The sequence below is a fragment of the Eublepharis macularius genome, chromosome 19, assembly GCF_028583425.1.
Source record: "Eublepharis macularius isolate TG4126 chromosome 19, MPM_Emac_v1.0, whole genome shotgun sequence".
NCBI lineage: Eukaryota > Metazoa > Chordata > Lepidosauria > Squamata > Eublepharidae > Eublepharis > Eublepharis macularius.
Genome location: NC_072808.1, coordinates 24,235,064 through 24,374,718, shown reverse-complemented (window position 1 = coordinate 24,374,718; position 139,655 = coordinate 24,235,064). Strand labels below are relative to the sequence as shown.

The following is a 139,655-nucleotide window of genomic DNA, read 5'->3' as shown; positions in this document are numbered from 1 at the left end:
GATTGCTTCCCAGTATTGAATAAGTGGCTAGCAAACGTTTGAGTCTCGGTGTTAGGAGGGGTTCTCTTGGTTGGTCTCCCAGGGCACATGACTAGCCGGTGTGAAAACAAGATGCTGGACTGGATGAACCACTGGGTCTGATCTAGCAAGGGTCTGTGTGTTCTTCTTCTTTCCACGTGGGTGAAAATAAAGGGATTCCCTTCGATACTGCCGTAAGATGAGAAGTGAACATTGCTCTCTTCCCTTTGTCATGCCAGAGTTTAGAGTGAGGATGATTTGTTTACCCCCCCCCCTCAGTTGTCAAGGATTGCAGCCCGTTCTGTGCCATTGAATTCAATAGATCCAGAGGAGTTAGCCGTGTTTATAGTTGCAAAATAGTAAAGAGTCCAGTAGCACTTTGAAGACTAACCAACTTTATTGTAGCATAAACTTCTGAGAACCACAGCTCTCCACCTGATGAAGAGAGCTGTGGTTCTCAAAAGCGTATTCTACAATAAAGTTGCTTAGTTAGTCTTAAAGGTGCTACTGGACTCTTTACTATATTGAATTCAATGAAAGCTGTGAACTATGTTATCCCTAACTGCCCATTTTAGCTGCATGAGCTTAGTTTCTTGGTACGGCTTGGTGGTATCCTGTAAGTAACTTAATGAACTCTGGTATTTCTAACATGACGTCCCAAGGGCCTAAAGGGGGGCAATAACACTTAAATCAATACCTTTTAATGCAACTATAAAACTAGCTATTGTTTGTCTATTCCTGTGCAGTCCCACATGAGGACTGTGCATATGCAAGTCAGCCTCAGTGAAGAGGTTTCTAGCTTTAGGACCCTGTAGAAGGGGCACCTCCCCTCCTAGCGCCTGTGTGGTGCATTTTCTGCCAAACACTACAGGCCTAGAGGGGAGATGCCTGCCCATTCCCTCAGTTCCTTTTTTGCTGTCATTGAGAGAGGTTCCTTCTGCCGATAGCCCTGTTCCATCTTTGGGAGAGTTCTTTCTCTTCTCGTGATTCATCACCAGCACTGAATCGGCCTTGGAACCCTGGTTCTGTCTGTCCGGGAGCATTCATCATTGGAACCTTCTACTAAGAAGTTAAGGACAAGACTAAACACTGGCGGAGTTCCGTATCGTCCCCTACCCAGCACAAGAAGAGACATCACTCCATGGATCCGGATCCAACCCCACCTATTAGGAGGGAGGGAGTGGTAGATCTTCCCACTATACCATAACTGTCTCCGACACCCTCATCGCAAATAGGTGAAGAGCGTCTCTTCTTGCCAGAGGAGCTCCTTGGATCTGACTTTTGCACTTCTTCCAGTTCAGGGAAGCTCTGCTGTCCTGGTTACTCAACTGCAACAGCCGGTGCCTGCACCTACAGCTTAGCCTTCTTAACTGGCTCTGCCCACTGGACCCCCCTGCACGACTCCATCCCCCAGCCAAATGGCCTTGTAGGATGGCCACATTCTGTGTCAGCTGACTTCCCAGCACCACTGCCCCCAACTATGTCTTTGGTTTTGGCTTTGGTTCCGGCCTCGGTTCTGAAGTCAATTCCAACTCCTTGGAACCAACTTGCCCTATCCATCTTCTCCGAATCTGCGGACAAAAAGGTTGCCTCCCACTCAGACCTTACTGAGTTAGCATTTTACCCATCACCTGAGGAATCAGTAAGGGGAATGACATCTGCTTCCCCTACGGATAATTTCCATCTCTTTGCAGAGCAATTGATTAAGGTGGCCAGAGTTCTAGAGCTATACATTTTGGCCTTGCTCTTAGGTCTTGTGGGCTCTGTATTCAGACATGCCATCCACTGTGTCCTTCCCTCAGTAGAAGGCTTGCTTGACATACCCAGAGGGGTGTGGGAGAAGCCTGTGTCAATTCTGTATGCTTCTAAGATCAGCTGTCTTTACAAACTGAAACAGTAGGATTGTGGTTTTCTGCTTATGCACCCTCCTCTGTCTTCATTGCTGGCTGACGAGGTACAGGCCAGATACCAGCAGGTTCCGGGTCAGCACCAGCTCATAGAGGGGTCGAAAACTCGACACTCTAGGGGGCAAGGTCACTCATTAGCAACCAGATCAGTGGCTTTCACTATTGTAATATGACTTCACACCTGGCTCAGGTCCACAGCCTTAACTCAGGAAAAGAGGTCCATAGTTGAAGATTTCTGCTTCGAAGATCATGTCTTATTTTCTGAAAAGACCAGACAAGTCACTGTCACAGATGAAAAAGAATAATCAAAGAGCCAGATCCCTAGGAATGATCACACCTCCCGAACAGCAACAAACTTCAAGGTACAGGTACCAAGGCCAGCAACAGCAGCAGTGGTACCAGCCTGAGAAGTACTCACATGTCTGTGAATTACGATTATGTGGAGTGGTAGGAGAGTATGCCTTGTGCTTGTAACATACTTAGGACCAGTCCGAATTGCTTTACGCCCAGGAGGAAGTGAGTCATGTTACTCACGAAACGGGTTAATGATATTTGCCTGCAAACCCCCGTCGGCGTTCGTCTAATTATATCCAACTTTATGGACTGTGAATAAATAAGTACTGTGCACAACTCCCTACTACCGGCTCCCTTGAAATATTGGCAACTGGCACTTTAAAAACTTTTCTGATTATTCCGGACAACAGAAGTATTGTGATATATGTGTAAATGCTTGGACTCTGTACTATTGCACTTCTAGAAATTTTTGTATAACGTGTTCTGTATCCATGTTTGTATTTATTGCAATTTTTGCACTTTATAATACAGAAAATTAGACCACATTTTGGCTCTTAACATTGTGGAGTCCCGGTTTTGTTGTTCTTTGCCTTAGACTGGTACCGGGGCCGCCCTTTGTTGTTTCCTGACTTAAGACCATGCAGCAAGCCTCTAAATCATCCTTTTGACTAACTGACCTGCACCCAAGTGACTCTACCTTATTTAAGGACAGGCTGATTACCCCTTGCGGGAAAGCGTTTCTGATGATTCTTGGGTTCAGGCGATTGTTTGGAGGGGATATCACATGGTTAATCAACCAGGAAACGCCTCCTCCTCCACTGAGGTGCAACAAGTGATACTAAATGTACGCACGGGTTCTACCCGTACATCTTGCAGTCTTAAATACGAGAAATTTTCTTCTTGGGTAAGAAGCAAAAGGGAAGCTCCCTCCTCCTGCCCACTGGCGGTGGCCCTGGATTATCTGTCGTCCCTCACCAAAAAGGGACACGCAGTTTCCTCTGTTAAGGTCCACCTGGCAGCCATTTTGGCATTCCATGAACTGGTGGAGAACAAGACATTTTTTTCACATTATACATCAAAGCAATTCCTTAAAGGGTTACTGCACACATTCCCTCTGAGACATTCCCTGTGCCACAATGGGGTTTGTCCTTGGTGCTAGCAAGACTTAAGCTACCACCCTTTGAATCTTTGCCCTCATGCCCTTAGGATTCATATCCTGGAAACTGAGCTTCCTGCTGGCAATCACATCTGCCACGAGGGCAGGAGAGCTAACAGCCTTGAGGGTAGACCTCCCATTCACCCATTTTTTCCTGAGAAGGTAGTACTCCACACAAATACAGAATTTCTACCTAAAGTTGTATCCAGCTCCACTTATCTCATCTATTTTACCAGCGTTCTTTCCAGCACTATCCTCCTAACTCTGAAAAGATACTGCATAAGCTGGATGTTCATTCTGCTTAGAGATTTTTGCAAATCAAAAGAACTTTTTGGTTTCTGTTCATGCCCCTGTAAAGGGCAGCTGGTGTCGACTCAAGCACTTCTCGGATAGTATCCACCATCAGACTTGCATATAAACAGGCTGGTGTGATCTGTCCTGTTGCAGTCAAGATACATTCCACTCTTGTTCAGGCTTTCTCAGTGGCCTTTCTGAAAGGGGTCCCTTTATGTGAGATCTGCGAGCCCTGACCTGGTCATCCGCTGACACCTTAGTAAAACACTACTCAGTGGACACAAACTCCAGACACGAGTCAGCTGTGGGGAAGGCAGTTCTGCATTCTCCGTTCAATTGACAAAACACTTGACTCCAGTGGTGAGTAATTGGTTATTTTCCCATGGAAAGAGATGATGATGAAAACAGGGTGGCACTTAACCTCTGTTGTTCATCGAGTCTCTTCTGTGCAGGTACACATTCCCTCCCTCCTGCCCAGCTGAGAGTTCTGCCAATATTTTTATAGTGGATGCTGGAGGCACTGGAGAATGGAGGGAGTGGGTGGGCATCTCCCCTCTAGGCATGCGGGAAATGCATCTCACAGGTACTAGAAGGGAAAGTGCCCCTACTACAGGGTCCGAAAGCTAGAAATCTTTTCACAGTGGCTGGCCTGCGTATGCGCAGTCCCAGTGTGTGCCTGCACAGAAGAGACTCAATAAAGAATAGTTACTGGTAAGTGCATGTTTTAAGTGCATTCCTATCAAAATGTCAGGCTATGGATGACAGGATATAGCAGACAAGTCCCTGCACCATTGCAACAAGGAGTCCAAGCTCTTGGTTAGATGGTTTTATTCAGAAATCCAATCTTTCCATATATATTTCCATAGAGTTACTCAAAGGCAAGAAAGCATCTCAGCAGTACAGGCTTACTTGATAGGAATAGAGACTTGAGGAAAGTACGACTCTAAATACCCACTCATTTCCCCCCTCCCAGCTAGACCACAGGTTTGTGCAGGAAAGGGTCTGGGAATGCACAAAAGTAAACTATAACATTTCAGACAGTACAAGGTCACTTCTGTGAGCTTCAAAGAAAGGAGAGAACACAGCTGGGTTCTCAGGCTGTTAGAGAAACGAAAGTGTTAGAGCATTTGCTAAATGAAAACAAGGTACAGCATCACAGCATTAGTAATGGTTCAACAAGGTGCAGTATTAGCAATGGTTTAACACAGAGAACAATGTTATGGATGTAGGGGTACAGACACGACACATACCAGGTTTGATATTTCACCGAAATGAAGTAGAAGAGTTTTTGGAGGAAGGCAGTTTTAGAGCTGAATTCTTTTTCTAATTTGATCATTAAGCATTCCTGAGAGCAGGTTTTAAAATGAATGCTGAAAACAAATTCTTCTTTAAAATAAATTGAGTCTTTTAAAAAAGTCTCCGGGGCGAGGGGGAAAATTGATCCATGTTTAGCTGCTTTGTCCCTTTGTTACGGAGGTAACCTGAAGCTTTGAAGTGAATTTGGAGATTTATACAAAGCTTTGGCTCAAGCATTGGCTTGAAAACAATTTTGTTCTGAATTCTGGAGCAAGTCCTGAATATTTCCTGAATACAGAAAGTTCTCAAGTTCTCACTCAGGACTCCTACTATATTTAAGGTTGAATTGCTTATTTTATACAATGCTGTGATCGAGGTTCATGGTTGGTTCCTATTATTTTGAATTTTGTCTTCAAATGCATCACCTTTTGACAATGTGTGGTTTCTTTCGGTTCTAGGGAACTGTTCATTAAAGAATGACACGTGTTCTCTCCATCTTTACAGCCTTTGGAATTGGACATTTCCAAAATCTTTCCCCATCCCCCTTCCTCTCACTCAGATCAGCACCCGAAGCAGTCAAGCCCCACAGGAATTGGAGGGCTGGCACGCAGCTCCTCAGAGCCACCAGCAAAGAAGGCACAATTGAAATAGAAGCACTTATCTATGTGCAAGGCTTCATCATACCCAATGGTTACTGAGCTGGAGGTGACTACCAATAACTTGGAAATTATTGAAGTCCCGTGTATGCCATTGGCACACTCCAGATCTCCATCCCCATCTTCCACGGTGGAAGAGGGCAAAATAATCCAACCATGATTGGATGCACCCACTTGGAACTGTAAGCAATCTTCTCCCAGCTACTGCTGGATGCATAAGTGCCTGGCATGGTAGCCACACTGTCCCCCCCCCCCCCCCAATCAAACATGGACTGTGGAGATGTCCATAGATCAGTCCTTTGGATCCATCTCGGATCCAGTGTAGCCAAGGTCACATGGGCATTATGCCCCCTACCATGTTCCCCCTTTAATGTCATTCCATCTTTCTGAATTGGAGACTGACTTTAGGGGATCGGATTGGAGCTCGCGTCTACCATCGGATCCATCCCCCATTGAGAACATGGAGGATTGAGAGCCTGTCTCCCTGATCGATGACTTTAGGCTCTACTCTGAACAATTGCTAAGGATGGCTACGATATTAGATATAGATGTCTCTTCCTCAGACTGCACAGGAAGAGATGACGAAAACAGGGTTGCAGTTACCTGTAACTATTGTTCATTGACGTCTTCTGGGCAGGCACACATACCCTTGCAGTGTGCTCTTCAGTACTTACCCTGAGGGGACTGGTGGCTCAGGGAAACGGAGGGGAGGGGTGGTACCCTGCCTAGAGTGGGAAATGGCTGTTGAGTAGGAAACAGCCGCTCAGGCTGAAGCTTTACAGTCTTAAAGCTTCAGAAACCTGCCAGTCGGCAGGCAGACCTGCACATGCATAGTCCAGTGTGTCCCAGAAGAGAAGATTTCAGCGAACAAGTTACAGGCAGGGCCGGCGCACCCATTGAGGCCAGGTAGGCGCAGGGTGCCGGAGGGAGCGCTGGAGGAGGCGCGGGGGGCGAGAGCGCGCGCCACAAAGCAGCAGCCTCCTATCCCGCCCTACTCCGCTGCCGCCAGCACAAGCCCCTGGCTGGGCACAGCCGCCGCGGGCAGGCATCTGCGGTGGCGCAGGCAACCGAGCAGGAGAGCTCAGAGGCTGCCCGCCGCAGCGATTGGGCCGGTGGCAGCATGCGCGCTCCCGTGATGATGTCACGTGTGATGTCATGCAGGCCGGTGCACGCGCGCTTGCGCGCACGCAGGGGAGCACCTGGCTGGCCGCGCGCATGGCAAAACCTTGCGCCGCCCCTGGTTACAGGTACGTGCAACCCTGTTTTCCTGTTAAAATATATAGCTTGGTTTGTTATATATTATGATCTGGTTCTAATATATTAATAATATATATCTGGTTCTCTATATTATGATCTAGATCTAATAAACTTTTTGAGATGGGTGTTACCTCGAACATACGTGTGAATCAGGATTCAGGATCAAGTGGAATTATCTTGCATGTTGAAAAATTGGGAACGTTTTCTATGATTTTAAGCTTGTAAAAATGCTAATTAAGAACATAAGAGGAGCCCTGCTGGGTCAAGCTAGTGGCCCGTCTAGTCCAGCATTCTGTCTCACACAGTGGCTGTTCCCTTTAGAAACCACGACTAGTAGCCACTGGTCCATGAATCTCTGTAATCAAAAGCTTTCTGTCCCTGTGGTCATCCGTAAAAGATCACATGATTTCAGAAAGCAAATATGTAAGAGCCAGTGGTCTTGCACTGGGTCAGGTTTTAAAACTGCAGTTTGTTTTCTAAATTGCAGAGGTTGAGCCGATACAAAAAAGGGGGAGAGGGGTCAAGGACAATGGAAAATGACCAGGTACTTTAGTCTGCTTAACAGCCTAAACCCTTTCCCCACCCCTCAAAATCCATCTATAAGCATGATTTTCCTCCATAAGTCCCAATAAGAGGCCTGTATAGATCTCTGAGGCAGCTACGTTTGGGATGCTCTTTCAGTTTTGGTCTTTCTGTCCCAAAAAGATGATGTAGAGCTTGAAGAAGGAGCAGTCAACAGCAACCAAAACTTATCCAGGAGTTGGAGAACCTTCCATGTAAATTGTAGCTTCTCAATTTAGAGGGGAAAGTGACTTATGAAGGGACATTGTAGAAGTTTATAAAATTGTACATGGTACAAAACAAATGATTTTTTTTTCTCCATCTGTGATTCTTGGAGTGAGATTTAGGTGTCCACTGAAGGGCAGTAGATTAAGGAGAGAGAATAAGAAGTACTATTTGACACACTGCTGCAGTATGAAGTGATGAGCTTAGATGGCTTTAAAGGGGGATTAGACCTAACTCATGAAGGATCTCACAGCATCAACCCTCTGAATGCCAGTTGGGTAGTAACAAGGGGTGGAGGGAGAGACCATGACCTCTGAGCCCCATTTGCTGGCTTTCTGGGGTCCTCTGGCTGGCCACTGTGTGAAGCAGAGTACCAGACCACAGGTTTGATCCAATAGGGCTATTTCTAGTTAAAGACTGCTGATGGAAATTGCTGCCTATCGAATCATTTTAGAGGTAAATAAACAGATTTACTTGCCCTTAGAAAGTAGTGCTAGAGAGCCTGGAAATGACCCATGTAAGGTTGCCAACTTCCCGGTGGGGCCTGGAGACTTCCTAGATTACAACTGGTCTCCAGACTACAGGGGTCAGTTCCCCTGGACAAATGGTTGTTTTGGAGGGTGAACTCTACGGCATCCTCCACCATACCCAAGCCCTGCCCTCCCCAGGTTCCACCTCAAATCTCCAGGAATTTCCCAATCCAGAGTTGTCAACCTTGCCCACATCCCAGACCAACCTGACTATTCTTTACCAAAGGGGACTAGCCAGAGAGGAAATGTCTCTCCAGCTGTACTGGGGTTCCTCAGTTTTCCTCAAGTTACTTAAAGAAATTTCCCCCCAGATTTCCACTTCTTGTTTTGGAGAAACTGCCCGGTTCTCTACAAGAAAATATTCCTTCTCCATCTCTGTACCATCTAGTTCATCTTCGTGGCTTCTGTGCAGGCACACATGGGACTGCTCAAGCACAGGCCAGCCACAGAGGTGAAGAGTTCACGATTTTGATTAAGAAAATGTACTTATTTTTAATGCAAAGAAAGATGAATGACGGGGTGGAAAATGTAAAATTTTATGGGCACAGAACTTAGGATATAATATTGACTCGGTACAGTGGAACAAGATATGGAAAATGAATGTTAAAATAACTAAGTCTGTCACACTAAAAGAGAATTTATATAAGATGTTTTACAGATGGTATCTAACACCGGATAGACTAGCTAAAATGTATAAAAACATGTCAAATAAGTGTTGGAAGTGTGGGAAACATACAGGGACATTTTTTCATATGTGGTGGTCCTGTAAGGAGGTGCATAGATTTTGGATAATGGTGCACACATTATTGCGAACTATCTTATAAATCTCAATTCTCCTCAAACCAGAGACATTCTTGCTAAACTGTGTGCCAGATATGAACAAAGAACAGAAGCACTTCACAATTCATGTAATAGCAGTGGCCAGAATATTATTGGCATCTTACTGGAAACGTCAAATAATACCTCAGCAAGAGGAATTAGTAGTGAAGATAATGGACACTGCGGAAATGGACAAGTTAACTTCAGTAATGAAAGGACAAATGGAAGAAGACTTTTTTGTGCCATGGACTCCCTTCTACAAAATGATTAAAGATAGAGAGAATAAAATGCAGTAAGGCAATATGGTACGAAATATCAAAAATCACAGTCAACTCTGTATTATGATAAAGTATGAGATGTGGAGAACTAGAATGTTGGTATCAACAAGCCTAATGAAATCTTTGTGTATTTTTCCCCTCTCTTCTTGCTTTCCTCTCCTCTTTTTTCTTACTTTCTGTCTGTGTGGAAAATCAATAAAATATTTACTTTTTAAAAAGTTCAAGATTTCTAGAGCTTTCCTGAGCTCAGAGAGCTCCTCCCTCCCCTCAGTGCAAACTAATTTTTTCCGTCCCAAACTGGCTCATGACCTGGGGGGAGAGTGCTCCTCCCTCAGTCTTTCCTTTCGCCACTGTGGAAGTAGGACGCATTTCAGCTTTCTGGATCAAGTTTTCCCTCAGGAAGTCCACTTCTAAATTTCTGTGGGTGAGATCTTGCTTTTTTCTTCAACATGACCCTGTTTAAAAAAGTTACCGAGTGTAGTACAGAAGCAGCACAATTGGACGAGCTCTGCTCACACCTCATCTGTGTAAGGATCTGCCAAGCAACTCTCGACTTCACTGTAGGCAGTAAAAGAACTTTATTGCAAAGCTGCTAGTTCCTGAGCTTACTCCATCTTTGCCAGGAATAACGTTCACATGCAAGCATCAAACATAAATAAGTTCCCAGAGTGTGGGCAAATTCTAAGGTCCTCCGCTCCCCCAGTCTAACAGTCAGCTAAGAAACTCAGAGGGGAAACATCTAAGCAGGAAAACAGCAGAACTGATGTATGGGATTTTCAAGCTCGTGGCATCAGGGTAGGCACGCTTCCCAGACTAAGGAGAGAGGCCCTGGTACAGATCAGGGGTTGACAGAGATAACAGCAGGAACAAATGCTTCCCATGCATAGTTTCACATCGCAGGTTCAAAAGACGAGTAACATTTGCAGGCTAGTGGAAAAAATAGCATAACCATAACCAGGGCTTTTTTTCTGGGAAAAGAGGTGGTGGAACTCAGTGGGTTGCCCTCGGAGAAAATGATCACATGGCTGGTGGCCCCGCCCCCTGATCTCCAGGCAGAGGGGAGCTGAGATGGCCCTCCACACCGCTTGGTGGTGCGACCATTTTCAAGAGGTTCTGGAACTCCATTCCACCGCGTTCCCCCTGAAAAAAGCCCTGACCGTAACATGAAGCATTAGACCACGCTTATGACAGCAAGTTGTTGCTGAGTACGACAGATGATGCTGAGCACCTGACAATCTGTTGGGAGAGGGCCATAATGTGGCAGCCTGTAGAGCATGTTGTCAATTCTCACCCAAGGCATGTAATGAAAAGGTGGCTAGACTTAAAGCAGCCCTGTTGAAAATGCTCTAGGGGCTCCTAAAACACAGCCTCACAGTTCTATGAGACAGAACTGGGAAAACAAGTCCGTACTGCATCAGTTTCACCACTCTCAGTTCAGCCGTCAGATCCAGCACCCTCTTTGGAGCTGAGATCTTCATCGGTTTCACCACTGGCATTGGAACCGCCACATAAGAAAGCAAATAAAAAGGTCTAAGCACCCCAGCAAGGACTCACCTGATCGTAGATCGCTTCCTCAGAGACACAAGATTTGGGAGTACAACCATATTTCCCCGCCTCGTACATCCTCACCATCAATGATGGTATTGGGTACAGACTTGACATCCAATAATGACCCGATCAAGGTTCTCCACACTTTGCCACCTCCCCATCATGGGTGCAGGGAACACAGCAGATTGGAGAAAAGGAATACTACCAAGGCCAAGGTTCCGATGGTATGGGGACCCCAACTGTCCAAGCGGTTTACTTACCCTCAAGCGTCATCTCACATTCCATCCTCAATGGAACCAACAATCTTTCATGCAGTCTATGCCACCGCATATACTCGCTACACCAACCCTCGATTCCAAGCCAGTAACCGTGCTAGAGACTGTAGCAGTAGAGCCTTCCTTGGAACCAGAGCATAGACCTCAATCAGAGGAGGAAGGAGATCTAATCTCGGATCTGTTTTAGCCTTGGATCCATCATCAGATGATACTGTGGGAGATTGCATCCTGATATCGCCCTCTGAGGATCACAGGTTATACACAGAGCAGCTAATTGGGATGTCAGAATCCTTGGAGCTGGATGTTACAGGTTCAGATCTAACCATCGGATCTGATACTGAAGGTGCTGTACAACAGCAGTGCTGGACTGTTAGCCTTCCCTACCCTTTTGGACATTGAGTCTAACATCTGGCTGAAACTGGTGTCTGCTGTGCCATCAGCATGTAAACTAGAGAACATGTACAAGGTCCAAGAAGATGGTTGTGAATTTCTGTTCACATCTCCTGCAGCCAACTCCTTAGTGGCTGAAGTTCGACCATCCAAGCAAAGGGCTGGCAGTCATTCTGAGCCTCTGGATAGAGTGGCATATATTAGATGCCCTGGGCAGGAAAATTTATACCTCTGATGCTTTAGCTTTCAAGGCAGCCAACTACAATGTTATTATGAGCAGGTAGCAAATGATCCTATGGACAATACATGGACTCCCTCACGGAAGAAAACAAGATCTTAGCTAAGGTTATTCATGCTGAATGAGTGTTATCAAAAAAACAACTTAATGCTGCCAGATATACAGTTGACTATGTTAGCAGATCTGTGGATTCAGCTATAGTTTAAGAGGGCACGTGGCTCTGCTGTTCAGCACTTCCACATGAATCGAGGGCTAAACTAGATCTCCCCTTTGAAGGGGTCGTTCAGTACCAAAATTGACAAGCCCTTGGATAGAATGAGAAAAATATAAGATACCTGCAAAATCTGAGGGGTTGACAGCACAACTCTCTACATCCTATAAACCAAGGTATTTTCCGAGGCACACCTATCAACTACAATTCTCATGTCTTTATGGATGCCAACCAGGTCCTCAGCACCAGCCCCACAGACCACCCGTCATCCCACAGCAGCATCTGCAATCTCAGGGCAAAAAGAAAAACAAGCGATTGTCTCAAGTCTTTACCAATCCCGCCCATGAAGGGAAATCATTCTGATGACATGAGGACACCCCCTCCTTCTTAAACAGGCTAGCTTCATAGCTCCTGGCCTGGAAGGACTTTAGACAGGATGTTTGGGTCCTTTTGATTATTGAGAGGGGGTACTACTTAGAATTCAGCTTAATCCCATTAGAGATGGGTTGGATTCTGTCCTCCCCAGTTTTAGAGGAGGAAATATCTCAACTCCTAAAGAAAGGAGCCATGCAAATAGTTCCTTATTTCCATTATTTTATGGGAATTTTATTCCCATTATTTTATTGTAGAGAAAAAAGATGGCGGAAGAGGCCCATTTTAGACCTTAGAAATTTAAATAAATATTTTAAAGATTCAAAGTTTAGGATGCTATCTCTTACAAAAGTTATCTCTTCCAAATAAATGCTTGGTTTGCTGTATTAGATGAAAGATGCGGTAAATACCTAAATTTTTGTTGAGGCGATATGCATTTTCAGTACATTATACTACCCTTTGATTTAACACTGCTCCTAGGGTATTCACAAAAAATATTTTTATTATTTATTTATTTGTGTCCTTTATAGTCCACCTTTCTTCCTGAGACTCAAGACAGATTACATAGTGTGAGATTAGTACGATCAGTATCAAGGACATTTCCATACGGTGTCAAGGACATTTCCATAGACAATGCCATAGGATAAATAAATACAAGTTTACAAAGACAGAGCATCAGCAAGGATGCAATGCAGAATTGAAGAATCGCTGAAACAGAACATAATCAATTCTAGGACTGACATTAAACAACATGAAGCACAGGTAGTATATAGGAGTACATATTTAAAGCAACAGATAATAGGTAAGGCAACACAGTGGTGAAGTCTAAGGTCCCTAACATTAGCAAAGCATCTGAGGCCCCCTCTCTACAATACTGCCCTGCCTCCTATCTGAGTAAAAAACCTTTTTGAGTAATTCAGTTTTGCATTGTTTGCAGAAAGCCAGGAGAGTGGGGGTTCTCTTGACCTCAGGCAGTCCTTTCCACATAGTAGGGGCCACCACAGAGAAAGCCCGTGTACAGGCTGCTGTTGATTTCACCTACGTGCAGGGTGGCACCTGCAAGAGACCCTGTTCAGATGAGGAAAGCTGCCATGGAGGGACATAGGGAGGCAATCCCGTAGGTATGCCGGACCAAGGCCATGAAGAACTTCCTATGTAATAACCAGTACCTTGAATTGAGCACGGTAACTGATAGGTAGCCAGTGGAGTGACTGTAGGATGGGAGTGATGTTCATGCTCCTGCTCGCTCCTGCTAACAGTTGAGCTGCATGTGTATCTGTCATAGTAGCTCACCTCTCTTTGAGGGGCTGTACCATATTCCCATATTTGGATGACTGGTTACTTACTGCACCATCAAAGGAGATATTGAATGAGCACAGAGTTTGCCCCCTCCCCTCTAACACAGTTGGTATTACTAAGAACTTGGAAAAAGTCTGAGCTGGAGCTATCTCAGTCTGTTACATTTATTGGTGCCATTCCACACGGAGCAGAGCCTTTATTCCGCAAGAAAGAGCACACTCCATACAGGTTATGAAACAATGTTTTGCTTCCCATAGATTACAGCTGGCATGGTCCATTCTAAGGTTCCTCTATATCCCAGTGGGCAAAGTTCTCTTTCCTTGGGTCTATTCTTACGACTGTGTCATGGTGACTCCAATAGTCTAAACCCTTCATAGGAGTAGAGTTTGGTGTCCAGTGTCACAATATACAGATTTTTTCAGATGCCTCTCTGTCATGTTGGGTGGGCCCATTGCCGAGGAACACGTATTAGTTGTCATTGGTCTTCAGCAAAAAAGAAGTTGCATAAATTTGGTCAAGTTACGGACAGTTACATTTGCCTTTATCTCTTCTACAGCTCTTCTACAGGGAAAAAAGAGTGTTGGCGGCCACCAGCACACAACACAGTTCTACTTGAACAAGCAAGGGGGCACAGGATCTCTAGCTCTCAATACAGAAGCAATGAGAACATGGAAGCAGGCTACAGCTCACATCATCTACGTAACAGACATACACATAGCAGGTCGATGCAGCTGGGCAGCCGATCTATCATATCCAGTCATGAATGGGTCCTCAGTCAAGAGGACAGATCCCATTTTCCAGCAATGGCGCTTTCCCACTGTTGACCTATTCGCTTCCTGCCACAACCAGAAGTGCTCACTGTTTTGCTCCCCAGTGGCATCAAACAGGGATTTCCTAGAGGATGCATTTCAATTACATTGGCAGGGGACATTATTCTATGCATTCCTTCCTATGCCAATACTGATGAGGATAGTGTCAAAATTGAGAGCGGAGCATACAAAGTGCATTCTGATTGCTTTGGCCAAAATGAATTTGGTTCCTCATTCTATCACACTAATCCAAGGGGAGTACACATTGCTCTCCCCCAGGCAGAAGACCTTATTCACATCGGTCTTTGTCTCCATGATGACGTTCAGGCCCTTTTGATTGGTGGGTCATTAACACAATAGTCATCTCGAATTGCTCGGGTTCTCCTAGCTTCTAGGAAACCAGCTACAAGGGAATCATATACATATGAATCATATGCATATTAGGTTTACTACATGGGCTGAAGACCACAAGATTGCTCCAGAATCCTGTGGATTAACACACATTTTTGAGTACTTACTCTATCTAGAGGGTTGCTAGTCACCTTCCTTAAGGTACACCTAACAGCTATCTCAGCATACCATGACAAGGTCAGGGGTTCCATGCTGTTTTCTGCTCAACTATCAAAGTTCTTAAAGGGTTTGTTCATTCCTCAGTGGAGTTTGTTTAGTACTGTCTGTTTTAATGTATAAACCTTTTGAACCAATGAGTTTTCTGTTCTTTCTTGCAAAACTGCATTTCCAGTCACTATTACATCAGCTAGGAGAGTGGGGAAGCGGAGAGTTCTTGTCTGCGTTCCACCTTTCTTGGAATTCCACCAAAGCAAAGTGGTACTATGGCACAGTATCATTTTCTTACCTAAGATGGTTTTAATCATTTTACGGCACAGAGATGTCTGTATCTTCAACTGCTAGTACTGCTACAGCCACCCAGCAGATTCGACAGGGTGTGAGTAATAACAATGGCATATTTGCAATTCCAAAGTTAAACAAGAATAACTTTCAAATGTGGAATGCCAGATTAAAAGTTTCCCTTCAAGTTCAGGATTGTTTGTATGCAATATGTAGAGACATGCCTGAAAGCCAACCAGAGCAGGATGAGTACAAAAGCAAAGAGGCAAGAGCCTTAATGACTATAATAATAATAATAATAACATTCGATTTATATACCGCCCTTCAGGACAACTTAATGCCCACTCAGAGCGGTTTACAAAGTGTTATTATTACCCCACAACAATCACCCTGTGAGGTGGGTGGGGCTAAGAGAGCTCAAGAGAACTGTGACTCGCCCAAGGTCACCCAGCTGGCTTTGTGGAGGAGTGGGGAATCAAACCCGGCTCTCCAGATTAGAGTCCCGTGCTCTTAACCACTACACCAAACTCCTGCACAGAAGATCATGAGAGCCCCTTAGTAACCAAGCACGAGTCTGCTAAGGATTTATACAGCGCTCTTAAAAGAAAATGCTCTGACAGAACAAATAAGAATGTGATATTTCTAAAGGAGAAGTTGTATAGCATGAGGATGAAAGAAGGAACTAATACTGATGCACACTTAGATGAAATGCCAAGACTTGTTTCAGAGCTCCAAGCTGCAGGAGCAGAGATATCTGACTCTGAGAGCCAAGCTACAAGTGACGCCTGACACAGGTTGGACACTTGTCAGCTTCCCTCAAGTTTTGATGGGAAATGTAGGCATCCTGGTCTGGCAGCTGTAATGGAGAGCCAAGCTGTAAAACCAGGACGCCTACATTTCCCATCAAAACTTGAGGGAAGCTGACAAGTGTCCAACCTGTGTAAGGCGTCACTTGTAGCTTGGCTCTCAGTTCCACACATGCATATTACTTAGCCTATCACCATCTTTTGCAAATCAAAGCTGTGCTTGAATGTAATGCAACAGTGGACTTGGATTACACAATTGCCTATTTGAGAGACTGTGGACTTAAAAGGGCAACAGATGATGCACCAGATAAAACGTCTGTATTAAGAATGAGATCTGATCCTAAAGAAAAGAGATGCTGCTTGTGTTCTAGAGTTGGGCACATAGCTAAGTACTGCAGATTTAAAGAAGCAAAAGGTAATAAGTTCAGAGGTCCAAGTGTTTCCACACTTTAGAGGCTGGGGACATTCCAGTAGTCATGGAAACTTTAGACCACCACGTGGTAGATCAAATACAAGGCACACACAAAGGCCTAATGATGGTACAAGTACTTATGACAACAACCAAGTTTTTCAAATATCTGATTGTCAAGGTGTGAACGGTAAAAGGCGTTTTCTTCTTGACAGCGGCAGTTTCATTCATATTTGTCGATTCAGAGAAAGCTTCAGTGAACTAGACACAGAGAACAGACCAAAGATACTGCAAGCAAAGACTCAACGTGCTTGGAACTGGAACTGTACCTTTGAGAGTCCTCACTTCTAAGGGTGAAGTAGTGAATCTCACATTAACAAATGTTGTTTTTGTCCCTGAGGCTTCCAATAATCTGCTTGGTACTAAGAGAATTGTTAAAAATGGCTGTACTGTAATACTTAAAAGCAATACAGGTAAAATTATTAATGACAAAACTGGTCTTGTACTGAAGGTTGATGAAATAGAAGGGTTTCATTACATTGTAGATGTTAATGATGATTCAAACACTGTAATAGATGAAGAAAGACCTGTATGTCTAACTAGGCAGGATGTTTGTAATCATAAAAACTGTCTCTATTCATGGCATGCAAAACTAGCACATAGGAATATGCAGAGTGCTGAAAAACTATTAACAGAATGTGGGATTAATGTTGTTAGATGTGCTAAGGCTAAGGAAAGATGTGAAATTTGTATAAGAGCAAAGGGAACTGCTCCCAGTTACAGGGGACAATCTAACACACAGGATAAAGAGTTCCTAGAAGAGGTCTATTCAGATCTTGTGGGTCCCTGGCCTTTATCTGCAGGAAAGAATAGGTATTTTCTTTCCTTCACAGAGTCCAAAAGCAAGTACAGTCATGTATATGTGCTTAAAAGTAAAGATGAGACTCTGGAGAAATTTAAATCTTATGTTGCTACTATTAAGAACCGATTTGGGAAAGCACCTCTCGCATTACGTACTGATGGCGGAGGAGAATACTGTAATGCAGACTTTAAGAAATTTATGCAAAGGTAAACCACCAGAAAGATACAGTTTCTGTCAAAATCTGCAAACAATAAAAGAACTTACAAATTCGAAGGAAACCAATGAATCACTGGCATCAGAAAGAGACAAGTGGATACAAGTGATGGAGGAAGAGTTTCAATCTTTACAACATAAACAGGCCAGGACACTTAGTGAACTACCTGCTGAAGACAACCAAGCCTGCATCACAGCATGTAAAGGAGAAAGTGCGAAGGCTAGGAGTAGATCAACAGGATTGAAATGTCAATTTGTGAAGGACTTGTGTCAGAAGGGAATTAATTGAAATCAAATATTGCCCCACCAGTGAAATGATAGCTGACATTTTGACTAAGCCGTTGACCATAGAGAAATTCGTATACTTCCGTGACATGTTAAATATGATGGATCCCAATACCAAGAAAAATGATTAATTGTTTTGTTTGAATGTTAGATCTTGACAAGGGGTGTTGGGAGTTGGCAAGATCTAAATTCCAGTCACTATTGGGTTAACTCATTTGTTTTGATCGTGTGAGACCTAACCTGGAAGCGTAACCTTGGCTTACCCGGTTAGAAGCCATAAAAGGGTTAATCATCAGCAGGTGTGCGTGACACACTGGGTGAGACGCTGAAGCAGATGCAGATGCACAGCCCTGCTGCTGTGTAGCTTCATTATTTTATTAGCTAGCTATCTGTATGTATGACTTGACTGTTTATTGACTTACCTAATATACTGATATAAAGACTTTAACAAACGGCTGAACTTTCCATGCTTCAACCTTTTATCCCACAGTAATGAGTCAGGAAGCCGAATTCAGTCCAGGTGGATGCAGCGTCTTGAGCTTTGTTATCAATTACAATTCAGTCTCTGAACTGGGAGCGGTCTGACAGAGCATCAGATAGAGGATCACAGGAAAGAAAGAGCCCTTGCCTACATTTGTGAAGAGATGGGATGTCAACTTCACTAAGTGAAAAAGCCCCAAATCATTCTAATAGAGGACAGGACGGCAGCATCGTAAGCCCAGATTTTATACTTCTGGACAACAAATGTCTCTTCCCTTCCCCCGCTGCATCTCAGCCTCCAGGATTGTACGGAATCAGAGTCGCATCTGTACGGGAAGATGGAAGGGCGGACTCTAACCTTTTAAACTAATGTTCATTTGTAAAGAAGCTCTTAAAACTGCAGGGAGACTGACACAAGAGTAGTAAGAGTAGAAGTGGATGGCTGATGTGTCATAGGGCCTCCTGCTACTCTGATTTAATCTTGCAACCAATCCTTAGGTCAGATGGTTCTCAGCAAAGGTGTGTTTTCCCAAATGGTATGTGTCAAGGCTCCCTGAACTCTGAATATGCATCTGGAAGGGTTGGAAATAGGGTTGCCAGCCTCCAGGTGGTGGCTGGAGATCTCCAGGAATTCTAACTGATCTCCAGACTAGAGATCAGTTCCCCTGGAAAAAATGGCTGCTTTGGAGGGTTGGGCACTATGGCATTATACCCTGCTGAGGTCCATCCCTTTCCCAAACCCTGCCATCTGCAGGCTATACCCCCCAAATCTCCAGGAATTTCCCAACCTGTAGTTGGAAATCCAAGTTGTAAAAATTTTTTAGATTTGAGACCAAAAATGGTAGAAGTCAGCAATGAAAGGAAGCTTGGCCAGAAAAGTGTGTTTTATGACCCAATGTACTCTCTTGGATGCATGTTTACTCAAAAGCAGGGATGTGTGGAGAAACAAATAAGGTTGCCAACTCACTGTTGGGAAATTCCTGGAGATTTGGAGGTGAAGCCTGGGAAGTTTGGGTTGAGGGAGGGACCTCAGCAGGGGTACAATGCCATGGAGTCCCTCCTCCAAAGCTACCATTTCCTCCAGAGGAAGAACTGGTCTGTGACATCTGGAGATTGGTTGTAATTCTAGGAGATCTTGAGGCCTCACCTGGAGGTTGGCTATCCTAGAAACGGCACTTGTTGCTTTGCCACCATGTGTGACAAAACAGGCAGCAATGCCTCACTGCTACTTCCTGGAGATAGATCCAGATGGGTAGCCGTGTTAGTCTGTCTGTAGCAGTAGAAAAGAGCAAGAGTCCAGTAGCACCTATAAGACTAACAAAATTTGTGGCAGGGTATGAGCTTTCGTGAGCCACAGCTCACTTCTTCAGATACCTGAAGATGATGAGTTGTGGCTCACAAGAGCTCATACCCTACCACAAATTTCGTGAGTCTTATAGGTGCTACTGGACTCTTGCTCTTTTCTACTACTACTTCCTGGTACAGCCAGGGCCTGAATCCAGGACAGTGCACTGACCCCCTACCTACCACTTCTCTCAGTTTCAATTTTTCAGTCTTCCTGTGTTTACTTGGGCTTGTTCTTGGGGTGGGGATGCTGCAAATTGTGGCATCAAAGAAAAGGAAATGATGAGACAACTGACAAGCAGCCTTCTGCATTTTCCCTTCTCAGTAAAATGTCCTTTGGACGGGGCTGCTGGTGGTGGGCGTGGGCTACAGGCAAAGGGGTGAGTGGGCCTCAAGACCATGTGGGTGGGCAAGTGATGCACAACAACACTGAGACTGCATTTGACCCAGTTGTATCCTTGAAATGCATCTAGGGCTAAAGAGCTTCTGATCTGCTGCCCCCTGCAAAGGGAAAGCTTAATTAGAGTGGAAAGTTCACCCAAGCGTATGCCATAATGCGTTAATCTTGAACGTGCAGCTATCCTCCCCAATGAATGTGGGATCGACCGTGCAATCAATGGGTTTAAACTGGCGTGACTGTGCATAGGGTTGCGTTGTAAATTGAATTTCTAAGAAAGCATGCTGTCTGGGATTCAATCTCCCCGAACGACCTCTCTCTTAATTCAGAAGGTGTGTAAATACAAGCGTAGTAACAAGATATGGTAGGGTTGTCTATTGAAGGCGAGTGAAAACGAGGACAAGAGCATCGCACCACAATTTAGCTCCTCCCTTGTGGAGCTGCTGCAGAAAGCAAGAATGAAGGCTCTTCAAAAACTTGTGGATTCCTGGCCGGCTCCCCAAAAACCCATTCCACGAGGAAAAGTTGCTGACTTATAACATTTATTTATGTCATTTATAGTCTGCCTTTCTCACTGAGACTCAAGGTGGATTACACAGTGTGAGATTAGTACAATCAATATCGAGGACATTTCCATAAACAATGCTACAGGGTAAATAAAAGTTTGTTAATAGCATTAGCAAGAATCCAATACAGGGTTGAAGAAATGCTGAAATGGAACATACGCAATTCTAGGGCTGACATTAATAACTGTGCTTATATACCGGTCTTCTAGACAGATTAGTGCCCCACCCAGAGCAGTGAACAAGTGTTATCATCCTCATAAGGACCATCTAAGATGGCAGACATAAGACCACATGTACTACAGGTAGCTCATAGGAGCACATATTGAAAACAGAGTACATAAGGCAACATAGTGGTGAAGTCTATAGTTCCTAATTACATACATATACTTTATGTCCAGCCCAATTAAGAATTCTTTGATTTATATACCGCCCTTCAGGACAACTTAATGCCCAGTAAGAGTGGATTATAAAGCCTGTTGTTATCCTGAGAACAATCACCCTGTGAGGTGGGTGGGGCAGAGAGAGCTCTGAAAGAGCTGTGACTGGCCCAAGGTCACCCAGGAGGATGCAAGCAGAGGAGTGCGGAATCGAGATCTGCTCCCCAGGTTAGAGTTCTGCCGGTCTTGGGAAAGCGCCTTTAGGACACCTCCCTCTTATGCTGAGCAATCGCAAAGCAAAGCCAATCCGATGGGCCGCGGAGAGCGCACACGCGTTTTCCCAGGCGCAGCGCAAGCAAAGTCCCGCCGCTCTGAGCCCGTGGAAGTCACGGGTGTCCTCTCCGCTGCCATTCACACATTCTTCTAAGTTCAATGGGCAAATTCCCAGCGTTAGCTCCGTTCCCTCCTCTGCAGGGCAATTCCACGACGCCATCAGCAACTGGCCAGTGGCCACCAGCGCCAAAGGGCAGAAACTAAAGGGGGGGGGGTAGATCAAGATGGGTAGCCGTGTTTGTCTGTAGCAGTAGAAAAGAGCAAAGGTCCAGTTGCCCCAGTAAGACTAGCGAAATTCGTGGTGGGATACGCGCTTTCGGGAGCCACAGCTCAGCCCCTTCAAGTAAGGGCGGGGGGGGGGGCAAGAGAGCCTCTCCCCCATGCAAAAAGGGTCCCGCCCCGGCGCTTTCCAGGCGAGCGGCGCCTCTTCTGCAGCGCAAACCCCGCATCATTCCATGTGGCTACCTGCGCACGCGTGGAACGAAACGGAGGGGGGCGGGGCGCGATTCTCCCCCGGCTCGGAGAGGCCCCGCCTGGCGCGCGTGCGCGTGCGCGGAGGAGCCAAGGCAGGGGGCGTGCCGAGCGGGCGCTTTCGCTCCCGGCGCCGGCGCTACTTAAAGGGGAAGTGGCCCCGGCTTCCCCCCGGCCTGCTCCGGCCTCTCCTATGGCCTGGCCTGGGCGGCGGCGGCGCGAAGGAGCTGCCGCGGCCCGGAGCGCGGGGGATGGCCGGCCCGGGGCCCTCCCGCTGCCTTCTGGAGCTGCCCGCCTCGGTCATGTGCCGCTTCTGTGAGATCATGGACGCGCTCGGCCGGGCCGACTGGGAGCGCTTCGGTGAGGGGCCGCGGCTCGGGGCGGAGGGAGGGACGCGGGGGCTTGGCGCCTCAGGAACGGGGGGGGGGGGGGGTCGCCCCTCCTTCAGCCCCTCCCCCCACACACGGGTTGCCAACCTCCGGGTGGGGACTGGAGATCTCCCGGAATTTCAACTAATCTCCAGGTGACAGAGGTCAGTTCCCCTGGAGAAAATGGCTACTTTGGAAGGGGGGGGCTCTAGGACATTACACCCCGCTGAGGTGCCTTCCCTCCCCCAACCCCACCCTTTCCAGGCTCCATCTCCAAAGTCTCCAGGAATTTCCCTACCCAGAGCTGGCAACCCCACCTTCGCCTCCGCGCACGCCGGCCCAGGCGCCGCCTGTCGCCTGCCTTGGTTTGTGCATCCTTTAACGGGAGGGCTGGAGGAAGACGCCCTCGCTAGGGTTGCCAGCTCTAGGTTGGGACATTCCTGGAGATTTGGGGGATGGGGCCTGGAGAGGGCAGGGCTTGGGGAAGGGAGGGGCCTCAGCTGGGTACAGTGCCAGAGAGACCACTCTCCGAAGAGCCGTTTTCTCCAGGGGAACCGATCTGTACGGCTTGGAGATCAGTTGTCATTCTGGGAGATCTCCAGCTGCCACCTGGAGGCTGGCAACCTTACCTCTCAGGGAGGCTTCCTTGGGTGGAGGCGGGCAGCTGGAGCTTTCCAGGGCAGGGAGACTGAGGACATCACCTGTTGAATGGTGTCCCAGGAGGCCTCTGTTAAAGGGAGCTTTTTTCTCTTGGCACATGGTGATCCTAAGGGTCGAGTCCAAGGGCACCTGAGAGACCCACTAGATTCCCACGGGGTGAGCTTTTGACAGTCAAAGCGGTGAATCATCCAGGGGGTGACTCTCAAAAGCTCACCCCCTGGGAATCTAGTCGGTCTCTCAGGTGCCCTTGGACCCGACTCTTGCTCTTCTACTGTAGATCCACACGGCTGCCCTCCTGAAACGAGTTGATAGTATCATCACAAGGCTATAAAAAACCAGGTTTGCCCAGAGAATGTGAGACTCCATGACCATTCCTTCCCCGTTTTATTTATTTTTTGCTACAGCATAACGCATCTCGGATTCTCATGAGTTAACAGAGTTTCTACCCAATATCACATTTTAATCCTTTATAGCCTAAGATTGGCATGACAGGAAAATGAGTGGCGGGTGAGACTGGGCTAGGTGCAGCGCCTTGTCAAGCACGGATGTGGATATGAGGGATGTTTTGTTTATTTGTTTGCTATGCAGCCTTTTCTCCCAAGGCATGCGGGGAGGTGAATGTGTCTCTGACAACCAAGAACCCAGCTCTTACTTTTAGGGAAAGGGATCAGGCCAACAGCCTTGTAAAAGGGGTGGAGAAAGCAGATTATCTTTTCCCCCCTCCCAATTATAATACCAAAACTTGGAAATCCCCCTATAAAATTGATTGACAAACGTGCCTCTTTATTTATTAAGTTAAACCTAGTCAGTGTGTTGTGACTAATATTGGGTGAGGACTTTGGCCGATGCAGGGTTAAATTTCTCTGGATGCCCTGGGGCCAGTTATGCTTCAGTGGACTAGTGTAGCTCACCCAGGTTGTGATGAATAAAACTGAGGAAGGGAAGAGCGGATATGCCACCCTGAACTCCTTGGAGGAAGGAAAGGATTAAAATGCGATATTGGGTAGATAGTCGGTTAACTCATGAGAATCCCAGAGGGGTAGATGGGTTAGCAACGAAAATAAAACGGGGGAGGAATGTTGGTAATCCTTAAGGTGCAACTTGGCTGCTGATTGGTTTTGTTTACTTGCCGAGTTCTCTGCCACAGTTGATGAAGGGTAAGCCTGTGGGAACGAAATAGAACCGCCATGTTCAGTGGCAGTACGGTGCTCTCTTATAGGTTTCTTGAAAGCGTTTATTTTCTATTGGAAATAGGATGTTGGCTGAGGTAGACCATGGTATTTGGCCGTGATCCCACCAAGCGTCCAGTGATACAACCAGCTTATTCCAGCTTCCTGTATTTCCAGTCTTTACGAGACGGAGCTGCACGCATCCAGTTCTTGCCTTATGTAGGCTGTAGTGCCGCAGCAGCTCATAATTCAAGGGCTAAATCTGGCCTCCTCAGGAGGATTGGTTGCCGGCCCAGAATCCAGATAGCTGTGTGGACGGAAGGAGCAGTGGATGTGGCCACTGGATGCCACAGGCCCACTTGGAGAAATTGGGCTAGCTGGCCACCACACTTTGCCTCACAGGAAAACTAGTTGCAGGTCTTGCTCTGGATCAACAGATGCAGAAATAAACCTTTTTACTATGTGGATAAACACCGGCGATAGAGGTGGAGGGCGGAGGTTTGTGGGCGGATTCTTTCTGCTCACTCCAGGGAGTGAAAGTGCAGCTTTGTGAGGAGCAGGGAGGGCAAGGCTGGAGGCGTGGACTCGTCCGGTATTGCTGAGAGTTTTCTGCATGAAGATTCATCCCAATTTACCTGCTCAGCAGAGCAAGATTTAAAAGGGTCCTGCCAAGCCCCCCTCCCCCTTGCCCTAAAAGTACGTTAAAGAGGAGAGGCTGCGGGAAGGTCGCTCCGTTCGCAGGGTGGGTCTGAGGTATTCGGTGTCTGAGGCAAAAGAGGTTAATGAGAGAGACGGGGAGACACAGACGGAGCCATGTGCCGTGTGAGGGACCATTCTTGGGGGGGTCTTGTGCTGCTGCGCTCCCATGTGTCGCCTCGTGGGTTTCTCCCCTCCTCTGGCTCAGATCTGCTGCCTTTAATGGAATCAGAAGTGTGCTTCTGTGTATTAACTGGCAAAAGATACAAAGTTCTACAAGTACCCCATTATATGACAGTTGGGTTACTACAGCCCAGTTTGGTGTCTGCAGGGCAGCGTCCTTTAAGCAGGGGGGCAACATGCAGCCGTAAAGAGGAGAGCAGCTGAGGATGGGATAAGGGGAGAGAGCCCCGGTGTGACAACAGAACTACGAGGAAGAGGAGGAGGAGGAGGCTGTAGTAGTCAAGGCAAGAGAAGAGCCGGAGTTTTCTTTGTAGGTGCAAAGAAGATGGGATGTGTTTTGACAAAGATGTCATGGGAGATTATGATGACTGAGTGACAGCTGGATTATGGGGGGCAGCAAAAAGAGGAGAGTCCCAAAGCCAAGATTTTGTGTCTGTTCCACAGAGAAGATGGTGATGCTGTTGTAGAGAGGAGAGGAAGCCATGGGCGCCAGAGGGCCACCTGTATGAGTGCTTCTGCAAGCCACGGCAAGCTGTCCAGAAACAACACGTAGAGACAAAATAAAAGGGGGCAGTTGCTCTGGCCTTGGTTGGGGGGGGGGGATTTGCCACTATGAAGCTCTGGTGATGGCAGCCCACCTTCTCTCTCTGGACCCCTAGGAAATATTGGACAGGAATGCCCCCTTCTTTCTTTGGTATGCGTTCCACTCCCACAGATGAGATTCTTCCTCCTCTACTGATCACTTTTGGTCACTCATCTGCCCTGATGAGCAGTGTTTACATGTAAGAGGAGGAGCTGCCAACGATAGCGAGAGGACAGGCAGCTGAGCAGTGCCAGCTGTAGTAGAGGCTAAGAGCATCAACCACCATTTGCTTGCCTCTCGTTTAGTCTGCGGCTCAGTGGAAGCGCCTCTGCTTTGCGTGGAGAAGGTCCCAGGTTCAGTCCCCAGCATCTCTGCTTAAAGGATTTGGCAGTGGGTGAAATGAAAGACCTCCCTGAGACCCTGGAGAACTGCCACCAGTCTGAGCAGATGCCAGATGGGCCAAGGGTCTGAGTCCGTATAAGGCAGCTTCATGTGTATTCACTCTCTGTTTGTCTTGACTATGCCCGAGTGTGAGCCTGCTGGACAGGTTCTTGTCACAGGCTCCCCAGACGCAGATCCAGCTCAACCAAAATGCCTGTGGGTCCAGGAGAGAGGGAAGGCAGAGGAAGAGCCTCTCCCTGAGGGAACATTGACTGAGGAACTAGGTAGGAGGAGAGCCAGCTGGGGACTCAGAAATCTCTGGTGAGAAAGATCAGCTTTAATAAAGGCAGCAGGGAGGATTAGGGGGGGGGGGGTTGGCAGTTCCCACTGGGCCAGCAAGCGCATGTAGCTGACCACATGGGGGATCTCCATGATATGAATCAGGGCTCTACCTGATCCACCACATTGAACTGAAATAAGGGAGTAGCCCTTACCAGGATGAATTGGTGCCTCCAATAGAACCCAACATGGATGTTGGCCATTTAATTTACAGCTGCTTATAACTTGTTTGGGCTGAGCTACCTTAGTGTCTAACTGGTGTAGAGTTTCTGTGTCTTGAGGCTGTGCATTTTCCTTAGATTTACCTGTACAGGAGCTTTGCGCGTTAAAGACTAAGCAGATTTTATTCCAGTGTAAAACTTTCAGGACTACAGTCTGGTATGTGGGCTCTAGACTCTTTGTTTGATTTTGCTATACCAGAATCACGTGGCTACCCCGTTGAAATTGTTACAATTAACCTGAACACTTTTTTTCTTAATACTATAGAAATAAAGCAACGTTAATAGCCGTGGGAATTGGACTGTCAAGGGTTAAATGTGTTGTCATATCAGTTTTTGGTTGTAACCCTCCTGTGTGTATAAATAATCGGACGGGGTTGGTGGTGTCAGCCATTGTAAATGTAACTGTAGGGCAGGGGAGTAGAGCCACAGGCAGATCTGGTTTGGCTGCTCTTCCTTGCCTGATGTGGATTTTAAACCTTACAGATTTTGCTAAGTAAAGCACTACTAGTTAAAACCATTTCTCAGTCTGTAGACTGTCAGGCAGAAGTACGGAGCACATCCTGCCTGTGCAGACTAAAACCCAGACCAGGAACCGATGATGGCCAGTCCAGTGAACATCAGTCTGGGGAAGAATTTGTTTACTTGTGTGACCAGAAAGACGTTGCATTCCTTGGATAGCAATGAGTATTGAACGGATTCTTGTGTTTTGATTTCATCAGTGGCTGAAGGGTTAGCAGAGGCCCGTGGCCTCTGCCTCACAAGAATTAGACTTGGGTAAAGGTCTCTGTAACCCCTTTCTTTGCAGTGTGAATAGCTTCAGAAACTCTGGCAGCCCCCCTCCCCCCTGCTCCTCAGCTGCCCCTTGTGACTTGCCTGTGTTTCTGCTCAATTTTTAAAAAGTGTTGATTGTAAGCCCAAGTTTTACGCCTCTGGACAGCAAAATGTCTCTTCCCTTCCCCTGCTGCTTCTCAGCCTCCAGGATTGTACGGAATCAGGTGGAGCTGCGTCTGTACGAGAAGATGGAGGGGCGGACGCAGCACGTCATGTGGGCCTGGATGAACCGCAACGCACGTGTCGCTGACCTGCTCCAGATCCTTGAGGACTTGCAACTTTACTTGGCCCGTGATGTCATCGCTTCATGTGAGTGCAGCCTGACTCTTGGCTCTAGCTTTCAACTCTCCCCCTCTGGCCAGGTGGGTATTGAACACTTAACGTGATGGGAGTCAGTCATGTCTTTTGCTGGCTGAAGGAAGGTCTCAAAACTGGGGTGGAAAGCAGCCCTCCTCCAGCATGTTGACTTACTTGTAGAATTGTCCTCCCCTCAGTGTCAGTCTTGGCCTTCTTGCTTACTAAACTTCTTTCCATTGCAACCTCTGGCTAGCAAAATGCATATTGTTGTCCACAAGTTTGGTCCGTTCAGGAGGGCAGCGAAAGCTGTTCTGTTTACACAAACTGGATTTTAAAAAAAATGTATACACCATGAGGTTTATTGCATTTTGAGTACATGGTGTGTATTTAGTATGCATACTGTATTATATATTACTTTATTGTGCTTTTTGTCATTTATGTTGAAAAACAGGTTATAAAATTATAAATCATGTTTACTTTAATTAGCTGACTTTTTATAGAAAACTGTGCTGAAATCTTGAAAATTAAAAATAAGCAAGATTACAACCTCTGGCTAGCAAAATGCATATTGTTGTCCAATCTAAACAAGGTATTGTAACAATCTAAACAAGGTATTTGAAGAATAAAATATGAAAAAATAGCAAATTGCATGTGTGCATAATTGAACCAAAAAGAAAAGGACAATTTCATAACTCCACTCATCACGTTAAAATCATATAGCCCTCTAAATATGAAAACCTTTATTTTCTGCCCCGTAACAACTCACTATTGCTCCCATTTTGAGGATGAGAGAGAGCCACTTTCTTGAGGTCACCAGGACATTTGTGGGTAAGGGGGAGGGGGCACTGGCCCATCTCTGTCTCCCAACCACCAGACCACCAGCTAGCCTTGTGTCTCACAAGGAGAAGGCTGGGGTGTTTCCTGGATGTCACTGTTTTCTTATCTTAGCTATTGATTGGCGTTGCTGGAGCCTACAATAGTAATAGTAATTAATTTATGCATTGAATAGTCAGTCATACATTCTCTCCACGCTTTCTCCTGTCCCTGTCCAGCAACTGTTCTGATATGAATGGGGATCCTATTTCCTGGTGGGGGATCCCTCTCTCCCAGCCTCTGCCCACAATCGCTTATCTGGCTGGCAAGGGGGAAAGGTGCAGGGCATGGGCCAAGGAGCCCAACTCCGGAGCACTTTAGTGTTGCTCCAGGAATGACATCATTTCCTGCGTGACACAGAAGTGAGGGGTCACCTGCAGGGCAGTTTTGATAAAAATCGACTCCAACACTAGATTGGGGGCTGATTTTTAACAAATTGGCCTCACATACGACCCTCTACTTCCATACTTGCTCTCCCCGTGGCCCCCCCTCTGGGCCTGGGGACCTGGCAACCCTAGGTATTAAGGGAACTAGAGGGCCTAACAAAACCAGTTTGGTCAGCTAGACTGAGACCAGTGACTACATTGCCTTATGGGACTCCTCCTTATGCTGCAGCTAAGTGATTCTGGCCCTCCCACTGGGGATTGTGCAAATAATGCAAGTGGTTCAAAGGACAGGCTGTTGCTGGCAGCTATTTTAAACCCAATTTATTTTCTTGTGAGTGAGAGAGAGATCTTCAAGGTGGTGTAGTGGGTTTGGGAGGCCCCGGTTCGAATCACCACTATTTTATGAAAGCTCGCTGGGTGACCTTGGGCCAGTCACATGAAAGTAGGAGGGTGGGAAAACCTGCATAAGCAACTTTAGGCCCTTTGGGGTGAAAGGCAGTGGATAAATGAAATAAGTATCAAACAGAGAACATAGAATAAGCAATTATACCCCTCATTTTCTCTTGGCTCAAGACAGCTTACAAATCGCAATTTAAAACAGAAAATGCAATAAGCGCTCAAATAATCCTCTCCTCCACTCTTCTAAAAATGCCTGTAGCCCATATAAATTTGTGCATTAAAATGCATTATAAAAATGTGTAAAGCTTCACTATCAAATCTAACTTTGTTTGCACATAGCTCTTGAACAAGAGACAATGCCTCTTGCGCTGCATTCTCCATTGAATGTATCATATTCCAGTAAGAAACAAATGAATACCACTGATTTCTAAATTTTCCATCTGTTTGTAATTTCCCTTCTCAGAGAGATACTGTTTCAAACCTGTGCTACGAGACATTCATCCCTGGTAAAAACAACCCTTTCTCCAAAATCTGGCCACTAAAATTCTTGGCATAGCCAGGCCTTTTTAACTAGGTATTTATATCTGTCCCTGCCTATTCCTTGAGAATAAGCCAATGAAAACATGATTGTATTATAAGGAACCATTGAGCCCCTAGGAAGACACTGTGCTAATGCTGCCCTCGACTCCTTCGTGGAAATGGGGCCTTGTGTCTTTGGGATGGCAGCTTGCAGAGAATGCCTTAGGAACTTTTTCCTCAATGCTTCTGAACAATCTTAAATTCTAAACACAGTTCCGGCCTTTTAAAGAAAATATATATGCGCAGGGGGGGTTTTTGGGAAAAGAGGTGGTGGAACTCAGTGGGTTGCCCTAGTTGAAAATGGTCACATGGCTGGTGGCTCCACCCCCTGATCTCCAGACAGAAGGGAGTTTAGATTGCCCTCCGCGCCGCCAAGCGGCGTGGAGGGCAATCTCAACTCCCCTCTGTCTGGAGATCAGGGGGTGGGGCCACCAGCCATGTGACCATTTTCAAGAGGTTCCGGAACTCCGTTCCCCCGCGTTCCCCCTGAAAAAAAGCCCTGTATATGCGTCATATAGATGTGCAACCTTGCAAGCACAGGCATAGATACTTTCCAGATATGTCCAAGTGTATAAAATGCCAAAGGGGTGTAATACGAGGTTTCATGGAAACTGAGATCTGCTGGTCTCACAGTGAAGTGTTGCCTGTGTCACAAACCCCAAACCATTTCTGCCCCCCTAAGCTTGTACTTTCTTATCTGACCATGAGGCAACATCTTGGACCTCTGCCCAGAGGCCGCATTTCTCTGGCGCTCAATTCTTGCATGTGGCATTCTTAGGTTGAGGGGCAAAGCTGAAGACAGTTGAAGTTGGCAGTTCAACGAGGAAAAGGAGAAGAAACCAATTAATGTGTCTCTGATTATTATTTCTAACTGCTGCAAAGTGGAAAAGTGAGTGACAATGAAGCCCCACGGTCAAGTGCTTATGCGCAGCTTTGGCAATGTCTCTTCTTGCCAGTCCTGCGTGTTCCTTGATACTCTTTTTCATTTCCCGGAAAGGCAGGAGGAGACAGAGAGCAGATGAATAAGGTCTGAGAGGAGTAATACAATGACAGTTTGTGCCTCACGCTTTGCACTTAGTCACTGCCTTTGAATGCCATTTCTTTCTGTTATTTTCTAGGGAATCCACCATCGCCCCGCCCAAAGTCCAGTGCATTGCCTTCTCACCTTCCATCGGTCTCCTGTGATCCTCCACCTGTCCCGTGTGCCCCAGATCCTTGTGGTGATAGCAGTAGAATGAGGATTTCTATGTGGGAACCCCAGAAGGGATCCTCTCCACTTGTTCCAGGTAACGCTACAAGCATTCCATGGCTTTGTGTATTTCACAGTTCTGTGATTTGTGCAGTTTCCTGAGAACCCCTTTCATTTGAACAAAAGCCTGTTACGAGCTGTGAAGATGGGTGCTGAAGTTGGATACAACTGGTGAAATGTTTGCCTGTGCTGGGTTGTCAAGCCATATTTCTCTGCCCCTTTCCATGACCAGAAGAAGTAGGATTGTGCAGAGCAAACACTTAATGAATTATGCAAATTAAGTGAGTTTGCATACTTTGGCTTTCTTACAGATTTTTTGTAAGTTATAACAACAACAGCATTCGATTATATACCACCCTTCAAGACAACTTAACACCCACTCAGAGTGGTTTACATAGTATGTTATTATTATCCCCACAACAATCACCCTGTGAGGTAGGTGGGGCTGAGAGAGCTCTGAAAGAGCTGTGACTGACTCAAGGTCACCCAACTGGCTTCAAGTGGAGGAGTGGGGAATCAAACTCGGTTTTCCAGATTAGAGTCCTTCCGCTCTTAATCACTACACCAAACTGGTTATATTTGAAGCAGAAAGTATACATTCGCTTGAAGAAGCAGGAGAACATTTGTTTCACTTCCCTGTGCTAAAATGAGATGCCCAGTAAATCCAGGAGCCATATAACAAAATTAATTTTCAGTCTCCTGTTTTTAGCTATCGTGGGAAAGAAGCAAGGCTGTCAGTCTCCCTGATACCTAGTTTTCTATGTGCAGGGAATCTTTTGTCATGGAGGAACATCCCTTCTTTGGATTCTCAGATTGCAGGCTGAAGTGGTACAGGCTAGACCCAAGTTTACCGCCTCCATGATAAGTAAGTCGCTTCTTTCCTCTAGCAGCTGCCCTTAAAATGGAGAGCTGAAGGCTTGCTTAGTGTTCTTTTTTTAAGTGGAGGCGTTCTGACTCCTTACCGGCACTTACGATCTTTCTGCACCTCAGTCTGTTCTCATTTGCTTCAATACTGGGCAGTTCAGAGTACTAGTCAACTTGTGATCATACAGCAGATTCTGGGCAGAGGATATGTTAGCTGTCCTTTCTGAAGGCATCAACCATTTTATTTTAATGGTTGCAGGATGCCGATTTGAGCGTAAAAATTACCCGGCCAGATCAGACCAAGGCTCATCTAGTTCAACAATTGGACTCAAGAGTGACCGGCCAGAGGCTTCTGGGAATGCACCAGCAGGACATGAAGGTGATGACTCTGCACTGTTTGCGACCAGCGTTTCGTATTCAGAGAGAGACTGCCTCTGAATATGGAAGGTCAATTTGTTTTCCTGTTATTTATAGTTCACCTTTCTCAGTCTCAAGGTAGTGTTAGTCAATATGAACTATGGCTGGAATATCCCATAAACAATGCAATATGTTACACTAACAGTCAGCGGTGGTGGAGAGTGCCCTCCAGTCAGAGTTGATTTATGGTACACAGTATTATAGTCTGCAGTCCCTATCCCCCTTTCAGAGTATTTCTCGGAACCATTTTGATTCTATTCAGCAATCCTACCTCAGTAAAAAAGCCCTCCCGAATAGTTCAGTCCTGCGTAGTTTGCAGAAAGCCAGGAGAGTGGGAGCTCTTCCGACCTCTTCAGGTAGGCCGTTCCATAAAATGGGGACAGAAAATGCATGTCTGTGGGCAGCCGTTGATTTTGTCTGTGTGCAAGGTGGCACCTGCAGAAGGCTCTGTTCAGGTGAGTGAAGCTGCCGTTGGGAGAGAGGCAGTCCAATGGACGTGAGGGACCAAGGCCATGAAGGGCTTTGTATGTGATGGCCAAAATCTTGAATTGCGCCCAGTAACTGATGGGTGTAACTGATGGGTAGCCAATGGAGTGAGTGCAGAATGGGCGTCACATTCATGCTCTGCCTAGCTCCCGATAATAACCGAGTGTGGCATTCAGCGCCTGCTGGAGTCTCTGAGTTGACTTTGAGGGGAGACCTATGTAGAGTGCGTTACAGGAGTCTTGTCTTGATGGTACTGTGGTGTAGATCCAGGGGGACCAAATCATCCGTGCCAAGGAAGGGGCAAAATTCTCGGCTAGGCTGAATTGGAAGAAGGACTTCTTTGTAGCTGTACTGATGCTTCTCTATCAGCAATGCCAGATCCAGTATAGCCCCTAGGCTCTTAACCCAGTGTGCAAAGGCTCTGCTGAACCCCATCATAAATAGGGAGTGTGTGTTTCAAGATCTCCATCTTCCCAGCCAGCATCACTTATGTCTTGTCTGGGTTCAGTTTCAGTTTGTTCACTTTCAACCATTTGACCACAGTTGACAGTCAGCGGCTTAAGACTTTTCCTGCATCACTCAGTGATTTAGATAGTGAGACTTAGAGCTGGGTATAATTTGCATATTTATGACATCCAGTTCCATAGCTATGAATAAGTTATCCTAAAGGCTTGACATAGAAGTTGAATAACATGGGGAATAAGTTGTGCCCTCTGGAACCCCGCAAAATAATTCCCACTCTGGAGATAACTGGTCTCCGACAGCAACTCTTTGAATCTATTCCGTGAGAAACAATTTAAACCAGTCCGGGGCACATTTCTAGATACCCACTTCTGCTTCCAAATACCTCAGCAAGATGTCATGATCTACTGTATCAGAAGCTACAGTTAGATCCAGGAGGAGCAACAAAGAAGCCTGGCCTTTGTCTACATTCAGATGGACGTCATTAACTAAAGCCACCAGAGCTGCCCCCATCCCATCCCAGACTGAAAAGGGTCCAAGAGGATCTGGGGTTGGTCTGCCGCTGCTCTCTAACCCCTTTGCTCAGAAAGGGCAGATGAGAGACCGAGTGGTGATTAACCACGTCTCCCCCCCCCCCCGCCCAGGAATGTTTCCCCAACTAATGGATAGATAACTGCCTCTTTGGGCAGTCACGGGAAAGAGGTGGGCCGCAAGAGGGACAGCAAGGGCTCATTTATGTGGTCTTTATATGATGTTCGTACCCACGATGGGCAAGGATCCTGTGCAGAAGTAGTGGCCTTTACAGATGTTGGGATCCTGTCAATGTCCATCACCATAAATGGGTCAAAGTGCTCCATAAACGGACCATAATGATGCGTGAAACATTTCACCTCTCCTGTATTGCAGCTGGCATCCAGATCAGATCATATTCCTGCCCTTTTATCAGCAAAAAACTGACTGTTCCTGAGGCTGTAAATGTTCAGATTTAGGAGTTAGAAGATGTTGAGATACCTTAAACTATTGGGATGGTTGTGGGATGGTTGTGAAGTAGCTGATGCACCGTTTGCAGGGAAATAACAGTATCTCAGGATACTATGGAGATTATTTATTTATTTGCATTTTTATAGTCTCCCTTCCTGAGATTCAAAGTGAATTACGCAGTGTTCAAAGATGCTCCAATAAACATGTAATAGGGTACATACAAGCACATTTGTAAAGATTTAAAACCATCAGAAATCCATTAAGCAGCTGAAGAAATGTTGAAATAGACCATAAGCAATTCTAAGACTGACATAGAGTAGGATCATACTTACAGCAATACTAGTAGAGTCTGTGGTCCCTCCCTATCCCTTTACTGATGGATCTCTTTGAGACCACTTCCTTACCGTACAGCCCTCCTATCTGAGAAAAAAAGCCCTCTTGAATAATTCAGTTTTGCGTAGGTTGAGGAAAGCCAGGGGAGTGAGAGCTTTCCTAACCTCTTCAGTAGACGGTTTGAGCATCTTTGATAAATTCGACCATATCTCCCAATTCCCGTCTGCACTGGAATAGTGCATTCACCACACGTCCTGCTCCAGGTAAAGATTTCTCCAGAGCCACTAAGACATGCTTTCATTACCTTACCTTTAACATGCTGGTATGTACGGAGAAAACATGCAACCGTCCAGGGTTATAGTTTGATATTGTCCAGCCGGTGTTGTTCTATGCAGGCTGCTCCTGGTCTCCATGTAAATAACTGGTGTAGGTCTCCCTCTCTCCTGGAGTGGGGGCCTTCTTCCACTCAGTGCAGGCAATGCCTGCGTCCCACCTGCATGTTGGAGGTCAAGAGCCACGGGCCAAGAGTCCTTGTGCTCCTCCCCCTTTGGCTTGTGACGAGAGGCTTGAGCGTCTGGCCTCAGCCCTCCTTTGAAATAGCCAGCAGAAGCCAATTGCCTGTTAAAGACAAGCGGGGAGGTGGTTCATCATCCTTTTATATCATAATATTGTATCATAATAGCTGTTGCTAGACTAGCCATCTGAACCACTGGCTGTCACATATCTGGTGATGAATAATGGGTTCCATGTGTTACACTCTTGAACCCTACTGCCAATCAATTTTATTTATTTAAATTACACCCCCCCTTTCCATAAAATGTTCTGAATTGCAACATTTAAAACAATATAATTTTCAAAACAACCAGAAATAACTAACAGTTATACTAAGACCAAAATCATTAATGTCAGCCTTCTGTCGACCATTATTCGCAACAACAGCTATACCACTAAACATAAATCTAACAAATGTTAATGCAGTCAAGTTCAAGTACAGCGTCCAGTTCAAACATATCCAATTCAGCAGGCAATAAACAGTTCCAGAAAGTTATTGAGTTGGTGCCAGACAAATGTCACAAAGAGGGCTATTCCATAAATGTGGTGCCGCTACTGAAAAGGCAGGGGCATTTGGAGCAAAGCATCCGTTGAAAATCATAAGTTGTGGGTGCATGACTGTGTGAAAGCAGTCCTTCTGATACCCTGATTTGAGACCACTTTGAAGGTTGAAACCAACTCCTTGAATTATGGCCGGAAACATAGTAGAAGCTAGTGTAGGCTTTTTCAAACCAAGCTGCCACATTTTGAAACAGTTGATTATCTTAGTTGCAATTTCTGTGGTGTATTTCATATCCTGGAATGGCCAGAACTGCATGAAGTTGTTTAAATGTGACAGCCTGCATCCATCAGTTAGTCACTGATTTATGATAGCATCAAGGGCTGCTGCAGTTCTGTGTTTAATATCTTTCCTACTAAAGCAATTTGGTAATTTTATCATAGAATCACAAGTATGGAAAAGATTTGTAATTTAAAGTATTCTAACTCCTTGCCCCAAAGACATCTGTTGCTGTTTGAAAGAGAGTCCCTTCTAAGTAGACTGTTACGGAATAACTCATTAAGAGAAGCCCAGATAATAAGTTTTGCTTTAATTCCTGGTGCTAAGTGGTTTTTTAAAAAAATTGTACATCCTCTCAGCTTCATCTCAAAGACTGAGTTCTGGCATTAAGTCTGCCTCCCATAACTGTTGCATCGTGAAGAAGGAACTGAATTTTCAAAGCTGTGTGTGCGGAAAATGGACATTGGGCAATTGTGGCACTGCATCATGGCTTGGCTGTTGTATGTTTGGAAGCTTAAACAGTGGCATGCAGCAGTGTTTGAACTGAGCCCTGTCTGTGCTGGCTCCATCTGAACATGGATTGGTTGTGGGCGGGGCTTCAGCTTTTGCCTTCTTGAGCGGACCTGAGCAATTGCATTGATTTACGTTTGTCTGAGCAAATATAGAAACATTTTAATTGCTCCGTGTTGCCTTTTATTCGTTTTTAATTGACTTCACTTCCTTGAGTTATTTGGAATCTTTAAATGAATAAATAAGGGTTGCCTTTCTTTTGGAACTTTTATTTGTATTATTTTGTTTGTATTCAGCTATGCAAAGAAGTCTGCAGACATTGATAGCGCTCAACATTTTTTACAAGTCTAACCTGCCCTTGTACATAAAATAACTGTCACACTTCTGCAGCCTGGGATAGAAAAAAAATGTAATCCTTATCTATCTTACCAGAAATTCCTTCTTTGCTGTCCTGCAGGCAAGTTTTGATCCTGCAGATGAATGAATGGCAGTTTCCTCCTTTTTGTTACTAATGTGGTGCCAGGGAGCTTTGCATCAATGAGATGCAACGGCTACAGCTCAAATTTGTTCTTGAGCTACGTACTTTACTGGATGTGAGGGCGATCTGGCTGCGACTTTACAGTCTAAATGCTGAGAGTAAGAAAGGACAGAGGCCCAAGCAACTGGTGTGTCCTTTGCGCTTATTTCAGTTGGTGCAGGAGACTGAAGGGCTCGGCCAAACAGGGCAGCATTCCTCTGTCCGCCAGGGGAGCTCTGCCATTTTAAGGCTGGGATTTTCTTCTTTCAGAAACGCTGTGGGGGCCTGATCCTGAAAGCCAACCTGGCAGCACCATGGCTGTGCAGAGGTCCCCCAGCTGAAGAGGATTGATAATAATAATAGTAATAGTAACAATAGTAATAACAATAACCTTTGATTTATATACCCTCCCTTCAGGACAACTTAACGCCTACTCAGAGCGGTTTGCAAAGTATGCCATTATTATCCCTGCAGCAAAACACCTTGTGAGGTGGGTGGGGCTGAGAGAGCTCCTAGAAGCTGACCCAAGGTCACCCAGCTGGCTTCAAGTGGAGGAGTGAGGAATCAAACCCAGCTCTCCAGATTAGAGTCCCATGGTCTTAACCACTACACCAAATGGCACGGGGAGCAAGAGAAGAGCCCCAGTGGTGGCGGTGGAGGTGAGGGCCGTGCTTGCCCTACTTCTTCATTGCCCAATAAGCACCACCTCTCACCTCTGCTGCCACTTGGCCTCCCCCCGCCCACCACCATTTTTAGGACTGCTCAGCCAGAGGAAGCCCACCTCATTCTCCACCCAGATAGAGTGCCATGAGGTTGTCTTTCAGGACTGGGTTCCCACTGCATTTTTGAAAGACGGCAATCCCAGCCTTAAAATGGCCGTGTGTCCCTATGGCAGAAACAGGGACACCGTCATGTTTGCTTGAGCCTAAGCATGTCAGTCAGAGGCTTCATAGAAAAAGTGGCCATTGGAGTGAGAGTGTTGTGTTACAAAACTGAAACTATACCGGTATAACTTAAGTTATTCTGGAATTTAATTCCTGGTGGCAGCAATCTACCAAGAGGGGGCAAGAATAAAAGGCTTAAAAACCAAATCTACCCAAGAAAAAGAAAGAGACAGAGACGAGAAACTTTGCTGTTCAACCTTGCTCTCATCCACCCCGAATAGTAATTATCTAGGAACATTAATGAAGTTTATCGGGGGTGGGGTGCGGAGTGTGTGTTGAAGTTTAACTGGAGCGAAAAATGTATTTCTTGGAATCAGCTGTGTGCTGTGAGCAGCACCAGCCCGGACTCTACTCTGAGAAAGGCATGGGGCGTGCAGTGCGGAACCCCAAATGCAGATCTAAGGAATTTGGATTTAATTGCTTCCAAGTGGCAAAAGTCACTGCATAACACAACTGTGAGATGTACGTAAGTTGACCGCATATGGTATATGTGAGCCCCCCTTTTGTAAAGAAGAATTTTAAGGCTTCAGAAATTGCTCTTTGGGCATTCTTGATAACACAGGCCAACTGAGGTCTCTGTGATGTGATTGCTTGAAAAACTGTCTAAATGTTTTAAAACTTTCACTCAATCAATCTTGTGATCAATCTGCCATGCATGCTTGATAAATCTTTTAGTACAGACAAAGAATTTGGTTGTTTGGAAATTCATTGTTAGCTGCTCCTCGTTCTGAGTCCTACTTCAGAATAGGATAGAATGGCTGTGTCATCTGCATATAGGGGGATATATAATGTAGGAATTGGTCTGTTTGCTAATTTGGATGGGAAAAGAAAAAATAAGGTGTTCACCTCAGGCAGTGACATCAGGATACCTTTCAGGACAGCAGATTGAAGCATGGATTCGTCCCATGGGATGCCCGACACAAAAGCCTCTCTTTTCTTCCCCTCCCACCAAATGAGGGAGTGATGTAGGGGTACCTCCCCCCCCCCCCAGAGTAGTGTGCTGTTTGGATGTGGTGGAAATCAAGAATAATTCTCTGCCAGCTTCAAGCCAAGTAGCTGGAAGGCGGGTAGGATACAGTTTCCATGGTTCTTTGGGGTTGTGATGAGATAAGAGAGAAACTAGAGGCCCACTTGAAATGTGCTTGGTTGACTTTAAAAAGGTGCTTGATATAAAGAGCTCTTGGAGCAGTTTATAGTCCCCAGGGGAGGGGAGCGCATTCTTCTCCTAAATCTCTGCCAAGGCAAGGAGAGTTCTGCAACTTGCATGAACTAGGAACATGAGCCTGTTTTCAATTTCTGCTCGTTCTTTTTGTGAAGAGCAAAAAACTATGCCCGGAGAGCATGGGAGCCACTGGAGATTCTGTGTCTATCCATCTACGTGCACATTGTCTTCTGAAATTCCCGGCATTGCTGACAATGCTTCTGGATCCATCTTGGTAGCTTTAAGCACTATGTAAACTCAGATTTTCAGGATACTGAAGTGTTCACCCTTCATGTACCTCTGAGGCGCTCCACCAAAATCAGGTAGAAGTATTTTAGTGTGCTCTGTGGGTAGTTCCCAGCCCTCCCAGCTGTGTCGCTAATTACAAGTAGATTTGTATAATTGTGTTTTTGTTTCTCTGCCACCATACGTGGCACCCAGTACTGAATTGCTTGTTTTGTATCTCCACTGTAATGGCACTCGCGTTCTTTCCCGCTGTGTACAGAAACCTCCTGTCTGATACGGCCTCTGCCAGACCGCTCTCGTAGCAGCCGCTCCTGCAGTGATGTCCAGAGCAACCCAGCGTTACCTCCTGCTCACGTTAAGAAACAGGTATGGAACGAGTGGCTGGCACGTGGTTTGGTCAGGAGGTGAGGGTGGAGGCGGAGACACGTAGGATGGGGCAGGAGAGTCTGTTGTGCTGGCAGTGGGAGGCGTTTGTAGCCTGTGAATTTACATGTCTAGAATTAGGTCTCTAGGTCTTCCTGGGAATCTCAACCTTAAGTTGTGTTATTTTTTTTTAAAGTTTCTAGTCTTTGAAATGTATGTGAAGTGGGTAAGGTGACTCCAAAGGTTTAGGCATTGAGTCTTCGGTGCCGTGAGTAACTACCTGTCTGTTCCTTGGTATCCCCTTACTGTTTAATTTCTTGTATACCATTCCTTTTGCCATTTTTTTTTAAAAAAAATGTCTTCTGTTTCTCATCTTGAGAAGGGGGGCTCTCTTCTCGGCCCCCTCTTCTTCCTGCTTCTGTTTTCTATGCTCTTATCATTGCATTGCATTGATTTGGAACTTTGCTTGCTCTTAGGCTGACCTGACACTGTTTGATATACTCTTCTGATTTCTAACTAAATGACTTCTAGCCATCCACACTGTAACTTTTCAAAGCCCAAACTGTTTTCTGTTTGCTTTCCTCTCCTTCCCCTGTTCTTGGTAACTCCATTAGTTTGCTCTCTTCTCAGGCTAAGAGGACTTGCTGTATCTTGCTATATAATTGAGTAAGCATGTTTCAGACAACTCACTTTATACCCTGGCGCACCACCAGAGGGCGCTGCCATGGAGGGAAGCCTAGGCAAGGCACCAGGTCCCTCCAGAAAACGTGCCATGGTGGGAAGCTCAGGCTGGGAGCAGAATGGGAGCAGGCAGCAATGCCAGCTCCCACCTTAACCCAGCTGATATTAGGAGTGGAGCAGGTGACAATGCCCACCCCTGCCTTCACCCAGCTGGTATTAGGAGAGGAACAGGTGGCAGTGCCCACGCCCACCTTAACACAGCTGGTATTAGGAGCGGAGCAGGTGCCAATGCCAACTCTCCCTGTCTTAACCCAATTGGCATTAGGAGCGGAGCAGGTGACAGTGCCCAGCCCCCTGTCTTAACCCAGTTGGTATTAGGAGCAGAGAAGGTGGCAATGCCCAGCCCCACCTTAACCTGGCTGGTATTAGGAGCGGAGCAGGTGGCAATGCCCACCCCCACCTTAACCCAACTGGTATTAGGAGCGGAGCTGATATTAGGAGCGGAGAAGATGGCAATGCCCTCACCCCAGCTTAACCCAGACGGTATTAGGAGCAGAGCTGGTATTAGGAGCAAAGCAGGTGGCAATACCCACCCGCGCCTTAACCCAGCTGGTATTAGATGCGGAGCAGGAGGCAAAGCCCACGCCCACCTTAACCCAGCAGGTTTTAGGAGCGGAGCAGGTAGCAATGTCCGCCCCCCCCCCCCCCATTTGAACCAGTTAGGATCAGGAGCGGAGCAGTTGGCAGTGCCCGTCCCCCCACCTTAACCCAGCTGGTAATAAGAGTGGAGCAGGTGGTAATGCCTGCCCCCTGCTTTAACCCAGCTGGTAGTAGGAGCAGAGCAGATAGCAATGCCCATCCCCCACCTTAACCCATGTGGTATTAGGAGTGGAGCAGGTGGCAATGCCCACCCCCCAACTTAACCCAGCTGGTATTAGGAGTGGAACAGATGGTAATGCCCGTTCCTGCCTTAACCCAGCTGGAATTAGGAGTGGAGCAGGTGGCAATGCCACCCCCGACTTTAACCCAGCTATTATTAGGAGCGGAGCACTTGGTAATGCCCCCCTCTCACCCAGCTGGGATCAGAAGCAGAGAAGGTGGCTTTGCCCACCCACTGCCTTAATACAGCAGGTATTAGGAGTGGAGCAGGTCGCAATGCCCACCCCCCAACTTAACCCAACAGATCAGGAGTAAATCAGATGGCAATGCCCGCCCCCTTCACCCTGCTGGGATCAGAAGCGGAGCAGATGGCAATGCCCGCCCCCGCCTTCACCCAGCTGGCATTAGGAGCGGAGCAGGAGGCAATGCCCTCCCCCCTGCCTTAAACCAGCTGGTATTAGTGGCGGAGCAGGTGGCAATGCCCACCCCCCCGCCATCACCCATTTGGGATCAGACGCAGAGCAGGAGGCAATGCCCTTCTTCCCTTCACCCAGCCAGGATAGGAAGCAGAGCAGGTGGCAATGCCCACCCTCTTCAACCTACTGGAGAAGGTGGCAATGCCCACCCTGTCTTCACCCTGCCGGAGCCAGGAGCCAGGCATGCAGCTGGGATCAGGCTTGGAGCAGGCGGCAATGCCTGCAATGCCAGGCTTGGGATCAGGCCTGCTGGAATCCACCATCCCTCCACAGGTTCCGGATCGGGCAGATCAGGCGTGGAGCAGATGACAATGCCCACCCCCTTCTTCACCAGATGGAATCAGTGACGGAGGAGGAGGACATGCCTGCCTGCCCACCCTCCCCTTTCTAGAGCCTGTTGTATTTTTTCCCCACAATGGGCTTTGTTGCTAGTTTCTTCATACCTGCCCTAGCCCATATCCACACTCTCTCAGTCCCTGCTGTTTCACAGAATCATAGGTTTGGAAGGGATCTCCAGGGTCATCTAGTCCAACCCCCTGCACAATGTCGGAAATTCACAACCACTTCCTTCCCACCCCCCGCCCCCCCCACACACACACCCAGTGACCCCTGCTCCATGCCCAGAAGATGGCAAAACACTGTCAGGATTGCTAGCCAAAGTGGCCTGGGGAAAATTGCTTCCTGCCCCCAAAGTGGTGATCAGCCAAGAGAACTAAGCACTGATGTAACCCTTCCTGCCCTCCCTCTCATGATCTGCCTAGGTTCACAGAATCAGCATTGCTGTCAGATGGCCATCTAGCCTCTGCTTAAAAATCTCCAAAGAAGGAGAGCCCACCACCTCCTGAGGAAGCCTGTTCCACTGACGGACCACTCTAATTGTCAGGAAGTTCTTCCTGATGTTTAGCCGAAAACTCTTTTGATTTAATTTCAAGCCATTGGTTCTGGTCCGACTTTCTGTGGCAGTGGAAACCAACTCTGCGCCATCCTCTATATGGCAGCCCTCCAAGTCCTTGAAGATGGTTATCATATCACCTCTCAGTCATCTCCTCTCCAGGCTAAACAAAGCAAGCTCCTTCAACCTTTCCACATAGGACTTGGTCTCCAGACCCCTCACCATCTTCATTGCTCTCCTCTGGACTCACTCCAGCTTGTCTATATCCTTCTTTAGTTGTGGCGCCCCAAACTAAACACAGTACTCTAGGTGAGGTCTAACCAGAGCAGAGTCGAGCGATAGCATCACTTCGTGTGATCCGGACACTATACTTCCGTTGATATAGTCTAAAATTGCATTTGCCTTTTTAGCTACCACATCACACTGCTGACTCATGTTCAGTGAGTCTCCTCCATCCTATAATTATGCATTTGATTTTTCCTACCTAAATGCAGAACTTTGCATTTATCTCTGGTGAAGTTCATTTTGTTTGTTTTAGCCCAGTTTCCCAGCCTGCCAAGATCATCCTGTATCCTGACTCTGTCTTTGACCGTATTTGCTACCCCTCCCAATTTAGTATCATCTGCAAATTTAATAAGCATTCCCTCTATTCCTTCATCCAAGTAATTTATAAAAATGTTGAACAGAACAGGTCCCAGGACCGAGTCCTGAGGCACTCCACTTGTCACTCTTCTCCAAGAGGATGAGGAACCATTAACTAGCACTCTTTGGGTGCAATCTGTCAACCAGTTACAGATCCACTTAACAGTACTAGGATCTAAACCACATTTTACCAACTTGTCAACAAGGATATTATATGGAACCTTATCAAAAGCCTTAATGAAATCACGATAAACTATGTCTACGGCATTCCCCTGATCCAGCAAGGTAGTCACTTTCTCAGCAAAAGAGATAAAGTTAGTCTGACATTACTTGTTCTTGAGAAACCCATGCTGGCTCTTAGTAATCACAGCCTTCCTTTCTAAATTCTCAAGGACTGACAGTTTGATGATTTGTTCTAAAACTTTTCTAACTTTGTAACATTTTCAGTATCCGCTATGTGCCCTCTGGTTTAGTGCAGTGGTATAGAGCCGGTAAGTCTGATCTCTGCTGTGGGTTCCCTGGACTGTTTCTGGCACACGGTTCTCTCCCAGTCCAGTGGTCCTCAACCTTTCTAACTGGCTAATGATCAGACTGGCTGTGCTGCAGGCATGAAGGGCACCAGCTTCACATGACAGCTGATAGACGGCAGAACAAGAAACAAAATCCACATCAGACCCTTTATTAGGGCCATCCAAAACGGCACAGAACACTGTGCAAGTTTTTGAGTTTCATCAGGAGCTGATCAGGTTAGACGTTACAAACATTAAAAAATGAAGGCAGGAAAAAGCAAATTCCTCCACCTTTAGCTCAAGGTCTTAAGACCCTGCCTGTCAGCTTTGGTGTTAGATGCAGAGATGCTCGTAGTCTGATTGCTGTAGGCATGGAGATTCCAGCATTTGCGTTCTGGGAAGAAGAAGCAAACGAGAAAGTTGGAGGCACGAAACACAAACTGAATGCCTGAAGGCCTGCTGTAGTGAGGATCAAGTAGAGAATCAAAGCCATGGAGGAACTCTGTGTGTCCCTGAGTGGCCTTGCCTTGCTGTCCCGCTGCTCCTCTTGACATCCCTACAGAGAGGGGCAGGAGGGTGGCTGGCATCTTTTCTGCCGGTGAATAGGCACTCGCAGCCAGATGTTGCGCTTTCCAGGGGCTCATTATAGCCCAGCCAGAGCGACTGTACAGCTTGCCAGAACGTGCCTACCCATAGACTGAAGACCACTGCAGGAGGAAAACGAATAATCCTGGCCTGCCTTACCGGGCTGTTGAAAGGGTTACTGAGAGAATGTATGTGAGTTCTGAAAACAAGAAAATGCCCATGTAGAAGTGTTTTTCTCTCGCCCAATATTATAAGAGCATTTCACACATTTATTTGTGCAGCGTGTTGGTTGATCTCTTTGCTTTTTCTGCTTAGATTCCTGTCTTCTACGTTCTAATTTTTCCCCCTGAATCTTGATGATTTGCTCCTTTCTCCTTTTTCCTCATGGGCTTTATTTTCCATCCACTTGGAACCTCTGTTCACTTTTAAAATCTCTTCCTTCTTGCTCTCTCTCTCTTTTTTTAATTGTCATTTATAGTCTGCCTTTCTCAATAAGACTCAAGGCATATTATACAGCATCAATCAATACTATCAATGACTGGGACATTCAATGAACAATACAATACAGTCTGCCTGAGAAGGTCAGGAGGGCCCCCCCTCTTCTAGCTTTCCACAAACAAAGCAAAACCGAACTATTCAGAAAGGCTTTTGTATTGTAGGGAAGGGCTCCCAGATGCTTTGCTAATGAGTTAGGGATCATAGACTGCCTTACGTACTACCTGTTGTCTTAAATATGTGCTTCTATGTTTCATGTGGTCTAATATCAGTCCTAGAATTGCTTATGTTCTGTTGCAGCATTTCTTCAACCCTGTATTGGATTCTTACGAATGCTGTGTCTTTGTAAAATTGTGTTTATTTACTTTACGGCATTGTTTATGGAAATGTTCTTGAAATTGGCTGTACTAATCTCACACTGTGTAATCTGCCTTGAGTCTCAGTGAGAAAGGTGGATTATAAATGACATCAGTAAAATAAAAATAATAAATAAATATGGTAAGGGCAGCAAGTAGTGTATTGAAAACAAGTAGACATCTGAAACAGATGGGGGGAAATGCTGAAACAAAGCATAAGCAGATTGAGACGACATATTAAACAGCACAGACAGTACGCAGACCCACAGGACACAGCAGTATACCCCTGTCTCTTTACCACAGCATGTTTGAACTGCTTCCTTACAGCACAGCCCTATAGCCCTGAGTAAGAAAAACCTTTTGCACAGTTTACAGAAAGCCAGAGGAGCGGGCACTTGCCTGACCTCGTCAGGCAGGCCATCCTGTGCCGTCTCTTCCTCTTCTGGGCCACCTTCCTCTTCATGCCTTTCTACTAATCTCGAATTAACCTTCCCAGGGAACCAGAACTGCGGCTTCTCTGGCTGCTCTATGCCGCTGCTGTGCCCTTTTTCCTGTGTCTGCCAGGCCTCATCTCTGTGTTTTCTTCTCATTGAGCGTCCTGCACTCTTGATTCTTTTGGAACTCCCTGTTGAGACTTGGCTCTTTTCAGCCTGCACCCCTGCAAGTGATGGGGCTTAGCCCGGTTTGGCAGAGCCCCTAGTTTGGGGTGGCCAGCTTGATTCTCAAGGACTGTATCTGACCCCCACCCTGTGGGGTTTTTTCCTTGCCCTGTCCCTGCCGCTCTGATGCAGACGGTGATGTTCTTTTTTGCTCTTGAATAATTCCTCTTAATTTTCTAACAGGAGGGGAGCCTATCAGCTAAGAAACTCCAATGGACTGTGCATTGTCTATTTCACGTGGGGAGGTGGTAGAGCCTGGGAAAATTGTGCCCTTCCTTACTTACAGGTGTCTCCTCCCATTAAGAAACAAGAGAGAGGCTCGCAGTGTAAGAAGTGACACAACTTTCCTTGTCCACACTTGACAAGAGCCCTTCTCCATCAAATTTATTTTATTTTTACTTATTTACAAAATGTAAATCTCACCTTTGTGCCCACTCCAAGCTATTGAGACAGCTAACAGAGCACTATAAAACGAGATCAGCAACCAAATCAAACCAAAGCTCAGATACATGTGTAAAAACACAGAACATCTTTTCTGGACTGAGCAGGATGAGGCCATAATAGGCTGGGGGAGGCAGGGTCAGGTCGCCAAGCAAATTGGCCAGGTGGAATCCACTGCTTTCCAAACGAAAGCAGCAGCCCATCCCTTCCGTAGGTAGTGCTTTGTATGCAAAGAACATCTTGCAACCTTTGGGGTTTTTGCTTTACTGCCCAAAAATATTTTGGCTGTTTTTCTTGAGGTCTCCTTTCTTCCCTTGCTCATGGAAGACGCCTGGGCAGAACTGCAGTGGCTTGTCTTTTTGTTGGGAGAGGGTAGGATCAAATGTAAAAATGCCGGAAGATCCAAGCTAGAACCCTCTGGTTTGAGTGGAAACTCGGCTACATGGAGCTGCTGTGGTGGCACTTCAAACTAATTCTGGGTTTCCCCCCTTTCCATGAAGGGCTGTGATTCTGTTTCCTCTACCGGTTCCTTCTCTTGGCCATTGAAGGAACTGCTCCAGGCAACGGGTAATTTCTCCGAGCACCTGAAGATTGGAGAAGGTGGCTTTGGTTGTGTCTATCAGGCCCGACTACGCAATACTGATTATGCTGTCAAACGGCTCAAGGAGGTATAATCCAGTGGGCAAGGGTGGGGGATGGGCCTCTAGCTTGCAGGCTTCACTGATTCTTACATTCCCTTCCACATCTTTCTTGCCTCCTTCCCAACTGAGCTCTCATACTGTGGTGGCAGAGATTGCGCTTTTTGTGCAACCAGATCCAATTACTGGTCTCTCCGGTTGAAGAGTCTCCCATCTAGCAGGGCTAGGCTAGACAGCTGCTCAAAGCAATGGAGCTCTGTGGCCAGCCAGGGTTTACAGTATAGCAGTAAACTGTGCTCCAACTCTCTGTTGCTCTCTCTGTCTCTCTGGTAGTTGCTTTGGAGCCCACCATTCGGGCCAGCTCTTCCGCTCTGCCCACAGTGCAAGCGCTCCTTCTCAAATCATGTCCTGGGGGAAATACCTTCCTGGGATCAACTTACTGACGGCCTTCTTTATTCCCATCCTCTCTTGACTGGGCAGGAAGCAGAACTGGATTGGACCGTGATAAAGAACAGCTTTGTCACAGAGGTGGAGAAACTGTCCCGGTGAGAACTATGAATTGGCTGCTGCTGCTGCTGTAGAGTCAAGATGCCAGGAGCTGGGATAGTTATATAAACGGTATGGGGCACCGTAGCCAAGCGGTGACCGTTGCCCCGTAACACAGCTCTTCCTTGTCCCCAGGTTCCGCCACCCCAACATCGTTGAGTTCGCAGGTTTCTGCGCTGAGCAGGGAAACTTCTGCCTTGTCTACGTCTTCCTCCCCAAGGGCTCCTTGGAAGACCACTTGCACGGGCAGGTACCTGTTCAGGCTTCCATTCCTCCTTGCTTCTCTTTTTAAGAAGGGCTTCTTGAGACCTTCAGTTCCTCACCATCTTACTGGCCTGCTTGTTTTGTTTCCCAGGTGGCTCCCTGCCTCTCCTGGGCCCAGCGACTCCACGTGGCAGTGGGGACTGCCAGAGCCATTCAGTTCTTGCACAGTGATTCTCCTAGCCTTATCCATGGGGATGTCAAGAGGTGAGCGGTCGGGGAACTTCTCTTCCTGGGTGGAAGAAGGATGTGATGATACAAGGGGCATAATCTTGATCTAAGTGGGAGGGCTGCTGCTCTCCATGGGAGGAGAGGGAGACGTTCTGTGGCTGTTCCCTCGGCTTTGATGTGAGAAGCAGGAGGAATACATCCAGCCCCTGGTGTACACGCTGCAATTCTGCAGGTATTCCAAAAAAACCTCAGTGCAGAATTCAGCTTCCTAATTTTTACTTATTCTATTTTATTTAGTTCTGTCATTTATAGTCCGCCTTTCTCACTGCAACTCAAGGTGAATTAAACAGTGTGAGATTAGTACAGTCAATATCAAGAACATTTCCATAAACAATGCACAACTCATTAGCGAAGCATCTGAGAGCCCCTCCCTACAATACAAAAGCCTTTTTGAATAATTTGGTTTTGCATCGTTTGCAGAAAGCTAGGAGAGTGGGGGTTCTCCTGACCTCCTCAGGCAACCCATTCCACAGGATAGGGGCCACCACAGAGAAAGCCTGTGTACAGGCTGCTGTTGATTTCACCCATGTGCAGGGTGGCACCTGCAAGAGACCCTGTTCAGATGAGTGAAGCTGCCATGGAGGGACATAGAGATGGAAATGATCCTGTAGGTATACCGGGCCAAGGCCGTGAAGAGCTTTGTATGTGATAACCAATACCTTGAACTGAGCATGGTAACTGATAGGTAGCCAATGGAGTGACTGCAGAATGGGGGTGATGCTCCTGCTCACTCCTGATAACAGTCGTGCCACAGTGTTTTGCACCAGTTGGAGTCTCCTGGTTAACTTAGATGGGAGTCCTATGCATAGTGCATTACAATAGTCAAGTCTTGATGTTACCATAGCATGGATCCAGGTGGCCACGTCAGCCATGTCAAGGTAAGAAGCCATCTTCCAGGCTAGAGTGAGGTTATAGAAAGAGTTTTTTAAATTGACTTTCTACCTGTTATGGCTGCAAAAATGTACTTGAAAGTTTGGGCAATATCTGCTGAAGTAGTTGTAACTGAATAACATCTCCAGTCACTGGGGGAAGCACTTCGTTGCCTGTATGGCTACTTTACATGTCTGGTAAAACCAGGTACAGTTGGGCACATTTTCCCCAGTTGATCTTGGAAGCAGAATTTGGATTGCCTAAGTGCAAATTCTGATTTTTTTTTTAAGCAGAGTTCATACTGAGTAGGCCTGTTGCTTCAGAGGAGCAGGCATTGAAGGGGAAATTTTGCATCCATAGAGCTCTGTGGCGCCGAGTGGTAAGCTGCAGTACGGCAGCCCAAGCTCTGCTAACGATCTGAGTTCGATCCTGGCGGAAGCCGGGTTCAAGTAGCCGGCTCAAGGTTGACTCGGCCTTCCCTCCTTCCGAGGTTGGTAAAGTTGAGTACCCAGTTTCCTGAGGGTAAAGTGTAGATGACGGGGGAACACCCCATAAAAAGTCTGCCAAGAAAACGTCATGATGCGACGTCCCCCCATGGGTCAGTAATGGCTCAGTGCTTGCACAGGGGACTACTGTTACCCTTTAACCTTTACCTATGTAGTGCTATTATTATTGATCTGCCTCACTAGCTGAGACTAGAGTGGTATCTGCATTGAAAGAAAACTGTTAAGTTCTCCGTTTAGCCCACCTTAAAAACAACAGCAGTCTTGCCAGGTTTCCAGCATGTATCCTTGTTCTCCTGGATCTGTCTGAAACTGTATTTAGTAGCTGCTAGTTTTGTGGTCAGTGCATGGAATGAGGCCTTCAGTAAACTCAAAATTTCTTCCTTGGAATAAAAAAAGGAAAGAATCAGTGAATCCAAAGTGATGGTAGTAGGCTGGGCTACATCTAAAATTCTCAGTATTTTTCGGGATCTTTTTCATAAGCTCCTGTCTTCCCTGGAACATTACAATTGTACATTCCACATGATCTCAGATATGATCTGCTGCCAGTGACTGATGCTCTGTTTACCTTCAGGTTAGGGTTCTGTAATGCACTCTGTGTGGTGTTGCCTTTGAAAACTGTCCAAGAACTTTCATCGGATCAAAGGTGGGTTAGCCAGGCTATTGTCTGGGGTGGGATATAGAGATGGTATTTCCCCCCATCCCCAGCATTGAAAGATCTGTGCTGGGTGCCCACCTATTTATGGGCACAAGTTCTTACCTCTAAAGCCCTAAATGGCTTGGGACCAGGGGGCTTGAAGGACCACGTCTTCCTATGCAGTCCAACCTACCTGTTAGGAACCTCTTCGCAAGCCCTCCTGTTGGTGCCTCTACCTGCAGAAGTGAGGCTGAGGGTGACCAGAGGTGGTGCTTTTTCAGTGGTAGCACCTTGAGGCTCATCTGCCACCTATGCTATTCTTGTTTGGTGCCAGGCCAAAATGTTTATTTTCATTAAGGGGTTGATCTTTTTAGATTGCTTGTAGCCTGTTTTTTATGCCCTTGATGGGTTTTTAATAGTTTTAATGACTTTTATTTATGTATTTATATATTACATTACATTACATTACTAGATGGCCCTCCCCATCAGACGGGCTTATGCTGTTACATGTTTTTAACTGTGTTTTACTTTGACCCAGATCTTCTGGAAAGGCAGCATAAAGCAACAGTTTCTAAATAAGTTTTGCCTTATATATAATATATATTTCAAAAAGTATAATATAATATATAATATACTATATTATCCTACTATATAAAAGGCTAAGTGTATTCAAGACAACTCACTTCCTACCCTGGTGCGCCACCAGAGGGCGTTGCTGTGGAGGGAAGCCCAGATGAGGCAGCCAGACCTCCAGAGAGCGTGCCCAGGCCGAAATCAGGCATGGAGCAGGTGGCAATGCCCACCCCTCACCTTCACCCAGCTGGGATCAGGAGCAGAGCAGGTGACAATGCCCTCCCCCTCTTCATCCAGCTGGGATCAGGAGTGGAGCAGGTGGCAATGCCCGCCCCCCGCATTCACCCAGCTGGGATCAGGAACAGAGCACGTGCGAAAACAGGAGAGCAGCTAGCCCCCTGTCGAGCGATTCTCAGCAGCTGTGGACCCCCTCCTCTTCCTCAGCTGTACAGTCCTCCTGCATTCTCCCGCCCGGGAGTTGCATCTTCCAGGTGGTTGAAATTGCATCTGTGATAAGAGAAAAGGACTGTGTGTTAGAGGACATTATTGATTAAGAGACTATGGGGATGCCCAGCCTTGTGTCAACTCTTACAGCCGAGTAATAAAAGAGTCCTCCTCGACGTGATCTGTTCTTACAACTCTGTAACTATACAGCTTATTTATTGTTGGATGTGAATTGCATATTTATTCATTATCATTTACTGTACACTATGCACCTTGCATTTTATTAGTAGAAATATATGTGTCGCTTGCACAGTGCACTTTAAGATCTATAGTATTTGTAAGTCAGTACCGTGGGAGATCTTTGCTCTTTCCTGTTTTCTGTGTCTCCGTGGCTTTCCTCTCTTGGTGTTCAACTGTATTCTTGTACGTTGGTCTATGAATTCATTACAAGGAATGTTTGCCTATTCGGTAGAGGAAATTGATAAAATATTTGCTGACATTCCATCTTTCTTTAATGAACCTTCAGGTAGTCAGGGTAAAGACTGGAGCTTATTACAGTCTTTACATAGTAAACAGATCAAGATGCGTTCTCACGTGGGCTCTTTAATGGAATATCACAAAACCAACAAAATTCCCAGGGGCTTGAGGATACATAAGCCCCCGGGAATGTTTAGGGACGACAAAGACGTCAAAGTTAAATGGATTGCGATCCTTGACAAATGTTCCATGGAACTCATGGTCTTGTTAGTCGAGACTTTTAAAAAAGAAACAGAAAAGCTGAAGGTTGAAATTCAGACGGTTACTGATCGTCAGACCACAGCAACTGCTGAATTTGACTCTAAAGTAGCCTCAGGGATAATAAAATTAAAAAATATTGCCGGGATTGTAGGCATTATGCATCTGGCACTGTATATCAATGGTGGGATGCACAGGGAGACTCTGCATATAGGCACAAGCGAGTATCGTGAGCAAAGAGTATTGGGTCCACTTCAGACATGGAAACTACAGGCTCCTCTGATCCTGAGACCTTGGGTGACAAGGGCTCCTCATCTCGTGTATTGGGAAATAGGGATGCTCAACTTGGTAATAAAAATGCAAACAAAGGAGGTTTTTTAGGTCGAGGCTCCCGTTCCCAAAAGGGAAGAGGTAGATCTGGTGTTTAATTTGTCCCAGAGGACACTGAGTAATACAGCGAGACGTGTCCTCAATAAGGGATTGGGATTTGTACCCACCCCGTGGTACCATGCTTGGCAAACCTGCATAGACATATTTAAATTGATTCGACTAACACAATTGGAAAAAAAAATTGCAAACTAAACTAATTTGGATAATTCCTTACGTATATCCTTTAGACCTAAATCTACATTCATTCTTAATATCTATAACGCAAACAGAAACGTTTGAACATATTATTCTTAAGAATATCACATCACTTGAAAACAAGAAGGAAAAAAAGATGGGATAATATGTCCAAGGTTGAGAGGGTGGCCTTAAAGATTCTTGCCAGTGATTCTAACATAATCATCAAACCGGTAGATGAAGTGGGGAGGATCGTGATCCTGAATGCTGATGATTACCTGTATGAAGTAGATCGACAGTTACAGGACCGGACGAATTACCAGCCTATTTCTAGAGATCCTACTTTTCAGATAGAGAAAATTATCAAGGTGACTGTGGATGAGGCTTTAGGAGCAGGGGATATTACACCAGTGATCCATGATTTCCTTATTAACAAACATCCTAGAATGCCCCACCTTTTATCGCCTTCCAAAAATTCACAAAGATGGCTTTCCACCGCAAGGCAGACCCATCCTATTGGGATCAAGTTCTATTTTGGAACCACTAGCCCAATACCTCGAACATTTTCTACAACCCCCGGCCAGGAACACAACTTCCTTTATTCTAGACACTTGAGAATTAATTAAAGCAATTGAGAATGTTTCAGTTCCTTCGAACACCGCATTAGTCACCATGGACGTCACTGCACTTTATACCTCCATATCACTGGAAGAAGCCCGAGCAGTGGCAGAGGAGGCGTTAATTGCTAATCGTGTCCCTTCCATTCCATTTTTGATGAATCTATTAGATGTCTCTTAGAGAACTATTTTCGTTTTGATGAACAGTTCTACATAAGACAAAAGGGGTAGCGATGGGCTGCGCTGCAGCCCCCAGCATTAAAAGATACATTGATGATTTGTATTTTGTATATGGAGGTATTAGAACAGTGGAAGCTGTGGGTTGGTGGCTTAATTCTATAAATGTGCATATCCAATATTCTTGGCAGTTCAGTACATCTAGTGTCAACTATCTGGATGCAGTGACTTTCAGAAATGATCAGGATGTTACTAAGATTAGACCATTTCGTAAAAAAAAAGACAGGAATTCATACCTGTCTTTATGAGTCTTTCCATCCCCCGCACCTCAAACGCAATCTACCATATGGGCAGTTCCTCCGGCTTTCCAGGAATGCGTCTAGAGAGGATGATTACCTGAGTGAAAGGAACAGACTTTGCAAGGACTTATCCTCCTAGGGAGGTTTTGGAGGCATCAGCTCAGAGGGCATCACGCGTACCACAAGAAACTCTTTTTAAGACTAGAGAAAAAGAGAGATTCTCTGCTTAGTTGGTCCATTGAATACACGCCTCTAGCCAAAGGAATCGCCGGCTGCGAGTCAGTACCTTTTGTAGGGTTACACCGTACCAGAAACCTTAAGGACTCTCTGGTACGTTCTGATTTCAGCAACAAAGTGACTGGGAGGGGTAGTGGTGTGGGCCACTATAGATGTGGGAATTGTAATGTGTGTGATCTTGTGGCCAGTGGAAGAGCGTTGGTGATTAGTTCCACCGTGCGATCTGTTCATCTTAAGGATTTTTCAACCTGCGACACAGCAGGGGCTATCTATGTTATTGAATGCTCTTGCCCCCTTTTGTACATCGGTAACACCTCTAGACTGGTGAAGATTAGAATTCAAGAACACATCTCCCATATCAAAAATGAAGTGGTAGAAGCACCTTTAGTGCAGCATTTCTTCAAGGTGCATAAGGAACCAAGAGAGTTCAGATTCTCTGTTCTGCCTTCACCCAGCTGGTATCAGTGGTGGTGGCAAACAACAAGGCAAATCCCGATGCAGACAAGCAAAAGAAGTGGAAACCCACCCGGGAAACTAGAAAGTATTTCTATCTATTGTAATGGTATATGATCAAACCAAAATGATCATGAATATATCATTCATACAGTCATAAAGTGTATTCATACAGTCTTGATAATATCTAAACGTAATACATTCAGAAGTCTACATTCAAAAGACTTTTGAATGTATTACGTTTAGATATTATCGAGACTGTATGAATACACTTTCTGTATGACTGTATGAATGTCTGATATATTCATGATCATTTTGGTTTGATCATATACCATTACAATATATAGAAATACTTTCTAGTTTCCCGGGTGGGTATCAGTAGTGGAGCAGGTGGCAATGCCCGCCCCCTCATTCACCCAGCTGGGATCAGGGGCAGAGGAGGTGGCAAGGCCCACCCCCCCTTCACTAAGCCAGGATCGGGTATAGAGGAGATAGCCATGCCCCCCCCCCCCCCGCCTTCATTCAGCCAGGATCAGTGACGGAGGAGGAGGGAATGCCTGCCTGCTGGCCCTCCCCTTTCTGGAGCCCACTGTACTTTTCCCCCACAACAAACTTTGTTGCTAGTGTATAGTATAAAGTATAATATATAATATATTTCAAAAAGTGGCCCTATTCCCCCAGTCTCATCTAGATAGATGAAACACAGAACAGTTTCTTGGATAATTAATGCCGCTGGTTTTCTGACTTTGTTCCCTGAATCTTTGGGTTCATTGGCATCTTATTGGGGCTTTCCTAACAAAAGAGGATCAATAATGCCTGACAGGAATCCCTGAGGGACCGTCCGTCTCCCCCTACCCCCACCTCCGTGATCTTCCCTTGCAGTGCGTGGCCAGAAGGAGATTGAACATGTTCTAGGTTGTGTTTCAGTTCATGCTTCTTCACACCGAAGGCTCACAGGGCTGATCAGTGCCCCACGGAAAGTGATGTCTGCATCCTCAAATATGTCCCTCTGTTTCCATGGAAATATTTAAGGATTCTTCAGCAGATGACTATGGCATTCAAGGCCCTTCATGGCCTTGGCCCCTCATATCTGTGCAGCCTCCTGTCATGTCTGTACCCATACATCCATGCCATTGTCTAATGCTGGCCTGGTATTTTAAACCATTGCTGTTGCTGTACCCCGATGTCATATTGCTAATACCATAGCTTGCTTTCACGGGCCCTCTGAAGCTGCGGGTGTCTTATCTAACGCTTTGAAGCTCTCCGTGCTTATGGCCTTGTACACTGCTCGCTCCCATGAATTACCGTGTTTCAGTTTTAATCTCATGCCTTTTTAGTGTCTAGACTTGATAGGTAAAATATGCGAGAAGTTCTCAGGACTGGTTCGCGCCCAAAGTTGTTTTTTACTATCGGGAGGGGGAAAGGAGTGCTTGTGCTCCATAACAGAATGATTTTCACACGCCTTCAGTATTCCTGTCAACCTTGCTGTAACTGCTCAGTTGCTTACCTTCCTTCTAAGTAATCCTATGGACATATCTGTGGAACTGATCTGATTCCTGAATAAAACCTTTTAACCGAGAACCTGGATTCTTGCTGTAATGGTACAGGGGGTCCGTCTGCCATAGCCTGACACCCCCTCTCTCCCTGTGTTCTGCCAAGGCAACTTGGCTCATCTGAAGATGGACTTCTGTAGCTGGGCAAAACCCACAGGTCTCTGTGGCATCTTCCACCTTATGGAATGGCCTGTGTGAGGAGTCAGGGAAGCTCCCATTCTCCAGGCTTTCTGCAAACTGCAAACTGAATAACTCAGGAGGGCTTTCTACTCAGATTATAGGGTTGCGTCATAAGAACTAGGTCAAAGAGATACTTTGGTTAAGGGGACAAGGACTATATACTATGCTATTGGGTACTGTCTGCTGATGTAGATGTGCTCCTACTGGATAGTTCAAAAGATGTCATGTTAATTATGCTTGGTTTTCGAAAGGTTTCATCTCTGTGTTTGGCTTTATGCTTGTTTTCAGATTTTCTGCTATAATTTCCTGTTGTATCTGTTCATTGGATGTCCTGTTGATCATACTGTCATTTGCTTAGTGAATGTCCTAGCTGTTGATTATATTGTATGCACCTGCATTGTGTAATCTGCCTTGGATCTTAATGAGAAAGGCAGACTATAATTTTTTTAAAAATAGTGTAGAAAGAGTTTCCTGATGATAGCCTACTTTAAAACTACTAATTCAAACTGTTTTACTTACATAAAATTGATTTGCGTTTGTAGACAAAAGCTGATTAACTTTTGTTTAAAGGGGGAAGTGGGGATGATGTGTGGATGTGTGAAATTTCCAGCTACGTTGTTCTTAAACAGAGTTCTCAAGCCTCTTGACTTGATGAAAATAAGACCAGTATAAACTGTCGTTTATACTAGTAGAAAGCCCTTGCTGCTGATGCTACAGTTAGCTGCTGTAGTTTTTGCCTCCTGAAAGGATTGTCTTTTAGTGTCTGGGATGTTTCCTCTACCTTCTGTCACCTTGAGCAGTCCTGTCCTCTTAGCAAGTAGTAAATGATTATGGCAGAGTCCAACTTCATAACAGACGTGCCCCCTAAGAAACGGAGGCTACTAAAATGCCCGTGTTTTCCCAAAGACTGTGCAAACTCGCAACTCTCCATAAAAGGATAATCCAAGCTGCTGCATGTACATCGTGGTTCCACAGAAGAGCAGAATTTGGGGATTGGGCACAGAATTCGGTTTCCAAAGGATATGTGGGCAATGTCTGGTGAAATCTGAGAATTCTCCCCTGTGGAGACCCAAAGAAGTCACCTCTCCATCCTCATGACAACCCTGTGAGGTAGGTTAGGCCGAGAGTGGGTGACTGGCCCAAGGTTACTCACTCTGTGGCAGAGTTGGGGACCCCTGTCTGGGCCTCCAACATCGTGGTCCAGCAGGAGCCAGGTGGTTGCTGAATTGAGCTTCTGGTAGCCAAAGGAAGAGTTTTTTATGGCCTTATACCTCCCCCGTGACTCGTAGGAGCAGATTCATAACAGCAGAACCCATCCTTGTAGAGTTTGGGTATAGAAGTTGTGCTAATAATATCAAGAGGACAGCCAGCCTAGAATACATTTGACGTGAAGGGTTTTGATGCGGCTCATCTGGAATGGGAGAGGTTATGACTCACGACTGGATGTGACCCTCCCTTTCTTATCTGCCACTTGCAGCTCCAACATCCTGCTAGATGCCGCCCTCAACCCTCGGCTGGCTGACTTTGGACTGGCACGATTCAGCCGCCGGCCAAAGCCAGGAGAACTTAGCAGCTCTCTGGGCCGGACCCAGACTGTGCGGGGCACGCTGGCCTACCTGCCCCAGGAGTACATCCAAACCGGGACCCTTTCTACAGCCATTGATGTCTTCAGCTTTGGCGTGGTGAGGAATGTGGAAATAGGAGGCACACAACAAAGAGTGTATGAAGTTCTCCTCGCCACCCTTGCAATTCTGCTGCTTTGTTCCCCGACACGTGTGCCTTCTTGAGGCCTGCTTTTTCTGTCTGTTTCCTTTCCTAGGACTGCTATAGCCTCTCCCCACTCAAGAGGTAAGTTGTTCCAGCGAGAGCCGTACTTGGACGGAATGATCAGTTCCGAGTGCCTGCTCTCTTAAAAAAACACTGGTATGCACAGACAGTTGCCAGCGTGGGTGTGAGTCTGTGTTGCACCCTCGCCTCCTTCATTTAGCTCCTTAGAGGCCAGGAACATGAACTCAGGAGGGACGGACTGTCCCTTTTAACTTATCAGGAAAGCTCCTGGTAGGCTGCAGCCCTGGAGAGCCCCACTGGGAGTGATTCCGCACACGTCGGATAATGCACTTCCAATCCTCTTTATAGATCATGTGGAACAGATTTTTTTGTGTGCAGAACAAAAAATCCACCTCAAATGATTGATAAAGTGCATTGAAAGTGCATTATCCAATGTGTGCGGAATCAGCCTGGGTGAGCTTGCTCCCTGTTTTCTCGTCACTGCCACAGCCCACGTCGGGGTGAGTGGCCCCTGCAGCGCTACCAGCACTGTAGGGGGTGAGCTGGCTCGGCTTGATCCAGGGTTGTGTTAAGGTTCCAGTCTCCCGCTGTGAAGCAGAGAGAGGCATATAGTGGCAGGGGCCTAATCTGCACTGCTGTACAGGCTTCCGAGAACGGCGTCCCCCTGCCCCTTTTTGTTGCTCCTGCCCCCTGCTTTTTAACCCCCTCCTCCCCAGCATGGCATTTTGGCAGACTCTTTTGGCTGACTGCTTGTGGGCTGAGGCAAGGCAAATGAAGTGAGCTGCTAAGGTGTGCAAGGGGAGAGCTCTGTCAGTGCCTCAGCTGTCTGTTTAATTTTGGGAACAATGAGAGGAATTAAAGAGAACCTTTGGCTCATGTGGGAGTGAGTTTAGGACGAAGGATCAGAGCAGCTGGCTTTTCAGCCCTTGGGCGATTCAGAATATGGCCCCTGGTGAGGGTTGGTTCTAGCTGAAGGAGGAGATCATGACTTTGCATGATCATAAACCTAGGGACTGTTCTTCCTGCCAACATCCAGTCTATAAGTTCCCAGTTGAGGGCAGCTGGCAGCATGGAGCTGCATTGTGGAGGAAGAGGACCAGTCGCCCTGGCCGGTCACTCTGTCCTCACCCACCTTCTGCCTGCCATTTTAATGAAGTGCTGCTCCTTTCTCTGCCCACCCCAGGTACTACTGGAAATCTTAACAGGGAGGCGACCCATGGAGTTGGATTCACAGGGACGCAGCAAGTACTTGGTGAGAAAGTCCCCCCCCCTTCCTCCTCCCGCTGTGTCTCCTAACGTGGAGCCTGCTCTTCCCAAGCCACCAAAGTGCTGATGGGCTGTCCACCTCTCTGCCTCCAGAAGGATCTGCTGAGGGAAGAAGAGGAGCAGGAAGCCCCGCTGCTGTCTGCCACAACCACTTCCAGCTCCTCCCAAGCTGTTCAGCTTGGCACCCATCTCTACCAGAGGCATGTGGACCCACAGGCTGGCCCCTGTCCAGAGCACCTGGGCACGGCAGTAGGGCGGTTGGCCTGCCGTTGCCTCCACCGGCGAGGCAAGCGCCGCCCTCCAATGGCCGAGGTAGGTGGAGTGAGAATGAGGCTGGACTGCAGAGTCTGAGCGCCCAAGTGGCCGATAAGGGATTGAAGTTCTGCTGTGTCACCTGCTTACAAGGCAGCAGCAAGCAAATCGCTGCCCTCTGAATGGGCCCCCGCTTAGCGGCAGAGATTTTTGGGTGAGAATCTGTTCCCCGTTCAGATAAGCTCCGTTGCCAGCATGTGCACGTTATTCACAGCTGCTGCTGTATGATGGGTTTGCCTTGATCTGAACAGGCCAGGCTAGCCTGATCTCATCAAAGCTCAGAAGCTAAGCTGGGTTTGCCCTGGTTAGTACTTGGATGGGAGACCGGCAAGGAAGTCCAGGGTCGCTACACCAGAGGCAGGCAGTGGCAGGCCCCTCTGAGCTTCCCTTGCCTTGAAAACACGGCAGGGTCACCATGATTCAGCTGTGACTTGATGGCATTTTACATTCACCTGAAGTGTACTACTATGTGTTTACGTGCATTGTATATACCCTTTAACAGTTAACCAACACTTTGACAAATAGTACTGCCTACTCCCTGCCAAACGTTTTCCTACCAGCAGCTCAAAGCCCTACCTCTCTCTAGGACTTCTATGCTGTCAGGTTTTTTTTTTTAATTCTTAGCACTTGGAATGTTCATAAACACCCCACAAAAGTGATTTAAGGATGACTCTCTTCGGTCAGCTAAGCCAGAGTTCTTGCAATCAGAAAGTTAAGGATATTTCAGAAAGTGTAATCTGCATTTACCTCAGCTTGTTTTTTAACATCTTGTCCCTTATCTGCTTGGGAAGTGGCAGGAAGGGGGAAGTGGGATGGAAGGAGGGGGACTCTTTGCTCCAGTCTTTAGGGAGGGCCATGGATTTTAGACAAATGGTGCATTCATGGTGTGCCATGGAGAGGGAGGGATCTCTTCCCTCCATAGAGCCTGCAGACCGAGGCATTCGGTTGTGGTCCTCACTCTCAAAGGAAGCTGTGCCCCCGGAGGCCTCTCCGCTCATCAGCTCTGTGGAGATCTTTGGCATATAGACCGTCCTGCTTGGGGGGGGAGGGGGGCAACAGTCAGTAGCAGCAGCAAACCAATAATAAATAACGATATAATGGCCAGAGGGAAGAAATTTTGTCAAGCTCCGAAAAATCTCCTATTAAATACTTTGCATTTGGGAATGAGTGAAACGCCTTTCAAGATGAGGTGTAATTCACTCCAAATATCTAGCATGAAGATTTTAATGTAAGGCAATCTACAGCATCAGACAGCGATTTCTGTGTATTTTGTAGACAGGCAACATGTATGATGCTATTAAAGTGGAAAAATAAGTTCAAATTTGATGTGAGAAAGTGTTGCATACATTTTAATTTCTCCCCAAATTTCTATTTTTTCCTGGATGAAATGCTTTTTCTTTTTCTTTTTAATACAGTTTCAGAATTTCTGGACACCTTCCCTCTCTTGAGTGGCATTTGTGCCACGGTTGATTTTTTCTTTTCTTTCTGCTGTGCCAGCACAGTATTTTAAGTTCGCCAGCCAAAATCACTTTCCCCACTGTGCTTGCATACAATGGTCATTCTTAAAAGAAGCCTGCATATACAGAAACAGGGCTTGGGGAGGGGCGGGGGGGGGGTGCCAGGTCAGCATGTGGTTACATTTTGTGCTGACCTCTCCCCAGTTGTCAGAAATGCCCTTCCATCTGTTTAACAATTAGGCTGGCCACGGGGTGGGCAGTCAACGGGTCCGGGAAGGGAAACGGCAGTGCCTGTTTAAAGGGAAAGGTGCCCTTTTTAGCCTCCAGTAGGCCCTGCTGCAGAGTGACTGTGGCCTTCTGCTGGCTTGGGCCAGGATAGCAGAGGGTCAGTCACTCCCTCCTCTGCCTGTTCCTCACAGGTGTACCAAGAGCTGGAGCAGCTGCAGCTGTCCTTGTATGGGGAACCTGCTTCCCCTTTGCTGCTGGCAGGACAGCATCGCGCCCCACAAGAAAGCTCTTACCCCTCCCGGCCTCTCAACCAGCCCGAAGAGAGTGACGACAGCCTGGAGCTGGAATTGAGGAGCTGCGCAAGAGTCTCCAGAGAGAGAGCCGTGATGCGCCCCCCAGGTGAGACTGGGTTTCTGCCACTTCTCCAGCTCCTTTCTGAGCCTCTCCCAAGTAAGCGAGGCCAATGGCCGGTCAGTCGAGTACACAAAGCACACTCATTTAGTACGAGGAGGCGGCGGCGGTGCTAATCACAACAACAAAACCGTTACAAATAACAACTGCTTTGTTTGACAGAGATACAAAATGATGCCAAATATGAAGGCCATTGATAATCAAGAGGCTGGAACTAGCTTTCATCTTTCATCCTTGGGATTGTCCCAGTAGTTTTATTAATTAAGATATTTATATATTGCCTTTTCCCACAGAAATGGGTTTGAGGCAATTCACACAGTAGAATTAAGCATCATGGAAATAAGAAAATGAGTGCACACGCAATTAAAATCCCAGAGCTACAACGCTGCAACAAGGGAGCAAGACGCTATCACAGCCCTGATTCAGTCAGCAGCTGAACCGTGCACAGCCACTGGCCCTGTGCAACACCAGTGTTCTGAATCCTGCCAAGGAAGTAACGGGTCTTAACTTCCACTGGCAGTCTGTTCCAGAGCACTGAAGGGACAGCTAAGAATGCCCTAAATGGGTGTTACCAAGGAGGAGGGAGGCCTGAAGTGTGTGCAGTCAGCAAGAAGGAACAGTTTGTAAAATAGATCTGTCTCTAATGCATTGTGGGGGCTGCTGCTTCCATGTGTCCTTGTATGGGGAATGTTTGATGATCCACACGTTAGGGGTAGGCCCCCCGACCTACACGGGGTTATTTGGAATATCTGGCTGTAAATCAAATAAAGTCACTTGATTGTATGTCCCTCCTCCAGTCCCGTCTGTGCCAGCTGAAAAATCACGGCTACTCTGCCTGCTTCTTCGGATGCATCTCCATTCCTGCCTAGCAAGTCCACCCAGCGTTTGATTCCCATTTTGCCCTGACAAAATTGTGAGTTCTGTCTCACCCAGTCGCTCAGATCTGCCACTTTTTCTGCAGGCGACTCTGCCCCTCAGATCATCATCAACCCAGCACGGAGGCGCATGATGGAGCGGCTGGCACTCTACGCCGATGGGGCCCTTGACAGCATGGGTGTACTTGCCTCTCTCTCCTTGGGGGAAGGTAACTTCCCACTCTGTACCTCCTGCCACTGCTGCTGCAGATGGAATTGGTGCGCACCAGTCTGCTGCCTGGTCCTGGTGGATTAGGGTGTGGAATCCAAGAAGGGCAGTTCCAGTCCTGTTGCTCTTCTGTGCACTCAGCTTCACAAGACTCCAGCCTCTTACTCTTCACAGCCGCCTCAAAAGCCTTACGATGCTGCTGCTGCTGCTGCTTTGGAGGAAGCAAGGCTGTGCTTGCTCCCACCTGTGCCTGACTTGGTACATGGGGAGTCATGGTCACACACAGCTACACGAATGTAGGCCCTTATTCACACAGCCCCAGCCATGCTATCAGTTTCTTTTGATTTTGTGGCATGCGTATACAGGCCTGCAGGGGTAGAGTTCTATGGCCAATGTGCGACTACCAGGCATAAGCTGCGGCAAGCAGAATTCCACTCCACCACCACACACAGGCTGTTAGAACAAACCATCAGAGCTTTTGTTTGTACCTACTGCAGCAGAAAGGGTGTGGATCCCTAGGCTCTGGGAGTATGCATAGTGCGTGCCTGCTGCTCCCCCCCCCACCCCCCCCCCCAAGCCTTACCAAAAAAATCTGTTTATCATTTACTGCAATCAGCTAGGGTTTTTTTGGGAAACTCTTAACCTAATTCAGAGCCTAAGGGAAAGACACTCCAATATTGACAGGAAACAAATACTGATAGCGTAACTTGCCTGATACCATGAAAAGTGGTTTATGATTAGACAGAATGGTGAATCCAGAGGAATAATTTATATGCAAGAAAGAATGTGTTCATTATGAAGGAAATTGAAGACATACGTGATCTTTGAAGTGCATAGAAAGCAAAAAAACCTACAAAGATGCAAAAGGTAGCCAAAAAAGTTCAAAACATTCTCACAATCCTTGATGCTGCATTAAAAAAACTGGTGGGGTTTTCAACAGTTTAATTATGGATTTCCACCCTTCTTACCCCCTCCCCAATGTTTGCAAAGATGGCTGCAGCCACCATTTGGATCCTCCCAGGGGAAGAAAGGCCAGCAGTTAAGCTGTGCTATCTCCTTAAAGGGCTATCAAGTTTCTCTACCTGTAACCTGCTAACAATTCTCAAGCAAACCAACTCTTTGGGTTAGCTCCAAAGAGAACCAAATTTATATTTCAAGTGCATTGACAACCCCCCTCTCATTTGCATTGGCTGGTAAGAATGCCTTTTTAGCCAGAGAGAGAGAAATAGCCAGTCACAAGGGGGAAACCCTATACATCTGTGTAGGGCATTTAGGGTTCATGAACCAACTAAATAACCAGATTTATGCTGATTCAGCATAATCCAGCTATGCCAATTCATACTGGAGAATCCCGGATTGGATCTGGGAAGCAGGTCTTTGATGGACCAGATTATTCAGTTCCAGGCAAGCCCTGCACCCTGTGCAAGGCCAGCCAGGGGCAGAAGGCGGCAGGGAGAGTGGATTCCCATGTTGCCCCTCCATCCCTGCCTAGGCTCCAAAAAGCAGGAAGCTGCAGCACAGAGGGCAGGGGAGGAGGAGAAAGGCACCCCTGCTTCCCCACCGTTGCCTCTTTCTTCTGGGGTGGGGGGTGGGGAGACAGCGTTCCCTCTTCCTTCTCCACTCCCTTCTCATGGCTGTCATTGGAAGTGAGTAGGAGGGAAGCAGGTGGTATAGGAAATGCAGCAAGGATCAAACGCAAAGGGAGGTCAGAGTCTTGGTGAAAGTTTCCTACAAGGGCGGAGGCAAGCTGAAGAAATCCGACTTCCTATGACTGAATTCTCCCAGGGATTGGTCTCTGTTTCATCAGAGGAACAGACAAAAACGTGCGCTCCAGAACCTTCATTAAGTCGTATGTTTTGGGGCTTGGTCCGCTGTTCCTTCCCAGACTGGGGTATCTGCTTAGATGATGCAGCCCCCAGCCTCCCTCAGTTCTTGCCATGTGCAACTGCTGGTTGTCCCTCCCTCCCTGTGGCTAATGAGCTGTCAAATTTGAGGGCTTACAGCTTGCGTGTGTGAGTGTATGCTCAGATGAGGCAGTAAACACTTGTGTCTGGACTGTACCAGAGAAGGTTGATAGCCTACCCTACCATTTCTTATGCATGGGCATGGTTTTTTGCAGGCTAATTTGTTGAGATGCTCTTCCAAAAAAACATGCAGCGCACACATTTTTTTCATGTGGGAGCCTCACAGAGCCTCTTATGCTCTCCTGCCCTTGGCTGGATGCTGGGCTGAAGTCTGCAAACCCTTCAGCAGAGAAAGAGGTCCTTCAGTTGAAAGAGACATTTCTCCTTCAGAGGAAGCCTTGCTTTTTTTAACTTAGTGAAGTTCAAGGATCCATCCCATAGCAAACTAAGAGGTTGAGAGCTGGCTAGACTACTGTCCCGTCTTCCCAGCATCAACTTTCCAACATTTGGGATTTTTTTTTTGTCTTTAGGAAACCTCTCACCTGTGATCTGAAGTGGTATTGCCCAGGTGGCAGGTTTTACTATCTTGTTTGCACTTTGGAAGAACCAGTTGTTTTGTGTGTGTTGCATACTTACAGTGGAACTAGCAAATACTGAGATTTCAGTCATAATTGTAGGAAGACTTTCTGTTAGCAGCTCTCTTTCTTAGGCTACATAGAGAAGGGACACGATCTCTTACACTTGCACACACGTTTAAATGCCCCCATCTTGTTTTCCTGTTGCTTTTTCTCCTACCTGTCAACGTTGCAATGGCAATAGAAATTCTGTTCTGTAAAGCATCCCTGCTTTACAGGGTGCAGTCTAGGAATGCAGAACCATTGTATTTCCAGTAGCATCAGGGAATGGGATGAGAGTATTGGGAGGCAGGTCTACCATTTTATTCTGCCTTTTGAAGCTTGGCTGATTCATAGAGATTCCTTCTGTGTGTTTTCCCACCCCTGATCTGTGGTTGAACTTCACTGACAGTAGACAGGATTGATCAGATTAGAAAACCTATCTGGGAAATTACCTGCTTCTTGACACACACGTCTTGCAGTGGTAGGATAGCTTGATACATGTGAGCAAATAACTGTGCCATGAGGTGCAGCCCCTTCTCTTGGCTTTGAATTATTGGCAGTGTAAATTTGGGCTGCTGGAGGTGAAGTTAAAAACACTCTATTGAGTGTATCTGACAAAGGGAGGTTTGACTCTTGGAAGTTTACACCCAGGAAAATCTTGTTGATCTTTAAGGTGCTGTTGGACTCAAATACAGCTTTTGTATTGCAGGCCAACATGGCTACCCACCTAAAGCCATTGCTGTCCTTTACTCTTAGAAACCCACTCACCCACAAGTACCTGTGTGGTAGCCCTTCAAATCTCAGCAGAAAACCAAAAAAGTACACAAGAGCGAAGATCTGTACCAATGATTCCTTTTCTTGTCTATAACCATGAGGACTAGAAACCTCCTCTCCTCCCGTTAGGAAATGTGGGGTTTTAGGGTTCTGCCTTTGAGGTTGTCTTCCATGCAGCATAACAGTGGAATTTCTGCCCCTAGGCCACTGTGGCTTGTTTTCCTTGGGTGTGTGTGTGTGTTTCTTAAAGAACAGTGGGAAGGGGCTGTGTGGGCATAAGTGTATGATGGGATAGAACATGGAGGGTAAGACTTCTTTGTTCTTCCCCCCCCTCCAGAGCACACTGCAAAGCCCTTTCGCGAGCCTGAAGAGAGTGACGAATTTGAAGCCTGATGCAGACATTCAGAAATGGAAGGATTAAAGTTCTCATGGCGCTGATGGCACTTTCCTGACTATGGCTCCCCATCCTCCCTTTGGTGTTCTGCGTGGCCGTTTCTTAGCTGGTCCTGCCAGCCCCACAGAGTTGGCATCATTGGCGCACAGCTGATTCTGGTGGGATTTCTGATCAAGCCAGCAGTGTAACCAAGGCAGGCAGATAGGTGGGTGCTTCCTCGGTCAGGGGTCAGAGTCTGTTCCCCAAGACTGCGTTCTTGGAGGAGGAGGAGGTTGTGGTTGTTTTTTACCATTTTTCTTAACTTGATGACCTTCTTCACAGTCTCCTCACTACATAACCTTTTTTCATTGATGGGTACAGTAAATAAAATATTTTATATATTTGTAACCTGCCTGGATGATGATTTGCTGTTAGCAGAGTGGCAAAGATGCCTTTTGTATAGTTGAAAATGCAGTTGGAGTTCAGTCGGCCAGCCGTTCCTGTACGTCTCTTCTCTCCCTGCCCCTTGTGGGAGGAGATGGATACGCAGCAGCGGAGGGAGGCCCCAGTCGGGCAGGCAGAGGGGGACACGAGAGAAGCTTCTGGCCGTCTCTCTCTCTCGTTCATTGTAAGTCACCGTGCAGATACAATTCTGCCTCTCTGCAGACGTCATTTTTTTTCAAATTTTATTTTTAAAATACATATTCTCCCATTAAGGTTGCCTTTTCCAGGTTGGGAAATTCCTGGAAATTTGGGGGTAGAGCCTGAAGAGAGCTTAGCAGGAATGTGATACCATAACCACCACCCTCCAAAACAGCCATTTTCTCCAGGGGAACTGACCTCCGTCATCTGGAGATCAGTTGTCATTCCAGGAGATCTCCAAACGCCACCTAGAAGCTGGCAACCCTCTCCCCGCCTCCCAAAACCTTCTGAGCAGCTTATAACAGAATAAAAATGAAGCAGATAACAATGGACATGCAAACAAAATCAGCAAGGCCAGAGTACTCCAAGGCACGAGTGGTGCTTTGGAGAACTTCACCTAGAAATTCACCTGAAGTCTGAGTCCAAATATATTTTCCAGATTGCAAAGGAGGCTGTGGCAAGAGTTTAAGAACACGAGGAATCCTGGCTTTTCCTTTTGAGTTATAGCTGTTCCTGCCCTAGGATCTGGGGCTGGTGCAGGAAATAGATAAAATGGGTGGCATTGTGCAACGTGGCCTCCTTACCCACACTTGTAGCCCAGCTGCCTTTCTGCCGATTCGGAGGAGCCACGGCAGCACTCTTCCGCTCCTTATTCTTTCCGGTCCACCAGCATTTCCATCCCTCTGTCATTGCCAGCAATGAAAGCCGTCCATTAATTCATTGAGACCGGAGCCTGTCCATCCTCGTGAGGAAGAGGAAAGTGCAGTGGAACTGCAAGACATCGCAGATCTTAGACCAGAAGTGGCCAGTGAGCCGCTGGAAGGGGGTCCACTGGGCTAGCTCATGGTCCCAGAGCTTGAGGCACACAAAACCAAGGCAAGAGACCATTCCCACTGCCAGGATGCACGCAGAGGTGGTGTCGCCCAAATGCTTTTGCACCCGGAATACTTTCCATACATCTGTGAATATATGTCCCCCCAATGCCAGCTCAAACCCTTGCGGATGAAGCAAGGCCAGGCCGTAGCTTGCTGCTGAAGCTGCTTCCATAGCAAGGAAGGTGCCCGGTCGCCACCCGCGCTCCAGGAAGTGGCACCAGATAGCAGCCCAAGTGAAAATTAACAACGTCAGCCACTGATCTAAGACTGCTGCCCGGTGATGCTGTGTCCAGAGCCGAACCCATTGCACAGGCCCATATGCCAGGGCCATGGTGGCAAAGACCCCCTGGAGGTAGCATGCTTGCCCTTTCTTGCTGCCTGAAGGCAGCCAGTACCAGCCCAGAAGCAGATAAGCCATGTTGACTAAGCAGTTAGCAGGCATGGCTACTAGAGCAGGGAGCCCTGGCACGGTCGGTTCTGCATAGTGCTCATACCCGATTTCTGTATGAACTCCATCAAAGGCCCCTGAGGCCACCACACCTGCGCAGACTGCCAGCCCTCCAACCACGTGCAAGATCGGTTTTCTGTCGTTGCTTGTCATGTTGCTCCCCTAATTGCTGACCTGCAGAGTCTGTTCTGTTGTTCTGGGGATTGCTTACTTGGGTGGAAGTGCTGGGCTGAACGGGGCGGTGTCTTGAATTCCTCTCCTCCCAAACATGGTTTAACTTCAGGTGAGAGGAGAGGATGAAGCAGTTCCAGGAGGAGATTTCTGACGCAGTTTCCTCTCCCGCTGTGGACTTTGATTTCTTCTAACAAAGCACAGCTGCCTTTCACCACAGTGAGGCAAGTTCTGTTACTCTGCGAGTCAGGTGCCCTCTTTGCCCTCCCCTTTCCCTAAGCTATGAGCTCTCCCCCTGCAGCAGACTTCAGGGCTACCTACAAGGGCAGGCCCCGTCTGTTTCCTTGACAGCCGCTCTAGTCATGCTGGTTCCACTGTTTGCAGTTATGAAACAGCTGCAGGGGCAGGATTGGTTACCGGTGACATCACTGCAAGGGAGGGGGCAAGGTTGTTGTTTCCCTCCCAGAACCTTGTGTTTTGTAACCATGGCGATTACAAAGGGGCAGGCGCATGGTGGTCCCCTGGGCTCAGGCCTCCCAGACATCCTGTACTAAAACATCCAGCCTACTTAGTTTCAGAGGCATCGCTGTCACGTGCTGTGCTGTGGACGGATCAGTTTCGCAAAAACTATACACTGCAGCTGGACAGAAATTTTTAAAATGCAGCAGCACACAGACGTCGTTATTTAAACTACTGCTGTGTATATATTATAGCTTTGAAACTTATATGTTCCAGGGCAAAATTCTGCTCCATTTGCTTAAGCTATGCACACCAGCAGTGTGAACACTGCATCAAAGCACTGCTCCCATCTAGTGGTGTGCCTTGATGCTTCCCCCCCCCCTTCTTTTGGGCTTCAGGTAGGCTGTTCAACCTTGCGAAGACTCAGTAGTTTATAGATCCCTCCATTTCCACCCCCCCCTCAATATTAAAAGGATCCACAATAGACCAGCACCGCTCCCACCAATGGCGGCTTAGTAAAATAAGGAGGAAGCATTTGTAGAACAACTTCTCAGAATGCACATAGATTCAAGTGTAATTAATTAAAACAAAACAAAACTTGAAACGTATGCGCAGGCCACTGAAACTAGTGCCCACTGTTTTTGTCTAATATTTGAAAACTGGTGCCTATGAAAAAGAGGAAGTGAATGAGGAACGGGGGTGGTGGACACGTGCTAAAAATCCTACGTAACAAAAGCACAGGAAGCACGCTTTCTAAAATCTGCTTGGGGGGGGGGGGTGGCCTCACCTCTATAAAAGGAACAGTTATGCTGTATTAAGACAAACACATATTTAAACTATGCCCATTACATGGAAAATTTTAACTCTTTATGCACCCTGTTCTAATGAAATCACAGAGAGAAATGTTTAATTATTATATAAGCATGCCCAACAGAAATTTAAAACACCCCCCTCTTCCATTACAGTCCAAACGTATTTTCTCCTTCCTGATTCCTAATTTCTCCCTGTGAACTTTCCTCTGCCTGACGGCCACTTGCTACCCGGTGGCCACAGCTGTAAGGTTGGAGATGTCGCAGCATCCCCCCCCCCCCCAAGTGTTACGGCAGCTTCAGCTGGGTGTGGCCTTGCAAGATCACAGGTGGGGTGAGGCTCAGGGGTATGACCTATTTGAGCATCATGAAGGGAGTGACATTACTCTCAGGGGCAGCATCGTTGGCGGCTTTTTCTGGCCCCGATGCTGTGTATGTTTAATAAGCGCCTAATAATGCAGATATGTAGCAGAAGACTCTCTTTGGGGGCAAAGAGCGAAGTGGTGTTGGGGAAAGAAGAGGAGGTTTCCGTGTGTCAGGGCTGCTGCTGAAAGCACAGGAGCAGTGAATGCAAATGAAAAGACAGCAGTTGCGTTTCAGGCTTCATAAGGTTTCTGTTCTCTCATCCCTCTATAAAAGCCCATTCCCAGTATCTTGTCACAGTGCACCATGACCCAGAAACAGAACTAAGATGGCAGTAGGCACACAGGAACATGGCTGGTATCTACTGGGGTCACCAGGGCAGAAAGCAGGCCTTCCCTCCAGGGGGACTGATCTCTGTAGTCTGGAGAACCCCAGGCCCCAACTGCACGTTGGCAATCGTAAGCAAGGGGCAGCCAGGGCACAACCAGCCTTGGAGGGCCACTGGCAGCCAGGAGGAAGCTGAGTGAAGGGGCACAAGCAGCTTTGCTTGATGTCAATCAACCCACCACTCTCTGTGGCGGAGCTCTGGCTCACTGAGGTAAGGTACTGGCTGGTTACACATCCACACGGCAGGAATAAAGGTGGTCATTTTGTGGGCAATTGTGTAATCTGCTTTGAGTGTCAGCAAAAGTGTCAAGACTATAAATTAAGAATGTAAACAATAGTCTGCCCTGACCTGGACAACCCAGGCAAGTCTGAACTCAGAAGTGAAGCAGGGTTGGCCTTAGGAATTGGATGGAAGCCTCCAACAAAGACCAGGATTGCAGAGGCAGACAACAGTAAACCACTTTTGTTAGTCTCTTGCCATGAAAACCCCACCAAGGTTCACCGTAAGTCAGCTATGGCTTGACGATCCTCTCCTCCACACCATGGTCAAATAAAAAAAGCAACGGTTCCTGTTTAAAGTCACAAACTCTTCAAAGGAGTCTAACCCCAATTCCTTGCCTGTTTCTTTTTAAATATTATCTTTTGAATAGATTTTCAAAAGATGGGAGAAAACAAATTTCTATTTGCAAGACCATTTTGCCTTCCTTGTTTCTAGCAATAATCAGATTATATTAAATTGAATGTTAGAACCTTGGTCACCTTCAGTATACAAAGCACTCTATACCTCTAAACCCGACACTGGCTGCATTCCATTCTGACTATGCCAATCTGTGGACTTTCTACACAATAGAATATGGAACGTCTTTTCCTCTCCCTCCACTCCCAACATCCTGATGAAGAGCTCTGGACAACCTGAAAGCATGCACTGTTTTGTGCTATTTTGGTTGACTTCAGTAAAAAGGTTTTCTTGCCTGGGCGTATGAGGTTTCCTGGAACCCCTAGGTGCTTTTCGAAATTTCTGTGATCGCAAACAAGCGTAGTAGTCCGTGTCGGACCAACATTGGGAGAGCCAAGGCTCAAACTCCCATTCTGCTGTGAAGCTTGCTGGGTGACCCTAGGCCAAGCACTTGCTTTGTCTCACCTGCCTCTCCAGCTGGAGTCTGCAGATCACCTAGAATTACCGCTGATCTCTAGATTACTGGCATCAGTTCCCCTGGAGAAAAAGGCTGCTTCGGAGGGTGGCCTCTATGGCATTATACCCCACGAGGATCCTTCCCTCCCCAAACCCCACCCTTCCAGGCTACACCCCAAATCTCCAAGAATTCTCCAACCAGAGTTGGAACCCCTGTTCAGGGAGTAAAAGCGGGGATTCTTCCAAAAAAGGGGCGGATAAAAGCCAGATAAGAAAACCATCTCCAGGAAGGGTTGCCAACCTCCAGGTGGGGCGTGGAGTTTTTCTAGAATTAATTTTTCTAGAGTATTCCGATTCCTCTGGAGGAAACAGCAGCTGCAGAGGGCAGAGACTACAGTATGCCACAGACTGCAAGTGAAACCCCTGACTTAGGGTTGCCAACTACGGCCTGGGGAATTCTTGGGAGATTTAGGGGGTGGCGCCTGGAGAGTGGAGTCGGGCAGCAAAGGGATTGCAAAACAGTATAACGCCGCAGAGCCCGCCCACCAACGCGGCCGTTTTCGACGGGGGGACTGATCCCCGTGGCCTGGAGATCAGGAGCCATTCCGGGAGATGTCTAGCCGCCACCTGGAGGCTGGCAACCCTCCACCGACCAGACTCCCCACCCTTCCCCCGGCCTGAGCTGGCAACCCTGAGTCCTTCGGGGGAGCTGTGTGAAGGCTGCGCCCCCTCCGAGGCGCTTTAAGCTGAGAAAATAAAGTGAGAAGAACCCCGCCCGGGAGTTTACCACCCGAGTGGGCGGAGAGACGTTACCGGGAGGGAGGGAGGGACGGGGACAGGCGCCCCTTCGCGTGAGGCCGGGCTCGCTGGGCTTATTTGAACTGTTAGAAAACGACCGGTTCTTTCCCTGCGAGGGCCACGGCCTAGGCCCGCTCTCATCCGGGGCCTTCTGCGCGGTCTGCGGGCGAGGTGGCGTGTCTGCGGCTGCGCACTGGGGGGAGCTGTTGCTAGAACTAATCCTCGCAGCAAGCGGGCGGGGCGGGTTTGCTCCGAAAGAGCCGCGGGGCGGGGGAGGGGGGGGAGACAGGAGCAAGAAGCGGCTTTCGGCTCCTTCACTTAGACTCGCCTTAGCATTCCTCGCTCGAGAGAAAGGGAAGTGTCTTAATTCTTCTCGACTGCTGTAGCCTAGCAACCAGACAGAGTTCTAAGCGCCATCTTGAGTAGGCCTATTCGGATAGCGGACAGTCGCCATCTTGAGAGGCGCTTGTATTGTTCCCCTCCCCCCCCCCCAAATCGTTTAGGTCGCCATCTTAACAGTTTCATCAGAGCAACAGGAGGGTCGTACGTAACCCGCCATCTTTTGTTCCCGCCTTCAACATCCGGGCACTTTCGTACGTTAACGCCATCTTAAGGTGGTTATCGCCATCTTGGATCCATTTTAGGCGCCAAATGCTAGAGATTCAGGCTACCGCCATTTTGGTTGATGCTCAGTGTAGAGACTCTTAAAGATCAAGTGATCCGCCATCTTGAATATCCGGGAATTCAGAATTCCCCCGTTTAATCCTTGAGCTGCGAGTCACATCCGGGAACTGAAGCTGGGGAGAGACCTGAGGCGGAAGCCATGTTTGCGAGCGTTTCGCTCATCCGGGTATACAGGAAGCGGCCATCTTGGATGTGGACAGCTGCAGGAGACGCATACGGGGAACACTGAGAGCGCCATATTGAAAAGACGCCATTTTGGCTGAGGGGGCGGTGAGGGAGAAAAACAGGCACATCCGGGAAGTTTCTGGCGCCATCTTTGTTTTGTACGTTGTAACAGTGATGGAAAGGTGGGTGGAACCAATATGGCGGCTCCCAGGAAAGCGTGAAGCCCGAACTGTTGAACTTTGGCAGCTTTGGGAGACCCGAAGCACGAGTGGCTTTGCCTCACAGCCTCCGAATGAGAGCCAGTGGGGAAAAGGGGCAGCTGCCGCTGTGTACTTCATTTATCCCAATGGATAAATGGAATTCCCTCAAGGGGGCACGGACTGAGCTTGCCTTCGCTCAGGCCTAGCAATGCCTGCAGCGAGTAGCGGATCTTTATCCAATATGGCGGCGGCCACCCGTAACTTCACAAGGACTGCGCCTGCCAGGGGAAGTGTGTAGCGCCTCCTCAAAATAGTGATGGCCGTTCAAAGGGGAGAGGTCGATGATTGAAAAGGCAGATGCGAGGGGGCGGGGCTTCCGTTTCCAAGATGGCGGTGCCCACAGAGCATTCCCATCAGAAAGCGACACTAGCGAGTAGCTTGATCGTCCGCGTTTCAAACAAAACAATAAAGGCTTCAGTAGCCCGCGCCTTCCCTTCTCTCGTTTCCCGTCTCTGAGCAGCCAGGAGGAGGAGCGCCATTCCTTCAAGATGGCGGTCTCCGGGAGGCCCCGCCCAGGGCAAGATGGCGGCGCACGTGTGGGAGGGGTTCCGTACAGAGGCCTCTTTTTAGCCCCGCCCCCGCCGCCGCCGCCGAGGAAGAGAGACTCCTCACAGGCGCAAGATGGCGGCTCCCAGGGCGGCGTGAAGGCGCCTGGAGCCCGCAGCTTGCCCATCGGTGCCGTACAGCGGGGGCAGAGTGCGCGGCCCGCCGTACCGGGAAACCCGAGGGAGGCAGCCCCGGGCCGCGCGCGCCGGCAAAGGGAGGCAGGCGGGCCCGGCGGGGCAGGCGCGCCGGGAGGGCGGGTGGGTGGGGGGGACGAGGGAGGCGGCTCCTCTCTCCCTGCGGCCGCCATTTTCCGTCCGGGCAACACAAGATGGCGGCTCCCAGGGCCGGGCTCTGAGCGGGGGCCGGAGGAGGGCGGCGGAGCGGCCCGGCGGCGGCGCGGGGAGGCGTAGCTGCCCCGCGCGGGCTCCGTCCCTCGCCAGAGGGCCGCGGCGCCGGGGGCGTCCCCTCGCCCGGCGGGGGCAGGCGGCCGGGCGCCCGGCTTCGCGGCGGCTCCCGTCTCTCCCGCCCCCTCCCCGGCCGGGGGAGGCGGAGGCGGCCCTTCGGCCTGTCCCGGCGCCTCCGCTCGCTCCTCGTGGGAAGCAGCCCCCGCCCGCCCGCCGCTGCCGCGGCCCCCGGAGCGTTTCCCCTCAGGGGCCCGCACGTGAGCCCGGCCCGGCCGCAGCGCGCCCCCCTCATGGCGGCCGCCGCGCCCGTGGCCCCGAGCGCGGGCTCCCCCGCAGGCGGCGGCGGGGGCGCCCCGGGGCTGCTGCAGCCCCGCTGGAAGCGGGTGGTGGGCTGGTCGGGCCCCGTGCCTCGGCCGCGCCACGGGCACCGCGCCGTGGCCATCAAGGAGCTGATCGTGGTCTTCGGCGGGGGCAACGAGGGCATCGTGGACGAGCTGCACGTCTACAACACAGGTGAGGGCCGGGCGGGGAAGGGGCCGGCGGGAGCGGCGTGTGCGCGCGCGCCGGTGTGCCGCTGCGCCCTTCTCCGCGGACCGCCGGGCGAGGCGGGCTGCGCTTTAACCCCCTCGGTCCCGAGCAGCCGCGAGAGGCCTCGGCGCGGGCGGGACTGCTGGGGCGCGCAGGACTGACAGGTGCCCCGGCCGGCCGGCTTTCCGGCGGCAGCCCTCCCTCGGGCGGGACGCGGCGGTGTCGCCTCGCACTCGTGCCCGGAGGGGCTGCTTTGTGCCTGCCTTTGCTGGGGGGGGGGGGGGGGCGGGAGCGCCCCCTGGTCGAGGGCGTGTTTGCGGGAGGCCGCCGCTTCCTCGGGCCAGGGAGCCCCGCCGTGGCCCCGTCTGGTCGCGCCTCCTCAGTTGCGGGGCGCGTGTGTGGAAGTGGGCGCCGCAGCTCCGCTGCCCGAGGGAGGGTGGCACCATTCCCGAGGCGCCCCTGGCCTGACGCAGGGCTGGCCGAGCGGGGGCTGCCTGCAAAGGCGCTTTGCGTCCTTGCCCGCGAACTGCCCTGCCCGGCGGCCTGCCTGCCTCCCTCCCTCGGCTTCGTGCCCTCATGTGGCGGGCAGGGGCACGGGAGGAGGAGCCCTCCCTCCGCCCCCCCCTCCCCACGGGCTTGGCGCGGAAAATTCAACTTTCAAATGCGGCGGCGTTTAACTCCTTGCTGCCCGGGCTCCCGGCCGCCTTCACCGCCGCGAACGCCCCAGCGCGGTGCTTGCGAAGGCAGGGCGGGTGCGGAGCAGCCCCTGGACCGTTCCACCCCGGGATGGATGGGGGGGTCGAAGCGCTCCCCCCGCCGCTGCCCGGATAGAAGCTGCTCGCCCCCCCCCCCCCCGCGCTTGCTTCTGGTTTGAAAGCGGCCAAAGAAATTCGGAACGGTGGATTGACATTTTGCCTCGGTGCCTGTGGGAATGGACGATTGGGGCTTTCCTGTAAGCCAGCACCGCCACGGTTGCCTGTGCCGTGTCCATTTGGGGAGGGGGGAGGGACTGGGTGGAGTCTGGCGGCTCTTCCTGCCCTTGTGCATTGGCCCCGTGAATGTGGGCTCTGTTTCCTTGGCAAAAAGACTGGAGGGGGCTGGTGGGCCTGGCTCATCCGGCGCGCCTAAAATTTGTTTCCAGAAGATTGCAGCTGGTAGGAGTACATGAGCAGCCCTTGATTTTTGTAGAGGAAAAAATGCATGTGTAAAAAAACCACCAAGATTTGAGTTTCCCAGTTCTCTCATTCCCACAGGCTTTCAGCCAATAACGTGCCAGGCTTTAGGTTTAGGGCTGCTGGATGATATGCCTACCCTGCCGCTTGCTCAGATGGCAAAAGCAGAATTGCCAGTGCGAGGTAGCATTGTGCTCCTCACTCTACAGGTATCAGTAAATTAAAAGTTTACCTCAGGGTACTAAATTGAGGGTATTGTACTTTATTCACAAGTTGTTTGGACTGGGACAGCATTGAACTGGGACAGCAAAATCCCCTTCCTTGGGTAGATGGAGCACTCTGTGTGTGTGTGAGAGAGAGAGAGAGAGAGCGGCTGTTTGGAAGTGCCGCTTGTGCAAGAGAGGCAAAGATAGAGTCTGGCCCATTATATTTTGGGTCAAATCATAGGAGGGTTTAAGTGAAAGGGGTGCAAACAAGAGAAAGTATTAGAGCACATTTTATTTATTTATTTTTATTTATGTCATTTATAGTTTGCCTTTCTCACTAGACTCAAGGTAGATTATACAGTGTGAAATTAGTACAGTCAATTTCAAGGACATTTCCACAAAACAGTGCCATAGGGTAGATAAACACAAGTTTGCACAGACATTGCATTAAAAGGAATCCAATACAGATTTCATCCAGAAAGAGTTCTAAATGCAGAAGAGACTTGGGAAAAACAAAAGAAAGGTTTTTCTTAACCAAAGAATCCAAATCCCTTTAATTTGGCTGCAAAGGCTTATGGTTTGGGGAATCTCTTGTTTTTCTTGCACCAGCAATAACTGGAATCCTGCTTTCCCTCTAAAAGAGGGATTGGCTTTCTATCTTCCTTCTCTCCTCTTGTCCTCCTACGCTCTTAATCCTTGAACAACCCCTGCAGGTGGGCAATGAGCAGGTGGCTTTTAAACATCTTACTGGAGACATTTGCCAAGGAAAGAGGGGTTTCATGGGGAAGCCCCCTTTTCAGCACCCTTTTCAGTGAGGCATCCTCACTTACTTAGAACAGTTTTGGGGTCCTTTCACACCTCTTAGTTACATTCCAGGGTGGAGGATAGTAAAACTGGAGTGCATCCTGGGCAGATACCAGTGATAAATGTGGGATGAAGCTATGCATTGGGTTTGCTCATTTAGCACATGTGAGGCGTTGGGTGTCTGCCCCCCTCCCTGTCAACCACAAACTAGATCTTCTGTGGCACGGAGTCTCGCTGTGTAACTGGATCTGAACGGGAGGGGCAGGTCCCAGCTTCTAGATTGGCAGCTGCTGCCTCTTTCTGTTTTTCCTGATAGGCTCTTTCCTCCGTCGTACCCACTGTAAACATTCCCCCCCCCCCATGCTTCAGCTGTCCTGAGCATTGGGGGAAGCCTTGAGTTAGAGAGGAGCTGGACACATTCCCTTCTGCTCTCCTTTCCTCCGCTAGCTCTGGGGTTTCAGATAGAGTGCTGCATCCTTTTTTTAACCCACTGGACATTGAAGTCACAGCCTTGCAATACTTCCTGATGCTATTGTGTTTCTGGCACATGAAGCAGAGGGGTGATCTGTCGATAGAGAGACCGAACCACAGTGGTCTGATGCAAATTATGGCTGCTTCCCCTTGTCCTTCAGATAAGGTTGCTACTGTAATAAGTGCAAGGCTTTGAGACTAACATGCCTCCCCCTTGCCATGACAAACTCTCTGCCAAGAGTGGGAGGAGCCACCAGAACTTTAGGCTCAACAGTACAACACCAGATATATCCCCCTTGGACTTTTGCAGAACTTAGTGCTGTCTTGCTGATTTCCATTTGTTTGTCTTCCAGCTACAAATCAGTGGTTCATCCCAGCTGTGCGGGGAGACATCCCCCCTGGTTGTGCCGCCTATGGGTTTGTTTGTGACGGAACTCGCTTGTTGGTGTTTGGAGGGATGGTGGAGTATGGCAAGTATAGCAACGACCTCTATGAACTTCAGGTGAGTCGTTGGTTGTTGAGTGCCAGATGGTTCTCTCCTTGCTTTGCAAAAGGTGGTGGGTTAAGGCAAAGGGAAGAAGTCAAGCCTTTGTCTTGGAGGCATTGCCGGCAGACCACTGGCATGGATCTCTGCAGAGCTTTCAACTTTTGGGAGACCTTGGCTGTGCTTCCTTCTCTCCGTGTCCTTGATGTTTATATGCAGAATGTATCTTGTCTGTCTCCTACATTACTCACATGTCTTCTCCACACACTTGCCTTTTTCTTTTAGGCTAGCCGCTGGGAGTGGAAAAGACTGAAAGCCAAAACTCCGAAGAATGGCCCCCCACCTTGCCCACGGCTTGGCCATAGCTTCTCATTGGTGGGCAACAAGTGCTACCTATTTGGGGGGCTGGCCAATGACAGTGAAGACCCCAAGAACAACATTCCCAGGTATGTGTCTTTCTTGGCATCATGTTACAGCTGTCCCAAATATTCACCACTTCCTCCTCCTCCAGATGCTGCTTTCTAAAAATTCTTAACAAAATATTTGTCACAATGTCTATAAAGAGGGAACTGTATGGGACATTGGGGTGCTGTTGATTGAACGGCAGCCCTAGTTCCTGGCCTAGCTGTCTGGTTCCTTCCTCCCTTCTACAGATACCTGAATGATCTCTACATCTTGGAGCTGCGTCCAGGTACGGGTGTGGTAGCCTGGGACATCCCTATCACATATGGCGTGCTGCCTCCCCCACGGGAGTCCCACACTGCTGTCGTGTACACAGAAAAGGACAACAAAAAATCAAAGCTGGTTATATATGGCGGCATGAGTGGCTGTCGTCTGGGTGACCTCTGGACACTGGACATTGGTAATGACCCTAAGAGTTGGGTATTGGGCAAGGGAACTTGGGAAGGCAGGTTTTCAGATCCTCAAAAGCTGCTCAAGAGATTCTTGCTCCAGCCTAGAGGAATATGGGCTTGGGGTCTTGTCTACCTGTGGGACTGATGGGGCGCTATAGCCAAGCACTACCGTGACTTATTTTGCATATTTTTCCCCCTTCAGATTCTTTGACGTGGAATAAGCCCACGCTGAGTGGTGTGGCTCCTCTTCCACGCAGCCTGCATTCAGCCACAACTATTGGGAACAAGTAAGCCCTGGTGTACTTCAGCTAGACTCCCTTCTTCTGTTGGAGCTAGCTGTCCTCCTCTCATTTTGATTTCATCCTGTATAACAAGAAACTCACGCTGCAGATACTCTTCTTGCCTCCGCCGCTTTATTCTCACAACAGCCCAGTGGGGTACGGTGCCCCTGGGGAGTGGGGTGGGGTAGGACTGGCCAGTGACGGTGGAGTTTCCAAGAACAATGCTCCCAGGTAACATTGGCCATATCTGTCCCTGCATCATGTGGTCCAGGCACAAGGCCTTCTGGCCCGTTTGCATTGTGGCATCTCGTTTTTATCCCTATAGCTGAAATTTGTTGAGGAAAGCTGCTGATGTTGATGTAGTTTGTAGTGAGTGTGGTGGCTGCCTGCCTTTTTGCGTGGTTTTCCTCTCCTCCACTTCACCTTTGCAATAGCCTGGTGTGACATGGGTTCAAGTAGCTCTGTAATATTCATTGTTGAGTGGGAATTTGAACCTGGGTCATCCTAGTTGGAGACTCTAACCGTTGCATCACACTGTCTTCTGCTCATATCTGTTTCTTCTTCCTTGGCAGGATGTACGTGTTTGGGGGCTGGGTGCCGCTCGTCATGGATGACGTTAAAGTGGCCACACATGAAAAAGAGTGGAAATGCACAAACACCCTAGCTTGCCTCAATCTAGGTATATGAAGGGCAAGGGAGAGAGAGAGAGAGCACATTGTCTCTGGTCTTTACCCATTCCCCATCCTTTCTGTCTGACCGTTTGTCTTTTTGTATAGACTCTATGGCTTGGGAGCCCATTCTGATGGACACGCTAGAGGATAATATTCCACGAGCGCGAGCTGGCCACTGCGCTGTGGCCATCAATACACGCTTGTATATCTGGAGTGGGCGTGACGGCTACCGCAAGGCATGGAATAACCAGGTCTGCTGCAAGGATCTCTGGTACCTTGAGACAGGTGAGACAAGTGTAGTACCTGGGATGGAGGTGAGCTTTAAAATCTGGAGATCCTCCAGACAAAGGGCAAATCTAAACAAGCAGAAATAGTACATGATACAGTCCTTCCTGGTAAGGCCTCATGTAGAAGAATCGTTGTGCTTTGAGATTTCCCCCCAAGGTACAGGGGAAGGAGGACGCCGGGCTTGCAGGAAGAAGGGTTCAGTTAAGCATGCTAAAAGCAGACTCAGACGGGGTTTACACTTTCAAGCTGCAAGAGTTCTTTCAGGGCACTTCTCGTCTGTTTGAATTCTCCCCTTATCAGAATCTCCTTGCATTTAGAAAGCCAACAGGGCAGAGAGAAGGCTAAGCCCTGAGGCTTCCCTGGGGACAGAATTTGCTTTTTTTTTTTTAAAAAAAGAGCATTCGTGTATACTCTCAGCACAGCAACCTTTATTGGCATAAATAATACAGACAATTCGTGTATACTATCTTCTCCATCTATAGACGGAGGCAATACAGTCTCAGAAAGAATGTTCCACTTGACCTGCCTGTGCATACAGGTGCGACCTCGGTATAAGGTGTTCTGGTGCTGTCTGAGGGATGCGTTGGCATCTTCCTCTTAGGCAAGGAGACGTGTTAAAATAGTGTTTCAGCTTGTAACAGACTGGAGAGACGAATCTTTCTCCTCTTAAAGAGACTGTATGTTTCACTTATAACAAGTTCCGTTCTAGACTAGGGATAAAGGTGCAGAAAGGTAGTGAATATCTCCTAAAGGTTATGAGGGGACTGGAATTCCTTCATAGGACACACACCCCGGTGGTCTTTTTCCTGCTGTTACCTGTGCCTTCTGCTTTTGCAGAGAAACCTCCTTCGCCTTCTCGGGTGCAGCTGGTCCGTGCCAATACCAACTCCTTGGAAGTGAGCTGGGGCTCCGTCCCAACTGCCGACACTTACTTACTGCAGCTGCAAAAATACGACATCCCGGCTGCCACCTCACCCGCTGCCAACCCTGTGCCCTCTGTGCCTGTCAATCCCCCCAAAAGCCCTGCTCCTGCGGCAGCCGCCCCGGCCAGTGCTGTGCAGCCCCTGGCACAAATGGGCATCACTCTGCTGCCCCAGGCTACCGCTGTTGCTGCCGCCGCAGCCGCCGCTGCTCCTGCTCCACCTACCACAACCACCATTCAGGTGCTGCCTACCGTGCCTAGCAGCCCTATGCCAATGCCTGCTCCTGTTGCTGCAGCCGCCGCCGCCGCCCCCCGCCCGCAAGGTAAGGGACATGGAGAATGGAATGAGGGTCTACAGCTCTTTTTAGGATAGCCAAAGTCCTGTACTGTAAGATACTAGCTTGTTTTTTAAGAAGCCTGTGGAACGAGCATCCCCTTGCTAGAACTAGCCCGTAGGAAGTCGTGCTGCAAGGCATGTGTACGCACCTTCTGTAAAGTTCTGGTGAGGCACCTGTGTTTTTCTTTCAGCCTCCTTTTACAGAGGAAGCCTCCTTGGGCCAGAAGAAGGCTTCCAGCTTGACAGAGCAGGGAGGCACAATTCAAAGCATTATTTCTTTGAGGTCAGGAGCAGAGCTTTTTCTGCAGTGGCCCCAGATTTTGGAAGGAGGAAGTACAATTGTTCCTGAAAAAAACACAGCCAGTCTTTTGGGATGTGTTGTACAGGGCAGCAGAGAGCTGTCATTCTTCCTCCCCACCTGCATTTTGAAGTAGATAGATACACATGCACTCAAACTCTCCAATGGGACAAGGGAAGATCTTCTCACGGAGTCCATTCTTGCTCACATTGACTCATGTGGTTGCTGGATTTCTGGTCAAGAAAAAGTAAATAGTTATGGACTCCCAACGAGGCTTCTGGCTATTTCTGAAGTCAAGATGGCAGCCATTGTGCTGGGCAAAGTGGGGAGGAGAATTGCCTGGCTTCTTGGGGTCCCTTCCAGTAGCCTGGCAAATCCCCCCCCCCCCCAAATATCCCCAACAACAGTGTCTGTGAAGAAACATTGGAAATTTAGTTTTCCTACCCTGGACATAGGATTTCAGTGAGCTGTTTGTGCGCCTCTTATCAATCTTTAGCATTAATGGTTCCCTGTATATAATTTAAAGGAAATAAACGGGGAGCAGCCTTTTATATCGAGAAGGTTTGTTCAGGCACTTGCAGAATAAATAAGAGGGTTGGTTTTGCTAAGGAGTGCTCCTTGCTAATCTTAGGGCAAGCTAATAAGAGGAATTGATTGGGGGTGGAGCTGCATTTGAACCCATGGTTTTTAAGGGCCTCGCGGATGCTTCAGTGCAAGGTGTCGAGCACTTGGGAACTTGTCTTGCTCTTCTTTAGAGATGGGTGGTATGTTTGTAGAGTGCCTGTTAAGGGGATTGGGAACGCACTGAGCGTGCCAGCTGTGGCCAGGTAATAGCAGCCACTGAGAGTTTGTGCAGAGTTTTGGATTTGTCTGATCGTCTTTACTTCTTTCTTCCGCAGCGGTCCCAGCTGTGCTGAAAGTCACAGGCCCACAGGCGACCACAGGCCCTCCGCTGGTCACGGTGCGTTCAGCGGGGCAGGCTGGGAAGGGCCCAGTGACAGTTACTTCTCTGCCAGCCGGTGTGCGCATGGTGGTGCCCACGCAGAGCGCTCAAGGGACAGTAAGTAATGCTGTGCCGAGATTGGCTATGGAAGCGTAGGATCATAAGGCTGGGAGGAACACCAGAAAGCAAGAGCTCTCTTGCTTCAGTCAGTCTCCTGACTTTCTGTCCTCCTCCGTCAGGTGATTGGCAGCAGCCCGCAGATGAGCGGCATGGCTGCTTTGGCAGCGGCGGCCGCCGCCACTCAGAAAATCCCGCCCTCCTCTGCTCCAACTGTGCTGAGTGTCCCTGCTGGCACCACCATAGTTAAGACGGTGGCCGTTTCTCCCGGCACCACCACGCTGCCCACCACAGTCAAGGTGGCCTCTTCTCCTGTCATGGTGAGTATCCACGCTAGGCCTGCAGTCCCTTCTGCACAAAACGGGAGGAGTGGGGCCGAGTCCTCTTTGCGTCCGGCAGGTGGCCAGGCCTGTTCTTTTAAGGCAGCACAAGGTGGCCAGGCTTCCCCTTCTGATCCTGGCTCTCTTTGATTAAGCAGGTGAGCAACCCAGCAACCCGCATGCTGAAGACTGCAGCTGCCCAAGTTGGCACCTCAGTTTCGTCTACCACTAACACGCCTACCCGCCCTATCATCACCGTGCACAAGTCGGGCACCGTCACTGTAGCACAGCAGGCTCAAGTGATGACCACGGTGGTTGGCGGGGTGACCAAGACCATCACACTGGTGAAAAGCCCCATCTCAGTTCCTGGAGGGAGCGCATTGGTAGGTTTCCAGAGGCGGTGATCGGGAAGGGAGTGGAAGTATGGGTTGGCTCCCAGCGTAAAACGCACACCAAAAGGCATGCACGGAAGTCATTCTGAGGTTTGTGTTCAGGCATGGTGAAGGGTGGCTGCCTGCTTCCTGTTCTGGTCTCAAGAGCAGCCGTTGGTAATTGGGAGGAAGGGGCTCTCAACTGGAGCAAGGTCTGGCGAAATGAGGGGGGCCTGTCTGCCTTGCCTCTCCTTCCTCTGGCCTCAAGCATGGCACTTGTGAGGTGGGGGTGGGCTGGATGGAGGTGCAGTGAACTGCGGCTCCAGTATGCAATGCCCTGAAGGTATAGCCTGCTTTCTCCGGATCTCAGATTCCTATGAGGTCTCCATTCAGGGTAGGAAGGTCATAGTCCAGGTTTCTTCTCCAGCTGGTCATGAGCTGCCATTGCCATGAATTTCTGCTGAAGTCTTCCCTAGGCTAGTGCTTCTAAGAGGACAGCGTCAGCAGGGAAGGGTCATGTCTTTTCACGGTCAGAAGGTAAAAACATTGTCTATGTTCTCTCCTTGGCAGATTTCCAACTTGGGTAAGGTGATGTCTGTTGTTCAAACCAAACCAGTCCAGACATCGGCTGTGACAGGACAGGCATCTACTGGTCCCGTGACCCAGATAATCCAAGTAAGAATGTGTGACCTGGGAATAAATAGTGGCCTCATTTAACCCTAATCTGGCAGCCCTTCAGGGTTGATGCAGTTGCTCACTGCCCTTCCAGGTCTGTAAACCGGGTTCCGGCTTTGCAGCTCCCAGATCATAAAGATTTAAATGTGTGAGATCAAAAGAAATATGAAGGCTATCTAGTCTGAACTGCCTGCATGGGAGTATCACTGTATTACATGTAGGCTGTGTTCCTTAGGGCGAAGAGCAGAATTAAGGCTTCCAGTCCTGCAGACGTCCTGTGCTTTGTTATGGTTGAATGCCACTTTTTGTTCACATAAGGATTTTGACGTGCCTCCTGTGAAGTGCCTGATTCTCGGTCTTCTTCTTCCATAGACCAAAGGGCCCCTGCCTGCGGGCACCATCTTGAAGCTGGTGACCTCAGCAGATGGCAAGCCTACCACGATCATCACCAGTTCCCAAGCAGGTGGTACAGGCACCAAACCCACCATCTTGGGGATCAGCAGTGTGTCTCCAAACACCACAAAACCTGGCACCACCACGATCATCAAAACCATCCCCATGTCAGCTATTATTACCCAGTCTGGGGCCACAGGTAGGGAGTGTGCTTGTGACCACAGCCTTCATCCTGCTGGCCCTGGTGTGGGGCTGGTGACCTTAGCTGCGTTCCACTGTGTGTGTGTGGCTGGTTAGTGAACGGGACAGTGGCAGATGCTGGGACACAGGCAGAGATTGCATGTGCTGCAGGGGGTCGTGCGAGGCAGGCAAGTAAAGTCAGCTAATAGTTCCCCTTCTTCCCCCTACAGGCGTGACCAGCAGTCCCGGAATCAAGTCTCCCATTACCATAATCACCACCAAAGTGATGACATCTGGTACTGGCACACCTGCCAAGATCATCACAGCAGTACCCAAGCTGGGCACAAGTCATGGGCAGCAGGGTGTGACACAGGTGGGAGCCAATTTGGTGCCCCAAGAGGTGGCCGAGGCAAGTGTGGCACTGTTGCATTGCAAGTCTTTTAACTCTGTTCAATTGTGGCTTTTCAGGTAGTGCTTAAAGGAGCACCAGGACAGCCTGGCACCATCCTTCGGACTGTCCCTATGGGAGGAGTGCGGCTGGTCACCCCTGTCACTGTGTCTGCTGTCAAGCCCACAGTCACCACCTTAGTAGTGAAAGGGACCACAGGTAAGTGTGCTGAACGGGGGGCCAAGCTGAGTGCTCATGTGAGCACAGGCCCCCTTGGTTATGGAGATGGCTGCTAGAAAGCCAGCCTTGGCTGTGGGTTATCACATGTGCCTTGTTGCCCTGCGTAGTTGCGGGATAAACGCCAGCTGCAGTTTGGCTCACACGGCCCCAACTTTACTGTGGATGACTTTTAGCAACTTGCACTTGTCCATGCACAGGTTTATTTTGTAACATGTATAATCTAATCCTGTGGCCCAAATGCCATTCTGTACCCCATGCAGGATTTCAGTGGCGATTTCTCCCCTTGTGGCTTCTTTTTAGGTGTCACAACTTTGGGCACTGTGACGGGCACGGTCTCAACCAGCCTGGCTGGGACTGGAGGGCACAATACCAATGCCTCCCTGGCTACCCCAATTACCACTTTGGGCACCATTGCCACACTTTCCAGTCAAGTCATCAACCCAGCTGCTATCACGGTTTCAGCAGCACAGACCACCTTGACGGCAGCAGGGGGGCTGACCACCCCCACCATCACCATGCAGGTATGCCATGGGCGGACTCTGCCTGAGTAAAGGGTGCAGCTGCTGGCCGTGAGGCCATCTGATGAAACGGGGCCATGAATTCTGGGAAGGCAAAAGAAGATGGGGCTTCACGTGGTGGGCATAATAAGGAAGTTGCTGCCATGAGATACTGCAGTTACTGGCGTAAGGAGGGAATTATTCAGGGAAGACAATTCAGCTGGGGGCTGAAAGGAACGTCAAGGTTTTGAGGCAGAGGACCTTTGAATGGCAGCTGCTGGGAGGAGATGGGGGCCTGTCACCTCCTCTCCTGCACTGGGGCTTCTGGGGGGGGGGACGTCTGACAGCCACTGCAGAGAACAGAATCCTGGCCTTGATGGATCCTTGGTGTGATCCAGAAGAGATTTTATTTCCTTCATAGCAAGCAGGGGCCCCAAAAGAGTTTGGGGTTGGATCTGGGTTCTTGGTTGTTGAACAGGGGTGTGATCCAACAAGGTGGAGAAGAAATGTGTTGTTTCCAGGATAGACCCCCCACGCCACCCCCACCCACACACAGAGACTTCATTGGTTCTGATCCTTGACGGTAGGGTGGCAGGGTGAGCTCTCCTTGTTGCCCTATTGGTGCAGCAGAGAGCAGCGCTTGCACAAATTACTCTTGCATCTTGCAGGGGTGCTGGGGATTGTGGGCGTGGAGCAGAGCTTCAACGGAATATTTAGATTTAGCAAACGTGCCAAGCACAGAGTAACTTGCAGTTTGCCCACCTGCATTGCCAGTTGTTGCAGGGGCACGTTCACATGGGGACAAGAACGGCCAGCGTCAGGGTGATGGTAATGGCTTTAGGGAAGCTCTGGTGCAGATGGCATTCGGTGACCCCGGAGTGGATAGTTGATTTATCAGCCACCTCAATGCTAGTTGCGGTTGCATTGTAGCCCAGAAGGCTGAAGGCAGGCGGGTGGCTCTGCAGCCCTGAGCTCTTGACTTGTTTTTTTGTGTTGTGGCAGGAAAGATGCATTTGCACAGCCTGATTCCCTCCTGTGGCAGCCAGTGCCAGATGGTTCAAATGTCTGGCTAACCATTGAGTCAGCAGAGCCAGACATCCTTTCCCTCCCCACCCACCCCCCTGAAAGTTTACTTAGAAGATTTACCTAGAATGAGGAGGTAGAATTTTGGGCAGGACCACTTTGGCTTGCCGTGCGGGTGGGGAGACCCATTTTAATATTCCAAGGTTCCAACCTCTTGCATGTGGTTAAGTGAGCTCATCAGAAAAGGGCTATGCTAAATCTTTCTCCCAAGTGTACCAGTTTTCTGTGGGCAGATTTTTTTTCCTTGTAGGGAGCATTTTTTTAAAAAAGTTGATGCCCCATCTGTAGTAGCACTGGTCAAAATATTACTGTCTTACTCTGTGTAACGTATTAAATTGGCTCTGTTTTGTCTGCAATGATTTGGGAAAATGGATTGTTTTACTATGAAACTATTATTCTAACTGCCCCCCCTTCTTCCCCTTTCTCTGTCATGCCTCCAGCCTGTCTCACAGCCCACCCAGGTCACCCTGATTACGACGCCCAGCGGAGTTGAGGCCCAGCCAGTGCATGACCTGCCTGTCTCCATCTTGGCTTCACCCACCACAGAGCAGCCCACAGCCACCGTCACCATTGCTGAATCAGGACAGGGTGACGCACAGCCAGGCACTGTCACACTTGTGTGCTCCAACCCGCCTTGCGAGACACATGACACTGGCACAACCAACACTGCTACAACAACTGTGGTTGGCACTTTGGGCGGGGCAACCCAGGTGCAGTTTGTATGCGATGGGCAAGAGGGTGGTGGGCTGCAGCCCAATGGTAGAGTTGTGCGGGTCTGCTCCAATCCGCCTTGTGAGACCCACGAGACGGGTACCACCAACACAGCCACCAATGTGTTGAGCGTTGGGCAAAGGGTCTGCTCCAACCCCCCTTGTGAGACCCACGAGACGGGTACCACCAACACAGCCACCAATGTGTTGAGCGTTGGGCAAAGGGTCTGCTCCAACCCCCCTTGTGAGACCCACGAGACGGGTACCACCAACACAGCCACCACGTCCCGGACAGAGAGGACTCCTGCAGAGCCTCCGTGCCAAACATTTCAGACCAGCGCCACTAGCACCACAATGACAGTGAAGCCCATCGTGGGCGCAGGCCAGCTAACATGCTCTAATCCGCCCCACGAAACTCATGAGACAGGTACCACCAATACAGCCACCACTGCCACCTCTCACATAGGCCGGGGGCAACCTGATGGTGGACAGAAAGAACCAGCTGATCCTCCGTGCCAAACAAAGCAGACCAACACCACCAGCACCACCATGTCTGCCAAAGCAGATGTGCCGACAGAGCAACCGTGCACGGTCAGAATGGTGAGTTCACTGCTGCAGACGCCAGGTACCAGTGTACCAATCACTGCCTCTGGCACCGGGCTGGCACAGGCCAGTGGAGGACAGCCAGCCCCGAGAACGCTTCAGTGCGAATCCCATCACACCCACACGACCAATACTGCCACCACAGCTCGATCTCTCATGGGCCGAGGGCAGCCTGATGGTGAGTGGGTAGGGTCCGCCAACCCTCCGTGCCAAACGCAGCAGACCAGTTCCACCAGCACCACCATGTCTGCCAAAGCTGATGTGCCTGTGAAGCAGCCGTGCACGATACCGATGGCATCGCCGGAGTTGGCCTCGAGGCCAGTGCTTTCGGCAGGCACCAAGGAAGCAGGTGCTCCCGTGTGCTCCAACCCACCTTGTGAGACTCATGAAACTGGCACCACCAACACGACGACTGTAGCCTCTTCCAGCATGGGCACTGCCCAGAGGATGTGCTCTAACCCTCCGTGTGAGACCCACGAGACGGGCACCACCAACACAGCCACCACAGCCACTTCCAGCATGGGCACAGGGCAGCAAGGGTGCGCCAACCCTCCGTGTGAGACCCACGAGACGGGCACCACCAACACAGCCACCACCACGACATCAAATGTAGGTGCTGGGCAGCAAGTGTGCTCCAATCCTCCTTGTGAGACCCATGAAACAGGCACCACCAACACAGCTACTACGTCCACATCGAACATGGGCAGTGGGCAGGGCGAAAGCGCTCAGCAAACTCCTGCTGCTCCTCCCTGTGAAACACAGCAGACCACCTCCACTGGCACCACCATGACGCCCAACATTGAAGGTAACGGCACCCAGTTCTCCAGCCCCAGCCCAGGGAGGGGGTTCTGAACCCAGAGAAGCACCTGAAGGGACTGCCCAGTCCCCGCCTCAGAGCCCAGCCCCCAGTGTGCCTCCCCATCCACTAGTGTCTCCTCCCTTGTGGTCGGGATGGAGTGGCTTTCCACACACAAGCAGGGGCATTGGCGTCCAGGCGGGGTTCCTTGTAAGCTTAATGGGGCTGCTCGTAGCTACCAGCCCTGCAGATCCAAAGGCTTAAGTGCCCTGGTGTTTCGGAGGAGGGGGCAGTGAGTTCCGCAGACCGCATGGCACCAGTTTGTCTCTTAGAGGTCAGCTGGCTTTCAGGAGCAGAATGGGGGACAAAGCGCAGGCCTGCAGATGTGCCTCCACTTAAGTCTTTGGGGTGTGTGGCTGGATACAGGTAAAGATTCCCCCCAGGGCACCCCCCCCCCATACCCCCCAGCCTCATTCTGAACATCCTGCAGAACTCAGTCTATTCCCAGTCGTTCCCTCCTCTTGGCGGCTTCTGGCAGTTCCTCAGCAGGAAGCGGAGGAATGGCCAGCAGACGTCTAGTCCAGTGGCTCCTCAAAATGCTAGGAATGGCTGTTTTGTAAGTCCCAGCTCACTTCTTCAGATGTGCGGAGATCAAACGGGGAATCTTATTGAAGGGGTGTCCACATGTCTGAAGAGAGGGCTGTGACTCACAGTGGCTCATACAGAAAAAAATGTTGTGGGTCTTTAAGGTGCCACTGGACTTTTGCTCAGTTTTGCTACAATAGGCCTACGCGGCTACCCCTTGGCAGTTCTCGAAAAGATGCCTTCCCCATTACTGCTAAGCTTCCTTTGTAAAACATGGCTATGCGGCCACGTTGAGTAGGTTCTGTGGTACACACTTGGCTAACGTGGAGCTGTGTTGAGACCCACCCAGGAGCCTTAGCCAGTGCCCCAGATGAACTGAAGTGTGACCTTCCCTACAAGTGCCTCTTCCAGTCTTCTGCAACATATGGATTCCTCTGCTCCAGGAGAAAGATTGTCTGAGGGGAGGGAGCAGGCGAACACTGTCCAAGAGGGCACGGACTTTGATCCTCCTCTGGCTGCCCTTAGATACAGACACTCCCATCCGTATGATGCTGATATACCACTGTTGTCCTGGCTTGAGGGAATGGGTGTGGGCAACCAGAGCCTGAGTCCTCCGTCGCTTAACTGGCTCCCTCCTTGCAGACCAGCCACCTGCTACCAATGGCCAACAGGGGGAGCCCGAGAGCGTCCTGGCCGAGAGCACAGCGGCCAGCAGTCCCGGCGCCGGCGCAGCCTCCGTTCCCTCCACCCAGGCCAGGGCTGTCACCACTGTCACGCAGTCCACGCCCCCTCCGAGACCCTCAGTGCCGGTAAGAAATGACTGGAGGGTAGGCCTGGAATACACTTGCCCTTGTTGGTGTGAATCAAACCTTTGTGCTATCCACGTTTCGCCAAAAGGGGCTGTGAGAGGTCTGCCATATGGAGTCGGAGTAGAACGGCTACTTTCGCCTTGGCAAGCCAGTTGAGTGGGGGGGGGTCTCCCCGGGGTCTCCCCAAGCGGTTGCTGGCACAATGGTGAGGGCTATCTGTTTGGTTACTTCATTTCTCCCTGCTTTGCTTGTGTGTTCACCTGCTGGTTGGTGCTTACTTAGGACATAGCAGTGCAGACGAGTGAGGGCTAAGGATCCTTTGTGTGGCCAAGGAGGCTGCTGTGAGTTGCTGTTCAGGGCTATCCTCTTTATCCCTGCAAGGTCCGTGATCAGGTCTTGAACCCTACACCCTTTGTTCTTTAATCCCCAGAGATTAACCTCAAGGAAAGAGGAATGTAACAACTCGATTTCTGCTCCTTCCTGTATAGTTTTAAATCATTTCTTATATTAAGACACCTCTCTCCGTATTGAATAATGGACATCCCCCTAAAATACATTCTGAAGTCTTGCTAGAGTAGCATTCTTTTCCATCCTCGAGGGACAGTATAGACTGTGGAGCCTGAGCATTTTAGTCTGGATGGCTAAATGAAACCTCCATGTTCAGGAGCAGTACATGTCTTGCGAACCAGCCAGTGGGCACAAGCAACCGAGTAGCTGTCTCCGTGTTGCTCTGCTTGGGAACTTGGCCAGTGCACAGCTCAGTGGGGCCTGCAGTTGGGGTTCCGTATTTAAGTTTCAGCTTGCCTAAAATCTGCAGCTAGACTCTTCGAGGCAGGTTGAAGGCCCTTGGCAGAGACATTCACGGAGGGGAGGGGGCTGTCCGATGGAGTCCCCCTTTTCTCTCATGCTGTTGCTGCTGGGTTCAGTCCCCCCCCCCCCTTTCAGGCTTCTAACCCACCTCTTTGTTGTAGAGCATCTCGTCCCTGGCTGATGCCCCCACTGTGGAGGAGGCTCCCCCTGCCGAGACACTGGCCACCACCAGCACAGATACTCTCCCGGGGGCTGCTGAGCCACTGCGGCCCTTGGCAGAGATGCAGGCAGCAGCCCCTGCGCCGCAGGAGTCGGCCCCGGCCACTGTGCCAGCAGGCACTCCACCCACAGAAGGCCCACCGGCTGAAGCTGTTCCCCAACCAGAGCTTCCAGCTCCTGTGGAAGAGGTGCCTCCACCCCCAGCAGCCCCTGCCCAGGAGCCTGTGGCTATGGTGGTGCTGCCACAGACCACCCCTGCAGCCCCTCCGCCTCCCGAGGTGGAGCCATTAGCACTGCCCCAGGAGCTGATGGCGGAGAGTCAGGCTGGCACCACAACACTGATGGTGACGGGGTTGACACCAGAGGAGCTGGCTGTGACCGCTGCTGCGGAAGCTGCTGCCCAGGCAGCTGCCACGGAAGAGGCCCAAGCCCTGGCCATTCAGGCTGTTTTGCAAGCAGCCCAGCAGGCTGTGATGGGTGAGTGACTTTGACCTTTTTGCCTTTGGGCGGGTTTGGTATGGGTGGCCTGCCTTCTCCGTTCCACCCACACAATCGCTGCTTGTCTCTTGTGAGCCTCCTGCCCCCTTGTCCTCTGTGGTCCGCTCTGCTCCTCTCACTGCCTCTTGGCATCTTTTACAGGCTCTGGAGAGGCCATGGACACATCAGAGGCGGCGGCAGCAGCAGCACAGGCTGAGATGAGCCACTTGGGCTCCGAGGGCCACGAGAGCCAGCCCACGGCCATCCCCATTGTGCTCACCCAGCAAGAGTTGGCCGCTCTTGTGCAGCAGCAGCAGCAGCTCCAAGAGGCTCAGGCTGCGGCCGCGGCTGCCGCCCAACCACACCCACCTCAGCACCCGCTGCCTTCCCACTTGCCTACTGAAGCGCTGGCCCCTGCTGATAGCCTCAACGACCCAGCGAGTGAAAGCAACGGCCTGAACGAGTTGGCCAGTGCTGTCACCAGCACAGTAGGGCTGCTGCCCCCCACGCCGACGGAGAGTAAGTGACAGGAGTGAGGGCCGTCAGAAACCTCACCCGGGGGCGGGGGGCGGGGGGGTTGTATGCTCGGCGGTGAGTTTAGTTCTTGATGCTCAAACTCTGGGCAAGAGAATCTTTGGGTTTGCTAGTTGCCCTGACAGATGTTAGCCTGCCTGTTAAGGTAGGCTCCAGAATCTTGGGTTGGTTTTGAGCAGGGAGAGAAGTCCTTGGCACCAGGGAATGTGGAACTCTCCACTGCAGACTTTCTTGACCGTTGCCTTCCCCTTTCAGGCCTTGCTCCATCTAACACCTTTGTGGCCCCACAACCTGTCGTAGTTGCCAGCCCAGCAAAGCTTCAGGCAGCAGCTGCTTTGGCAGAGGTTGCGAATGGGATTGAACCGGCTCCAGTGGTATGCTTATAGCAAGATCGGGAGAGAGGTGGGATGTTGGGTGGAGGACCATTTCCCGTTTTCCCAGATCTCAACCTGTGGTCTTCCTCCATGTGTAGAAACCAGAGCCTCCTACGCAGCCTCCAAAAGTGGTCATGAAGAAGGAAAATCAGTGGTTTGATGTAGGTGTAGTCAAGACAACCAACATGATGGTGACGCACTACTTCCTGCCAGCTGATGATGCTCCTGCCACAGAGGTGAGCGGCCTTGACCTGCCTTGTGCCTCTTGTTGATTGTGCTTCCAGGTGGAAACTGCAAACCTGTACTGATGCGCATGTTCCTGCCACCACTAAGATTATGTTGAATTTCCTTTCTCTGTCTTCCCTCTTCCCACCAGGATGACTCGGGCACCCTTCCTGATTATTCTCAGCTCAAGAAACAGGAGCTGCAGCCTGGCACAGCTTATAAATTCCGAGTGGCAGGAATCAATGCCTGCGGCCGGGGCCCTTTCAGTGAAATCTCTGCATTCAAGACCTGCCTGCCTGGCTTTCCCGGAGCCCCCTGTGCCATTAAGATTAGCAAGGTCAGCATGCGCTCTTGGCGTTGCTACTGTGCTGCCTCCATCTTATGGTCTTGGGCCTCTCCTGCTGATTTGTGCTTCCATCTCAGCACAGGGGTGCCCTGGAGCCTCCGGCCTCAATGCTCACCTTGCTGTGCGTGTGTCCCCCCCACAGAGTCCAGATGGAGCTCACCTCACTTGGGAGCCCCCCTCCGTGACTTCCGGGAAGATCACAGAGTACTCTGTGTACTTGGCCATCCAGAGTGCCCAAGCCAGTGAGCCCAAGACTGCAGCCCCTGCTCAGCTGGCCTTCATGCGGGTTTACTGCGGGCCCAGCCCCTCGTGCCTGGTGCAGTCAGCCAGCCTCTCCAACGCCCACATAGACTACACCACCAAGCCTGCCATCATCTTCCGCATTGCTGCGCGCAATGAGAAGGGCTATGGCCCTGCCACACAGGTCCGGTGGCTGCAAGGTGAGCGCATGGGGTTGTGAAAATGGCGGGATGCAGACCATCTTGTGTGTATAATCGTGACCCATGGGTAGAGAGGGTAGCAAGTCAGAATCCATCTGGTGGCAAAGAAACAGTCCAGGGGGCTTTCTTCTTAGCTTTGGAAATATTTTGTGCCCTAAAACTGCAGATGCTGCTAGGAGGAGGAGTCTTGTGAGTGAAGTCCGTCTGTGTAGCTGGGCTCTGGCGTCCAAGCCGGAGGTTCTTGTTGAGATAGCAGTGTGCAGGGGGAAGACTCACAGCAGGAAAGGAAATGGAGGCTTTGGGGCAGTGTGCAAAGAAGCTCAGTTGATGCAGCCAGTGGGGCACCACTGCAGTCACAAGGGCCAGAAGCTTTTAAAAAATGGCTCAACAGTGCCTCCAATACCCGAGTCCTTTTGTCCATAAGGGAAGGGATTACAGTTACCCAGAAGTTCCATTCTCTGCCTGTCAGGATGCGAGTCTAGACCTTCTTGAGGTTAGCCAGCTGGAGGCCTGTGGGCCAAATGTAGCCTCCAGAGTAAAGTGTCAGCTTGGTTATGGAACGTGGGACTGTGCAATAACCTCCAGCTCTTTGGGGCCATGTATGGAGCCTTGCATCCCCCCTGAAAATGCAAAAGCCCTGGATTATTTCTTCCTTCTCCCTATTTAATTGTGTGCGCCAGAACTCAATACCAACTTGCTACGTGCTTACAGAATGAGAGGCTCTTTGCTGGTGGGGAGGGGGCGGCATGTAATATCACCCTCCTGTCTTGCAGAGTCCAGCAAGGATGGGTCCATGATAAAACCAGCCAACAAGAGGCCGCTTTCCTCACCTGATCTGTGAGTATCTCCTACCTGGAGCCGTTATCTAGTGCGTGTGTGTGCTTTTGCCCAACAAAGGGGGAAACGGAGGGGGATGGAGGGGGGGTCCCGTAAGAGGCCATCAGGTTCTTTCCTCCTTTCTACTCGAGTTCCATTTTCATTGGCAGTGAGCAGCCAATGTGCAGCGGAAATGAGATGGGCCCAGGGAAGCGCCTTTCTTGCCAATTCAGGAGTGCTTCTTTCTGTCCGTCTCCATTGCCTCTCGCATTGGAACTGTTCAGTGAAACAGGTGGGCTGGTGGAGGGAGCCAACCTGGAAGAGTAGGGCGGATATAGAGGAAGCACTCCTGCCTGCGCAAGTGTGATTTTAGGAATGGGTGCTTTGGTGTCTGGGTCTGTCCCTGGAACAGACAAAATCAGGCTCGTTGGGTAGAGGACTCTCTCCTCTTTGCAAGCCCCTGTGGGGAAATTGGCTTCATAAAGGCTTTCCCTCCGATTCACTGGGAGGCGGCACGGCTGTTTGGATTTCCCTTTGCGTGCCTGGAAGCGTCTTGTGCCAGCCTTGCGTCTACTGGGAGTTGCCGTATCACTCGCTTCTCCGGGCCTGTGATCCTCATACCTTTGCGGGGACGTTCTTGAGGATAGTTTATCTGCATGAGCAACTTGAGAGCCCCGGTTAGGTCTGGAATCCTCTCCTCCAGCAGCTTTTATGAACCAGAAGGCTCCCTAGCCTGACTTGTAGACAGCAGAAACTGCTGTCACATGAACTTCCTACCTGGATCACCTTGACCTGAGGTGATGTTTCCACGGAAGAGAGAAGGGGGCTCAAGTTATTAAGTAGACTTGGCTCAGTGCCTCTGGTTTTCTGCTGGAGGGGGGAAGAAGCTCGTTTAGGAAGAGTAGTTCTGGGCACGCTTGAAGGTAGGGGCTGGACCTCATTGTCCTTTCTCTCTTCCTCTTTCAGGAAAACTGCTCCAAAGAAGCCCAAGGCAGATGGGCAGTGAAGGGTGTTCCCAGCTGTCCCCTCTTCCAGCCTGCTCCACAGCTTCCGCCTGAACCCCATCCAGTCCGTCACTCCTGTGTGTGGAGGGAGGTGGCACCGCTGAAAGCACATTTCACACACTGTGGGGCTGGACAATTGGGTGGGGGAGAGGCTTGTGTGAGGGAGCTCCCCTGCAGGGGCTGTCACTGTGCCATGCCTCTGCCTAGGAAGGGGAGAAAAGGAATGGGAATTCCTCCCCTGCCCCGTTTCTGCCCCACTGACATGGACTCTGATATGTTTGGGGTGGGCGTGGAGGGGGAGTTTGTTACCAGGAGGGAGGAGGGCTGTTGGGTTTTTTTACAAGTTGCAGTTCCAGGAATGAAGTTCTTTTGTATTCCCCAGCACCCTGTGTGTGAGGGGGGTGGGGAGAAACCCTCCCTGCCTCCAGTCCTTGCCTCTGTACAGACCCTTTCCTTCAGTTTAGTTTTTAGTGTCTTGAGTTGGTAATTGTGGGGGTGGGGAGGGGGGATATGATGTGGTTGGACCACAGATACAGCTACTCTCTGAACATTGGGGGGGGGATGTGTGGCTCAATTTACAGCAGCTGTCCTAATGCTTGGCCTGGAGCGCTTATGGCTTCAGATCACCCACCACTTCTTGGCCCTAGATGTGCAGCAGAGCCCCTCCCCTTAGCAGCACAAGCCGATTTCCCCCTCTTGTTTCTCCTCCAAGCTACAAGGTTGCTACTCCTCTCCATGGTTTTGTATAAAACATTTTTTAGGGAAAAAACTTTTTTTTTAAAGTCAGTCAGGGGCGGGGGGGTGTAACCGGGCCTGCTGGGGAATGGCTGTGGGGCAGGAGCAAGGTTGGAGGAGGCGGATCCTGGCTGCTGAAATGGAGCTTGTGCTCTCAAGCTAGGCAGGAATCTCGGGTTCTCCATGGGTATACGCATCCCTCCCTCTCTGGTGGTCTCTCCAGATATTCCACAGAGAGAACAGCTGGGGGCTTAATGTTTAATGAGATACGGGGGTGGGTGGGCTCCAAACAGAAAAGCAAGCTCCCATTGGTGCATATCAATGGCTGTGGCCATGCCCAGAGTCAAGGAGAGTGGCAGATAAAGCAGCCCCCCCTCCCCCAAATACCAGGAGCAGATCCTCCCCCGCAACTCGCTCTGTGCCCTGGTCTTTTGTATTATAGTGTATTTCGCTGTGTTCCCCCCCCCCTTTCCCATTCAGACCCGAAGATTTCTCATGTCTTTCCTACCTCTTGGCCAATTTATTTTCCACCACAACAGGAACAGCCCTCATAGGAGTTCCCCATGGCTATCCACTTCTCCCTCCCCCCTTGCCCCTAGTGCTGCGTATCTGTTGTTTTTGTGCTATTTTCAACAATTAAAGACTTTTTTTTTGAGAAAAGAGTTTGTTTTTATGAAACCAGTTCTCTTCCTGACCCTTCCTCTGTCTTAAAGTCTCCGGCCAAGCCATTTATTTCCAACAGGGGGAGGGGCCTGGGTGCTCTGCCCCCACCCATGTCTGCCTCTTCCAGGAGAGCAAAGGTTTGGACTTAGGAGATGAGGGAGAGACAACCGAGCCATGCCTGAGCTATACACTGTAGCCTTGCCAGGTGTCCTTGGGGCCGAGCACAACCGTACTGGTACCCACTGGCCTTAAGCAGCATGGAGGCACCACCTGAAGCATAGCCAAGAACGGCTTCTTCCTGTCTGTCTTTGGACTCCTCAGCAGCTGCATTTTTCCCGGGGTGCCCCTTCTGGCTGCCTGGTCTCCAGGTGAACCGAGTCAGGTTCTGGAGGGTCCGGTGTCTTGCGCTGGGAGCAAGAGAAGCAGAGAGAAGTGAGTTGGTAGCTGCAAAAAGGGGGGAGGCAGAAGAGGCAGAGGCGCTTGAAAATGTTCGCCTTGTGCAATGCATAGAGGGTGACTCGGTTCTTCTGAAAGTTTGGGGGGATCTCCTGCTCAGGGTCTCTGATGCCAAGACTGAGTTAAAGATTGAGCTGGCCTAGCAGCTGATGTCTTACGTTTTTCAGGACAGCCCGCACAGCCCATTCAAACACCGCCTGTACGTTGGTTGCTGCCTTGGCACTGGTTTCAAAGTACTGAGCGTTGTGAAGCCGGCTCCACTCCTCACCTTCCTCTGAAGACACCTAGACACAGACAGGACTTGTGTAGTCACAGCACCCCCCAAAGCAACCCTGCCATTCCAAGCCCATCGGTAGGAAGAGAAGTGATTCCTCGGCATCGTTCTTCCAGCACATCTTTACGCTGAAGAATGCCAGCCCTGTCACAGAGCTGGGCGCCCCAATCCCCCTCTACCCTTCCTGGACTCACAGCCAGAAGTCCTCCTTCCTCGATTTGCTTAACCCCTCCTGGCTTGACCTTCTGCCCTCCCCACCCCTTGCCTTGCATGCAAGACCCCACCTCCCGGTTCTCCAGGTCAGTCTTATTCCCGATGACAGCGATGGGGAAGGGCCCGTCTTCCCCGGGCTCAATCTGTAACAAGAGCTGCTTGTGCCACTTCTCCAGGCCTTCAAAAGAGCTGGCGGACGTGACGTCAAACACGAGGAAGCAGCAGTCTGATCCCCGGTAAAGGGCTGTCCCCAGAGACTGGAACCGTTCTGTGCCAGCTGTGTCCCAGATCTAAGGGGCAGAAGAGAGGCAAAGGGCTGGTGCTGTGTTCAGGGCATGGGTGGGCATTTGAGGGGGAGCTTTCAAGCACTGCAACAAAGGCAGGATCATTGAAACAATCGTTTTTATTGGGAATACCCAGTGGATCTTCAGATCTGTCCATAAGCAGTTACTGAGGGGGTACAGAACGCCATGGGATGCCAGCTGACCACCCCCACCCCCACCCCATGAGTTATGCTGCACAGCTGTAAAAGTGGGATTTGTTGGCTGGCTGGGAAAGATTACCGTTACTGTTTATATTCTGCCTTTCTCACTGAGATCCAAGGCAAATTACATACTGCAAATTAATACAATATCAATAACCAGGACATTCACTGAGCAAAAATACAGTATGATCAACAATTAGGGCATTCAGTGAAAACATACAATACAGTATGGTAGCCGCAAACTTGAAAACTAGCAGAAAGTAGAACACAAAAGATGAAACCTTTCTGAATTAAAGCGTCAGTAACAAACAGGCTTCTTTAGCAATGTCAAACTACTCAGTAGGAGCATATCTACATCCCCAAGCAGTACCCAATAGCCTAGTCTGCTGTCCGTGTCCTTTATCGAGGTATCTCTTTGAACTATTTCTTATGACCCAGCCCCATACTCTTGAGTAGAAAGCCCTCCTAGTTTGCAGTAGACCAGGAGGGTGGGAGCTCTCCTGACCTCCATAGGTAGGCCATTCCACAAGGTGGGGGGCTACCACAGAGAGAGCGCATGTACGGGCAGCTGTTGATTTTGCCCAACGGCAATTTGCTATCTGCCGAAGGCCCTGTCCAGATGAGTGAAGCTGCTGTGGTGGAACACGGGGAGAGAGACGGAAGGGGCCTAGACTATGAAGGCACTGAAAGTAATAAAGCATGACTTTGAACTGAACGTGGTAACTGATAGGTAGCCAATGGAGTGACTGCACAACGGGAGTGATATGCACGCTCTAGCTTCTGAAAGTAAAGGAGCTGCAGCATCTTGTATCATCTCTGAGTTGACTGAGGGGAGACCTATGTAGAGTGCATTACAGTAGTCTAGTCTTAATGTTGCCATGACAAGAATCCAGGTGGCCAAATCAGCCACGTCAATGAACTGGAGATGGTCCAACTGGTGGTGGTAGATCCAGTGACTGTCTTGTCAGAGTGAATATGGGAGTCAGAGTCAGAATCTTGGCTTGTTGCAGATCCCAGAGTGTGGGTCCGTGTTGAGAAGCCCATTATTGTGAGTGGGAAGTTAAGGTTAGAGAGCTGTTCTGTGGGCAAGAAAAGGGTTATCTTTTTCTGGGAAAGAGGTGCCATTCTGCTAGGACATGAAACCAGAAATAAGCCAGCGTGAGGGGAGACTGGCCTTTGCGAGGAAGGCCAAGCTCTGTGTGTGTGTGTGTGTGTGTGTGTGTGTGTGTGTGTGCGTGCGCGTGTGCAGATGCCCCCCACCCCCCGTAATTCTCTACTTCCTCTGCCATTTTACAGCTGTTCAATATGATCTGTCTCTGAAGATACGATGGTTCATACTGTAACGTGGTTCAGCTTTGAAGAATTTTGTTTTTCTTTATTTGGTAAAGGGCAAGTTTCTAGTCCTCATTGTTTTCAAGGCATGCTCAGGGTATATGTGAACCATTCCCAGTTAAATCTCAGTAGCCCTGGTAGCCTCTGATTTCCTTTGTGTGTGAGGGGGAGTTGCTTTGTACACTTCACTGCTATTCTCCATGACTAGAAAAAAAACAACAAAGCTGCCATAGCTGGAGTTAGAAAAGAGTTTCCTTGAGGTGGCAGGACTAGTATCATTCATGTGGGTGGACCCCCCATCCACCCACATGAATGTACCCACCCACCCCGGGTACACTTCCCACATGTCTTGACTTCTTTATTCATTTGACTCAAATGTAGCAAAACTTCCTGTGGCTGGCTGGCTGTGGATTTGGAGGTGTTTATGCCGCTGGCCTTTATGGCCAATAGCTCATCGAGATCTGTAACCTGGGCATGGGCTAGCTGATCACATTAGCCCAGAGATCCAGGTGCCTTTGGTGGGTGGCGTTGGCCAGATTCTTGTAAGAAATGTTGGGGCTACAAGTGCCTTAGCTGGGGGCACGGCCCCGGGGGGGGGGAAGGAGAAATTGGTTCTTAAGCCCATTATTTCAGGAGGCAACTTTACTCCAGAGACTTTAGACTGCGTCAAAAACGGGAACTCGGAATCAGGAACCAGTTCAGTGCCGATGCCCTTCTCTTCCACCCCCTTCTTTCGGAGTTACGCTAACGTGACCCACGGTGGGATAACTGACCAGGAAACTGGTTAGGAACTCGGGGGGGCTCCTGGTTTGGGGCCTACCTGCACCGTGACGGTCTTTCCGTCCAGCGTCAGTTCTTTGCTGAGGAAATCGGCCCCAATCGTGGCTCGGTAGCGGGTGCTGAAGCGGTTGTTGACGTACTGGTTCATCAGGGCCGACTTGCCCACCCTGAAGGGAAGGCAGCAATGTCAGCAGGGCCTGCTGAGAGCCAGGAAGGTGGGCAGGCGGGCAGAGCCAGGATGAAAGGGCTTTCCGGGCTCCTTCTGTTGAAAGCGGGGGGCGCCAAGGAGCCTGCTGGGGCCTCTCACCGCTCCCCGCTGGGTCTCTTCGAAGCGCACCCTGAGCCCTCCGGCTGTGGAGGGTGGCGGGAGAGGAGGTGTGGCCATCCCTGGGCGATGGCAGAGCAGCGGGGGCACGCGGGCCCCGCACCGCCAGAGCCGCAAAAGCGCCCCTGGGTGGGCGGCAGCTGGAGAAGGCGCCCCCCGCTCCAGCGTGGGCCCCTTTGGTGCCCGGGGGTTTGCTGGGCCCCGCCGGCCCCCCTCTCCCGCCCTGCTCCGCAGGGGCTCCCTGCTGCCCCCTTCTCTGGGGGACTTTAACTCTCCCCCTGCCTGCCACCTGCCTCGGGGGGGGGGGGCTGGAAAGGGCAGCCTCTCTTGGGGATGGCCCCGGCCCCGGCCCCGGCTGAAGCCAGCAGCGCCCGGCGGGCAAAGGAAGGGGCGCGGGGGGCACGCGAGGGGCTGGCGGCGGCACGTCTTCGCCTGCGGGGCGCCCTGCCCCTGCGCGCCAGGCTTCCGGCCCTCCCCGGCAGCAGGTGCCCGCCGCCCGCCCACTCGGCAAACTCGGGCTGGCTTGCCCGGGGGGGGGGGGGCTCGGCGGCCAGGCCCGAAGGCGCCCCCCGCGCCCTCCTTCCCGCGACTTACCCTGAATTGCCGATCAGCAGGATCTTGAGATGGGACCGCCGGAACATGACGCGCCCCGAGCGCCGCCGCCAGAACCTGCAAGAGAAGCGGGTCAGGCCGCTGGGGCGGGGGCCGCGCTTCTCCGCGCCGCTGGGGCGCCCCTGCCCGCGGACCGGCCCCAGAGCCGCGGCGGCTCAGCCTCGCGCTGGGGCTCCGCGGCTCCTCCCTCTGCATTCCTGCCGGGCTCAGCGGCGCGGCCGGCCGCGGCGAGGGGAGGAGAGCCGCCCGCGGACTCCCCCGAGGAGGGGAAGCCTGGCGCCGCGCCCGGCCCGGCTTCGGCCTGCGCAAGTGCGCGCGCGTCTCCCGCCGCCCCCGGCCGGAACGGAAGCCCGAGGGCCGGCTCCAGGCCGGGGGGAAACCAATCGCCCCCAATGGTGAAGCTCCCGCACTCCCCTGGGGCGCCCTTGCACGAGGTGAAGGGAGCACCTTCCGCGACTCTCGGCATCTTAAGCAGTAGAAAAGAGCAAGAGGCCAGGAGCCCCTCTAAGACTAGCAACATTGGTGGTCGGGCGGGAGCTTTCGTGAGCCACAGGTCGCTTCTTCAGAGAGGGCATCTTGTCATGTGCCTCTCGGATTGCACAGAGTCAACTGCTTGCTGGTGCCGCTTGGTGCCTGAGAAATCTGGCCTACAAATGAAGAATCCTCGGACTGTATCCTGCCTCTTTGCCTCAGCTGCTCATCAGCAATTGAGGGGTGATGGTGTTGACCTACCTTGCAGGGTTGTTGTAAAGATTACAGTGTGACGATATTTGAAGCCTTCTGAGGTGGGCCCAGGCCTCAGTTGTAGAGTTTCTGCTTTGCACACAGAAGGGCCTGGGTTCAGTCCTGGGTGTGTCCGTGGTTTCAGTGAATCACATACTGGGTAACAGTCAGATATGAGCTGCAGGTTCTCCTCAGTTCCTGTATGCTTGGTACCCAGTTCAGATCAAGCCCATATCTATTATTTACATTCTTCATATTCTGCCTTTCTCACTGAGACTCTAGGTGGATTACATAGTATGAGTCAATATGAACATTGGCTGGGGCATGCAATAAATGATACAATGGGGTAGGATAGGCCGCCCGTTTGCAGGGTGGCACCCAAAGAAGGCCCTCCTCTAGTGAGCGGAGCTGGCATAGGAAAGCATAGGAAGAGGGGCAGGCCTGTAGAAATGAGCAATGAAGGCCGTGAAGGGCCAAACCTTGAACTGAACCCGGTAAATGCACAGAGAAGGAGCTTCCGCCCCGACCCCCTTTTCTTGACCTGGAATTGGCCTCAGAGGGGTGCGACTGCAATTTGAAGCTGTACATGTGTTGAATGTAAAATGAAAGTTACTCAAGGCATGTAGGAAGAAAAATAAAGTGTGCGCTGTACACAGATTGTGCATGTGTTCACTGTTACCTGTGGGTGGGGTACAGCTTCATGTGTTCATGTGAATATTAGTTGATTACAAAGGGGAAGCCATACTAGTCTTTTGCAGCAAAACAGAACAGAAGTCCAGTGGCACCTTATATTTCAGCCTGAAGTTTTGTGCATCACAGCTCACTTCTTCAGATATATATGGAAATACATATGTGAAGGTTTTTTTAACATTCGATTTATATACCACCCTTCAGGACAACTTAACACCCACTCAGAGAGGTTTACAAAGTGTGTTGTTATTATCCTCACCACAATCACCCTGTGAGGTGGGTGGGGCTGAGAGAGCTCCGAGGGAGCTGTGACTGACCCAAGGTCATCCAGCTGGCTTCAAGTGGAGGAGTGGGGAATCAAACCCAGCTCTCCAGATTAGAGTCCTGCCGCTCTTAATCACTACACCAAACTGGCTGTTGGTCTTTAAGGTGCCATTGGACTTCAGAATTATTTGAGCCACCCCGGGCCTCAAAACTTTCCTCCTTGTCTGGGATCAGTTCTGGAACGGTAAGAGATCTGAGTGCAAAGAGCTCATCTGAGTGAATGCAGAGTGTTTTTGCTCAAGTGCAGTTGGGGCTGGTTCCCCCACCCCCAGGGCAAGACTTCCAGGGCAGCAACCTCTGAATTGTTGTTACCATATATATACACACATGAAGCGTGCATGGCTTTTTAAAAAACAACATAAGCCAGAAAGAGGAGCCCTAATGAACTTTTCTGTCTGTCTAAGGGAAAACCAAAGAGGGGTGGCAAAGACGACAGGGTGTCTGTCCCGAGTACTAGAGAATTTTGACCCTTTAATGGCTGGACATGCTGGTGGACGGCGCCATATTGTGCCCTTCCGTTCTCAAACTGTTTTGCACACATAATGCTAGGGTTGCCAGCTCCAAGTTAGGAAATTCCTGGAGATTTGGGGGATGGAGCCTGGAGAAAGCAGGGTTTGGGGAGGGGAAGAATCTCAGCAAGGTATAATTCCATAGAGTCCACCCCCCCCCCCCCAAAGCAGCCATTTTCTCCAGGGGAACTGATCTCTGTGGCCTGGAGATCAGTTGTAATTCCAGGAGATCTCCAGCCACCACCTGGAAGCTGGTAACCCTAACACCACCATGCATGGCAAGTGCCAGTGGATGTCTTCTGCTGCATGTGCAAGTTGTGGGAAGGCCTGAGTCTGTGGCACATTTATGCAGCAAAATGAACACACATGAGTGAACCTGCAGGTGCAAATGTGTATTTAAATTCAGACGTTAAAGTGATCTGCTTGAAGGAAATCTGCCTTCTGTAAGGGGACTGGATGCAGCTGGGCACTCCTGCCCATTTTGTTGCGTCAAAGAACCCTCAGGCACCTTCAGCATGTCATGCAACAAGGCTGAGAAACATGGCGCTGCCCAAATGCTGCCCACCCTCCAGCTCTGGCCTCCTTTGCGTAAGCATGAGGAGGCCCTAAGTCGCTCGGAGACTGGTTTCCCCCGTCGCCTGGCGGTTTGGATCCTTGGCCCGAGTAGCACATCTTGGAGATGGACGCGCTTCCTGCGTGTGACCTTTGAGGTAACAAACTCGACTTGCCGCTGTGCTCTTTGCCGCCCAGCATATTTTCTGGCAGGGAGGTTTGACCAGCGGACCAGCTAGCAGTGCACGTGTGTGGCAGCTAAAGTATCAAAGGGGGGCTGTGTGGCCCTAATGGGTTTAGGGTAAAGGTACCCCAAATTTATCACCCGCATAAACTTACGGGAGCCTGCGCCCCCACCCCGGGCTGCAGGCACTGCAGAGTTACTGTAGAGACTCCCCGGAGAGAAGCCCTTCGAATAAAGGACAGCCATTTAGAATGATCCCTGAGGGCCTGCAGCTGAACTCTGACGCGTCTGACGAAGAGAGCTGTGGTTCTCGAAAGCTTATGCTGCAATAAAGCTGGTTAATCTTAACGGTGCTACTGGACTCTTTTCTATTTTGCTACTACAGACTAACACGGCTCACTCCTCTGAATCAGCCGAACTCCGGCATCCATCTCAGCCTTTTGAGGGTTAACGGGAAGTTTCAAACTGCTGAAAAGTTTGGCAAATCAGAGCAACCCCCTCCCCTTGGACTAAGGTCAGGTGACTTGAGGGAAGTCACATGATTCTCAGTTCCCTAATTAACTCCCAGAGTTTGGCCAGGTTTGTCCCCCCCCCCCCGGGGATGTGTCCGGTGCGCTTTGTTTTCTCCCTGGAATGTGCTGATTCGACTCTTATGGGCGCCTTTGCACCCCCCTCGGCGGCCACATTCCTGCGTTTGTCTGTGTCAGAGAAGCAACAAGAATGGATTCACAGAGGCTGCAGCGCTGGCAGCAGCGGATCTCCCTGGAGCTGGAGGCGGTGGTGAATTTCTGGCTCCGGCATTCGCATGATGAAAAATATGGGTGATTATCTTATCCTCTGTGCCTTCCACCCCTCTTCTAAGGAGCTTAAACCAGCAGGCGTATTTGGGCTTACACCAGCCCTGGGAATGAAGCTTTGCTGAGAGAGCTATAGGTATAGGAGGGACTCTTTGGTGGTGGGTTGCAAATAAGTAGAAGGAATGTGGCGAGTTAAAGGAGGGCTGTCAGCTGCAAGTTTGGTTATCTACATAGTGTCTGAAACACCCACGAACTGCAATCTCTTGCTGAATAATAGCATAGATTTTTAAACAGTAAAGTTGTGGTGGGGGATCTTATTCAGTATTAACCCATGTCAGATTCTTATGCTTACGGTGAGTAGCGGGAGGGGGAGTAGCACAGGGTTGTACTGCAAGCGAATCCAGAAAATTTAAGTTTGGAAGCGGGGCCCAGTTCAAAAAGTTTGATTGTGGCTGGCCCAGAATCGCAATGAACCTCATGGCTCTGGAGGTGTGGCTGGCAAGCCAGGAGAAAAATGCTTTGTATCTTTAACGTCGAGGCTGAATGGCTGGAAATGAGGAGCTGAAGCTTTTCATGGTTTGCAGGTAAATAAGGTCACCTGCTAAATGGCTATTAAAGGAAGAAGCTGTTTTTCTCGATGCTGGTTGACAGCCCTGGGCCATCTTGCCTGGAACTAAGTTAGTCTGCTTCAGTCAGCACTTGGGTGGGAGATCTGGGAATCCTGTTCTTGCTGTCTTGAGTTCCATGATGGAAAAAAGAAGAAATACACGTGTAGTAATGAGAAGAATGTCCGAGTGGGGATTTGAACCCACCTCTCCTCGACAGAAGTCCAATATTCTGTCCCTTGCAGAATGCTGCTGTGTGCCGAGGATATTTGTTTTTGATAAACTGACAGCATCACATACGTCCTTAAGCCGGCTTACTCAAATTGGAGTATGTGAAATGGAGACTTTTCCGCCCAGGTGAAGCAGAAGAGTCCATGGAGATGGGGAGGGGGGGGAGCAAACTCTCCCCATAAAAATTGCTTTGTGGGGTCCTTAGACAAAAAAGCCCCCACTTCTGCTAATTAATGTTCCTCTGGGAATTTCTCCTGCCGAAGCAGTCCATGAATCATATCTGCACCATACCCACTTTACGGCACCCAGAGTTTGTCACCCAAGGCAGGTGCTCAGCTGGAAACCCCCTAAAAGCTGGAAACACATAACCATATCACCACCACCACCACCACCACCAGTCTTCCCTGACTAAGTCAGCCGTCCTTCCTCCTGCCCACTCTTCCTCCAAAGGTCTCCCCCTCCGCCCCTTGGTTCTAATGGTTATCTTTTCTTTCTTTCCAGGGGGTTCTTTACATGTCTGGGCCAAAATGGACACGTTTATGATGACTTGAAATATGTCTGGTTACAGGGGCGACAGGTACATTCTGTTTTTCTTTTATTCTTTCCATTGTGTGGCTGAGAAGGATCAACAAGCTGTCCCAGAGCAAGGCAAATCTTGCCTTAGGAGTTTGGGCTCACTTTGAGTTAGTCCTGAAAGCTGGGTTTAGAGCTGGCAAGCAGCCTTAGAATCATAGAATCATAAAGAGTTGGAAGGGACCTCTAGGGCCATCTAGTCCAACCCCCTGCACAATGCAGGAACTTCACAACTACCCACCCCCCAAGTGCCCCGGTGACCACAGCTCCATGCCCAGAAGATGGCGAAACACCGTCAGGATCCCTCGCCAAACTGGCCTGGGGAAAATTGCTTCCTCACCCTAAGGTGGCGATCAGCCTTACCCTGGGCATGTAAGAAGGGGCCACGAGAACTAATCACTGATGTAGCCCTTCCTGCCCTCCCCCTCATGATCTGCTCAGGCTCACAGCATCAGCCTTGCTGTCAGATGGCCACCTAGCCTCTGCTTAAAAACCTCCAAAGAAGGAGAGCCCACCACCTCCCAAGGAAGCCTGTTCCGCTGAGGGACCGCTCTAACTATCAGGAGGTTCTTCCTTGGGACAGGCTAAGTCAGATAAAAACCAGCCCCTCTGAGCATGTCCACGGTGTACTTCCCTCTCCACTGAGAAACCACAGCCAGCCCACTGCATCTGGGGACAGGGGGTCCGGTTTGCACGGTAGAATGTGACTTTTAAGTAGCTATAGAGCCAGAGGAGTGAGCCGTGTTAGTCTGTAGTAGCAAAATAGAAAAGAGTCCAGTAGCACCGTTAAGACTAACCAACTTTACTGTAGCATAAGCTTTCGAGAATCACAGCTCTCTTCGTCAGATGCAACTTTACTGTAGCATAAGCTTTCGAGAACCACCGCTCTCTTCGTCAGATGCAACCTGGCGGTTGCATCTGACGAACAGAGCGGTGGCTCTCGAAAGCTTATGCTACAGTAAAGTTGGTTAGTCTTTAAGGTGCTACTGGACTCTTTTCTATTTAAGTAGCTATGAGACCCTGTGTTTGAGAAGTTAAATACAGAGAGGACAGTGAATCGTTAGGGAGACCTAACCCTTCCGTGAAGCGGCCTTAGAACTGAGTCATATTATCGGTTCATCAAAGTCATTCTTATCCACTTAGTGGCAGCAGCCCTCCAGGGTCTCAGGCAGAGGGTCTTTCACGTCACCTGCCGCTTGGTCCTTTTTAACTTGTGGTGCTGCAGACTGAATCTGGGACCTTCCCAGTGCTCTACTGCTAACCCGCAGTTCCGTCTGAGACACATCTTCCTGTATGGTAGCGCAACAGTCAGGTGTAAGGAATGGAGTATATCCCAAGCAGAGCAAGAGAGCTCGGTTTGACTTGTCATTCCTCCCCGACAGGTATGGATGTACAGTCGGTTGTATCGAACTGTACCGAAGTTCCACCGCCCCGAAGTCCTACAAGCAGCTCAAGCAGGTGATTCTCATCTTCCTCACCCTGTGTAGGGGAAGGCCAATCTTTTGGAATGGGGAGGAGGAGGAGGAGATGATATTGGGTGGGGAGGCAATTGCCCATTTGAGTTATTTTGCTGGCCCAGGTGAGGGAGGGTCTCCCTCCTGAGCCTGCATCAGAGATGCCAGGGGGCCTTTGTTTGGACCTGCCCAGCGGCAGCACAAGCTGCCAGTCACCTCCACCCTGTGCACGGCTGAGAGCCATCCACAGTTGGCCACAGAACCAGCTCTGGCAGGGTGTTGTTATGAAGTTCAAGTGGGATAGGAGAGTCTGGAGAAAAGATTAGGGAAGAGACTTTAGTATGATGCCTGGAGAAAACGGCTGTGTAGCATTTCTGTAGTACTTTAGAACATTCGAGCACTTTGCAGCCCTGAATCCCGGTCAAGAGAGAGAGAGCTCTGCCGTTTTACTGGTGCCAAGGCAGGTGCCCGGTTTGTGCCGGGGCTTTGCAGCCCCGTCTGTTGGCCGCTGTGCTGCAGAGCCAGCGTAGCCAGTACAGGGGTGTGCTGAGAGGAGCGGTCTGAGCCCCAGTGCTCGAAGGCACAGGTTGCTTAGCAAGTCCTTGAAGCAACACTTGTATCCACATCCATGTCTCTTCCCCCAAGGTGGGGAGTTCCTGTTACGGCATGCACGCGTGGCCCCACCTTCCCAGAAATGTGCCTTTGTCTTGACCCGTGATGGTCATCCTGTGAAAATCCAACGCACCATCTTCAGTGAGTGCTTTTATGTGCTCGGGTTGGATGAGCTTGGGCGAGCAACAGGAGAGGTCCGTTACCAGGTGAGTCCAGGGATCTGGAATCCCATATAATCTAAGGCAGTGATACTTGGTGGCTCTTTGAATGCTGTCTGCGGCTCTTCCCCAATACGGAAGTCTTCTCATGTTCCCGGAAAGTGGACAAGGCCATTGCCCAGTGGGGCTCGTGATTGGTAGATGGTTCCTGCCTTAACACAGCCGCTGCTGGAGGCCAGGTGAGCTGTGAACCTCCCTGAGTTGGGGGCATTATTCCAAGGGGCCCATCCCCTCCCAACGCTCCTCCCCCGGCCTTTGTGCTCCCATCCCAATACCGGAGCAACTGCCGGGAGAACAAGCAGACTGCAGTGAAGTCAGGAAAAATCACCACAGCAGCCTCCCCCACACACACCAAGAAAAGAGCAAGATGGCCATAGTGAGGGTGGGGGGCTTACTCCTCTTTCTCCAAAGCCAGCTGGTCCTCTTCCAGGCATCTTTGGAGCCATTTTTGCCCAACCTGCTATGCCTCATGCCGAGAAGGCAGCGGGAAGTCCTTCCCCGCACTCCAGATACACAAGGGCTGCCTGAAACAGTGGCAAGGAGACACAACCTAACATGTGCAGGAGCGCTCTGGAAATTTAAGAAGTTATGGTTGTGTGTGTTGTGTGTGATCAAGTTGCTTCCAACTTACAGCGACCCTATGTATTAATGCTCTTGAAAACGTTCTCTCGTTAACAGTCTTGCTCAGGTCTTACAAACTGAAGACTCTGGCTTCCTTTATTGAGTCAAGCCATCTTACGTTCGGTCATCTAGGTTAGCCATCTCTTTTCCTAGTCTTTTCCAGTAAGCCTTGAGTTCTCATAATCATATATAATATATAATGGCTACATCTTATATGTATGCGTTTGGTGGGGTGGTGGCTCTTTTGCTTGCTAGTAGTTGCGAATGTGGCTTCCTGTGAGCCACTGACCCATCTAAGGGGAGCTGCGGTCTGCTGTTTCTCCCTTCCACCTGTCCCAAATTCTCTCAGCACAACACCCTTCCCTTGTGCTATGACACAGCCCCTAGTACATTAACAGATGCTGTTAAATAGCTTCTCTAAGGCTAATTTATACTATGGTATTCCCCATTATTATGCATGGATGTGAAAGCTGGGCAATGAAGAAGGCTGACAGGAAGAAAACTGATTCATTTGAAATGTGGTGCTGGAGGAGAGTTTGCAGATACCATGCACAGCCAAAAAGACACATAAGTGGGTTCTACATCAAATCGAGCTTGAATTCTGCCTAAAAGCTAAAATAACAAGACTAAAGCTATTGTACTTTGGTCACGTCGTGAGAAGTCAAGATTCTCTGGAAAAGTCAATAATGCTAGGAAAAGTGGAAGGCAGGAGGAAAAGAGGAAGACCCAAAATGAGATGGCTGGACTCAATAAAGGAAGCCACGTCCTCTAGTTTGTAAGATTTGAGCAAGTCTGTCAATGATAGGACATTTTGAAGGTCTCTCATTCGCCATAGGTCGGAAGCAACTTGACGGCACATAATTCACACTCAGGGCCGGATCAGACGCGAGACTTGCTTGTGAATTACCTCATGGTGTGCTGCTGTTAGGGGTGACCTCCCTCTCTCCTTCGATACAGGAATTCTGTAGATAGAGCTGGCTGAAGAAGAACCATGGTCTGTGGAAACAGGTCTTGTCAGCCGGTTGAGCCCACGCTTGCTGACTGTGGACACGTGGCCAAAGGACCAGCCTGGGGCAGGAAGGGTGAAGCCAGTTGACAAAACCACCCTAGTGGCTGGCAGTGGGGGGGAACTCCTGCTGTACAGCCACCTCAACCTGTTGCCGTGCCACTATTGTGCATTGGCTGCGAGCAGCCATTTTCTTTCTGGGAAGCAAGGAAGAAGTTCTTGGGCAGTTGCCTAGTAACTGTATTTGGTTGCTCGGTAACAAGCAACTGTAGTCCTGAGTCCCATTCTCTCCTTCCCCTTCTAAGCAGAACAGCCCTGAATTTTTACTTTCTCTCTCTTTAAGTAGAATAAACCCAAGCTACTTTTCTGTTTGTAGGCAAAATGGCCTTATATGCTCTCTCTCCTTCTTTCTTCAAGCAGATTGGTCCTGACTTTACTTTCCCTGAGCTAAATGGCCCCGATTTCCCCTCCCAATGGCAAACAGCCCCCTGACCCCCCTCAAGAGAATGCCCCAATCCTTACAGTGTTACGTGATGATTGTTTCACATAAATGTCCTCATCCAACTCTCCACAATCCATGGAGTTAAGCTCGGACAGCTGGACTCACAAGACATGTCTCTGACCCCAAATTGTCATGGTGGATCCAGGGAAGATATGAGGATAACGTAACAGCAGAATGGCTCCAACCTGTTCCTATGTTTGCGTTATCCTCTTGACCAAAAGTCTTACGGAGCTCGTTTTTGCCACTTTGGGGGAAACACAGAGGCCACCTGGCAAATAGTACCTTGAGGAAATCTAGAGATTGAGCAGACAAACAAACTATTTGGGAAACCCACTCACAGACCTCAAGTGGTTCCTCTGGTTTGGCTCTAAGAATAGCGCAGACTGTATTCTCTCCTCCCAGGCAGAATGGTCCCAAATTCCCTCCCCTGCCCCTAATCAGACTTTGACTTGCTACTCTTGGCAGAAAAGCTTAATTCTTTGCTGCTAGAGTGACCGTAAGCAGGTCTTGTCAGAAGTCCTGCTCTGGTCTATTCAGTGGGCATGTCTTCTTAGGCTTCTCATAACTCCTGGGACAAAATTCATACAATATTCGTAATGGTCCCAGAAAACAAACTGAAGGCAGAGAACAGCAACCTTGCAAACGCTAAACTGGTCTGCATATGGCCAGTACCTGGATGAGAGTTCTTCCGGGAAATCCAGGTACATTGCCCTGAGTCCCACGATGGAATGGGGGCATGCAAGCACCCCAATTTAAAAATAAATATCTACTCACTCTTCCAAGCATCATGTCTGGTTGGGCCCTTAGAATAGACTATAGGATTAAGTGATATTGAGTGTGAAAAGTCTCAGCAGGTTTCAAATTGCACTAGACAGGGCTTTTTTTCTGGGAAAAGAGGTGGTGGAACTCAGCGGGTTGCCCTTGGAGAAAATGGTCACATGGCTGGTGGCCCCGCCCCCTGATCTCCAGACAGAGGGGAGTTTAGATTGCCCTCCATGCCGCGCTCGGCATTCTTTGCAATCTAAACTCCCCTCTGTCTGGAGATCAGGGGGCGGGGCCACCAGCCATGTGACCATTTTCAAGAGGTGCCAGAACTCCGTTCCACTGCGTTCCCGCTGAAAAAAAGCCCTGGCATTAGAGCTTTCTGGAAAAAAGGAGGACATTCTTGGGGTCAAGGATGATGCATATGTGCAAAAGCTGGTGGCAGTCATGAGACCAGGTTTTAAAAGACTTCTTAGTTATTTTCCGGTTGCAGCCGCTGGGGCTGCTTGTCTTGAAGGGGAGAACTACATGGGGAGGGGTAGGGTGGGAGTTAACCCTTCCCTCTCCTGCCATTTTCTTGCTGAAAAATGCTACTTCTGGGCACTTGTAGCCCAGCTTGGTGAGGGGCGGGGGAGTGGGAATCTGGGTTTCCCTAGGAATAGTTGTACCATTTTTCAGTGGGAAAACATCAGAGCAGGAAACAATTTAAAGGTTGTTTTCCCCCTTTCAAAAGGAAACCCCGGCGGCTGCATTTGGAAAGGTCTTTTCAAACAGTTGCAGAACTAAACATAATGTGTGAGTCTGTCAATTGTCTCCGTTGGCACTGGGCCAGCTTTAACTGTGATACAGGTGGAGGCAAAATTCTATACAGAGGAGGGACTTCTGTGGTGAGGCCGTGGTGGGACTCCAGCATTTCAACAGGGTGGTTGTTTTGCAGGAGGAAGCCCTGAAGATGATGGAGGCCATTGTGCGCTGGGTGCGGGAGGATCCTTCTGAGCTCGGTCGTCCACAGCTGACGGGCGCTACCCCTCATGATGCCATGGCTGTTCCAATGATGCTCCTGAATCTGGTGGATCAGCTCTCGGAAGGCGATGCCAAGATGGCCAGCCGATTTGCTGAGCTTGGGAGCTGGTCAGCTCAGCGAATTCTCCTGCACGTGCAGGTATAGCTGCTCCTCTGGCCGTCCGCAGCTCGCTTGGGCTGTGTGTCATCTGAGTTATCACTGAATCTCTTGTATATCCCCATAGAGGAACGGCACGGCTGTGCTGGAGAATGTTTCTGAAGACGGCAGAGAGCTGCCAGGGTGCATGGGAAGACAGCAGAATCCTGGTAAGAGGACAGTCGGAAGTCTTTGAGTGGGAAATGTCTTCGTGACCCAACAAGTCTGTGGCAAAATTGCAGAACTCTGTGTCTTGCTGAAGAACGTCCTGTTAGAAGACTCTCAAGTGTCTTGATCTTTAGAAAACAACAAGAATCCAGTAACACCTATTAGACGAACGTTTGTGGCAGGGTGTGAGTTTTTGTGAGCCACAGCTCACTCCTTCAGATACCTTGTTTAGGAAACAAGTTATGACTGCAGAGGGATTCTCCAAAGTATAACTGGCGAAACTGCAGATGCCAGAAAGAGTTAGTGCTGGCCTACACGTTCCGTAAAACGAAGCAGGATCCTGCACACTCCCATGAGAGAATGCAGGGGGGTAGGGGGTCCTCTTTTTGTGCCCTGGTCCTCCACACAAAAAACTCCTTTTTTGCATTGCTGTGCTGAATCTGTTTTATGTTTTGTTTTAAATTGGGGTGGAACCGGACATTCCCTTGAGTTCCACGACTGCTTCAAAAGAGGTTTTAAACAGTCCCCGGGGCTGCTTTTTCAAGAGGGAGAATGGGGCGGGGAAGGGAGGTCTTTTAACCCTTTGTGTCCTTACTGGTTTCCCACTGGAAAACTCCAGTGGTCAACATGTGCCAGGATAGGTCTGTTAATGAGACTGCACAGTTTGGGCTTCTCTAGAATACAAGCTGGATCTCAGTTCCTGCAAAATAGAAAACACTGAGCAAGTGCTGCCAAGTGCTGCACCAGGTACAGCTAGAACCACTGAGCGATCTGGAGCGTTTCTTCCCTTTCCATTTCTCTCCAAGGTCATGCCATCGAAGCTGGCTGGTTCCTGCTCCGTCATGCCCAGCGCCAGCGTGACTCGGCCCTCGTCTCCCAGGCTGTGGAGAAGTTCATGAAACAGCCATTCCATTCTGGCTGGGACCCTGAGCATGGGGGGCTCTTTGCCTTCCAAGATGTTGATGGGCTGTGCCCTACTCAGGTATGGTGCTTGGACCCCCCCCCCCTTCTTGGGTTTTAACTCCCCCCACGGCCACCCCCACCGAGATGCTATTGCTGCTACTAGGATCAGCTGTTTTTCCTGGTCTTTCCCACACTTTACTTCAGCTAGAGTGGAGAATGAAGCTTTGGTGGCCACACACGGAAGCCATGGTTGCTTTCCTGATGGGCTTCGCTGAGACTCGGGACCCAGAGCTCCTGGAACTGTTTGACAAGGTAGCTGAATACACTTTTGCCAAGGTGAGCTCCAAGGTTAAGACTTATTGGATTCTAGTTCAGCTTCAGAGGGAAGGGGGTTCCTGCAGGTTAGAAGAGAAAGCGGGGAGGCAGGACTTATGGAGAAGTAATAACTGAATGTTACAGCACAAGCAAATGGAAAGCTGCCTTATACTGCAACGGGTCACGTCTAGCTTAATACTGGCTTCTCTGATTGGCAGTGGCTCTCTGCCTCTCCCAACTGGGCATGCTGGGGACTGAACTGGGGTCTTCTGAATGCAAAGCATGTGTTTTTCTACTGAGCTTCCCCCCGCAAGAAAACAAAGAGTTTGGTTAGTAGTGCTGAAAGAAATGGCTGCCTGCTTGGGGTCTTGGATGGCTGCTGCTAATCAGGGTAGATAGACAGAAGGACCCCACCGACAGACTGACTTAACATAAGACCAGCATGGTGTAGTGGTTATGAGTGTTCCGGGAGACTTGGGTTCGAATCCCCACCTGCCATGGAAGCTCGCTAAGCGATTTTGGGCCAGTCACACCCTCTCAACCTAACCTACCTCATAGGGTGTTTGTGAGAATTAAAAGTAGGAGAGGGAGTTTATGAACCTAGTTTGAGCCCTCACTGAGGAGAAAGGCTGGAGATAAATGAAGTAAATATTGTCTCCCCATCCAGCAAAATAAATTTAGGGAATGAGAAATCTGTACGGCTCCTCTTGTAGTGTGGAATTGGATAGAAAGAGTTGGAAATCTTATATTTTACAAAAAGTCAAATTCCTAGCCCTCAATGTGTGAAGTCTCTCCTACAAGCTCAACACCAGAAAGTGATTTGGAGGTCGAGTTCCTAGAGGTTGACTTCAATGTTGTGTGCGCGACAGTTCAGTCAAGCCCTCAGCTCCCAGGCACTTTCAAGTACAGGCAGTGCCCCCCCCCCCACACACCTCTAGATAATGGTGCAAAACACTAAACCAGGTTATTGAAAAGTTGTAGGTAGGCATGTAGGGAGCCATGGGAGAGGGAAAATCCCACACCCTCTCTCCCTCAGATAGGAACTGATCAAAACAGCCGCTGCGCCTGAGGGGTGGATGGAAAAGGGCCTTAGAGTGGAAAGCCTGCAGAGACTCACAACCAGTTCCCAGCCTCCTCTGATCAACTGGCTGGCTGGAGGGGGAAAGGTTTGGAGTGGGAAACACTTTTTGTGGCCAGTCTTTCCCCCAGGTTTGCCATCCTCCAGTCGGAGCCCGGAGATCTCTGGGAATCTTATCTGCTAATAGCCAAGTGGCGCCAATCTGAGGATACTTAAATCTAGAGATTGAAGCCATGAATGGACAATACAGATCTTCCTGCACACCTGAAAAATGCCCCAGGTTTGCATTTTTCTGAAATCTTAAAAAAAAATAAAAATACATTGGTTTTTTTTAAAAAACCCAAAATGATTACAGGAGCTCCGGTAGCTTTAATAGATGCCCTCAGGCAACCATAACAGTATTTCAGGCTTGGTTTCTGTCAGGAAAAGAAAGGGGAGGGGCAGGCCCTTTCCAGGACTGTTTGGGCCTTTGAGGGGGCCCAGCCCAGAAGCAACCGGCAGAGGACTTGATGCCAAATGACTCGCACGACTAACCCAGGCCTGGCTGCTAGCTATTGCTCGCCAGCAGCCCCTCCTAAAGCCAGTGTTGAGCAGTGTTTAGGGATCAGAGTAGGATGTGGGAGACCCAGGTTCGAATCTCCGCTCTGCCACGTGATTTTGATCCAGTCATACACTCTCAGCCTAACCTACCTCTGAGGGTTGTTGTGAGTTTAATCTGGAGGCAAGGAGAATGATGTAAGCTGTGTTGGGTCCGCATTGTGGAGAAAGTCAATTAAATGGAGTAAATTAAGAAATATAGGTGAAGACGGGTAGGGAGATAAAAGTTGTTATTTAGTGAGTTTGAAGGAAAGAAGGACAGAGGGATAGGTGAACATATGGAAGCTGATAGGAGGAGGGAAAGAGGACACAGTGAAGTGACATCACCCTTTCAGGTCCTTGCAGGATCCACACCATGCAATGGGGCCGTAGGGGAGAGGCTGCAGGCATGGCGGCGGGGGGGGGGGGTTGCGGTAAAGGGAGCAAACAAAGGCAGGTGAGCAGAAGGAAAAGAAGGAGAGGCTATGAGGGGCAGGGAAGGGGAAGAGGATATGGTGGGGAAGGGGAAAATGAGATGCCCCCTGCAAGTCTTTGAGGGTCCCTGACTTGTTACACCTAATCTTCAGACTAGAAGTCAGTTCCCCTGGAGAAAATGGCAGCTTTGGAGAAGGGACTGAGGTCCCTCCCTGCAACCCCGCTCTCCCCAGCTTTAATCCCTAAATCTCCAGGAATTTCTCAACCCACAGTTGGCAACCCTGTCCTCTTGGCCGGGCTGCCACTGTGATCATGTGATGTAGTATTACAAGATGTCATTTCAGTTGTTCCTCCATTTTTAAAAATATCTCTATTCCGGTTTGTTTTAATTCTGGATTTTTTTTTCTTTTTTGCAAACATAGGGATTCCGTCACATTTGTAGAGAGACCCCCTTTCTATACATAGCCGGGTCATATGATTTTTTTAAAAATCTGCACCCTGGCACCAAGTTCAAGATTAGATTGCCCGAGAGACCCGTTGATCTGTGAGCAATAGTACAAATTAGCCAAATGACTTTACACAGGGTACCTAAATAAATTTCCCACTTAAGCACCTGTGGTGGATGTTATTAGGAAAATAAAAGTGTCTCTGAAAAAAGTTTTGAACATCAACAGTTTTGAACTTCATACCCAGCTGGGTATGTTATGAACACCTGGTTTCAGCACCATATAATGTGAAAACTTGTGGCTGAAGGAAAGTGGTGGGGTGGGAGGCCAGTGGTCGGCGGGAGGTGGCAAGCTCCCGGAGGTTGCCCGCCACCAGCAGGCACCCCAGGAACGCACGCTGTGCGTGCACTCCCAAGGGGCGTGACAGCGTCACCGCCGGAAGTGATGTATTTGCACCGGCCACGGGAACATTCCTGCACTTCATTTGGGGCTGAATTGGCCCCACACAGAGCACGGGAGCGTTCCCATGGCCAACACAATGATGTCACTTTGGGGCTGATGTCACTGCCGGCACAAGGTAAATGCCAGGTCCGTCCATCCCCCTCCCCCCGGCCAGAGGGTATAGAGACCTGGCGAACCTAGCTATCAGGTAAGCTCATGATAGGGAAATAAGGATGGGGAAGGCCCCAGTGCATATCCAAATGTGCCTGAAAATTAAGTTTAAAAAATCATGTGAGGTCTCTCAACATGGAACCAGTTTGGTGTAGTGAGAGAGCCGGTTTGGTGTAGTGGTTAAGAGCGCAGGACTCTTAATTTAGAGAACCGGGCTTGATTCCCCACTCCTCCACTTGCAGCCAGCTGGGTGTGACCTTGGGTCAGTCACAGCTTCTCGGAACTCTCTCAGCCCCACCCACCTCACAGGGTGTTTTGTTATGAGGATAATGATAGCATACTTTGTAAACTGCTCTGAGTGGGTGTTAAGACATCCTGAAGGGCAGTGTATATAAATCAAATGTTGTTGTTGTTGTTGTTGTTGTTACCATTATTGTTATTATTGACTCCCTGAGACATCCAGACTTGTCCGACTCTATCTAGCACACTGTTCGCTACATCCCACCCGTAGTTTGGCCTCTCCTTGTCACCAACACATATATCATCTTATAGTCTGATACACAAATGGCTTTTTTATGGCTTTTAGATCACGGAGAGATCTGGGGCTTTACCCTCTTGTTTGTTCTTTCCCTAGTTCAGGGATCCAGAGCCAGGGGAATGGTTTGGCTACCTGACCCAGGAAGGTAGCGTGGCGCTCTCGATCAAAGGAGGACCGTTCAAAGGTAAATGAGCTTGATGCTGAAGGCTGAGGAGAAGTGGGAAAACGGGGGATAGTCTCGGTAAGGCCCAGCCCTGGAACGTCTTTCCAATGCCTGAAAACCCCCAAACGCCAACCAATCAGAAATGCTTTTAAATCAAATGCTGAACGCCTGCCTTTTACCAGTCAGTTACTGCCTGCTCCAGAGTATCTGGATTTATTGGTGAGGGGTTGTAAGGCCCCAAATAAGAGAGGGCCTCTCAAAAGCTGGCTTCTTCTCCAATAACGTTTTGTCCTGGGTCTAGAGCTTCATCCACGCATCGTTGGCCTATTGGGCTATCATTGTGGGCTACAGCAATCATTCACAACCAAAGTTTCCCGAATGGACAAAACAACAAATGACTGTTACAGTGTAAATATAACACAATATGCAGCATGGGAATTACATGCTTCAGATTGAAATGTTATACTCTCCCTTACTGCCAGCTTGCAGCCTCTCCCCTGTACTATAATAGGATTAGGAAATGACTACCTCTGTCTCTTAAAATGTTGCTGTTACTTCTGTAGCAATCTGTAACGTGCAGAGGCTGATGTGAGACCTGTGGTGCTTAGTTGTATCTCTTCCCAGCTCTCCTCAACACGGGACCGAATCCCCTGAGAGATACGGCTTTTCAACCTAGGCTGAACCCTGATTCCCGTGAAGGTGCCCCAATCCACTGCCTATGCTGGTTGCCTCACCCAGCCCCCTTGCAGTTCCTTGCTTTTCTTACATTTTGTAGCCCGCAAGGCCCTGAGGGGGACCCCATATGGGTTTACGTAGCTGTGGTTCGGGTTGGAGGGGAGCCACAATTCCTACTCTTTTCTCAACCACACACTTTTCTCTGCAGGCTGTTTCCATGTGCCCCGTGCTCTGCATATGTGCAAGGAGATTCTGGATTCACTCATAATGGAGGTGAAATCTATCAATCAGGAATGAAATGATCGCCTGAATCGAGGGGCAGATCTCTTCCATCTGAGCGGAATATGGGCCTTAACTCCAGTCCCCCCTTGCCCAGTCTCCAGAGAAGCCCCGAGGAACACTCCCTGCTATCCACTGGATGCTCTGAACCGTCAGCTTTCACCTGTGGCCAGGCTGAACCTGGCAGTCTTATTTGAAAGAAACTTGCTGTGACCACGAGGCTCTGGCTGAGTTTCTTTGAGGGGCAACTCACTGGAATAACAGTATTTGTATCTGCCAGATTTTGAAAAGGTGGGATAATTTTTGTGCTCCACTCCCTGCTCAAGGGAGTTTTTGGTGGTTCCTTGTCACTGACTCACTGCCTACCGGTGACCCTTATTTCTTGAATCTCAAAAGAGATATACGTACTACGAAATCAATAAAAACATGTATACAGTGAAGGGAAATCAAATTGTGGTATCTACAGTTTGGGCTGCTTTTCCTGTTTAGTAATAGGGAAAGATTTGGAGTGCAGAGTTCTGAGAAAGGCTTACTTCTCAGCGCTTAGCCACATTACGATGTTCTCTGCCTTTTAAATTGCTTTTTCTTTTGCAGCAGGAAATACCAGTGATCCTTTCTTAAGATGGAGAACTGCTTGGTAAGAAGGAAATTTTAGCCCTTTCTTCTCTTGCTGTTCTCTTGCTGGAAAAAGCCACTCTTGAGCTCATTTTTTTTCCTGATAAGGAAACTTACAGATACCTATATTCCTCCCCCTCTGCACTCCAAGACATGTCAAAAACAGCTTAGAGGTGGCTTTTTTCTAGTGAAAAAATGACATGGACGGAAAGGATTAGTTTCCTTTTGTCCCCTCCTTATTAAAGCAATACTTGTAACCAGGGCTTTTTTTCTGGGAAAAGAGGTGGTGGAACTCAGTGGTGGAACTCAGGACCACAGAATGACGTCACTTTGGGTCAGCTGGAACAAGGGGGGAGTTTTTTAAAGTTTAAATCGCCCTCGGCGAAAATGGTCACATGTCCGGTGGCCCCACCCCCTGATCTCCAGACAGAGGGGAGTTTAGATTGACCTCCGCGGAGGGCAATCTCAACTCCCTTCTGTCTGGAGATCAGGGGGCGGGGCCACCGGCCATGTGACCATTTTCAAGAGGTGCCGGAACTCCGTTCCACCACATTCCCGCTGAAAAAAAGCCCTGCTTGTAACTATATTTGCAGGACATAAATTGTTTACAATAAACATGGAAGGAATCCATAATATATAGTTGTGAGCAATGATGGAGGTCAGGGCTGGAGGAGGGAGCTCATAATTGAATTCTCTTCCATTAAACAGTTTCCTGCGCCCAGAAAAGCAGCATTTCAAGATAAAGGTTTTAGATTTGCTTTCTCTCTGACACACTGATTTCTACATAAGAGTGAGAACTAGACCTCAGGAGGTCCCATTTCAATTCAAATCAGCTTACTCTGAAGCAAGAGTTCATGGGATCGCTGTCTGAAGCACAAAGCTAGAGCCTGACAGCATCCCACTTTTCATGTGTAATACTTATTGCTTTGTTTTCAGATTTCCTACTAACTCACTTATCAGAGGTCTCTTATTCTGTTGGTTGCACTGACTTGCATTATATAATCCGCCTTGAGTCTCAGTGAGAAAAGGCAGGCTATAAATAATGTAAATAAATAAATAAAAATAAACCTCTTGTGCTGGGTTCAGATCCTGCTGCAGCATGGTAAAAGAGTTCTGCCTCCTGTGGGTTGGCTTGCTAGAACAGTGCTCTGATGAAGTGAGGTCTAGGAGCTTGCTTTTCTTTCATTTTATTATGCAACTTGTTTCAATTCCTTGTATGTCTCGTTCTGAATACGCCAGAAAACATCAAAAGGTCTAATTGACCCTTCTAGTGGTGTAGTAGTGGGAGGGAACCACTAGCAGAGCATAAAGAGGCTTCATTGAGTGCTACCTTCAGGCCAAACATGGCAAGTCGTATAATATCTAAGGGAGCTCTGACTCTCCAAGGCCCATACCCTAGAAATCTTGTTGATCTTTAAGGTGCAACTGGACCCGAATTTTGCTCTTCTGCTACAGCCCAGAACAGCTACCCATCTGAAACTACCTTTTACTAAAAGGATCAAAAATACTGAAAATGTATGCAGTACAAAATGCTACAGTGCACCAACTTTGATATCCTCTAAACTCCTGTGTCAGTGTGTGTGTGTGTGTCATGTGCCGTCAAGTCGCCTCCGACCTATGGCGACCCTATGAATGAGAGACCTCCAAAATGTCCTATCATTAACAGACTTGCTCAGATCCTGCAAACTAGAAGACGTGGCTTCTTTTATTGTGTCCAGCCATCTCGTTTTAGGTCTTCCTCTTTTCCTGCTCCCTTCTACTTTTCCTAGCATTATTAACTTTTCCAGAGAATCTTGTCTTCTCATGATGTGACCAAAGTATGATAACCTTAGTTTTGTCATTTTAGCTTCCATGGAGAATTCAGGCTTGATTTAAACTAGTACCCATTTATTCGTCTTTTTGGCTGTCCATGGTATCTGCAAAACTCTCTTCCAGCGCCACATTTCAAATGAATCCATTTTCTTCCTGTCAGCTTTCTTCACTGTCCAACTTTCACATCCATACATTGTAATGGGGAATACCATGAATATTTTGTATTTTAAGGTGGGGGAGGGATAAGTTGTTTCAAGGCATGGTGGCAGCAAAGCATGGCGTGGTCTTAGAAAAGAAAACAGGATGTGTTGCAGGCTATATCTTGGCTTGGTTTAGATAGTGCCGAGTGTTAAAATATTCCCAGATTGCACCAAACTGCGGGAACAAGGAAGAAGAAAAAAGTGACATTCTCTCTTTGTGAATATGAAAGACAGCATTGAGTCAAATGTCTCTGCAGCTCAAAACATGACACACAGGTCCTTTGCAAGGCAGAAATTATGGGGTGGGGGCCCCCACATTAGCAAAACTGGACCGTCAGTTCAAGTATTTGCAGCAGCTCAGAGCTGAGTGGGTGGCTAAGCAACTAATGCACACTAATTCTTTGCTTCTGCCCTGTCCAATGGTCTTGAAAATTGCACAAAATGACTACGAATTTGCCTCATTTCTCCCTCTCCCAAAAGTTACCCTTCATGGGGAATTCTGGAATACTAAACTAAAGAGCCAGTGGGGTGTAGCTGTTAAGAGTCTTGGACTATATAAACAGAAGACCAATTAAAGAATTTGAAGAAAAATGGGGGAACTATTTTGCTTACGGCGGATAAAATTCATAAAACGTTTTAGTTCTTTACATTTGAATATGATCACACACTAATATATTTCATAATTTGACTGTTAAATAAAGATAACTGGTAGAATAGTTTCAGATAATATTGAAACACTAGTAAAAAGTCAACATTGTTTTTGTTAAGAAATATGTCAGTAAAAGGTAATGACAAAATAGGGGAAATAGGAACTTTTTATTTTCTAAGATAAGGAGTAGAAATAGGTTTGCATTCCCAGTATTATTTTAATACTCTTAAAGGTTATGATAATTAATTGTATTAAGGAATCAGTATTGTTATTGCTAAGAAGGGATCGTTTTTAAAGATGAGAAGAAATAGGTTTGCATTCTGCAAGTGTCATTTTTCTGAAAATATATAAAGTTTTAATTATTAATGCCTTTAAAGGTTATGATTTTGTACTCTGCACTTTAATAATCCTTGTAGCATACAGCTTTATATTTTTCTTGTCTAGTTTTTTCTATATTCTCTTTGTTATAATAAAATATTTTTTAAAAAAGAGTCTTGGACTACGATTTGGTAAAACACATGTTCAAATCTCAATCTGCCATGGAGGCTTGCTGGGTGACCTTAGGCCAGTCACACACACTCAGCGTAACCACAGGTCTGTGGTGATGATGAGCTGGAAAGGAGAACGAGGTAAGCCACTTTGGTTCCCTCCCTGGGAAGAAAGGGTATAAACCCAGTTGGGGATGGAGCCTGGGGACCTCAGCGGGGTATAATGCTACAGACTCCACCCTCCGCAGCAGCCATTGTGAGTTCATAGCACAGTCAGATCCGCACCCCATGTTCCTCTTTCTCCTGGTTCGCGTTCTGCCTTTGTCCCTTTAACGGGTTCCTTTGTTTAAGATGTTTGGAGGGCTGGATTCGAATCTTGCCATCGGATTTATTCAGTTTTATTAACAATGGTTTTCGAACTCGGACTTGATTGGTTCACTTATACGTCAATTTTAAAAAGGCAGGCTATGCGGTGAGGTGGCGCCAATGATTGGTTATTCGAGGAGTGAGGGGCGGGGGGAGTTACCGTTACCTCGCGAGAGGGCGGAAGCGGCAAAGCAATACGAGGAGGAGGAGAAAAAGAACAAGTGTCTTCACTATTGGTCAGCTTGATCAGGCCTTCGGAGCGCCTGATTGGGAGGCCTTGGAGGCGGAGACGTTGTGGGGGCGTTTTTTGGCTGGACAGCGACGGGGTGGGTGGGGAATGCTGAATCCTGTATCGGGATTGGAGAACGGGCTTCGACTTTTCTGCGCGTTGATTGGCTGCGGTGCCAAGACGGACGCGTTCTTTCCCCGCCCATCCCCGGAGCCTTCGGGCCGTCGCGCGAGCTGAGGGAAGGACCGCTGTCGACCCCGCCGCCGCCATGAACATCCGCAACGCGCGGGTTCGAATCCCGGGGCCGCTGGCGGGAGGGACGGGGTGGAAGGCGGGGAGGCTGTCAGGGAAGGCAAACGCGGGGGTGGGGGTGGGGTCTGCCTGGTGCGGAGCCTCCGCCAACCAGTGCCTGTCATGGGCGGGGGGCGGCTGTTGGATGCTGCTTGGTTCCCGCATGGCGGCCTCCAAGCCCGTCCATTGGCTCGGCTTTGAGGGCTGGCCGGAGTAGGATTGCCAGCGGCGCTGCCTTGGGAGGCGGGGACCTCAGCGGGGCACAATAACGACCTCTGCGGTCATTCCGGGAGATCTCCAGGCCCCGCCTGGAGGTTGGCAACAGAAGCCCCTTCCTGGGACCACCAAACCCCCCCCCCCCCGCCAGTGCCTCTGCCTGTGGCGGCGCCTCCGTATTCGAGGGCTGGAGGTCTCCGGTGCCCGGCCTGCGTGCCAACTCCCAGCAGCGTGGTTAAGAGCACGAGCTGCCACCCTGGAGGGTCTCTGGGGCGAGTCCGCTATGCCCCCCTATTGCAGCGCAGGGCTGGGGATGCCGCGCAGGGCTCCAGTGGGGTGATGGAGCTGGAAGGGGCTTTACTGGCCACCTGGGGGTAGTGGTGGTAGAGAGTGCCCTCAAGTCAGAGTTGACTTACGGCGACCCCTATTGGGGTTTTCATGGCAAGAGACTAGCAGAGGTGGTTCGCCCTTGCCTGCCTCTGTGTGGGCTGTCTAAGCTAACCCTATTCCGCTTTGCAAGAGTCGGGTCCAGGAGCACCATAAAGACCAACTAGATTCCCAGGGGGTGAGCTTGCAAGAATCAGCGCTCCCTTCCTCTGATGCCTCAGACTCTTGCAGGCTCTCCCCTCTGGGAATCTAGTTGGTCTCTAAGGTGCCACCGGACCCGACTCTTGCTCTTTTGCTACAGACCAGAACAGCTACCCCACCTGACCCTCTTACGTTTAGTGCCTGTGACGGCGGTTCTTCAACTTTAGCCTCCTCCATTCTGAGTAAAAACATTTCACGAGCTCTCAAGCCCTCCGCTCTTGGCATCGCCCACCATCCCCCGGACTGCCTCAGATGTGGAGGGGAAGGCGGTTGGTTAATTGGCACACATTCCTACTCTGTGTCCCTATCTGATGCGCAACAGTGGCCTCAGTGGCCTCGAGCCACTTTTGAAGCATGGGCCACGTTTGTCCCATGGAGGCCTCCATCGTCTTGTGAGAGCTCAGAGGTCATGTAAGCCATCTGGGCTTCTGTCCAGGGCATTTCTGCAAGGCCGCTTCTGCAGGTGGTGCCCTAGAGGCGAGCAGGTCCCCTGCGTGTTCCACCAAGACGGTCAGCCGTGACTCGTGGGCAAACAGTGAACCCTACTTTAGAAAGCCTGTTAGGTCTATTGGGAGAAAGAATACAGAGTGTTCAGGAAACGCTGTGCAAAAGCAAAGTGCGGCTGCTGTTTTGTGGGCTGCTTTTGGAAATGGAATGCTGGGCTTCACGTGCCCGGTTCCGTTCAGCGATTGACGCTAAGCGCCGCGGATGGTTTAATTCTGGAGGAGTAATCAATCGAGGCCTTCTTGTCCCACTCCCGTTTGGCTTTCCTTCTTTTTCCCACCACCAGCCCGAGGACTTGATGAACATGCAACACTGCAACCTCCTCTGCCTGCCAGAGAACTACCAGATGAAATACTACTTCTATCACGGACTCTCCTGGCCACAGGTGACCGACTCCTCGCGCACCAACATCTCTGCCTGGTATCTCATTCCGAGAAGGGCTTTGGGGATAACAGGCACAGCCTCAGTTTCTCAAAGGAGCCGAGGTATAAATCCTGACAACCACAAGACAGTGTTAGCAGTCAGGTGGTGTCCGGTGGCAATACCTATCCAAAAACGAGCTTCAGCTTAGGAGCTGCCAAAGATGAAGTTGGCCAGAGGAAAGATCCTGCAGGCTCTCCCGGTGTTGTGTCAGTTTTGGTGTCTAGGGAGTTACAGGACAGGTTTTACAGGCCTCGTTGGCTAATTACTAGCACTGCAGACTTTGTTGATTCTTTCAGGATGCAGCCTAATATGGGGCTTGGAGCTAGGTAAGCTATTCCACAGATTACCTGTGTTTGAGGCGGGGGCGGGGGGGGACTGGAAATGGGGTTTAGCTGAAATGCTTCCACCGCTTTACCTGTGAAAGGCTATTGCAGGAAAGCGGGTTTAGGGCAGTCCTGTGCTATGCCATCATTTTTATATAGTATATAGAAAGCCACCACACCAACGCGAAGGCTAAACTGGAACTCTTTTTCCCAGGTAGGGTGCTTTTCTATATGAGTGGGGGTCTTTTTTTTTTGGTAAGGAACAGCATTTCATCATGTGAGTCTCATCCCATAGCTGAAAGTGATCCAGTCAGTTGTACGGCCACAGGGCCAAACGGTATGGCCTGGCAGGGGATCAGTGAGCGGGGGCCCTGCTTCTCTTCCTACCCCCACCTCACAAACACTGGGGAGCCTAGAGGTGGAAATCGGGTTTGAAGCAGAGCTGTGGCACTGGGGGAAGCATGTTTACCCTTAGTCTCTTTTTCTGATACAAATCTCTTCTCCTTCCTTCTTGCTGTTTTCTCCAGCAGGAAAAATATAGGCAAATAGCCGTGTTGTGGAGAGTTGACTTGATTTGCATTGGGGCAAATGATGTGTGTGCGTGCACGTGGGATGGAATCTCCCTTGCTGCAGTGCTGTGGCCCTGATCCCAAGTAAAAACAACTTAAGTGAAAGTGAGATCCACTCCCGAATCTGCTGGTGTGTCTTGACTGGCCCTTGATGTGGGTAGGGCCTGAGAGAGAGAGGGCCATCTGGGGACACCACGGTTCAAATCTCACTTCTGTAATAAGCTCCCTGGATGGCCATGGCAAGCTGGACAACGTGTGTGGGTTTGTAGCTGCTGCTGCAGGTTCTTCAGACAAAGCTAGCATTACTTGCCTGTTCTCCTTTTCCTTGCTTGCCCTTGCGGAGCTCATCTTAAAATTTGGCTAATTGGGATTAAGGAGGAGGAGGGGGTTGGGAGGGGGAATGGGCGGCAGAGACAGGCTCCTTGCTGACTCATTTCCTGCTATCTTCCAGCTCTCCTACATTGCGGAGGATGAGAACGGCAAGATCGTGGGTTATGTCCTGGCCAAAATGTGAGTACTCCCAGAGTCCTGATTTAATGGCTTTGAACAGGTGTATTTTTGCAAGTTTACAGTCCCTTATGCTGGAGTCTCTTGTATGGGTGTGGTGTGTGTTAGCAGTTGTGTAATTTCGAAAAACACACATCTAAATTCTGAAGAGACAGAATCTCCCGTATCTCTTTTGGTCGTGAGTCATAGACGATCCCAGTGCAACAGGTGTGGCAGGGCTGGGCTCCTGCCTCCCTCTGAACTCCTGGGGTGGTCTTGGGGCAGGAGAGCTGGGGCTGTAGTAGGACAGCTTCATTCTAGCACCCTTCTGAAGGGACTGGCAAGCAGTCTCTTGGAATAGCAGATCAGATTCGTTTTATTGTATATGGTCATTGGCCTTCACAATATCAAAACGCTCTCGAATGTCAGTATAATACATAATCAAAATGATCAGGTAATCAAATGCTTCAAACCCACATAAAATGCCCTACTAAAAAAAACTTTAAAATTAATAAAACCGTCTAAAAGCAATCACAGCGAATCAATGGCTGATTCCTTTGCTCTGATCTTCCTAGCAGCTAAAGCAAAAAGGCGCCAGTTTTAGGGAAATAAAAGAATCCTTGTCAAAGAGCACCATAAAAATCTTATCAGAGACAGACAAGGGATGCAGAGCAAGCAAGATCTTAGGCCGGAATTTATTCCTAGGTTCTGTGTATAAAGGGCAAGCCAGGATATAATGAGGGAGGTTCTCCACTGAATGACCACATATACAGATGCGTTGGTCAACTGGCGTCTTTTTATATTGGCCCACTAGCATCTCCGTAGGCATTGTCTGAAAGCGCGATGAAGTGAAGGTCCTCCTAAGATTATACGCAGTTGGAATAGCTAGTCGTGCCCCCAAGGGAAGCTGTCCTAGTAGAAAGCAGTGGGGTGGGAGGGATGAGCCGTGAAAAACAGGCTGAGACAAATGGATAGCAAGGGACCCCTGCGGATAAGGGGGCAGGTGAGTGGCGGCTTCCTCCCTTTAAAAAAAAAAAGTTGCTGCCCTTCCACTGCTCCCCTTGTTCCCGACTGGCTAACTGGTCATCATTTGGGGTGGAGCAACCTCAGGATTTGCTCGTCTCGTGCACCTGAAAATTCATGCTGCGTGTGTCAAAAGTGTGCCTGCAGCCTGAAACGAAGACGGGGCTTTCTGAGGCTCTGGCAGCCGGCCTTGAACTGCTCCGTGGGCCTTTGTGAATGCCTGGCTGGGCCATCTGCTCACACAGGCCTGGTCTGACCGTTAACTAGGAAGTCCATGGCGACTCACACATACTTGGCATTTGTAGCTTTGTTTTGAAAAGGCAGTGTTTAGTTTTAAAACATTAATACATTAAATCACTTTGAACACGTTACACTGCTTGTATTCAAGGTTTTGACGTTTTGCATTGACTTAGTTGCCTTCCCCTCCATTCCTGTCGTCACCACAAAATTTTGGAGTGTGGAAGGAGCTACAATATGCTTCCTTGTCCTAGAGAGAGACAAACTATTACAGGATGTGGTTAAAACTGTGTGGGTTTGGGGGGGGCATACCAGAGTGAAATAGTAAGGAACCTGCTGTTAGCTGTAACATATAACTAGCAGGCACACAGCTGACTTTGTGAGGAGATGGTGGAATGAATGAATGAAGTCAAGCAGTTACTGTTTTTATAGTCTGGTGCTGGAGGCCTTGGAGGAGTGTCTTGGAAAAACAAATCTCCAGAGCAGAGTTCCAAATCCTACCTTAGGAATCTTAGCTCTGCCTTGGCTGGTTATTTTTCCATAGTTCCTCCTGCACGTTCATATTTTTTCATCCACAAATATTGCCACTGACTGCAGCTGCTAGTTCAGCTCTACATTAATAGCCATACGCCAGGAATGTAAGAGGTCTTGGATCAGACCAGCAATCCACCTAGTCTAGCATCCTGTTTCACACAGCAGCCAACCAGTTGCCCTGGTTGCTCACTAAATATTTGATGCCAAGCAGTGCCCAAGTTTCTGGTTCAAAACTTGACTCATCTTTGGGCTCCACTACATGACCTTAGGCATGCTAATATTCTTTCAGACATAAATCCTGACCTGTCTTGAAAACTGACGTGGTATAGTAGCTGGAGTCGGACTAGAGTCCAGGAGACCTGGGTTCAGATTCCTGTTCTGCTGTGAAGCTTGTAGAGTGACCTGGGGGCAGTCGTAGTCTTTCAGTGTTGCCTACCTGCCAGGGTTATTGTGACAATAAAAAGGAGGAGGGAAGACTCGTGCATGCCACTCTGAGCTCCTTGGGGGAAGAGCAGGGTTAAAATGTGCAGCTTTTTGAATATGATATTATTGTTACATTGGAGAATCTATGCAGCCAGATTGCAAGCATAAGTAATTTACATACAGAGTTGCACTGAAGTCCAGAAGTTGTGAGGGAGAAATGACATGTGATGGGGTATCGGTGTAGAGAAGGGAATGGGGTAATATTGAATGGCTAGATGCGCTGATTGTCCTGCCCTGGGTGGCCCAGGCTAGCCCAGTCTTGTCAGATCTCAGAAGATAAGGGAAGGCAGCCCTGGTTAGTGCTTGGAAGGGAAGCCACCATAGAAGTCCAGGGTTACTAGGCAGGAGCAGCCAATGGCAAGCTGACTCTGTTTGTCTCTTGCCTTGAAAACCCTATGGGGGTTGCTATAAGCTTGACTGTACTTTCTGTTTCCAGCCACCCTGATTAGATGGTTGTGCTTCTCTGTGTGTGTCTGTGCTGGAGGGTGTTTATAGGGCTGGAGGGTGTTTATAGGGCTGGTGCTGAGCTGATCTCTTAATTTCTCCTTTAGGGAAGAAGACCCTGACGATGTCCCCCACGGGCACATCACATCCCTGGTAATACCTCCTTGGCATTTTTCTTTTGTAACAGCCCAGGTGTGGAGACTCTGATCTGGGTGGGGCAAGTCGAGAGCAGTGGGGTGGGTGTGTGTGTGGGGGGGTGTCGCCTCTTAACAAGACCTGAGACCTCATCTCAGGAGTCAGCCTCTCAAACTGTGGAGCGGGACGTCCTGAGCGACTGTGGGCCATCGCCAGGGGGCTGCGAGGTCTGGGTCCATGGGAGGGGGTGACCCACAGCGAGAATGAGCTGTCATGCCGCCAGGCGCAACCAGAGGAGGGAGTGGCTGTACCTACCACTTAGATCCCAGCCTGGAGAAGCAAAGGGGGGCTCTTGGCCAGGCAAGAAGGTGAGGGCGAGGAAGCTGAGCTGTCCAGCTAAAAACACCTTGAACGCCCATTCAGCCTGACCTGCAGGCCCCCCCCCCCCATTGCACACGAGGATTTCCACCTGCTTGCCCACCAAACACAAGATCGGCGTGAGGCTGAAGGGGGACATCCCGGAAGTTACGAAACTTTAGAAAGGAGGGGGCCCTGTGTTCAAAAAGCTTGAAGGTTTTTGTTAGCGCGCAAGCTCCGTGCTTGGGAAAGCAACAAACCTGCCCCTCTCTCCTTCTCTCTTTGCCAGGCGGTCAAACGCTCCCACCGACGACTGGGTCTGGCTCAAAAGCTGATGGACCAGGCCTCGCGGGCCATGATTGAGAACTTCAATGCCAAGTATGTCTCTTTGCATGTGCGGAAGAGGTGAGTCTCCTCTCTGGTGGAAGGGGAGGTGAAAAGGGGGGCAGTTCAGCCACTACAGAAATGCCTTATTGTTTCCTCTTGTCTTGCAGTAACCGGGCAGCTTTGCACCTCTATTCCAACACCCTCAATTTCCAGTGAGTATCTTTGGAGTGGTTATGATGGCAGCATGGCTGGACTTGGGGAACCTGGTTTCAGGGTCCTGTCATGTATGCGCACATCCGTGCCATTTATGTATTCTCTGATCTAATGTATTGATCTCATGTCATGCTCTGTAAATGTACTTTGGAATATAGTCACCCCAGTGTTGCCTGCTTAAAACCAAAAGTGCCTTGCTTGCGAACGCTGATTTCACAGACCAAGTAACCAGCCTGTTATCTCCACAAAAATGTGCCCCACTGACCTTGCAGCTGCAAACCGTTTCTCAGAGCAGAGAGAGACTTTGGTTTCTTTGTGCCGTTTTCTGTCTAGGATAAGCTATTGTTTTCTCATGTAACTTCTTAGATTTTCGCACCTAAATGCAAACTGCTCAAGGGGAGGCGGGAAATGATGCTCCTTATATCAATAGTACCTTTGCCTGTAAAATCATTCCTGCCAACTTCCCCATCTATGGATGTACCTAGGGCTTTTTTTCTGGGAAAAGAGGTGGTGGAACTCAGAGGGTTGCCCTCGGAGAAAATGGTCACATGGCTGGTGGCCCCGCCCCCTGATCTCCAGACAGAGGGGAGTTGAGATTGCCCTCCACACCGGGGGCGGGGCCACCAGCCATGTGACCATTTTCAAGAGGTTCCGGAACGCCGTTCTACCATGTTCCAGCTGAAAAAAAGCCCTGGATGTACCCATGAACTTAATGGATCTCTAAATAAAAGCCTTTCCACCCATGCACTGGAGTGCTTGCAGCGAGGGGCTTGGGGGTCTATCTGCCATGGTCTGCCGTCCCTAGAACTGACGGACCCCCTGGGGGAAGCCACTTTCTCCCAGCCTAGTCTCATGGTGAGGCTAAAATATTGAGAATCTTGTATGGTAGAACAGTTACAGAGTTGGACTAGGGCTGGCCTGACCCACGTTCCAATCCAGCGTCTACTATAAAGCCTAGTCTTAGCCTAGCCTATCTTTCAGGATTGTTGTAAAGATAAAATGGAAGGGTGGGATGGATCTTTATATTGCCCTTCAAGGAAGGGTGGGTTAAAAATCTAATAAATGAATGGTCATAGATCCAGAGGAGTTCGCTGTGTTAGTCTGTAGTTGCAAAACAGTAAAGAGTCCAGTAGCACCTTTAAGACTAACCAACTTTATTGTAGCATAAGCTTTCAAGAACCACAGCTCTCTTTGTCAGATGCATCTGACGAAGAAAGCTGTGGTTCTTGAAAGCCCTGTGCAAGCACCGAGTCATCACTGACCCATGGGGGAATGTTGCATCACAATGTTTTCTTGGCAGACTTTTTGTTAGGGGGTGGTTTGCCATTGCCTTCCCCAGCATCTACACGTTACCCCCAAGAAACTGGGTACTCATTTTGCCAACCACGGAAGGATGAGTCAACCTTGAGCCGGCTACCTGAACCCGACTTCTGACAGGATCGAACTCAGGTCGTGAGCAGAGCTTGGGCTGCAGTACTGCAGCTTACCACTCTATGCTACGGGGCTCTTATGCTACAATAAAGTATTGTAGCATAAGCTTTGGAGAACCACAGCTCTCTTCATCAGATGTATCTGACAAAGAAAGCTGCATGCATCTGTCGAAGAGAGCTGTGGTTCTCGAAAGCTTATGCTACAATAAAGTTGGTTAGTCTTAAAGGTGCTACTGGACTACTATTTAATAAATGATAGTTCTTCCACAGCTTGTGGTGCTGGGTATTTTGGCAATTGCTTTGACACCGGGAATTATGGAGGGGGGATAAGTTTCTAATCCTCAGAGTATCAGCATTGTGACCACCTTTATATCTATATTGGGCAGAAATTAATAAATATATTTATATCTCCTTCATTTATACTCTCTTTTCCTCCAAAACGATGTGTATCACTTCTTCTCTCCTCCATTTTATCCTCACAACAACCCTGTGAGGCAGGTTAGGCTGCGAATGTGTGGCTGACACTGGTCACCCAGAGAGCTTCCACGGCCGAGTGAGGATTACTTATATCCTGTTTTTCTAACAGTCATCTCCATCAATAAACGGAGCAGCTCCGGCCTCACCAGACGCACATGGGAAGGGGTAGGGGAGTAATTGATCTGATTAATTTCTTATCAATTAAGCATCTTGCACAGGCTTAGGCGCAGAAGGAAATGGCATGTATGGAGTCCCACACTAGTCCACTGATGCCAGTCTTTTTAACGTTGGCAGTCTGTGGTCTTCCAAGATCTTTGAGCAAAGTCTTGTTTAGTGTGGAGCCTGGAGCTTCACACAGCCTGGCCTACAGATCTACCTTGCAGTGTTTGTATTTGGGTGTTTGTGTAATCCTGAGTACACAATTTTGATGGCTGGGATGTGGAATACCGTCATCTAGAATTAAAGGGTGAAAAGCAATTTAGTAAAATATTTGGATTCATTTTTAAAAGCATTGGAACAAGTTTCCAAGGTGCTGGGGGCCGTCCTGGTTGAAAAATAAACAGGTTAGAAAACCTTCTGACCTTAAGGCCTTGTAAATGTTTCAAGGCCCTTATAAGGGTTTCTTCTCTTCCAGTTGCCTGTGACCTCCTAAACAGCTTTTAAAGGGATATTTTTATTTATTTATTTATTTATTCAATTTATATACCGCCCATCCCCAGGGGCTCTGGGCGGTGAACAGTTAAAATTGATAAAAACAAAAACTAAAATCAATATACAAATAATAAAACAAATTAACAAGGTGCAGTGGTGGGGAGAACCTTCCCCACCCCAAAGGTGGGAGGCCGACATGGCACCGCCCCCTTCAATCACCAAACGCCTGGCGGAACAGCTCTGTCTTACAGGCCCGGCGGAACGATAATATGTCCCGCTGGGCCCGGGTTTCCATCGACAGAGCGTTCCACCAGGCTGGGGCCAGGACTGAAAAGGCCCTGGCCCTGGTTGAAGCGAGGCGGGCTTCCTTAGGGCTGGGGACCACAAGTAAATATTTATTCGCTGATCGGAGCGATCTCCGGGGAACGTACAGGGAGAGGCGGTCCCGAAGATATGCCGGTCCCAACCCACTCAGGGCTTTAAAGGTAAGAACCAACACTTTGAACCTGATTCGGAATTCAACTGGAAGCCAGTGCAGCTGGCGCAGGACAGGTGTGATGTGTGACTGGTAAGGTATACCAGTCAGGACCCGTGCCGCCGCATTCTGGACCAGTTGTAGTTTCCGGATCAGGCCCAGGGGTAGCCCAGCATAGAGTGAGTTACAGTAATCTAGCCTGGAGGTGACCGTTGCATGGATCACTGTAGCCAGGTCCTGGGGCGTCAGGTAGGGGGCAAGTTGCCTGATCTGATGAAGATGGGAAAATGCAGACTTGGCAACCGCCGTGACCTGGGCCTCCATTGACAGGGAGGCATCCAGGAGCACGCCCAGACTCTTCACCACTGCCATCACTGGTGTCCCATCCAGGGCAGGGAGCTGGATCCCAACATCTGGCAGCCCCCGTCCCAGCTGCAGGACCTCCGTCTTCACTGGGTTCAATTTCAGCCTGCTCTGTTTCAACCATGCCGTCACAGCCTCCAAAGCTCTGGCCAGATTGTCTAGCATCTAATACTTTTAGCATCTAATACTTTTATTTTATTTAAAACATTCACAACATAACAAACCTTCCTACCTAGCATGTGTTGCAAGGCAGCTTACAATTAATACGTTCCTTTAACAATTCACTTTAAACAAGCAAAAAACACAAATGATTAAATCTAGATAAAAAGCAGCAGCAGTAAACGCCAGTGTGATGTGGTGGTTAGTGTGTTAGACCCAGGAAGACCCAGGTTCGAAACCCCCGCTCTGCCGTGGAAGCTTGCGGGGTGACCTTGGGCCAGTCACAGGCTCTCACTGCAGAGGGTGGTTGTGAGGATAAAATGGAGGAGTGGAAAACAATGTGAGCCACTTTGGGTCCCCGCTGGGAAGAAAGCCGGGTTATAAATGTCGTGGCAACAAGAGATCATCCGTTAAACGCTCAGGAAAATAACAGTTTTCACTTGAACCTTGCAAACTGAATGTCAACACCAAGGCAGCGTTCTAGAGGAGGGGGTTTCCAGAGTATGATGATAGTTGTTGTGTATTCAGAACACTTTGCACAAGAGTGTACTCGTCCTTGCCATAACCCTGTAAAGTAGAGTCAGTGTTGTCAATTTCCTTTTGCAGATGGGGCAGGGGGGGATGCCTGAGGCCGCCTAATACATTTGTGGCAGAAATGCGACATGCACCAGGCTGGGGCAGCATTCCAAATCTGGAGCAAGCTTTGGGCGAGCAAATGAGACAGACCTGTGTTTGCTTTCAAGGCATGTTAGCACTCCTATTCTCTCCCATAGGATCAGCGAAGTGGAGCCAAAATACTATGCTGACGGGGAGGACGCTTATGCTATGAAGCGTGACTTGACGCAGATGGCAGAGGAGGTGAGTGCAGGCTCTGTAGGTGCCCTTCAGGGCCAGCGTGCATCTCCTTGGCAAAGGGAGTCAGAGGGGTGAGTAGCTGGACACATGCAACTTGGAGGCTTCCTGTCTGGGACAAACTGTAGTTTAATTTGTATGTCTGAACTGGAGCAGACAGCACCATGCAGCCTACAGACCAGGATTCCAGATTCCAGTTTAAGTCAAATTTGAATAGAGGCAAACAGAAGCGGTGGCCTGCCTTTGTGTTTGTGATCCTTCTGCGGCTTTATCTCAGCCGCTCAAGGCAAGGTGAACAAGTTGTCCTGGGATGGCGAGAGAATGCAAGCTTGTGGATGGAGGGAAAGTCAGCTGGCCGCTCCTGCTTCTTTGCGCGTTGCTTCTGAAAGCGTTCTCTACCTCTGTCCGTGCGAGAACATCAGAATTCTCGGTCTGGCTGCTTCCGTTGTAGCATGCACGGTGAGGTTATGTAGCCAATCAATGAGAGTGTGCATGCCCACACCCGGGGTTAGAGCCGGCGGTAGATTTGTGGTGCTGGTTTTCATGAGCGGTATGTATCATGGGATCCATCACCTTCCCTATGGCTATCTCAGTTGGGTTCGGTTGAGAACCTTCTGGTGATGTAGCCTCACAGCCCAGGAAACCACAGTTTCCTGAAGCTGTTCCTGCAGATGAAATTTCCCTAGCTTGACTCTTTGACGTGACATGAGTAGAGCACAGAGAAATATCACCCTGCGTGTGGTACCATTTGTTGAGTTTGCATGCTGGAATTAATAACAACAACAACATTCGATTTATATGCCGCTTTTCAGGACAACTTAAGGCCCGTGCAGAGCGGATTACAAAGTGTGTTATCATCACCCCCATGACAATCTCCCTGTGAGGTGGATGGGGCTGAGAGATTTCTGAGGGAGCTGTGACTGACCCAAGGTCACCCAGTTGGCTTCAAGCAGAGCAGTGGGGAATCAAACCCGGATGTCCAGATTAGAGTCCTGCCGCTCTTAGCCTCTACACCAAACTGGCTCTTTTTGTCCATCTTCCGGATGATTCTGCTCAGGCCTGATTCAGATATAGGTGTGTACTTAAGAAGCCCTAAGTGTTTAGTTAGCTTTCCTATATAAAACCATTTAACTCCTGGCAAGAGGTACACCACCGATAACGTCTTAGATTCGTTACTGAGTATTGTACGCAGGTAACACAATTATGGAGTCCCTGCTCCCATTTTAAGCCTTTATTATAACAAAATAATTATTCCGCATTTTTAATATTAACTCAGTCGACAGAAAATCATACCATCCGTCATAACGACATAGATCATTCAAGGAGAACAATTACATGAGCGCTCCAAAATATCTTGCCCAGAGATACACAGGTCACAGGCAAGGAGCCCCTTCTAAGAAGAAGCTCTCGGTCAGTTGAGCTTGTCATATTTGTAGGGTTTCAAAACCATCTTTTTACAATAGCTGTCTGTCCCATTTCAAAGGGACTCGTATTCTCGGCTAACTTCAAGTACCAGACAAGATGAATCTATATTTGCAACATGTTAAAACATAGTACAGTATTTTATCTATTCTTGCTATTTCTTATCTTAGCAAAGTCTATGTAAAATTAGTGATTGCAAGTTTCTCATACACCTGAATATCTTTTGGCCCTTCACCAATATATCTGTCCTTGAATAATGTTGCTAGCCTTTGTGAAGTTAGATATTCCTGCCATTCTCAGATACACCCTATCAGTGGGCCTTGGTATATTGTATATATTAATATGAGTTAGATGGCTCATCTAATCTACACATGGCAATCCAACTGTGTAACTGTCAGGGCTTTTTTTCAGCTGGAACGCGGTGGAACGGAGTTCCGGCACCTCTTGAAAATGGTCACATGGCCGGTGGCCACGCCCCTGATCTCCAGACAGAGGGGAGTTGAGATTGCCCTCTGCGCAGTGGCGCAGAGGGCAATCTAAACTCCCCTCTGTCTGGAGATCGGGGCAGGGCCACCGGCCATGTGACCATTTTGGCTGAGGGTGATTTAAACTTTAAAAAACTCCCCCCTTGTTCCAGCTGACCCAAAGTGACGTCATTGTGCGGTCCTGAGTTCCACCACCTCTTTTCCCAGAAAAAAGCTCTGGTTTTATGCCCCTCTCCACGGCTGTTCTGTTCTAGACCTCTAGACTCCCTTTGTGGCCTCTCTAGTTATGGGGCTGGGCGAGCCCTGTCTCTGAGTGCAAAGAAATCTTCCTTGATCATATCCAGCAACTGTTCTATAGTTTTAGCAATATCCATGACTTGTGGCTGAGAAGATCCATGTGTTTAAATGTTACGCAAAAGCAGACCTGGGTACTCTTTCCCCGCTTGACTGTTTCATCAAAACTGTATGTGCACCTTCTTTTAGGTTTCACACATTCTCTTGTGTAGGGGTGTTTTTGTTTTCCGAAAAGCCAAATATTTGGAAATGGAGCGCTTGCATTTGACGGCACAATCCATTGGTGGGGAGTTTGCATTGTAGACCATGGCTGAAAGATTGTTGTGGGGAAACCTCTCTCTCAATGGTCACCCATCCTAAAAACCAGCTAAATGAGCTTTTTCTCCTGGCAGCTGCGTAGACAAGTGGAGCTGAAGGAGAAGGGCAGGCATTCCGTGCTGGGCTCCATCGAGAACAAGGGCAGCGACCCCAAGGCCAACCACTCTGGCGAGTGCTGCCGGGATGAAAAATGCCCGGGCGCTGTGGTCGTTGGCGGGCCTGGGGCGGAGGACAGTGGGGACAGCAAGGACGTCAGCGAGGTCAGCGAGGCTACGGAGAGCACAGATGTCAAGGACAGCTCGGAGGCCTCCGATTCTGCCTCATAGCAAGGGCTGCCGAGGAGCCAGCAGAGGGACTTGTATTCAGCAGGCCTCACTCTGCATTTGGCTAGCCGGTAGGGCCTTGCCAGGAGGATTGGAAATAAAGCGTACAGAACCGGAAACTTGTGTCTGTGTGTTGGTCTGGCTGGCTTGTGCACGGGAAAGAACGGCAGGTCGTGTTTTTGCTTTTCGCAAAGGCCATCGAGGCTCAAGCCCTGTTGCATCTTCGTGCAACACAAACGTCGTCCCTTCTGTATGCTGGTTCCCTCCTGCTGTGTTCCGCGTTGCATTTCCCTGCCTCTGCCCTTGCCCTCTGAGGCTGAGTCCTCTACCCGACTTCTGCACTTTTGCAGCCTCTGTTTCTCATGTGTACACGGATGCAATCCGAAAAATGCTACCTTGGTGGGAGGCAATGTTCCCTCTAAGCTTTGCAGTGTTATGAGCTAAAAATCTACTTTGTGAGCCGAAACAACAACTTTCATTAGTTTTGAGTGCACCTCCTTTAAAAAAAAAATTACAATCAAATTGTTTTGATTACAATCAAAACAATTTAACAATAAAAGCCATTAGGTGAAAGGGCTACAAAAATCAGAGTATACTTCTGAATAAAAATGGATATGTCCATGCTGATTACAAAGGGGTAGTTGTATTAGTCTGTTGCTACAAAATAAAGCAGACACACAATGGCACCTTAAAGACTAGCACATTTATTTCAAGATGAGCTTTTGTGAGTCAATGCTTACTTCTTCAGCCTCCTTCTGTGCCAAGGCCAAGTTAAATGACGCCTTCACCATGGTGGCGGCTGAGGCACTACCTCCTCAGCTTTCTGGGGCTGAGGGGATCCTAGCGATTTCAGGCTGCATGGGTCAGGCCAGACCCGATCACTCAGCTCTGCTCTGTTCCCCAGCTAGAGAGCCAGCAGTGGCTGGAGGCGCTCTCTGGCACCACCCTGGGGGCCAAACCAGCCACAGCCAGGAAGGGAGGAGAGAAGTGGGATGAGGCTCCATCCCTGCTCCATCCCTATAGGGCCCACCTGCAGATGCTGGCTGACTGGGAGGGCGGGGCCACCTGAGGGTTAGTATCTGTGAGCTACATCTGAGAAGCTGTGAGCGATTGCTCACGTGCTCACATTAGCGGGAACACTGGTGGGAGGGTGGGGTAAAAGGTCTCCTTCAAAGCCCTTTTCACATTTCTGTGCTTACCCGGTTGCAATCTGCTGCTGGCCCTTCTTCATGTTAAGTATTGTGTAGTCACGGGTTTCAAATCACATTTACTTCTGTTTGAGATACGTGATTGATTGATTGATTGATTAGATTTTTAGCCCGCCCTCCCTGCAAGTAGGCTCAGGGCAGGTTACAATCGTAAGTCACAATAGATAAAACCAACAAAATAACATCTCAGTGCAAAACATGAATATCAGCATTCCAGATGGGGCACCCTTTCCCTGCCCACCATACACAAGGTAAGAAGAAGCTGGAGGCGTGGGTAGGTGAAACTCTTAGCTCTTCAGGCATGGGGGGGGAGCAGATGGACCATATGCTCCCCCCACCCTCCACTGGTAGAAGACCAGCAGGGAGGCTAATTAGATGGATCCAGTGCTGGCCTCAACCATATGCCTGGCGGAACATCTCTGTCTTACAGGCCCACCGAAAAGACACACGATCTTGGTGGGCCCGAATGTCTTCCGGCAGAAAGTTCCACCAAATTGGGGCCAGGACAGAAAACGCCCTGGCCCTGGTCGAGGCCAGCCAAGCCTCCCTGGGGCCAGGGACCACCAGTAGGTGTTTACTTGCAGATCTCGGAGCTCTCTGAGGTACATACAGGGAGAGGCGGTGAATTGCTGCGGTCATTTCAAACCAT

General features: G+C 49.2%; 6 protein-coding genes across 8 annotated transcripts; 4 read left to right on the top strand and 2 right to left on the bottom strand.

Moving 5' to 3' along the window:
• The first annotated feature begins 21,978 nt into the window (after positions 1–21,978).
• On the top strand, positions 21,979–66,447 carry IRAK1 (interleukin 1 receptor associated kinase 1). Its single transcript, XM_055003401.1, has 15 exons — positions 21,979–22,185; positions 27,398–27,565; positions 30,909–31,076; positions 32,163–32,282; positions 39,590–39,696; positions 46,809–46,976; positions 47,427–47,491; positions 47,628–47,742; positions 47,848–47,960; positions 57,304–57,508; positions 58,798–58,866; positions 58,974–59,192; positions 61,069–61,276; positions 62,250–62,372; positions 66,004–66,447. Exons 1-15 carry the CDS (start codon positions 22,077–22,079, stop codon positions 66,057–66,059), a joined length of 2,013 nt encoding a protein of 670 aa, XP_054859376.1. The 5' UTR covers positions 21,979–22,076; the 3' UTR covers positions 66,060–66,447.
• Positions 66,448–66,479: 32 nt separating this feature from the next.
• Positions 66,480–68,511, bottom strand: TMEM187 (transmembrane protein 187). The gene has a single exon (XM_055003400.1). The coding sequence runs from the start codon at positions 68,155–68,157 to the stop codon at positions 67,399–67,401; it is 759 nt and encodes a 252-aa protein (XP_054859375.1). The 5' UTR covers positions 68,158–68,511; the 3' UTR covers positions 66,480–67,398.
• A 5,300-nt stretch (positions 68,512–73,811) lies between these two features.
• Positions 73,812–137,917, top strand: NAA10 (N-alpha-acetyltransferase 10, NatA catalytic subunit). The gene is made up of 9 exons (XM_055003268.1): positions 73,812–73,825; positions 123,654–123,685; positions 125,282–125,380; positions 126,762–126,820; positions 129,625–129,670; positions 130,299–130,414; positions 130,504–130,548; positions 134,878–134,962; positions 137,550–137,917. The coding sequence occupies exons 2-9, from the start codon at positions 123,665–123,667 to the stop codon at positions 137,799–137,801; spliced, it is 723 nt and encodes a 240-aa protein (XP_054859243.1). The 5' UTR covers positions 73,812–73,825; positions 123,654–123,664; the 3' UTR covers positions 137,802–137,917.
• HCFC1 (host cell factor C1) lies at positions 74,081–96,662 on the top strand. Of its 2 annotated transcripts, none has more exons than XM_055003265.1 (26): positions 74,081–74,695; positions 77,717–77,865; positions 78,133–78,293; positions 78,501–78,709; positions 78,904–78,988; positions 79,555–79,661; positions 79,759–79,938; positions 80,779–81,186; positions 82,398–82,558; positions 82,681–82,878; positions 83,037–83,261; positions 83,820–83,924; positions 84,297–84,516; positions 84,728–84,870; positions 84,966–85,104; positions 85,426–85,646; positions 87,146–88,823; positions 90,042–90,208; positions 91,180–91,714; positions 91,877–92,233; positions 92,504–92,622; positions 92,721–92,858; positions 92,999–93,184; positions 93,336–93,633; positions 94,407–94,470; positions 95,416–96,662. In XM_055003265.1, the coding sequence occupies exons 1-26, from the start codon at positions 74,473–74,475 to the stop codon at positions 95,453–95,455; spliced, it is 6,516 nt and encodes a 2,171-aa protein (XP_054859240.1). In that variant the 5' UTR covers positions 74,081–74,472; the 3' UTR covers positions 95,456–96,662. The 2 variants fall into 2 exon arrangements, with proteins under 2 accessions (XP_054859240.1, XP_054859239.1); XM_055003264.1 differs by having other exon boundaries at positions 83,034–83,261.
• LOC129346020 (ras-related protein Rab-7a-like) lies at positions 96,687–102,151 on the bottom strand. Its single transcript, XM_055003269.1, has 6 exons — positions 102,060–102,151; positions 101,310–101,384; positions 100,431–100,557; positions 97,866–98,084; positions 97,466–97,591; positions 96,687–97,258 (listed from the first exon to the last, which is right to left on the bottom strand). Exons 2-6 carry the CDS (start codon positions 101,354–101,356, stop codon positions 97,169–97,171), a joined length of 609 nt encoding a protein of 202 aa, XP_054859244.1. The 5' UTR covers positions 101,357–101,384; positions 102,060–102,151; the 3' UTR covers positions 96,687–97,168.
• RENBP (renin binding protein) lies at positions 104,911–120,000 on the top strand. 2 transcript variants are annotated; one of them, XM_055003267.1, is made up of 10 exons: positions 104,911–105,130; positions 106,444–106,519; positions 107,898–107,973; positions 108,615–108,787; positions 112,628–112,852; positions 112,938–113,019; positions 113,824–113,999; positions 114,125–114,256; positions 118,017–118,104; positions 119,632–120,000. In XM_055003267.1, exons 1-10 carry the CDS (start codon positions 105,030–105,032, stop codon positions 119,676–119,678), a joined length of 1,176 nt encoding a protein of 391 aa, XP_054859242.1. In that variant the 5' UTR covers positions 104,911–105,029; the 3' UTR covers positions 119,679–120,000. The 2 variants fall into 2 exon arrangements, with proteins under 2 accessions (XP_054859242.1, XP_054859241.1); XM_055003266.1 differs by having other exon boundaries at positions 118,967–120,000.
• Positions 137,918–139,655: the final 1,738 nt, after the last annotated feature.

What these genes read in the sequence shown, in the direction of transcription:
- LOC129346020 (XM_055003269.1), bottom strand. Translation starts at nt 101,356, where the DNA reads ATGTTCCGGCGGTCCCATCTCAAGATCCTGCTGATCGGCAATTCAGG. An exon ending in CTGCTGATCGGCAATTCAGG is followed by an intron (nt 100,558 to 101,309) that starts GTAAGTCGCGGG and finishes CCTTCCCTTCAG; the next exon opens with GGTGGGCAAGTCGGCCCTGA. An exon ending in CTGACCTGGAGAACCGGGAG is followed by an intron (nt 97,592 to 97,865) that starts GTGGGGTCTTGC and finishes GTCTGTGTCTAG; the next exon opens with GTGTCTTCAGAGGAAGGTGA.
- NAA10 (XM_055003268.1), top strand. Translation starts at nt 123,665, where the DNA reads ATGAACATCCGCAACGCGCGG. An exon ending in GGTTATGTCCTGGCCAAAAT is followed by an intron (nt 126,821 to 129,624) that starts GTGAGTACTCCC and finishes TTTCTCCTTTAG; the next exon opens with GGAAGAAGACCCTGACGATG. An exon ending in TGACGCAGATGGCAGAGGAG is followed by an intron (nt 134,963 to 137,549) that starts GTGAGTGCAGGC and finishes TTCTCCTGGCAG; the next exon opens with CTGCGTAGACAAGTGGAGCT.
- TMEM187 (XM_055003400.1), bottom strand. Translation starts at nt 68,157, where the DNA reads ATGACAAGCAACGACAGAAAACCGATCTTGCACGTGGTTGGAGGGCTG.
- IRAK1 (XM_055003401.1), top strand. Translation starts at nt 22,077, where the DNA reads ATGGCCGGCCCGGGGCCCTCCCGCTGCCTTCTGGAGCTGCCCGCCTCG. An exon ending in AGGGACGCAGCAAGTACTTG is followed by an intron (nt 58,867 to 58,973) that starts GTGAGAAAGTCC and finishes CTCTGCCTCCAG; the next exon opens with AAGGATCTGCTGAGGGAAGA. An exon ending in GCCGCCCTCCAATGGCCGAG is followed by an intron (nt 59,193 to 61,068) that starts GTAGGTGGAGTG and finishes TGTTCCTCACAG; the next exon opens with GTGTACCAAGAGCTGGAGCA.
- HCFC1 (XM_055003264.1), top strand. Translation starts at nt 74,473, where the DNA reads ATGGCGGCCGCCGCGCCCGTGGCCCCGAGCGCGGGCTCCCCCGCAGGC. An exon ending in CCTAGCTTGCCTCAATCTAG is followed by an intron (nt 79,662 to 79,758) that starts GTATATGAAGGG and finishes CTTTTTGTATAG; the next exon opens with ACTCTATGGCTTGGGAGCCC. An exon ending in GGCAGCAGGGTGTGACACAG is followed by an intron (nt 84,871 to 84,965) that starts GTGGGAGCCAAT and finishes GTGGCTTTTCAG; the next exon opens with GTAGTGCTTAAAGGAGCACC.
- RENBP (XM_055003266.1), top strand. Translation starts at nt 105,030, where the DNA reads ATGGATTCACAGAGGCTGCAGCGCTGGCAGCAGCGGATCTCCCTGGAG. An exon ending in GGGAAGACAGCAGAATCCTG is followed by an intron (nt 113,020 to 113,823) that starts GTAAGAGGACAG and finishes TTTCTCTCCAAG; the next exon opens with GTCATGCCATCGAAGCTGGC. An exon ending in CTGAATACACTTTTGCCAAG is followed by an intron (nt 114,257 to 118,016) that starts GTGAGCTCCAAG and finishes TTCTTTCCCTAG; the next exon opens with TTCAGGGATCCAGAGCCAGG.